Below are 144,179 nucleotides of genomic sequence, written 5' to 3'. Positions count from 1 at the left end.
AAGGGTTTCTCACACAAGTTCATGTGGGCACGTGCTTAAACTTGAACGTTGCAAAACTTTTCAAACTGCTGTAGTTTTCTTTACTTTTCTCTACTCCATTCCACCAGGGCTTTTGCCTATTGGGCTTTGGCACCTGACATTTTCTATGTTTCTGTCGTCTGTTTCTTTTTCTGTATCCTCATCTTCTGTTGTTGAGATAGCAGGTTTACTGTAGGGATTTCTGGGGCAGGGTGTGACATCTAGTGCGTACCATCCGCGTTCTCCTTGGTGCTTTGTAAATTCTACTGGGTCTCCTATCTGTAGGTTTCTTCCTGGATGTCCTCTGGGTAAATGTGCTCTAACATCCCTTCTGTTCACAAAGATGCCCTCTTTTACACCAGGTGCTACTATAAAGCCATATCCAGACCTTAGACTGAAGTCTTCTACAACTCCTCGACAAAGTGGGCCTCTGACCTGCGATTTGGCTCTTCTCAAGGACCGCTTTTCCTCTAAGTCTCTGGCTGTGACCTCGTCCTTCTCCTCGGGAGACTGCTGTGCAGGTGGATCCCTTGTCCTGCTGCGGCGCCGTGTTCTGCGGCCTGGGTCCTGCCTGGCTGCCACCTCACCGCTTGCAGGCTCCCAGGTGAGGTATCTGGACAAATCTTCCTCAGCGGAGGATGTCGGGCCCTCTTCATCCCAGCGGGAGTACGGCAGCATTTCTGGCTCTTGGACTGGTGCTGCATCCACTGCTGATGGCTCTGGGGTCAGCTTCTCAGCTTCCTGGCCTCCCCTCCCCCTTAGTTCTTCTGGGCACTCCTCTTGTGGCAGCGCTAGGGATGGATTTTCATCAGCAGGCCAGGGCGGGGGACCCTTTGGCATGAATGTTGCAGGAGTCTTCCTGTGAGTATGCGGAGGGAGCAGATACCGGTCCACCATCTCCTTTGGGAAGTGGGCCTCTAGATCAGCCTTCAGCTTCCAGTATTCGGGGTCCTCCCCCAGCAGGGACTTCCTAGCAGGGACTTCCTTGGGCTGGGGAGCGGTGCCTGCTCGGACCTGACAGGCCGAGGTAAATAATTGTACAGTCTTGTCTTGGCGGGCCGAGCCTGGCGTGGCAGCGGCCTGGTCTTGGCGGGCCGAGCCTGGCGTGGCAGCGGCCTGGTCTTGGCGGGCCGAGCAGGGCATCGCTGCGGCGGCCTGGATTGGCATCGCAGCTGCGATGGGATCTGTGCGGGCCGGGCGCTTCTGCGGCCTGGATTGGCGTCGCAGCTGCAGCCGGTCCTTGGCGGGCCGCACCTGCGGCGTGGAGGAGGGTCGCGGTGGCAGCCGGATCTTTGCGGGCCGGGCTGGGCATCGTTGCGGCGGCCTGGGCTCGGCGGGCCGCACCTGGCGTGGCTGCGGCCTGATTCAGCGTCGCCGCGCCGGGCATCTCTCCAGGGACCGCGGGCATGGCTGCAGAGGTCGGGGCACTCGCGCTGACAGGGGCAACACAGGACTCACCCATCGGTAACATCATCGGGGTCTGAGTCGTCGCCGCTCGGTCTGGCACTCGTCGTGCGGTTCCCCTCTCATAGGCCTGAACCGCTGCAGCCATCTCCAGAAGCTCCGTACGTCCCTCGCTGATCTGCCATACGACCCTGGCCTCCAGTTGGTCGCAAAACTGGGCAAGTTCCCGATACCACCAGGCAGCGGAGCCTGGTTCTGGGTCTCTGCGTTCAGACGCCATTTCCTCTGCGTCTCCTTCTTCTAGTAGCAGGCTTCTGGCTCCCTTTCTTTCCCGACGTCTCTGAACGCCTCCGCTCTCATCACTTGCGAGACCAGGACCCTTCAGGGGATCTCTGGGTAGCCACTCCTCTTCATGGGCGGTAACTTCTCCCAGCGCGGGCTGCTGTTGTTTTTCAGCGCGCTTTTCATGGTGGCAATATGGCGGCGCTTCCAATTTTCCAAGCGGACCGCCCAGGCACATGGTCACCTGTCTGAACAGGTCTAGTCCTTATCCTGTTCGTGACGCCAGATGTGTGGGGCCCCGAGCTTCGGTGTCGGTGCAGCGGTGCATTACCTTCAGGGACTCCACGCGGCTGGATCTTGTCACAGGTAGGAAATCCTCTATTTTGATTGTCGTGACGCCACTCTCAGAATTGCGGTCAGTGGGGACCGCCACTGCAGGTTAGGGGTGCCTGGGGCTGATAGTAGGTGCAGTCAGTTGTAATAGCCTCCTGAGAGTGAGGCATGCCCCAGGGTCCCGTGTAGGTGTGTGGAACTACAAGTCGCAGAATGACTCACACGCACAAGCAGGATGTCTTTCAGGGATTTTACTCACTGATGGTGGCAGGGTGAGTAACCCGGGCGTAGCTGGGATGAACCAGGCTGGAACCAGGTGTCCTTCAGGCTGACTTATGAGGGTGGCTACCAACTCGCCTTCCTTAGCCCGTTGTGTTTTGGGGTAACCCCTGCTTGAAGCCCTGCTGGGGTCGCCCAGGGAAGTTGCTGGTGCCTCTCTCCCCTTCTTTTTGCCCGTTTGCTTGTAGCCTGGACCAGGTCACTCCGGCTGCTTGCCTCCTGTGAGCTATGGGCCCTCACTTTGCTACGTGGCTGCAGACTCTGTGGTGTTGTCTTGGGGGTGTAAAGTGCCCCCTCATGCAGGTTTGGCAAAGGACAGGTGGATCTATCCCTGCACTGGGACCTGTTACCCGTTTGGGCCTGGTATCTCCCTGACAGTCTCCTTACTTTCCACTCCGTTGCTCTCTCTTTAGCCGTGTGTGGATTTCAGGCAGCACTACCAGGTGACCGTTCTCCCCCGTCGGTAGTCACTGCGCGTACGTTGTCAGAATTGTGTAGAGCTACAGGGTCTGCTTCTGCCCTCCCTGAACTTCACCACTCAACTGTCTTCGGCTCACTCTTCCCTCCTCTCCTGTTCTTGCCTACGTCACCTAGCAACCAGGCTCTCTACCACACCCCTCGAGTGGAGATGGAGGCTTCGCCCCCTCCTGGGATCCCTAGGGGTCCTCTCAAAGGTAAATGTGTGAGACCTGATCACTATGCGCCTGTGTAGTCACACCTCGGTCAGCCTTCTGGATTACCTGTTTTGTACTGTCCCCAGCATGGGTGCAGTACTCAGTGGTGCCTGACCAGGTCAGGGGCGCCACAGGAACAGGAAAGTATTGCCTGTTGGGTGTCTGGGACACATGACTGACTTTGTCCCACTGCCTTTCCCATGATACTCACATTCTATGCATTTTGGTCAATGCTGATTACTGGTTGTTTCCCTTTCTCCTCGACTCACACTACAAGGAGAACTTTCCATCTCTAATTCCTGTGGCTACAAAAATGGTGCAATGGCAGAAGATCCTAGTCAAACAATTAGTACGTACATTTTCATTTGACAACGCTAACGGCAGAGATCATAGTTCCTTGGGCAACTAAGGAGAAAAAATGAGGGAGACACAAACCAGGCCCAAACAGAGGCAGGAGAACACTATAAAAGGTCTGGGACAGTTTCATTAAACCCTTAAAGAGCCCAGGCCCTGTTGCATGGAGTAGTCTGACAAGGTGCGAACACTTTTGGAAGAAGTTCCCAGTCGACCATAACAGCATCTTCCGTGATTCCTCTGTGACTTAAAACAATTGGGTATCCAAGCTGGGCACATGTCATGGACAGTCCTTCTACACCAGGGGTAGGGAACCTTTTTTCTGTTAGGGGCCATTTAAAAAAGTCTACTCTCATTTGGGGGCAGTACAACGTGAAAATTACTCTACTATATTTGGTCAAACAACTCACTGTGGCGGCTGGAGCTGCTTCTCTTTGGTGCGGCTGTGATATTAGGCGATATTGATCTTGTTGCTTCTCTCAACTGCTTTAGCAGGTTTGTGTTGCTTTGGACGCTGAGGACATACTGTATACATCACAGGAGATGCTGGGGGCATATACATCACAGTAGACGATGGGGGCATATACATAGCAGGAGATGCTGTTGGCATATACATCACAGATAAGGGCTGAGAGGAATATACATCACTGGGGAGGCTGGGTTCATAGACCTTACAGCAGATATTGAGGGCATATACATCACTGGGGAGGGCTGGAAGGAATATACATCACTAGGGAAGTTAGGGGGCATAAACATCACTGGGGGAACAGACATATCTGGGGGAATATACATCACTAGAGGGCAAAGACCTAGTTGGGGGGGGCACAAACAATACTGGCGGTATATACAGTAGGGGGTGCACACACAGCCCTGGTGAGGTTGGAGGGGCAGACAAAGGCCTTAGGAAGCTGTAGGGGTAAACACAGAGGCCTGGGGAGTCTGCAGGGGCACGCACAGAGGCCTGGGAAGGCTGCAGGGATACGCACAGAGATCTGGGGAGGCTGCAAGGGAATGCACAGAGGCCTGGTCAGACTGGAGGGGCACACACAAATGCCTGGGGAGGCTGGAGGGGCACACACAAATGCCTGGGGAGGCTGGAGGGGCACGCACAGAGGCCTGGGGAGGCTGGAGGGGCACGCACAGTGTGTTAGGGCATTTACATTTAAATATAATTTAGAGAGGTGTAATTAATGTGTGTGCCCAGTCACGTCTGTTGCTGTGTAATGTGGTTAGTAGTAAACCATGCTCATATATGCGATTAGGGAATTTTAATGATAACTCATAAACAGAGGAGGATTTTAATAGCAAGTACATTATAAAGTTTCTTAATTTCTGATAGGCTTTACTATGCTTTAGTAAACTATCTTCGTGAAAACCCACTTTAATAGCATCCTTATTTCTTGGCAATAGTGGAAAGTGCATACAAAGAGTGTCTCTTGCTCTGGAAGATCTATTTTACAGTAGGACCTATTCACATCATGCGTTTTATCCATCTTTAGAATGTATTCCACAAAAGCACCCGATGTTAACAATAAATGTTTCTATATATTTCTGTTGTTAGACATAACACAAAAGAGTGTAGTATACGTGAGTATTCTGCAAACTAGGTATGGAATAAATAGTAACTTCACAATTTAATCCCATGGTTTACACTGCAAAATAACTATACGTTTAATGGATGCCATTACAGACTCCATATGGGGATTTATATCACTGGGGTTCCAGTGACAAACAGCAGAAGAAGTCAATTCTTCTATATAATGATCAAGGCAGGGTGACAGCTTCATCACTTCCTTCAAGTATTAGTATTTTCCGCTATGACTTTTAGCAAGCATGTCTTATCATCAGACAACCATTTCAGGCATCAGCTAAATCCTGAGTTTTGTGCAGGACAGGAGCAATAGTTGTCTATACATTGTATGTGAAGGAGTCCTGGGGTCTTTGTGGGGATACCTGGAATGTCGCTTTTTTGGAAATGGCCTGGGGAGGCTCAGACAGGAAAAAAAAAAACGGAGGAAGATAAGAACAAAACCAAGGAAAAGGAGTGATGGTGAAATATAAATATTTTATTTGATAAAGTGCAAAAAATTCATAAAAACTTGGGAACAATTATAGGTCAGATACAAGGAGGATGGGGTTAAAAAAATCAGAAATAGACTGCACGAGTATATGACAGAACATAGAAAGGGCCCCTCCCCTACGCTGCGCGACCCATCGTGGTGGAGGTGTAATACATAGGAACCGCAAGTGGTATCAAAACAAACCTTGATAACTTTGAAATATTAGAGGAGGTAATGGCATAATGCATGGGTTGGGAATCTAAAGTACCACATTCCGCAGATTTAGTGCCGTTTTCTTTATATAGTGGTTAAATAACCAATCCATGCATCAGGACATAATTAAAATGTAGGGTTTGTACACACATGTGAGGTGTAGCCATCACGTATGCACTACCACCAGAAATAAAATAAGTATTGAAAATAATGAGACTGGTGGTGACTTTGAGATAAGGGTTTGTTTTAAGAAAATGATGATAACAGGAGAAAAATGCAGATTCCAATAATTACCTATTTAGTGATGAGGGTCGCAGAGAGCAGGAGAGAGGTCCCCCAACAATCGTTTCGCTGCAGGAGTGCTTTTTCCAGGGGCTTTTTCTTACATTGTATGATTTTTAAATAATTAGCATTGTATCGAATAAATTATGTGCTACAATAGAAAAAAAATAATATTTGGTACAGAAACCTTTGTTTGCAATTACAAAGGTCAGATGTTACCTGTCGTTCATGACCAAGTTTGCACACACTGCAGCAGGGATTTTGGCCCACTCCTCCATACATATCTTCTCCAGATCTTTCAGGTTTCCAGGCTGTCACTAAGTAATAATAAGCATCAGCTACCTCCAAAGATTTTCTATTGGGTTCAGGTCTGAAGACTTGCTAGGTCACGTCAGGACCTTCAAATGCTTCTTACGGAGCTAGTCCTTAGTTGTCCTGGCTGTGTGTTTTGGGTCAATGTCATGCCGGAAGACCCAGTCACAACCCATCTTCAATGCTCTTACCGAGAAAAGGAGGTTGTTGGCCAAAACAATACATGACCCCATCCATCCTTCTTTCCTTGGTAGATGATCAAATACTTATTTCATGCAATGAAATGCAAATTATTTAAAAATCTTAATGATTTTTTTTTTTGTTTTCTAGGATTTTGTGTTACAGTTGAAGTGTGCCTACGATAAAAATTACAGACCTCCCTTCTTTGCAGGTGGGAAAACTTGCAAAATCGGCACTGTATCAAATACTTATTTTCCTATGTGTAAATGTATACCCCCAAGGGGAAATATTTTTCAACCCTTGCAGTTAGTGCATAGGCTTTACCAGTCTGAGTCCTAGTCTTTAAATATTGTGAAAACATTTTTTAGGCCGTCCTCATCATGTCTTCTCTAGTGTATTGCAGTCCCTCCTAATTTTCGGCAACCCTTGCACTTATTACATATCCTTTGAGTGTAGTAGTCCCACTACCTAACAATTTTAAAATGTGTATGAGGCTCTTCTTCATGTCTAATACAGGGTGTATCTGAGTCCCTCTTCCTTCTAATTTTTGGCAGTTGTTGCATTGTCCCTATAGGCTGTGTCAGTTTCAGAGTCCCATTTTCTAAATTAAGCAAGATGTGTCTGACCATGCCACACAGAACACGCCTAGATAAGGTCATAAAATGTTAAAATTACATGTACTGGTTACTACTGCTGGGTGACTGTAGTCATAGGCGACAGGGAAATGGTGAGAAATGGCCTGGCTAATAATGGGTGGATGAGGCGGGTTTTTTTTTTTTCTTCTTTTTAAGTTTGCCTTATATACAAGTCATTATGCAATTTTATGTTCTGTTTTGTATGTTTTATTGTCTGTTTGTAACAGTGGAGTAATAATCTGACATTACTCCCAGCAGTGACCTGGGAGTCCAAGATGCGTCCAGGCATCTTCCTCATGCTGTTCCCACTCCATTTTGAATGCAATTTAATCCATTTCAGCAATTTTCCTTCCCCCTTAGCCCTTCTGTTAGGGTCTTCTGTAAAAAATACTCTAGCTCCCCATTGATTTCTATTGCTTTCGTTAGTCGCGTCAAGCCCATCCGGCCTGCTCTATTCGAGTACAGAGCACTCGAGCCTTTTAATGTTCACCTATCCCTATCAAGCAACTACAGAAACAGCAGATGGCTTCTGTTTTAGCTGATGGAGAGTGTGGAAATACAGAGCCATAGTCTATTTTCCAGTACAACAACTTTGAGAACTTTGTTACTCTAAGATAATATAGTTTGTAAGGAATCTTAATTATTTAAATAAAACCCCTCTTCGCTTTATTCATAAGTGTGGCATGAACAATCACTACTTTACTAACCCTAACCAGCTGCTGAGGTACATTTAGAGTTTACACACGGTCACCTGACTATTTCCCTTCATGGCTTTTCGTGACAATTGTGAAGAAGCTGAAATACATTTGATGAGAATATGACCTACTCCAAGTCTCCTGGACCAGAAACACCAGCTATTTTTAGGACTGATGTGTGCATAGCTCAATGAAACGCTATGGGTAAGTGTGCTGTCCAAGAAAAAACAACAAACAGATGTTATACGGATGTGTGAATATAGCGCAATATTGAAGAGACTCTCAGGTAATGTATTTAAATTAGAAAAAAGGATAACTATAGGTTGAAATAAGCTTTACTCCTTTTAATAAGAATTCTCACCAATACTTTGTTTTCCTTGATTCCAAGGGTAGAAAGCTAGGTATGTTCTCCTGTCCAGTTAATAAGATTCTAAGTAAATTCCAAGCTTAGGCTAGAATCACACTTGCGAGTGTAAAATCGGTCCAATTCTCATGCCAGAAAGTCGGACGATTTTAGTTCACTTTTCATCCGTGTGCTGTCACTTTTTACCCTCAGCAGCTGATACTCATGTACTGTTATGTACAGGGGCATTTACATTATTCTCAGCTTATTGCTAGAAATGTATTGTGAAAAACGCATGTCACTAGGATGGTCCGTATGCACCCATAGACTTGCATTGAAGAGACTGGTGCGAGAAACTCACCAAAATGCAGCATGCTGCGATTTTTTTCTCAGTCTGATTTGGACAGAAAAAAATAGCAGATGGGAGCTGCCTCATTGATTAACATTTGTCCGAGTGCAATGGGAGATTTTCTCGCATTGCACTCGTGCAAGTTAATCGCAAGTGTGAAGCCAGCCTTAATGTGGAGTGGTGGCAAGAGAACTTTAGTGGATAAACTAAACTTTCTGCAACTACATTCGAGTCCAGGTTGCAACAATGTTGGCAAACTCTTCAGGCTTCAGTGATGAGTCCTATCTTCACTGTTCCATTCACACAGAAAGGATAGGTACCATATAGATACAATATTTTTCACTTTATAAAAAAAAAAAAACAAAAAAAAACACACCTCACATTTAGAGAAAAGAAAAAAATAAATAAATAAAAAGGTAAGAATAAATAAGTATGAGGTCTGTCTTATAATCCAGTGGTGCCTTACCAGAGTTTTTGCGTGCACAGATCAAGCTATATGCTGTATGACGTGCAGAGATCTCATCTGCCCATGCTACCCTTCCAGGTGCCATTTTCCTTAAATCCGCTGCTAGGAGATCAATGGACTAGAGGTGGCACATGCGCAGATGAGAGGTTGAGCCAAGAGCTTAATATGTGCATGCACTGACTCCAAGCGCCATTATTTGACATCCACACCGCCAACATGTTCAGGATAGCACTTGCTTGACCTCCTGCAGTGAGCGCAGCCCAACATCAGCAGCATCACCCACAGAATCACCCCAACTCCTGTGACCCCTCTCCACCATCCACTGGTAAGCAACATTCGACTTAAAAGACACATCCCCCCAAATTTTTGGGAGGAAAAGTGCATCTTATAATCCGAAAGAAGGGAATTTTGTTTACTTACCGTAAATTCCTTTTCTTCTAGCTCCTATTGGGAGACCCAGACAATTGGGTGTATAGCTTCTGCCTCCGGAGGCCACACAAAGTATTACACTTTAAAAAGTGTAACCCCTCCCCTCTGCCTATACACCCTCCCGTGGACCACGGGCTCCTCAGTTTTGGTGCAAAAGCAGGAAGGAGAAAACTTATAAATTGGTCTAGGGCAAATTCAATCCGAAGGATGTTCGGAGAACTGAAGACCATGAACCAAAAGAACAATTCAACATGAACAACATGTGTACACAAAAGAACAACTAGCCCAAAGGGCACAGGGGCGGGTGCTGGGTCTCCCAATAGGAGCTAGAAGAAAAGGAATTTACGGTAAGTAAACAAAATTCCCTTCTTCTTTGTCGCTCCTTTGGGAGACCCAGACAATTGGGACATCCAAGAGCAGTCCCTGGGTGGGTAAAAGAATACCTCAATCAAAAGAGCCGAAAACGGCCCCCTCTTACAGGTGGGCAACCGCCGCCTGAAGGACTCGCCTACCTAGACTGGCGTCTGCCGAAGCATAGGTATGCACTTGATAGTGTTTCGTGAAAGTGTGCAGACTAGACCACGTAGCTGCCTGACACAGAAGCGCCATCTTCTGGAGCTGTATCCAACTCTTCAGCTGCCCTGGTGATGGGTGGCTCGCTGGGTAATAATGGGGTTAGGGCTAGCTGTATATTATCAGCTGGCCCTAAGCCCAAAATTCATGGTGTCACGCCAATATTAGACATGGCCACCATGAATTTCTAGTAAAGATAACAAAAAAACGACACAGAAAAATATTTTTATTAGAAATAAAACACAACGCAATTAGTGACTCCATCTTTAGTGAAATAAAGAACCCCCCTCCGCAGTAATCCTGGGTCAGGGATCCCGCGCCGTCCAATCTGGATCCAATATCATCTGATCGGTTTGCTGGAAGGCAAAGTGATCAGATGATGTGTCAGGTTCAAGGCCTGAATCACATGACACAGCAGCTGATTGTATAAAAGCCGTTTATACAATCAGCTAATGCATCAGTGCAAAAAACAAAAAAAAAACTACACACGTCTGTGCAGCGTCGGACTGGCTACCAGAGGACACTCCAGTAATGCCAGTCCTGGATTCAGGTACCTGCACTGCACTCCGGAGTTCTCACATGAGCTCCGGCGTGCAGCGGAGACTGTATAGCGAGTGAGCGCTGAGTGACTGATCTCTAGCACTTGCGGTTCAGTTCATGACAGCTGCAGACAGGCCGGGGTGATCGCCGGTGCTCTCACCTGAACTCCGGAGATCACCCGGCCTGTCTGCAGCTGTCATGAACTTACTGCAAGCGCTGGGGAATCAGTCACTCGGCGCTCGCTCACTCTACGCTCTAGGCTGATGCATCAGTGCAAAACAGAAAAAAAAAAACTACACATGTCCGTCCTGTCTCCCGGCCGACCGCTGCAGGAGCTGCCGGTAATCAGTGATGAAGCCTCCTGACGGCATCAGCTGATAGCCGGCCGGGCGGTAAAATCCGGCGTCACCGCGAGACTTACGATCAGCTGATGCATCAGGTGACCGCATCAGGTGATCACCGCCAGGTCCTGCAGCTATGGTACGTGCCTAGAGCCGGCACACAGCCGGAGTGGCGGTACTGGAAAGAGGAGCTGGTAGCAGACATGGCAACGGGAGTCTGCAGACAGGTGAGTATGACATTTTTCTACTGTTCACTTTTGATTTAGCAGCCGCTTCCACCTCTTGCACGGGAGCAGACATGGCATCGGGCGGGAAATAGAAGCAGCGGTGGCGGTACCGGGATGATTCACGCTTCTGTGTTTACTGACAGAAGGAATCATCTTCCTGTACATGTCACTTTCCTACACACCTTTTGCGTTTATAGCTACGTTTTTAGTCATAAAAACGCACTAAAACGCAGCTATATTTGCAATTTGCGGTTTTCATTGCGTTTTTGAACATCTCATTGAACTCAATGGGTGGAAAATGCAGTGAAAAACGCAAAAATAATTGACATGCCTTTTTGTGGTGCCCACAAAAACGCAGCTAAAAAAAACGCTGTGTGCAGACAGCAAAAATGAAAACTCATAGACTTTGCTGGGGAAGCAAATTCATGCAGTTTTCTGAGCAAAAATGCACCCGAAAAACGCAGCGAAAAATGCACTGTGTGAACTTACCCTTACACAGATGTCATTTTTCACTGCTACTGCTTACTGCACTGTCCTTTATCTAGTAAAACTGCTGTTACCTGCATTCAGTGAAGGGATAGCTAACAAAGAAGGGATCATTTTGGATTAGAGTCATACAAGCAGGGTTTATTTCCTTACAGTCCTTCTATAGGTATACTGCAGCAGCCAAAAAAACTCTTTTCAGCTCTATAGATTTTAATTTCCTTATTACCGGAAGGTTTGCAGCCATATATTGTGTACCTATTTTAAAATGCTCAAGGCGTGCGGTAAGGAATAGGGAAGTGAATGTGCTGATGATAATACATACAGAGGCTGCTGCCCAGGTGAAACTGTGCCTGCTGCGGGAGCACAACAAACACACTCATCCACGACACCTAGCTTCCTGTCCCACGTTGCAGTGGTTTGTGTGACACTACTCTTGAAGCCAGAACAGTACGAACAGGTGGTCTGTTGAGTGGCAGATAATGCTTTCAATATGTTTCCCATCACCACCCTGTCTTCCACCCTTTCCAGTCTTATAAACCAAGAGTCGGGACCAAATATTCATCACGTTGATCCTCTGTCCTGCCACCGTGGCGAGTCTTAGAAGACAAGTGATCCCACACTTGGACACTCCGAGAAGCTCTTTATCTTGCCACTTATTGATTCTGGCATTTTGCCATGTACGTTTCAAAATTGACATGAGGAGATCATGTGTAGTGATGCCCAAATATTTGATCTTGGCTGGTCAGAAGAAGACAACTGCAGAACGGCAAATAGTGTATCAAGAGTTAGATGATGATGACAGTTGCCAACAAGTGATGTTATTAAGTCAACAAGTCAGGAAGACCAGAGTGAGGTAACGGAAGACGAGGTGGTGGACAATTAAGTCACTGACCCAAGGCAGTAGGCTAGCCAGAGGGAGAAGGCAAGCAAAATGTTCCCCATAGCACCCACACACGGCACGTTCACAGGCCAAGGCTTAGGTGTTTCCCAGTCCATCGCCTTTTTTAAATAAAGTGTGAAACATAAAAGAACAGTCCTTTGCAACCTGTGCCATAACAAGCAGAGGTCTGACCATTACCAGCATGCTCAGGCACATGTCATCAAAGCACCTGACTAGGTGGGCTGAACATCTGGGTGCTCAATCAGTGTCTGAAGGTGACACCACTACCCTTTGCTACATGCTTGCCAATCCTCTGTCCAGAACGCAGATGTGTATGTCTCCCGCCCCGCACCTGTTGTTGCACATTCACAAGCACCATCTGCAACCACATCTGATTCTTTATCCCAGACCAGCATTCATTCAGCTGTTCCCAGTCCTGGCTTTGGAACGCAAATGTGAATTCCCAGCCACCCACAGGCATAAAAGACAATCAATAGGCACATTTGCAGTTTGGCTTGGAAATGTTTCCGTTTAGGCTTCTGGTCACTGAGGCTTTCCACAACCTCATGGCGGCTGTCCCTCGTTACTCTGTCCCCAGCCTCCGCTATATTTCCCAGTATGCCGTCCCCATCTTACACCAGCAGTGTCCCATAACAACACCTGTGCCTTGACCAATGAAGTTACTGGGAAAGTCCACTGAACAAAAAAATACATGGACAAGTGCTTGGGAGCAGGGACACTATATATCCTTGACGACACACTGGGTGAACCTTGTGGAGGCCAGGACTGATTCTGGCACATGTGCTACTGATGTCAAGGATTGCGAGCCCTTGTTCCATCAAAGTTTCCTCCACCTTCTACACTAATTCCTGCACACTTTCATCCTCCTCCTCCATCTCCAAATTGTCGTCTTGGAGCACATCACCCACATCAGTCGCAAGCTGGAAGCACTGCAGCACTACTTCAATGAAACAACAGGGTCTGCTGAAACGGATTTGTTTAGGTGACAAACTGCAAACTGCTGCAGAGTTATGGAAAGGTTTAACAGACTAGAAAGATCTGTGCCTCTCAATGCTGAACCTATAACTATTCATGAACGTTTGTGATGATGGGCGTAACCTGGTGCCAACTCTCAAGCTTGGCTCACAGATGTTCAATGCTTGGCCCACATGCTCAACTTAGTGGTTCAGCGGTTTCTGAAAACCTACTCAGATTTGCCTGAATTACTTGACAAGGTACAGAGCATGTCAGCTACAGCTGCTGCCGATCTGTCAGTGCTGCAGCAGTGCCAGCTCACCAAGTGGTGTGCGATGTTACCACATGCTGCAACTCCTGTTATAGAGGGGGGTATTACCAATACCATCTTCAAGCCCCTCTGTTCAGTGTTGAAGAGGAGAAGATGGAGAGTTGTCCTCCTGGTAGGAATGTGGGGCCCCGAGGTTCGGTGTCGGTGCAGCGGTGCATTACCTTCAGGGACTCCACGCGGCTGGATCTTGTCACAGGTAGGAAATCCTCTATTTTGATTGTCGTGACGCCACTCTCAGAATTGCAGTCACTGCAGGTTAGGGGTGCCTGGGGCTGATAGTAGGTGCAGTCAGTTGTAATAGCCTCCTGAGAGTGAGGCATGCCCCAGGGTCCCGTGTAGGTGTGTGGAACTACAAGTCGCAGAATGACTCACACGCACAAGCAGGATGTCTTTCAGGGATTTTACTCACTGATGGTGGCAGGGTGAGTAACCCGGGCGTAGCTGGGATGAACCAGGCTGGAACCAGGTGTCCTTCAGGCTGACTTATGAGGGTGGCTACCAACTCGCCTTCCTTAGCCCGTTGTGTTTTGGGGTAACCCCTGCTTGAAGCCCTGCTGGGGTCGCCCAGGGAAGTTGCTGGTGCCTCTCTCCCCTTCTTTTTGCCCGTTTGCTTGTAGCCTGGACCAGGTCACTCCGGCTGCTTGCCTCCTGTGAGCTATGGGCCCTCACTTTGCTACGTGGCTGCGGACTCTGTGGTGTTGTCTTGGGGGTGTAAAGTGCCCCCTCATGCAGGTTTGGCAAAGGACAGGTGGATCTATCCCTGCACTGGGACCTGTTACCCGTTTGGGCCTGGTATCTCCCTGACAGTCTCCTTACTTTCCACTCCGTTGCTCTCTCTTTAGCCGTGTGTGGATTTCAGGCAGCACTACCAGGTGACCGTTCTCCCCCGTCGGTAGTCACTGCGCGTACGTTGTCAGAATTGTGTAGAGCTACAGGGTTTGCTTCTGCCCTCCCTGAACTTCACCACTCAACTGTCTTCGGCTCACTCTTCCCTCCTCTCCTGTTCTTGCCTACGTCACCTAGCAACCAGGCTCTCTACCACACCCCTCGAGTGGAGATGGAGGCTTCGCCCCCTCCTGGGATCCCCAGGGGTCCTCTCAAAGGTAAATGTGTGAGACCTGATCACTATGCGCCTGTGTAGTCACACCTCGGTCAGCCTTCTGGATTACCTGTTTTGTACTGTCCCCAGCATGGGTGCAGTACTCAGTGGTGCCTGACCAGGTCAGGGGCGCCACATTCCCCCTTAGTTATCACCAGCACGTCCTCGGGCTGCAAGACAACATTTTAAAATGCGTAAAACAGTAAAACATGGTAAAACGTTTTAAAACCATCAGGTACCATACATCACCACCCTCCACCCACAAGTCCGTTAACCCACCCTAAACCCTCTCAGGCGGCAGGTCACCGGTTTCTTTTGGTAACCAGGTCTGGGCCATCAGCTTCCCCAGACCTTTCTTCCCATCTGCCTCTCCCGTTGGCCGCGCCTTCAGCCACTTCTGGCAGGATGTAGAGGCGGCTTTCATGGTCTGGTGGTTTCAGGGTATACCTGGCCTGGTGGAGCCGCGCCTTCAGCCTCTTCTGGCAGGATGCAGAGGCGGCCTCCACAGTTGGTGCTGACCAGGTACCCTCTTTGTGGTGGAGAGCCAGGCCCCATAAACAGGCGTGCTCCCTGGTAGTGGTGGTACCTCTGGGGTAACTATAAACACTGCGAGAGTTTGTGGCTATAGCCAGTTCATAGCCTTAAGGTTCATGGGTTAAAGTGCAAAAGGGTTTCTCACACAAGTTCATGTGGGCACGTGCTTAAACTTGAACGTTGCAAAACTTTTCAAACTGCTGTAGTTTTCTTTACTTTTCTCTACTCCATTCCACCAGGGCTTTTGCCTATTGGGCTTTGGCACCTGACATTTTCTATGTTTCTGTCGTCTGTTTCTTTTTCTGTATCCTCATCTTCTGTTGTTGAGATAGCAGGTTTACTGTAGGGATTTCTGGGGCAGGGTGTGACATCTAGTGCGTACCATCCGCGTTCTCCTTGGTGCTTTGTAAATTCTACTGGGTCTCCTATCTGTAGGTTTCTTCCTGGATGTCCTCTGGGTAAATGTGCTCTAACATCCCTTCTGTTCACAAAGATGCCCTCTTTTACACCAGGTGCTACTATAAAGCCATATCCAGACCTTAGACTGAAGTCTTCTACAACTCCTCGACAAAGTGGGCCTCTGACCTGCGATTTGGCTCTTCTCAAGGACCGCTTTTCCTCTAAGTCTCTGGCTGTGACCTCGTCCTTCTCCTCGGGAGACTGCTGTGCAGGTGGATCCCTTGTCCTGCTGCGGCGCCGTGTTCTGCGGCCTGGGTCCTGCCTGGCTGCCACCTCACCGCTTGCAGGCTCCCAGGTGAGGTATCTGGACAAATCTTCCTCAGCGGAGGATGTCGGGCCCTCTTCATCCCAGCGGGAGTACGGCAGCATTTCTGGCTCTTGGACTGGTGCTGCATCCACTGCTGATGGCTCTGGGGTCAGCTTCTCAGCTTCCTGGCCTCCCCTCCCCCTTAGTTCTTCTGGGCACTCCTCTTGTGGCAGCGCTAGGGATGGATTTTCATCAGCAGGCCAGGGCGGGGGACCCTTTGGCATGAATGTTGCAGGAGTCTTCCTGTGAGTATGCGGAGGGAGCAGATACCGGTCCACCATCTCCTTTGGGAAGTGGGCCTCTAGATCAGCCTTCAGCTTCCAGTATTCGGGGTCCTCCCCCAGCAGGGACTTCCTAGCAGGGACTTCCTTGGGCTGGGGAGCGGTGCCTGCTCGGACCTGACAGGCCGAGGTAAATAATTGTACAGTCTTGTCTTGGCGGGCCGAGCCTGGCGTGGCAGCGGCCTGGTCTTGGCGGGCCGAGCCTGGCGTGGCAGCGGCCTGGTCTTGGCGGGCCGAGCAGGGCATCGCTGCGGCGGCCTGGATTGGCATCGCAGCTGCGATGGGATCTGTGCGGGCCGGGCGCTTCTGCGGCCTGGATTGGCGTCGCAGCTGCAGCCGGTCCTTGGCGGGCCGCACCTGCGGCGTGGAGGAGGGTCGCGGTGGCAGCCGGATCTTTGCGGGCCGGGCTGGGCATCGTTGCGGCGGCCTGGGCTCGGCGGGCCGCACCTGGCGTGGCTGCGGCCTGATTCAGCGTCGCCGCGCCGGGCATCTCTCCAGGGACCGCGGGCATGGCTGCAGAGGTCGGGGCACTCGCGCTGACAGGGGCAACACAGGACTCACCCATCGGTAACATCATCGGGGTCTGAGTCGTCGCCGCTCGGTCTGGCACTCGTCGTGCGGTTCCCCTCTCATAGGCCTGAACCGCTGCAGCCATCTCCAGAAGCTCCGTACGTCCCTCGCTGATCTGCCATACGACCCTGGCCTCCAGTTGGTCGCAAAACTGGGCAAGTTCCCGATACCACCAGGCAGCGGAGCCTGGTTCTGGGTCTCTGCGTTCAGACGCCATTTCCTCTGCGTCTCCTTCTTCTAGTAGCAGGCTTCTGGCTCCCTTTCTTTCCCGACGTCTCTGAACGCCTCCGCTCTCATCACTTGCGAGACCAGGACCCTTCAGGGGATCTCTGGGTAGCCACTCCTCTTCATGGGCGGTAACTTCTCCCAGCGCGGGCTGCTGTTGTTTTTCAGCGCGCTTTTCATGGTGGCAATATGGCGGCGCTTCCAATTTTCCAAGCGGACCGCCCAGGCACATGGTCACCTGTCTGAACAGGTCTAGTCCTTATCCTGTTCGTGACGCCAGATGTGTGGGGCCCCGAGCTTCGGTGTCGGTGCAGCGGTGCATTACCTTCAGGGACTCCACGCGGCTGGATCTTGTCACAGGTAGGAAATCCTCTATTTTGATTGTCGTGACGCCACTCTCAGAATTGCGGTCAGTGGGGACCGCCACTGCAGGTTAGGGGTGCCTGGGGCTGATAGTAGGTGCAGTCAGTTGTAATAGCCTCCTGAGAGTGAGGCATGCCCCAGGGTCCCGTGTAGGTGTGTGGAACTACAAGTCGCAGAATGACTCACACGCACAAGCAGGATGTCTTTCAGGGATTTTACTCACTGATGGTGGCAGGGTGAGTAACCCGGGCGTAGCTGGGATGAACCAGGCTGGAACCAGGTGTCCTTCAGGCTGACTTATGAGGGTGGCTACCAACTCGCCTTCCTTAGCCCGTTGTGTTTTGGGGTAACCCCTGCTTGAAGCCCTGCTGGGGTCGCCCAGGGAAGTTGCTGGTGCCTCTCTCCCCTTCTTTTTGCCCGTTTGCTTGTAGCCTGGACCAGGTCACTCCGGCTGCTTGCCTCCTGTGAGCTATGGGCCCTCACTTTGCTACGTGGCTGCGGACTCTGTGGTGTTGTCTTGGGGGTGTAAAGTGCCCCCTCATGCAGGTTTGGCAAAGGACAGGTGGATCTATCCCTGCACTGGGACCTGTTACCCGTTTGGGCCTGGTATCTCCCTGACAGTCTCCTTACTTTCCACTCCGTTGCTCTCTCTTTAGCCGTGTGTGGATTTCAGGCAGCACTACCAGGTGACCGTTCTCCCCCGTCGGTAGTCACTGCGCGTACGTTGTCAGAATTGTGTAGAGCTACAGGGTCTGCTTCTGCCCTCCCTGAACTTCACCACTCAACTGTCTTCGGCTCACTCTTCCCTCCTCTCCTGTTCTTGCCTACGTCACCTAGCAACCAGGCTCTCTACCACACCCCTCGAGTGGAGATGGAGGCTTCGCCCCCTCCTGGGATCCCTAGGGGTCCTCTCAAAGGTAAATGTGTGAGACCTGATCACTATGCGCCTGTGTAGTCACACCTCGGTCAGCCTTCTGGATTACCTGTTTTGTACTGTCCCCAGCATGGGTGCAGTACTCAGTGGTGCCTGACCAGGTCAGGGGCGCCACAGGAACAGGAAAGTATTGCCTGTTGGGTGTCTGGGACACATGACTGACTTTGTCCCACTGCCTTTCCCATGATACTCACATTCTATGCATTTTGGTCAATGCTGATTACTGGTTGTTTCCCTTTCTCCTCGACTCACACTACAAGGAGAACTTTCCATCTCTAATTCCTGTGGCTACAAAAATGGTGCAATGGCAGAAGATCCTAGTCAAACAATTAGTACGTACATTTTCATTTGACAACGCTAACGGCAGAGATCATAGTTCCTTGGGCAACTAAGGAGAAAAAATGAGGGAGACACAAACCAGGCCCAAACAGAGGCAGGAGAACACTATAAAAGGTCTGGGACAGTTTCATTAAACCCTTAAAGAGCCCAGGCCCTGTTGCATGGAGTAGTCTGACAAGGTGCGAACACTTTTGGAAGAAGTTCCCAGTCGACCATAACAGCATCTTCCGTGATTCCTCTGTGACTTAAAACAATTGGGTATCCAAGCTGGGCACATGTCATGGACAGTCCTTCTACACCAGGGGTAGGGAACCTTTTTTCTGTTAGGGGCCATTTAAAAAAGTCTACTCTCATTTGGGGGCAGTACAACGTGAAAATTACTCTACTATATTTGGTCAAACAACTCACTGTGGCGGCTGGAGCTGCTTCTCTTTGGTGCGGCTGTGATATTAGGCGATATTGATCTTGTTGCTTCTCTCAACTGCTTTAGCAGGTTTGTGTTGCTTTGGACGCTGAGGACATACTGTATACATCACAGGAGATGCTGGGGGCATATACATCACAGTAGACGATGGGGGCATATACATAGCAGGAGATGCTGTTGGCATATACATCACAGATAAGGGCTGAGAGGAATATACATCACTGGGGAGGCTGGGTTCATAGACCTTACAGCAGATATTGAGGGCATATACATCACTGGGGAGGGCTGGAAGGAATATACATCACTAGGGAAGTTAGGGGGCATAAACATCACTGGGGGAACAGACATATCTGGGGGAATATACATCACTAGAGGGCAAAGACCTAGTTGGGGGGGGCACAAACAATACTGGCGGTATATACAGTAGGGGGTGCACACACAGCCCTGGTGAGGTTGGAGGGGCAGACAAAGGCCTTAGGAAGCTGTAGGGGTAAACACAGAGGCCTGGGGAGTCTGCAGGGGCACGCACAGAGGCCTGGGAAGGCTGCAGGGATACGCACAGAGATCTGGGGAGGCTGCAAGGGAATGCACAGAGGCCTGGTCAGACTGGAGGGGCACACACAAATGCCTGGGGAGGCTGGAGGGGCACACACAAATGCCTGGGGAGGCTGGAGGGGCACGCACAGAGGCCTGGGGAGGCTGGAGGGGCACGCACAGTGTGTTAGGGCATTTACATTTAAATATAATTTAGAGAGGTGTAATTAATGTGTGTGCCCAGTCACGTCTGTTGCTGTGTAATGTGGTTAGTAGTAAACCATGCTCATATATGCGATTAGGGAATTTTAATGATAACTCATAAACAGAGGAGGATTTTAATAGCAAGTACATTATAAAGTTTCTTAATTTCTGATAGGCTTTACTATGCTTTAGTAAACTATCTTCGTGAAAACCCACTTTAATAGCATCCTTATTTCTTGGCAATAGTGGAAAGTGCATACAAAGAGTGTCTCTTGCTCTGGAAGATCTATTTTACAGTAGGACCTATTCACATCATGCGTTTTATCCATCTTTAGAATGTATTCCACAAAAGCACCCGATGTTAACAATAAATGTTTCTATATATTTCTGTTGTTAGACATAACACAAAAGAGTGTAGTATACGTGAGTATTCTGCAAACTAGGTATGGAATAAATAGTAACTTCACAATTTAATCCCATGGTTTACACTGCAAAATAACTATACGTTTAATGGATGCCATTACAGACTCCATATGGGGATTTATATCACTGGGGTTCCAGTGACAAACAGCAGAAGAAGTCAATTCTTCTATATAATGATCAAGGCAGGGTGACAGCTTCATCACTTCCTTCAAGTATTAGTATTTTCCGCTATGACTTTTAGCAAGCATGTCTTATCATCAGACAACCATTTCAGGCATCAGCTAAATCCTGAGTTTTGTGCAGGACAGGAGCAATAGTTGTCTATACATTGTATGTGAAGGAGTCCTGGGGTCTTTGTGGGGATACCTGGAATGTCGCTTTTTTGGAAATGGCCTGGGGAGGCTCAGACAGGAAAAAAAAAACGGAGGAAGATAAGAACAAAACCAAGGAAAAGGAGTGATGGTGAAATATAAATATTTTATTTGATAAAGTGCAAAAAATTCATAAAAACTTGGGAACAATTATAGGTCAGATACAAGGAGGATGGGGTTAAAAAAATCAGAAATAGACTGCACGAGTATATGACAGAACATAGAAAGGGCCCCTCCCCTACGCTGCGCGACCCATCGTGGTGGAGGTGTAATACATAGGAACCGCAAGTGGTATCAAAACAAACCTTGATAACTTTGAAATATTAGAGGAGGTAATGGCATAATGCATGGGTTGGGAATCTAAAGTACCACATTCCGCAGATTTAGTGCCGTTTTCTTTATATAGTGGTTAAATAACCAATCCATGCATCAGGACATAATTAAAATGTAGGGTTTGTACACACATGTGAGGTGTAGCCATCACGTATGCACTACCACCAGAAATAAAATAAGTATTGAAAATAATGAGACTGGTGGTGACTTTGAGATAAGGGTTTGTTTTAAGAAAATGATGATAACAGGAGAAAAATGCAGATTCCAATAATTACCTATTTAGTGATGAGGGTCGCAGAGAGCAGGAGAGAGGTCCCCCAACAATCGTTTCGCTGCAGGAGTGCTTTTTCCAGGGGCTTTTTCTTACATTGTATGATTTTTAAATAATTAGCATTGTATCGAATAAATTATGTGCTACAATAGAAAAAAAATAATATTTGGTACAGAAACCTTTGTTTGCAATTACAAAGGTCAGATGTTACCTGTCGTTCATGACCAAGTTTGCACACACTGCAGCAGGGATTTTGGCCCACTCCTCCATACATATCTTCTCCAGATCTTTCAGGTTTCCAGGCTGTCACTAAGTAATAATAAGCATCAGCTACCTCCAAAGATTTTCTATTGGGTTCAGGTCTGAAGACTTGCTAGGTCACGTCAGGACCTTCAAATGCTTCTTACGGAGCTAGTCCTTAGTTGTCCTGGCTGTGTGTTTTGGGTCAATGTCATGCCGGAAGACCCAGTCACAACCCATCTTCAATGCTCTTACCGAGAAAAGGAGGTTGTTGGCCAAAACAATACATGACCCCATCCATCCTTCTTTCCTTGGTAGATGATCAAATACTTATTTCATGCAATGAAATGCAAATTATTTAAAAATCTTAATGATTTTTTTTTTTGTTTTCTAGGATTTTGTGTTACAGTTGAAGTGTGCCTACGATAAAAATTACAGACCTCCCTTCTTTGCAGGTGGGAAAACTTGCAAAATCGGCACTGTATCAAATACTTATTTTCCTATGTGTAAATGTATACCCCCAAGGGGAAATATTTTTCAACCCTTGCAGTTAGTGCATAGGCTTTACCAGTCTGAGTCCTAGTCTTTAAATATTGTGAAAACATTTTTTAGGCCGTCCTCATCATGTCTTCTCTAGTGTATTGCAGTCCCTCCTAATTTTCGGCAACCCTTGCACTTATTACATATCCTTTGAGTGTAGTAGTCCCACTACCTAACAATTTTAAAATGTGTATGAGGCTCTTCTTCATGTCTAATACAGGGTGTATCTGAGTCCCTCTTCCTTCTAATTTTTGGCAGTTGTTGCATTGTCCCTATAGGCTGTGTCAGTTTCAGAGTCCCATTTTCTAAATTAAGCAAGATGTGTCTGACCATGCCACACAGAACACGCCTAGATAAGGTCATAAAATGTTAAAATTACATGTACTGGTTACTACTGCTGGGTGACTGTAGTCATAGGCGACAGGGAAATGGTGAGAAATGGCCTGGCTAATAATGGGTGGATGAGGCGGGTTTTTTTTTTTTCTTCTTTTTAAGTTTGCCTTATATACAAGTCATTATGCAATTTTATGTTCTGTTTTGTATGTTTTATTGTCTGTTTGTAACAGTGGAGTAATAATCTGACATTACTCCCAGCAGTGACCTGGGAGTCCAAGATGCGTCCAGGCATCTTCCTCATGCTGTTCCCACTCCATTTTGAATGCAATTTAATCCATTTCAGCAATTTTCCTTCCCCCTTAGCCCTTCTGTTAGGGTCTTCTGTAAAAAATACTCTAGCTCCCCATTGATTTCTATTGCTTTCGTTAGTCGCGTCAAGCCCATCCGGCCTGCTCTATTCGAGTACAGAGCACTCGAGCCTTTTAATGTTCACCTATCCCTATCAAGCAACTACAGAAACAGCAGATGGCTTCTGTTTTAGCTGATGGAGAGTGTGGAAATACAGAGCCATAGTCTATTTTCCAGTACAACAACTTTGAGAACTTTGTTACTCTAAGATAATATAGTTTGTAAGGAATCTTAATTATTTAAATAAAACCCCTCTTCGCTTTATTCATAAGTGTGGCATGAACAATCACTACTTTACTAACCCTAACCAGCTGCTGAGGTACATTTAGAGTTTACACACGGTCACCTGACTATTTCCCTTCATGGCTTTTCGTGACAATTGTGAAGAAGCTGAAATACATTTGATGAGAATATGACCTACTCCAAGTCTCCTGGACCAGAAACACCAGCTATTTTTAGGACTGATGTGTGCATAGCTCAATGAAACGCTATGGGTAAGTGTGCTGTCCAAGAAAAAACAACAAACAGATGTTATACGGATGTGTGAATATAGCGCAATATTGAAGAGACTCTCAGGTAATGTATTTAAATTAGAAAAAAGGATAACTATAGGTTGAAATAAGCTTTACTCCTTTTAATAAGAATTCTCACCAATACTTTGTTTTCCTTGATTCCAAGGGTAGAAAGCTAGGTATGTTCTCCTGTCCAGTTAATAAGATTCTAAGTAAATTCCAAGCTTAGGCTAGAATCACACTTGCGAGTGTAAAATCGGTCCAATTCTCATGCCAGAAAGTCGGACGATTTTAGTTCACTTTTCATCCGTGTGCTGTCACTTTTTACCCTCAGCAGCTGATACTCATGTACTGTTATGTACAGGGGCATTTACATTATTCTCAGCTTATTGCTAGAAATGTATTGTGAAAAACGCATGTCACTAGGATGGTCCGTATGCACCCATAGACTTGCATTGAAGAGACTGGTGCGAGAAACTCACCAAAATGCAGCATGCTGCGATTTTTTTCTCAGTCTGATTTGGACAGAAAAAAATAGCAGATGGGAGCTGCCTCATTGATTAACATTTGTCCGAGTGCAATGGGAGATTTTCTCGCATTGCACTCGTGCAAGTTAATCGCAAGTGTGAAGCCAGCCTTAATGTGGAGTGGTGGCAAGAGAACTTTAGTGGATAAACTAAACTTTCTGCAACTACATTCGAGTCCAGGTTGCAACAATGTTGGCAAACTCTTCAGGCTTCAGTGATGAGTCCTATCTTCACTGTTCCATTCACACAGAAAGGATAGGTACCATATAGATACAATATTTTTCACTTTATAAAAAAAAAAAACCACCTCACATTTAGAGAAAAGAAAAAAATAAATAAATAAATAAAAGGTAAGAATAAATAAGTATGAGGTCTGTCCTATAATCCAGTGGTGCCTTACCAGAGTTTTTGCGTGCACAGATCAAGCTATATGCTGTATGACGTGCAGAGATCTCATCTGCCCATGCTACCCTTCCAGGTGCCATTTTCCTTAAATCCGCTGCTAGGAGATCAATCGACCAGGGGTGGCACATGCGCAGATGAGAGGTTGAGCCAAGAGCTTAATATGTGCATGCACTGACTCCAAGCGCCATTATTTGACATCCACACCGCAAACATGTTCAGGATAGCACTTGCTTCACCTCCTGCAGTGAGCGCAGCCCAACATCAGCAGCATCACCCACAGAATCACCCCAACTCCTGTGACCCCTCTCCACCATCCACTGGTAAGCAACATTCGACTTAAAAGACACATCCCCCCAAATTTTTGGGAGGAAAAGTGCATCTTATAATCCGAAAAAATACAGTACTTCGTGTATTCGCCCTTGCTACCCAAAGAGAACTTTCACATCACCATATATTGACCATCCTTGATTCTAAAGGCCCCGTCACACGCAGAGATAAATCTTTGGCAGATCTGTGGTTGCAGTGAAATCATGGACATATTGTTCCATTTGTGCACAGCCACAAACCTGGCACTGATTGTCCACAATTTCACTGCAACCACAGATCTGCCAAAGATTTATCTCTGTGTGACAAGGCCTAAGGCTGCTTTCACACATCAGTTTTTTTTACCATCAGGCACAATCCGGCAAAAACATGAAAAAACACATTCGGCGTCCATTGCCGCCGGATGAGTTTTTCGCCCCATAGACTTCTATTAGCGCTGAATTATGCATTATGGCCTTGCGTTCCATCTGGCTTTCGCCGGATCCGGCAAAATTTGTTTGTGCAGCGGCCGGATGGAACGCTGAGGGGAACGTTTGTCTCCGGCGAAAAACCACATTGCACCAGATCCGGCGCCGTATGGCGTGTTTTATAATGGAAGCCTATGGATGCCGTATCCGGCAGCCGTATCCATTTTTTGCCGCATTGTGCCGGATGCGTTTTTTAACTGAGCATGCTCAGTAACACAATGGATCCATCAAAAAAAAAAAAAAGAAGAACTGATGGAAAAAACTGATGCAACTACTCGTTTTTTGCCAGATCCGTCGCATTTGTTTTTTCGCCGGATCATGTCCCCTTTTGCAAGACGAGTTGTACATTTAAATTAAACCTTAAGTTTTACCATATAGTGTACTGGAAAACGGCAAAAAAAAATTTCAAGTGTGGAACTGCAAAAAAAAATAAAAAGTGTGATCGCACAATAGTTTTTGGGATATTTTATTCACCATGTTCACTATATGGTAAAACTGATGTGTCAGTGTGATGCCTGAGGTCAGTGCAGACACCAAACATGTATAGGTTTACTTGTATCTAAGTGGTTAAAAAAAAAAATCACAAGTTTGTCTAAAAAAAGTGGCGCACGTTTTGCACCATTTTCCAAAACCCATAGCGTTCTCATTTTTCTGGATCCGGGGCTCAGTGATGGCTTATTTTTTGTCTCTCGAGCTGATGTTTTTAACAGTATCATTTTTGCGCAGATGCTATGTTTTGAGTGCCTATTATTGCATTTTGCGCAAAATTTGCGGCGACAAAAAACGTAATTTTGGCGTTTGGAATTTTTTTTGCCACTACGCCGTTTACCGATCAGATTAATTGATTTTATATTTTGATAGATTGCTATACCAGAGTTCAGAAATGCCCAAATATGTATACGTTTTTTTATTTAACCCTTTCATTTTCAATGGGGCGAAGGGGGGGAGGGGGTGGTGGTAATTTCAACTTTTAATTTTTTTTACATCTTTTTTTTTTTATTTTACTAGTCCCCCTAGGGACTAGAACTATCAGCAATCTGATCGCTCTGCCATATCTCCAGATCACAGCTCAGATCTGCAGATATGCTGCTTTACTTTCAATGCTGACACTATTCCTGCATTGAGAGCAAGTGACTCATGTTAGCTACAGGCGTTATCACATGACCCTGTACTACCATGGCAACCATTACTTACAGCAAAGATGGGCTGCAGTGTGTACAACGCCCAGGTCAAAAACTAATACTCTACCAGAATACAGCTAAACCCCCACTAAATGGAAGCATCCCAGATGCAGGAGGAGCAAATCCAGCACACACACACACACACTTCCAAAACATGGAGAGGGCGATTGCTGGATGATAAAACTGCACACTAGTGGCTTGCATAGAGCGCTGTTCACACATGCAGATAACACAGTCACAAACCCGCAGCCTATTAGGTGACGCCCATACTATTAGATCAGGTGGGCTGCCAAGCCGTACCCCACTGTGTATCATGCAAGGACAGAAACCCTAAAATGCAAGGCCTAACAGAAAGGGGCCTGCCTGTATCGTGTACAAACGAAAAAAAGAGGTTTTAGTTGGTATTTATGGCCATAAAACAGAAGGCTACAACCCTTGTCACGGGAACCTCATGCTTGTAGGTCCCTACACTAAATATAAAAATAGCAACAAAAAGAGGAATAAATATTCTCCAAAAATAAATAATCCTCCATTCCTCTTTTTGTTGCTATTTTTATACCATGGCAACCACTGGAAGTCATGTGATCACATCACGTGACTTCCAATTGGGGCGGGGTAAGTCAGCATAATGGCGGCACGCATATACATATCGCTGACAGATTTTGGCAGCGAGATGTAAGTGGTTAATAGTCGCGGGTGGAAGCAATTCCACTCGCGACTAGCAGGCACACATCAGCTGTTGAAATCAGCTGATATGTGTGCGGATCGCCGCACCCTGCCTACGGCAGGGGGCTGGAATTAACCTCACACGATCCATGACGTACCCAGTACGGGTCGCTATGCAACATCAATGCACAATATAAAAGCACCATCTTGAAAAAAGTATGTCAGGAATTCCTTTTTTCTGCTTCAATAACATGAAAAACAGGTACCAGGAGCTAGCAGGTTATTTTACTTTAGTCTAGAGCCTAAAAGATCTGCAGAATGTTTCGGAAAGTAGAAGTCCCTAAATAAAACATTTAATTCGAGCAGTGAAAAAATCTGTGACTCGCTGGGATCATTCACCAAAGAGTATGCAAATGGATCAAAGTACTGGATGGTGTAAGAAAAAGCCTATGGACTCAATGTTTGAACAAACCGGTATGTGATAGAGTTCTTTTTCAAGATCTTTACTAAGGTTTGCGCTCCAAAGTTTGTAACAAATCACCTCTTACTTTCCAAAAACTGTTTTACCCTTGCAGACCTGTTTTATCAATTGTACTTTAATAATTGATATGACACAGCCTCACTAACCCATTACCGCCGAAGCCTGTTTTCACCTTCCTTACCAGACCAAATTTTACACTTCTTACCAGTGTCACTTTGTGAGGTAATAACTCTGGAACTTATTCCAGTGATGTAGAGACTTTATTTCATTTTTTTTCTGATATCTTGTATGAGTGGTAAATTTTAGTGAATAGAATTTGTAAAAAAAAAAAATTCACAATTTTCAAAAATTAAAATTTCTATGCCCTTAAACCAAAATAGTTACATTAGGGTATACAGCAGAAGAGATCCAGTAACATATAACCTTTAACAGCTAGCAATAAAAACTGGCATATACCAAGAATGGTAAGACTGACCCAATCTTGTAGATTGAATCACTGAGTCCTTTGAGCTACGAACGCGACAAACCAAATGAAAACAGCCCTGATGTGCCCAGTGTGATTGCTGCAGCCTTAACAAGTACAGTCCAAGTGTGAGACTAGACTTGGTGTCCCCCAAAGGTGAAAAAAAATCCCTTTTGGGGGACAACAAATCTAGTCCCACATTTGGGGACTGCCCTTGTTAAGGCAGGAGTAATGACAAGGGGCACGACAGCAGTCAGGGCTGTTTTCCCTTGAAGGGTCTATCCCCTTCATGGACTCTGATTCTTCCATCTACAAGATTGGTAAGACTGACACATTGTATCTGTACTAGTTTATACTTTATCATTTTGTTAGTGTGAGATCTTTTCATTGGGGGACAACAAGCAGTATCTGTAATGATATCTATTATACCGTGTTTCCCCGAAAGTAAGGCCCTGTCTTACATTAATTTTACCCCCAAAAGTCCCACCCTGCCTTACTTTCGGGGGAGGCCTTACATTGGAAAAAAAATGACAATCCTCCCCCCTGCAGCCTCCCCATTGTTTGAGATCCGGCATCCACCCCTTCCTACCCCCTGCAGCCTCCCCATTGTTTGAGATCCGGCATCCACCCCTTCCTCCCCCCTGCAGCCTCCCCATTGTTTGAGATCCGGCATCCACCCCTTCCTCCCCCCTGCAGCCTCCCCATTGTTTGAGATCTGGCATCCACCCCTTCCTACCCCCTGCAGCCTCCCCATTGTTTGAGATCCGGCATCCACCCCTTCCTCCCCCCTGTAGCCTCCCCATTGTTTGAGATCCGGCATCCACCCCTTCCTCCTTCCTCCCCCCTGCAGCCTCCCCATTGTTTGAGATCCGGCATCCACCCCTTCCTCCCCCCTGCAGCCTCCCCATTGTTTGAGATCCGGCATCCACCCCTTCCTCCCCCCTGCAGCCTCCCCATTGTTTGAGATCCGGCATCCACCCCATCCTCCCCCCTGCAGCCTCCCCATACAGTGGTTCTGCCCCCCACTCTGCCACCACACACACTGACACATACGGTACCGGTAAAGCCCCACACGGCACCCACACACATATCGTACCGGTACCGTACACACACACACACACACACACACTGACACATACAGCCCCATACGGCACCCATACACATACCGTACACACACACACACACACACACACACACACACACACACACACACAGAGTTTCGGAACTTACCGAAATCGGAGCGAGCCTGCAGGCGGTGACGTCGCGGCTGATTTCGGCCAATCAGCTGCGAGCCGGCTGACTGGCCAATCGCAGCTCGAGCTGAGGGCCAATCAGCTGCGAGCCGGCTGACTGGCCAATCGCAGCTCGAGCTGAGGGCCAATCAGCTGCGAGCCGGCTGACTGGCCAATCACAGCTCGAGCTGATGGCCAGCAGGGAGCCTTGCGGGGGCCATTCACCGGAGGCGGACCACGGGTGGCACGAGACTGGAGAAGGCCTGGATGGAGCGAGGGAACAGCGGCAGCGGTAAGTTCCTGTACTTTCCCCAGGGACCCCCACCCATATGCGGCCTTACATTACGCCGCGACCACCACCCATAGGCGGCCTTACATTCCCCGGCCCCCCCCGCTACCCTGCCTTACAATCGGGGGGTGCCCTACATTGGCGGACCCCCCCGAAACCCCCACCCTGCCTTACGTTCGGGGGGGTCCTACTTTCGGGGAAACACGGTAGTTATAACTTACATTTGCTGGATCTCTTCTGCCGTATACCCCATTTATCCTTTACATACATACAATCTTTAATAAATAATTTCCACATATCTACTTTACATCAGCATCATTTCTGAAAAAGAATTTTTTGTTGTTATAAAGTTAGCAGGGTAAAAAATTTATCAACAATTCTAATTTTTCCAACAAAATTTACAAAACCATTTTTTAGGGGACCAAATCCCATCTGAAATGACTTTAAGGGGCCTATGTGATGGAAAATTCCCAAAATGACAAGAGTTTAAAAACTGCACCCCTTAAAGCGCTCAAAACCACATTCAAGAATTAAAGCAAAGTGGAAGGAAAAAATTAAAATGTAGATTTTTCCCACAGAAATGTTTTAACCCCAATTCTTCTTCATTTTCTCTAGTGTAACAATAGACAATGGACCATACAATTTTTGTGCTAATTCTTGAGTCCACTGATTTATGTGGTAGAAAACTACTGTTGAAGTTCATGGCAGGGCTTGCAAGGGAAGGTGCGCCATTTGACATATGGTATGTAAAATTGGCTGGAATAAATCACAAACACCATGCTTAGTTTGAAAAGCCCCTGATGTGCCCCAATCAGTGGAACCCCCCCTCCCCGGAAGTAGGGGTGCTAACACCTTGAACCCACAGGTGCCTCACAGAATTTTATAACGTTGAGCAGTTTGTATTCTACAGCTAAATGTTAGGTCTTTGGTCAATTTGTAAAAGGGCTTGTTTACAGTATCATAACTAGAGTTGAGCGAGTACCTAACTATTTGTACTCTATACTCCTAACAAGTACTGTCTAATACTCGCATATTCATTCCGAATAGTGTGTACAATGCAAGTCAATGGGGAAAACTCACAATGTAACGAGTAACCCCAATTCCGCACTATTCACTACTCGCACAAATAGTACGGCATTCGGGTTACTCATTACATTGCGAGTTTTTCCTCATTGACTTGAATTGTACACACTATCAGAATTAATACGAGAGTATTAGTTAGTACTCTTTATGAGTATAGCGAGTATAAATAGTTAGGTACTCGCTCAACACTATTCATAACCCCTTCAGGAACTAACACTAATATCTTGGCTGAGAAGGGGTTCCCGCAAAGTGACGTAAATTTAAGTCATGGCGATCAAGCAGGCACAGGAGCTGTACCCACAAGATTGCCACTGGGAGCACCGTATACCGTATTTTTCGGACCATAAGACGCACTTTTTTTGCCCCAAATGTTGGGGTCTTATGGTCTGCATATAGGGCTGCGGCCGGGAATGAGGGTGCTGCAGTGGAGCGGGTCATCGGCGGCACAAGCAGGCTGTAGCAGCGCCTGCTGTGACCACGTGGGCCCGCTCATTACATATGCACACCCATCATCCCACCCATTATCTCTCAGCACTGAAGCCAGCGCTAACAGGTGGGCGGAATGATGGGCGGGGGGGTGCGCATATTAAACAGCCGGCCGTGATCACCCCTGGCAAATACAGCCTGGAGGGATCATGTGTGGCTGTATTCACTGCCCCCCCGCGCATCATCATCAGCGCGGGGGGCAGTGAATAAGTACGGTACACTCACCCGTCACCGTTCCCCTGCAGCACCGCGATCTCCTCCTGTCTGCCGGCCAGCTGATCTGTGTCACGAGCGGTGAGCACAGAGATGACGTCATCGCTGTGCGTGCCGCTAGTCACGCAGGTCAGCTGACCGGCAGACAGCAGGACGAGCGATGCTGCAGGGAACAGTGACGGCTCCACACAGATCAGCAGCGCTACTGCCGCCACATTCAGGGGGAGGAGCAATGCTGCATGGAGCGAGGAAAGGTGAGTATAAACGTTTATTTCTATGTGTGATACAGGATACATGCCATATAGCAGGATGGGGCCATATAGTAAGATGGATGGGAGCATATAGCAGGATGGGGAGCATATAGCAGGATGGGGAGCATATACAAGACAGGAGGATAATTACCAGGATGGGGTACCTTAGCAGAGAATTTGGGGACATTACACCCATAACAGTGTCAGGAGCAGATCCTTGCCCCATAAGTGTGTCATGACCACATTTTTTGCTTTAAATTTTAATTTTCCTATTTTCCTCCTCTAAAACCAGGGTGCGTCTTATGGTCCGGTGCGTCTTATAGTCCGAAAAATACGGTAAGTTACAGCAAAGCTCTGGCTGTCACAGCCAGGGATGGTCCGTGCACCGCCCCTGGCTGTTTAATCACCTAAATTCCACAATCAATAACAGCATTTAGGGGGCTTGGCAGAGGGAGTTCACTCCTTTTCCCACTTGATCAGGACCCTTGATGATAATATGGGGGCCCAATTGTTCCATGGGACCCCAAGGTCGTCATGACAACCTCCAGGTCAGCTATCTATGGCAAGTCTGTTAGACCATGCCAAGAGCATGGTCTAAAAGACTTGTTAGTGCAGCACTGATAGGTATAATCTATAATGCATTGCAATATATACCAGCAATCAGTGTAATAAACGTTAATGTTCCATTTTGGGACGAAGTAAAAAAAAAAAAAAAAATGTATATTTATGTAAAATCAAAAAAAAAAAAAAAAAAAAAAAAAAAACAACCCAAAACCAGTACACATCTTTGGTATCGCTGCGTCTGTAACAACCTGAACTATAAAACTGACACTAGTTAAAGGGAATCTGTCAGCAGGTTTTTGCTCATCTGAGAGCAGCATGGTCAAATAGACTCTGAATCTAACAATATATCTTCAACTCAACCCACAAAAAAACAAAAAAAAACAAAATACTAAGTTCCCACTTAGGTCCATCATCTATTAATAGAAAGATAGGGGACTACCAAGTTACTAAAAGCACAAAGGCTCTTGAAAAACAGTATAGCTCCCCCAAAAAAGAAATACAGCTAAGTCTACACTTCCAAATCCAGATGCCACTTTCCCTTCACAGCACAATACCGTCCACATGTTTGACATTGTTCTAGTAAGGAAGCCTGCTTAACATATTGGGGTGTGTGCCTGCAGAAGCACAAGTTTGGCACAGTGTACAGGCTCTGCAATGTACTGGGCATTACAAGGACTTATTTGCAATTTTTAATTCTGCAATATTCACTGCATTTGGCTACATGGGTGTTTTCCCAGAGACAAGATCATCATTACACCCATAGCTTAATTCTGAGAGGGGTGTAATTTCCAATATGTGGTCACTTGAGGGAGGTTCTGCTGTTCTGGCATTTAGGGGCTCGGCAAATGGCGTCTGCTATCTATTCTAGGAAAATCAGCGTTCCAAAAGTTGTAGGGTACTCCTTTCCTCCTGAGCACTGTCGTGTGGCCTAACAGTACTGCACAGTCATTTGACATATTGCCACGTTCAGGAGAAAGCTTAACACATTATGGGGCTTTATTTTTTGTTACCTAATCACCTGTTAAAAATTGAAAATCTGGGGTTAAAACACAATTTTAGTTGTAAAAACATAATTCTTTTTTCTTCACCGCACAATAGTATAACATTTTGGAACACACCTGTGGTGTCAATATGCTCACTGTACTCCTAGGTAAATTCATTGAGGGGTGCAGTTTGTAACATCACGTATCACTTATGGGGGATCTCTGCTGCTCCGGCACCTCAGGGGCTCTGCCAAAGTGACATGGCATCCGCAAACCATTGCAGCAAATTCTGAAGCCCCTTCCCTTTTCAGCCTTTGTACTGTACCTCATAACTAGTTTCCGATTACACAGAGGATATTGGCGCACTCAGTAAAAATTACACAACCAACTTGTCCAATTTTTTTTATTATTAGCCCTTATAAAAATTAAACACTTGGCTAAAAGAACATTTTAGCAAAGTTTTTGTGTTGTGTTTTTTTTTTTTAAATTATTATTGTTTGTTCAATGCCCAATGGTGTACATTTCAGTTACAGATCTGTGGTGTCAATATGCTCACTGCATCTCCATAGATAAATTGAGGGGTGTACTATGTATATTGGGGTCATTTATGGGGGGGCTGCTTTTGTGGCATGTCAAGGGCTCTGCTAATGTGACATGTCACCCCCAAACCATTCCAACTAAATCTGAACTCCAATATGGCGCTCCTTCCCTTCAGTCCTTTGCATTGTGAATTGCAATTGAGGGATGGGTCCCTGAAGGAGGTAGGCCATACTAAGGAGAGGACATTCCAATGAGATGAGGGCCACACCAATAACCCAAAGGCACTTTGTGAAGGATTCCTTTCTTGTAACTATGAAGTGACCATAAGCTAAAAGAATGCATGTGTCGTCTTGTGATACAGTGCTGATGTTATTCATGTATTTATACGTCGTGCTGCTCATTTGGTTTGGGATATAATTTTTTTACACTTTTGTATGTGTGCTTTTTTTACTAACCCTCCCCTAAAATCTACGTAGTGATATTCTTATTGTTTGATATTGGTGTTGTCAATATTTCTAGATATCATCAATATCCATGTAACTCGAAATTGATATTGTTCGCAATGATATTTCTTACACCGTGGAAATGAAAAAAAAAAATTAAATTGAACCTACAAAATGTTACTTTAACCTCAAATTTTTCCTTTTAACAAGGTGAAAAGGAAAAAATGTATAGTACAATTTCTCCCGAGTACACAGGTATCTCATATGTAAAACTACAGTCTGAACGCACGGCACGGCTCTGAGGGGTAAGACCACAATTTGAATTTTAGAGCACCATTTTGGCTGGAATAGATTGCAAACGCCATGTCACACTTGAAGAGCAGAAACCCCCCACATGGGAACCCATTCTGGAAACTACACCGCTCAAGAAAGTAATCAGTGGGGTGTAGTGAGCAATATTAATATTCAGCCATCAGTAGTAATAATGTCAGTGCCTGTAGACAAAACCCTAGAAATAGAGGAGTAACATGCATCTTTAAATTAAAGACCCCCCCCCCCAAAAAAAAACAAAAAAATCATTCAAAAATGTAAAAGGCTAGTAAGTGCAAGAAAAGGGATGAAACCAACTGAAAATATTCACATCTGATATGAATGGATTTGCCCAGTCCTTCATTCTGGAATTATTAGTTTCTGCATCAAGCGTGGGCTAGTGATCATCCAGTTTGAGGCATGCTGTCATAGTCCATTACAGATTGTTTATCCATGATGTACAGTCTGGGCTAACAGAAAGCAGAGTAGCTTCAATAAAAGAAAAATAGATGTCAGATGCTTGAGGGCTCCAGCTGAAATCGTGATTCTTCAGATATCCCATACTGCTCCAAAGGGTCCTGCACGCAGAAGCCATGTAAGTATCTCATCAGACAGAAAGTACTGGTCAGTCACCCCCCTGCACTCACCTTCCCACTAATCTTCAGAATTTCATTCCTATAAAACAGGAGACTTTTCCTCATGAACTCGTAGCTGGAATAACAACACACGTTCCGGAAAACATCAGTTTCAAACAATTTCAAAATATACAGTTTATTTTAGCACAATTGTATTGTCAGTTTGTCTGCAGTGCCGATGCCATATTAGTACTGTACCCAAACGCTGAAGAATAAAGCACATTATGTGCACAAGACACTAATGTACAAGCGTACGAGGAGGGCTGGGGAGGTCCTAAAATTGCTGATTTGGATTGAAACAGCATGGGGAAAATGCCTGGACACATCTGACCCCCAGGTCACTGCTGAAAACGCGGCGTCAGAGTATTATGCCACTTGCAGCTAGAATAGTCATTTACCACATTAACAATGTATAGAGGGCATTTCTGGTTAATTTAATGTTAGCTTCATTGAAAGAAAAAAAAAAAAAGAAAAAAAAAAAGTGCTTTTCTTTAAAAAATAAAGAAATATCCAAGTTGCCCTAAACAGCTGAACTGTAGTGTATACTTTCAGATATATCCTACTGTCCATTAATATGTCTAACCTAGTTCTTGCCCAGGACTTGTTTTCTTAAGGCTTCTGTACCCGCCCTGAGATATTACTTTGGTACTGCGCCTATGGTGCTGTCTGGAGGGACTTCCTGGAAAATACGAATTACACCTACCGGCAATTCAGTTTCCAGTAGTCCCTCAGGACAGCACCCTTATTTCCCTCCCCTTACAGTTTATCTTGCAGATGAGTTGCTATTTGTTTGTATAAATCGTTGGTATCCATCCTTCTGTAAGTACTTTAAAAACACCGGAGGGTGGAGGTGCGGAGAAGCCTTAACCGCTCTGTGATCCTGTCCCTGTATAGGTCAAGGGGATTAACTCCTCCTGTGGTGCAGTCCTGAGAGACTACTGGAAACTGAATTACCGATTACCAATAGGTGTAAATTAGTTTGTTTTTTTTTTGCTTTCAAACTTTTTATAGTTCTGCCTAAACCCTCCACAGAAGCTCTTGGGTAGTCAGTGGTAAAGACAATCACTTTTTCTAACCGCTAATTATAAATTGGATGTCAATTTAGGGTAACATCACAAGAAATATGTTCTTTTATGTATAAGTTAAGGTTAATAATTTGTATTTCAATAGCGCCCACATATTCCGCAGAACTTCACAATTCAGAGAGGACAGGTACAGACAATATCCGACATTAGAGTAACAATGCAATAGATACCAAGAGGAGTGCGTGCCCTGTTCACAAGCTTACACTCTATGAGCTACATTAAAATAGGAACTTTAGTGTTAACAGTAGCTATTTTAATTCAGCTAAAGCCACGTTCACACATTCAGTATTTGGTGAGTGTTTTACCTCAGTATTTGTAGCCATAACCAGGAGAGGGACAATCATAGGAAAACTATAATAGAAACACATCACCACTTCTGTATTATTCACCCATTCCTGGTCTTGGCTACAAATACAGAGTTGAGCGAGTACCTAACTATTTGTACTCACTATACTCATAATGAGTGCTGTCTAATACTCGTGTATTCATTCCGAATAGCATCTGCAATGCAAGTCAATGGGGAATACTCGCAAAGCAACAAGTAACCCAAATGCTGCACTATTCGTGCAAGTAGCGAATAGTATGGCATTCGGGTTACTCGTTACATTGCGAATTTTCCCCAATGACTTGCATTGCACACGTTATTCGGAACGAATACGCCAGTATAGACAGTACTCATGAGTATAGCGAGTACAAGTAGTTAGGTACTCGCTCAACTCTAATACTGAGGTAAAATACATAAATCACCAAATACTCTACATGTGTATGTGGCCTAATAGGTTTTTCTAGTTCTTCCACCAATTCAGTGCTCACCTGGCATTAGTCAGTGCTTCTACCCATTCGTCGCGCTGTTCCTGACTGCTGCATTCAAAAGTGTACTTTCTGTCTGGCTCATCGATGAAGGCTGGAGAGCAAGACATTTGGAAGTAGTAAGCAAACTAATCATAAAGGAAAAAGCTGAAGATGGTTATACACAGAACAGTGACTATGCGGACAGTCTGACTGAACCCTAACTTCTGCGACATAGTTTTAGGAACAAATAGATAATTTATAACCTTATCAATATTGTCCTCTGTGGAAGCAATACACCCATTTGGCAGCCTAATATCAATGGTTAGCATGAAAACAATGCAGTACTCACATATTAAGAAGCTTTTCTCCTCTTCCTTCTTCACTATACAGTGTTCTAAAAGCAGTGCTCCAATGGGCTGTAGAAAGAAGAAACATCTCTTCTGAGTGAGGATATTACATGTTAGGCTGGGGCCACATGGGGACTACTGCGATCCACTTGCATGACACTCGGCTCGTGCTGGCAGTACAGCAGAGCTGAGTGTCATGCGTGTGTCCTTGCAACTGAGGTCCGACCCTGCGAGCAGACCTCAGCTGCGGGGGGCTCTCAGGAGGGGTGGGAGGGATTTCTCTCCCTCTCTCCTCCATAGCCGGCTATTGCCATTCTCGCACTGCACTAGCAGTACACCGGTGTACCGCGAGTGCAGTGCGATTTTTCTCTCGCCCCATTCACTTGAATGGATGCGAGAGAAAGAGTCTCTGCTTACAATCGCAGCATGCTGCGATTGTTTTCTCAGTCCGATTAGGGCTGAGAAAATAATCGCTCATGTGCGCTGTCACACAGGCTAGGATTGGTCCGAGGGGAATGCGATGTTTTATCGCACTCCACTCGCACTGTTTTTCTTGCCGTGTGCCTTAGGCCTTATAGGAACACTCAGCACATGATCTACAGCCCTGGGCTTAGTGTACAGCACAGAAATCAGAAGGACTACAGCGACAGATGCCCTGTGTCACTCACCACTCAGGCTCTTAAATCGGCATATCAAAGTATCAGCATTCCCTATGGTATTCCTTCAGGGAAGAGGTCCCCAATCTGTGGCTCAGGAGTCACATGTGGCTCTCGGCTGTCTGCCAGCTTGGTCCATATGCACCAGGTCTAGCAAACAGCTATGAGGAGCAGGTGGTGACTTTGTGAGCAGCCCCATACAGAAGAGCAGATCTGAATTGGGGTAAGATAGGAACCTCCGGATCTTGGTATACTGCCTCGGAGTGGTGATTTCTGTGGAGAAGCTTTGACTGTTATACCGTAATGGGTGCTCTGGGTATCACTACTGTGAGGGGAGCTTGATGTGGCTCGCAACCCTCTCTGACCTGAAATGTGGCTTGGGACCCCGTTTTAAAGGGAACCTGTCAGCAGAAATGTCCCCTAAAACCTAACAGATTCCCCCTCTGCAGCTCCTGGGCTGCATTCTATAAAGGTCCCTGTTATGATTGTGCCCACTTTCTGACCGAAAAAAAGTGTTTATAAAGTTGTACCTTTTTGGCTTCTGATTCTGTAAATCTGTCACGGGGGCGGGCTGCCTGATGGCCGTTATTCTGCCCCCTGGTCCTGTATGCCGCCCCCATCGCTGATTTCAATACTTCTGGACGCCGCCCACTGCTCCAGCCATCCCCGCGCATGCCCAGTGCCCATCTCTCGGGGATGAGCACTGTGCCCAGCGTCACCGCTGGTGACGTGCACGCAGGGTTAAGATTATGGGCGGTGCTGTGATGTTTATTCCTAAGCAACCGCCCATAATCGCGGGACCGCGCTTTCCCCCTCGGCCTGCTTCTTTCTGCGCAAGCGCGCTGCTGCTGACCTCACTTCGCCTCCTTCCCATCTTGCCCCGAGGCAGGAAATAGATGGGAAGAGCGCGGAGCAGTGACTACACCGAAAGCGCGGTCCCGCGATTATGGGCGGTTGCTTAGGAATAAACATCACAGCACCGCCCATAATCTTAACCCTGCGTGCACGTGACGCTGGGCACAGTGCTCATCCCCGAGAGATGGGCACTGGGCATGCGCGGGGATGGCTGGAGCAGTGGGCGGCGTCCAGAAGTATTGAAATCAGCGATGGGGGCGGCATACAGGACCAGGGGGCAGAATAACGGCCATCAGGCTGCCCGCCCCCGTGACAGATTTACAGAATCAGAAGCCAAAAAGGTACAACTTTATAAACACTTTTTTTCGGTCAGAAAGTGGGCACAATCATAACAGGGACCTTTATAGAATGCAGCCCAGGAGCTGCAGAGGGGGAATCTGTTAGGTTTTAGGGGACATTTCTGCTGACAGGTTCCCTTTAAAGATGAATGTGGCTCTCAAGGTCAGAAAGGTTGGGAACCTCTACTTTAGAGTAACGCTAAAAACACTGAGGCCACATATGAAATTAATTAGATGAAAATTCTAATAAATAATTTTGGAAAACCGAAAAATTTGTGCGCAACGTGGAGTTACGCAATTTATTTTTTTTAGACTTGATGCTTTCCCAACAATTTTGCCCACTGTACCAAAATAGGCTGGATGGGGATGTGAAGGTACAGCTTGTCTAATTCACGACAAGCAGTGGAGATTCCTTATGCTGGAGATCACTGACTAGAGCAAGACTGATTAGGAGGCACACAAAAGGCACATGCCACTTTTCAGACACATCTGATTCATTAAGAGGCATGCACTTTTTAATCAATGCCTCTGACTCCAAGACGCCTCCTCATGAAGATCGGTATGAAAAATACTGGTCGTGATGAATCAGAGCCTTAAGCTGGGTTCACACATAGCGACAACGACGTCGCTGTTACGTCACCATTTTCTGTGACGTAACAGCGACCTTGTAAGTCGCTGTTATGATCGCTGCTTAGCTGTCAAACACAGCAGACGCAGCAGCGATCATAACGTCGCTACATGTGCAGAGAGCAGGGAGCCGCGCACACTGCTTAGCGCTGGCTCCTTGCTCTCCTAGATACAGTACACATAGGGTTAATTACCCGATGCGTACTGCAGCTACATGTCACAGTGCAGAGAGCAGGGAGCCGCGCACACTTCTTAGCGCTGGCTCCCTGCTCTCCTAGCTACAGTACACATAGGGTTAATTAACCCGATGTGTACTGCAGCTGCATGTCACAGTGCAGAGAGCAGGGAGCCGCGCACACTGCTTAGCGCTGGCTCCTTGCTCTCCTAGATACAGTACACATAGGGTTAATTACCCGATGCGTACTGCAGCTACATGTGCACAGAGCAGGAGCCGGCACTGGCAGCAAGAGCGGCGGAGGCTGGTAACAAAGGTAAATATCGGGTAACCAGGGAAAGGTCTTCCCTTGGTTACCCGATGTTTACAGTGGTTACAGCTTTCCGCAGCTGCCAGACGCCGGCTCCTGCTCCCTGCTCGCTTCATTTCGTCGCTCTCTCGCTGTCACACACAGTGATCTGTGCTTCACAGCGGGAGAGCGACGACGAAAAAATTAAGCAGGACATTCAGCAACGACCGGCGACCTCACAGCAGGGGCCAGCTCGTTGCTGGATGTCACACACAGCGACAGCGACGGGACGTCGCTGCAACGTCACAGAAAATGGTGACACCACCTTAAGAATCTCAGTAAATGAATATGTGGCAATAAAAGATGCTCCGTCAGCTCTTCGATGTCAAAGAAATGTGCAGGTAAGAGAAAAGACACGAAATAGGAGAAAGTAGTTGACTCCATTTACCCACCTCCTCCTCGTCTGCCCGGAAGTAAAACAGAAAATTCACAACCAATTTCACCAGACGCTTTTTCAGTACTGAAAGAAAAGAATCTGTTTCAGCAAAAAGAAATACTAATATTATTCAGTCTGCAGGTGGGGAAATAACTGGCCAGGCAGAAGAGGCAGACCTGGACTGATGCATGCTTAGTCTTAATTATTAGAAGCTGTGCAAAACACAATGTACCAGACTTATAGCAATACATAAGCCTCTATCAGCATTTGATTAAAGGGTAACGTACCTGAAAAGCACAAGCCTGAAACAAAGAACAATGCAACACGAGCTTACAACCCTGCTATTCCTACTAGAAATGTATCAGGAGACGCTGTGATGTAGATGGAGCATCTTTCCTCTTGCGGAGATGCTAGTGTCCTCTGCTGCAGAACGCACTGCCCGTGCCCACGATCAGGCTTCCGGGCACAGTGCATTTTCACTGAGTTCTTCCCGCTGAAAATACTCATGTCTCAACAGCATAAAATTGACATGCTGTTGCTTAGAAAGCATAAAAAAGAAGTACAGTGGGCAGGAGCTTGCTATAAATCCATCCACTGTGCTTGTACTGTACAACGCAGCATATTGGATGCAAGGAAAATACAGAGTCCAAAACGCTACTAATCCTGATCGTGGGCACACAGCCTAATTAACCAAATGTGGGGCGTCCCGACAGTCTCGCCATACCTAATCAGTAGCAAGAGCGCACAGACACACTGTAGTTGTCAACATGTATACATTTCCAGGTGGAATAGCAACTGCTAAACAAAGTCCTCCAGGAAAAGATTCCACAATGTTACTAATAAAAACAAACATTAGGACAAGTGGCAAATCCTCTTTAACCCCTTCACCTCCTAGCCTGTTTTCACTTTCCTGACCAGAGTCACTTTATGAGGTTATAACTCGAAAATGCTTCAATGGATCCCGGTGATTCTGAGATGGCTTTTGTGACATTGGACTTCATGTCAGTGGTAACATTTATAATGGTGTTTTTTGCGTGTGTGTGTGAAAATATCGGTAATTTGGCAACATGTTTTATGCCCTTCAGCCCCCAGCAATATTCCATTTTTGCTCCCTTTCTTCTGAAAGCCATAACATTTTTATTTTTCCACCAATCTTGCCATATGAAGGATTACTTTTTTTCAGGAGAAGTTATACTTTTGAATTAAACAATTAATTTTACCATATTGTACTGGAAAACGGGAAAAAATTCCAAGTGCAAAAAGACGTCCAAGTGCACGATTGTTTTTGAGATATTTTATTCACTATATGGAAAAACTGATATGTCGTCATGATGCCTCAGGTCGGTGCGAGTTCATAGACACCAAACATGAATACTTTTATCTAAGGGGTTAAAACAATCAGAAGTTTGTCCAAAAAAAGAATTGAGCTTTTGTCGCCATTTTTAGACACCCATAGCGTTCTTATTTTTCGGGACCTTGGGCTCAGTGACGGCTTATTTTTTGCATCTTAAGCTGACATTCTTAATTAATCCATATTTGTGCAGACGCTACGTTTTGAACGCCTGTTATTGCTTTTTAAAAAAAATGTTGTGGCGACCCAAAAAAAAATGTAATTTTCGCTTTTTTTTAGCGCTACGCCATTTACCGATTAGATTACCGTATTTTCGCATTATAAGATGCACTTTTGTTCCCCCAAATTTTGGGGGAAAGTAGGGGGTGCGTCTTATAATCCGAAAATACAGATTATATACTGCAGGGTCCAGGGGAGGTGGGGGCAGCACTGGAGCAGTGCTGGGGGCTGAGGCAGGAGAAGGCTGCAGGAGGCAGCGAGCGATCTACTGCTCTCGCTCATATAATATGCACTGCTGCTGTTCATCGTGGTGCTGAAACCACACCGCGGTGATGGGCTGATGGAGCGGCGCATGTTATATGTCTCTGCACCCCCCTTTGATGGCACATGCCCCCCTGTGTTAAATATGGCCCCCATGCTGCTGTCCATCCTAAAATAATAAAGCTTTACTTACCTCCTCCAGCGCTGATCTCCAGTGTCTCCCCGGTCTCCCTGCTGCAGCTGTGATCAGGCACGCAGAGATGATGTCACTCTGCTGTGCCGATCACATGACCGGCACCGAGAACCAGGAAGTGCAGGAGCACGGAGGGAGACACCGGGAGGACAGCGATGGAGAAGGTAAGGAAAGACTTTTTATTTTACTATGGGCAGCAGCATGGGGGCCATACCAAACACAGGGGGACGTGTGCCATGCATAGGGGGCCATGGGCAACACAGGGGGACGTGTGCCATCCATAGGAGACGTGTGCCAGCACAAGGGGGCTATATTCAATATAAGGGGGCCATATCCAAATTAAGGGGGCTAATTTTAGCATGGGGGGCTATGAGGGACATATACCCTAGATGATTTGTTAGACGGACACTGGAATTATAAGACGTACCCCATTTAACATTGAAAAAAAAAAAAAAAAATTCTCTTTTCCCTCAAATTTTATCTTCTAAAGCGAAAAATATGGTAATTGATTTTATATATTCATAGATTGCACATTTCTGAACACGACATTACCAAATATGTATTTTTATAACTTATTTTCAATGGGGTGATTTGAACTTTTAGGTTTTTTATTTTTCCGTATTTTTAAAAACTTTTTTATTCATTTTACTAATCCCCCTAGGAGGACTATCACTGCAGCGTCTGATCGCTTGTTCATTGCTGTTGATCATAGCTGCAAAGCTCTAATCAGCAGAAATGCAGTTTTCTTGCTACAGCCGCTGCTCTGTCGGCTCGCACAGGTCATGCTAGCGTCAGGTGTTATCACATGACCCCGAGTTACCATGGCAACCATTGGCTCACCGTGATCACGACACAAGGCCTCCAATGGTGGTAGGGAACAGCGCAATCCCCGCTGCAGCCATTTAAATCATGCTGACACATTTGGACAGCGCGATCTAAGTGCCAGGCAGGCGTGGGTGGATCGCAGATCCACTTGTTAGCCCACATGTCTGCTGTTCAAATCAGCAGAAATGTGCAAGGATCACCACTGGCTAACCGCAGCAGCTGGCGGCGATTACCGTGACATTACTGATGAAGGGGTCGTTAAACTAGAGAAATATGTCACATAAAATAGTTAATAACATTTCCCACATGTCTACTTTACATCAACACCATTTTTTCAGCACATTTTTTTTTGTTAGGAAGTTAGAAGGATTAAAAGTTTATCAGTACCCAAAAAGGCAAATAATTCTAAATACAGCACCCCTCACACTGCTCAAAACCACATCCAAGAAGTTTATTAAAGGTATTCGGTCAGCAGGTTTTTGCTATGTAAGCTGAAGCTATTTGTTTAAACAGCAGGACCCTTATCATTGCTCCAACTACAAAGTCACTTGCAGGACAGTATGACAAGCTCCCCCCTCTGATTGACAGCTCACTGAATGTACACACCAGAGCCTGGTGTGGGTGGGACAGCTCTATCAGCTCTGCTACATAATCTAAAAATGTTAATTGTGTCAGAATGGCTGCACCCAGTAATCTAAGGAATACATCATTGGATTTGGGATGTCTTTGCCTACATTATGCAGCTCCCAGATGGGGTAGCAAGAACCTGCTGACAGATTCCCTTCATAGAAACAAAAGCAATGTGTAAGGAAAAAAATGAAAATTTTACTTTTTCGCCACAAATGTTACATTAGCCCCAAAGTTTGCATTTTCACGGGGGTAACAGCAGAAAAGGGAAATTAGACTTTGTGCAATTTCTCCTGAGTACGATACCCCATGTGTGGTGGAAACCTATTGTTTGGGTGCATTGCAGGGCTTGGAAGAGGAGGAGCGCCATTTGACTTTTAGATAGATAGTGGATGCCATGTCACGTTTGGAGAGCGTATCTCAGCTCACGCACCAATAAAAGTCTATGGGTGCATGTGAATTATTATACTGCACTAATGCCATCTGAGTGCAGTGCGATACATGTAGAGACAGACAATGGAGAGATTAATCCCTCCATCTTCTCCGCAGCTGTGATCTGATCACAATATAATAACACTCGGCTCACGCTCACAGTAGAGCCTAAGGTCGGCGTCACACTAGCATCGGATGCTAATTGACCCTTGGCTAAAGCTGGTGTCACACACAGCGACAACGACAACGACGTCGCTGCTACGTCACCATTTTCTGTGACGTTGCAGCGACGTCCCGTCGCTGTCGCTGTGTGTGACATCCAGCAACGACCTGGCCCCTGCTGTGAGGTCGCCGGTCGTTGCTGAATGTCCAGCTTCATTTTTTGGTCGTCACTCTCCCGCTGTGACACACACATCGCTGTGTGTGACAGCGAGAGAGCGACGAAATGAAGCGATCAGGAGCCGGCACTGGCAGCTGCGGTAAGCTGTAACCAGCGTAAACATCGGGTAACCAAGGGAAGACCTTTCCCTGGTTACCCGATGTTTACGCTGGTTACCAGCCTCCGCTCTTGCTGCCAGTGCCGGCTCCTGCACTGTGACATGTGGCTGCAGTACACATCAGGTAATTAACCCGATGTATACTGTAGCAAGGAGAGCAAGGAGCCAGCGCTAAGCAGTGCGCGCGGCTCCCTGCTCTCTGAACTGTGACATGTAGCTGCAGCACACATCGGGTTAATTAACCCGATGTGTACTGTAGGAGAGCAAGGAGCCAGCGCTAAGCGCGGTTCCCTGCTCTCTGAACATGTAGCACAGCGACGTTATGATCGCTGCTTCTGCTGTGTTTGACAGCTAAGCAGCGATCATAACAGCGACTTACAAGGTCGCTGTTACGTCACCGAAAATGGTGACGTAACAGCGACGTCGTTGTCGCTGTCGTTTAGTGTGAACCCAGCTTTAGGCTCTGCTGTGAGCGTGAGCCGAGTGTCATTATATGGTGATCAGATCACAGGTGCGGAGATGGAGGGATTAATCTCTCCATTGTCTGCCTCTGCATGTATCACACTGCACTCAGATGGCATCAGCACAGTATAATAATTCACATGCACCCATAGACTTGTATTGGTGCGCTGCCAATGACAGCATGCAGTGATTTTGCTTTTGCGTTCCACTATGACCAATGTTAGTTGATGGTGCAGATCACATCTGCAATTTTTTTTCCTCATGCAGAATCAGCCTGAGAGAAAAACGGCAACATGATGCGAATAACAGCGTATCTCGAATTTCACACTTCAGTCTTTTTCCATCAGTCACAATCCATTGCCTTGAAAAAATACGGTAGCCTGCAAAATATTTTGCAGGATTCAGGTTTTTTTGCATAGACTTGCATTAACGACGGATTGCGATTGATGGCCTTGCGTTGCATGCGCCGTGCGATGGCTCAGTCGTGGATTCACTGACTGTCGGGCGAAAGGAACTGACACTAATGTTTTAGGGTACTTTCACACTTGCGTTGTTTTCCTTCCGTTACAATCCGTCCTTTTGGAAAACAGCGGAATCCGTTAACGGATTCCGCTGCTTCCCATAGACTTGTATGGATGACGGATTGTACCAAAACGACCTGCGTTGCTTCCGCTGGGTGACGCTCCGTTGCTTCCGCCCAGCGGGAAGAACGCAGCATGTAACATTGTTTTGAGCAGCGGAATCCTCTGGATTTCACTGCGCATGCTCTTTTTTTTTAAAAAAAAATCACAAACTTTATTTTGGCTTGCGGTGGCCGAACGTTCAGCTGAGCGCCCGCCCGCATGCCCGGGCGCCGGCAAGTGACAGCGCTCAGCTGATCACCCGGCGGCCGGCTGCAGGGAGCGATCAGCTGATCATTCACAATAGTCTGCCACCGGTAAAACTGTATAAAAAAAAAAAAATCAAAAACGGATTCCGTTGTTTTGCAGCATCCGTTGCATCCGTCACACAACACAATGCAGCTGATACCTTTCAACGCAAGTGTGAAACTAGCCTTATGGAGCATAAAAAAAAACAAAAAAAACCTCACTGCGCAGGATTCCATTGCAATCCGTCAAGAGGTATAAATGGTTGTCTGTGGTGCAGGATTCCGCCGTAATCTGTCGCACGACGGAATCCAGTGCTATATTCCGTCATTTGCTACTGAGCATGCCCAGTATGTACACGATCACATTGCAAGGCTCCAGATAGGAATAATCCACACACAATTTTAGCTATAACAACATTTATGCTGCCCCTTTCTCTCCAGACTGTCACAGATGGCCTATGAAAACACAGTAATATGTCACCAAGATGTCTGGCACTCCCATTGGGCTGTCCCAAAAACAAACGGATCATGACGGAGCCGTCGCAAAACGGACGCACAATGGATGTAATGGATCAGTTATTTCACAGGATTCCTGTGAAATAACACATCCGTTGCGTCCGTTGACAGCTAAAAAAACGACGGATCTGAAACGACTGTAATGTGAAAGTAGCCTAATATTAGTCTATGGGTGCGCGTGACAGACTGCAGTGCGATATACGCAGACAATGCAGAAATTAACCTCTTCATCTTCTACTCACTTGATGGAATCCGATCACAGTATAACACTTGTCTCACGCTGACAGCAGAGACTGAGCCAAGAGTCACTAGAATATCACATCCGATGTTAGTGTGACGCCGCCCATCACAATGTCCCCTGTAATGGTCTATCCCTGGAGGTAGGGGTCTGGCTCCTTGTTGATCAGCTGATGGGGCACACAGCTCTACAGTTTGTAGTCAGTGGCTGCCACTGCACCTCTGGGGACTGTGCAATGATCATGTGTGACCTGCAGTAGGGGCATAGGCACTACATGACGGACAGCTGTGCCCCCACGGGAGGGGTGGAGACGACGTCCTGGCCCGCTCCAGGTACTCACCGCTGCCTTTCTTAGGGCCCCACATCTGCAGCTCCGCTCTCTGCCTGACAGTATGGGCAGCCCTCTCCCGGTACTCACCGCTGCCTTTCTTAGGGCCCGCATCTGCAGCTCCGCTCTCTGCCTGACAGTATGGGCAGCCCTCTCTTGGTACTCACCGCTGCCTTTCTTAGGGCCCGCATCTGCAGCTCCGCTCTCTGCCTGACAGTATGGGCAGCCCTCTCCCGGTATTCACCGCTGCCTTTCTAAGGGCCCGCATCTGCAGCTCCGCTCTCTGCCTGACAGTATGGGCAGCCCTCTCCCGGTACTCACCGCTGCCTTTCTTAGGGCCCCGCATCTGCAGCTCCGCTCTCTGCCTGACAGTATGGGCAGCCCTCTCCCGGTATTCACCGCTGCCTTTCTAAGGGCCCGCATCTGCAGCTCCGCTCTCTGCCTGACAGTATGGGCAGCCCTCTCCCGGTACTCACCGCTGCCTTTCTTAGGGCCCCGCATCTGCAGCTCCGCTCTCTGCCTGGCAGTATGGGCAGCCCTCTCCCGGTACTCACCGCTGCCTTTCTTAGGGCCCCGCATCTGCAGCTCCGCTCTCTGCCTGGCAGTATGGGCAGCCCTCTCCAGGTACTCACCGCAGCCTTTCTTAGGGCCCCGCATCTGCAGCTCCGCTCTCTGCCTGGCACTATGGGCAGCCCTCTCCAGGTACTCACCGCAGCCTTTCTTAGGGCCCCGCATCTGCAGCTCCGCTCTCTGCCTGACAGTATGGGCAGCCCTCTCCTGGTATTCACCGCTGCCTTTCTAAGGGCCCGCATCTGCAGCTCCGCTCTCTGCCTGACAGTATGGGCAGCCCTCTCCTGGTACTCACCGCTGCCTTTCTTAGGGCCCCGCATCTGCAGCTCCGCTCTCTGCCTGGCAGTATGGGCAGCCCTCTCCCGGTACTCACCGCTGCCTTTCTTAGGGCCCCGCATCTGCAGCTCCGCTCTCTGCCTGGCAGTATGGGCAGCCCTCTCCCGGTACTCACCGCTGCCTTTCTTAGGGCCCCGCATCTGCAGCTCCGCTCTCTGCCTGGCAGTATGGGCAGCCCTCTCCCGGTACTCACCGCTGCCTTTCTTAGGGCCCCGCATCTGCAGCTCCGCTCTCTGCCTGGCAGTATGGGCAGCCCTCTCCTGGTACTCACCGCTGCCTTTCTTAGGGCCCCGCATCTGCAGCTCCGCTCTCTGCCTGATAGTATGGGCAGCCCTCTCCTGGTACTCACCGCTGCCTTTCTTAGGGCCCCGCATCTGCAGCTCCGCCGCCTGCTCCGCTCTCTGCCTGACAGTATGGGCAGCCCTCTCCTGGTACTCACCGCTGCCTTTCTTAGGGCCTCGCATCTGCAGCTCCGCTCTCTGCCTGACAGTATGGGCAGCCCTCTCCTGGTACTCACCGCTGCCTTTCTTAGGGCCTCGCATCTGCAGCTCCGCTCTCTGCCTGACAGTATGGGCAGCCCTCTCCTGGTACTCACCGCTGCCTTTCTTAGGGCCCCGCATCTGCAGCTCCGCCGCCTGCTCCGCTCTCTGCCTGACAGTATGGGCAGCCCTCTCCTGGTACTCACCGCTGCCTTTCTTAGGGCCTCGCATCTGCAGCTCCGCTCTCTGCCTGACAGTATGGGCAGCCCTCTCCTGGTACTCACCGCTGCCTTTCTTAGGGCCCCGCATCTGCAGCTCCGCTCTCTGCCTGGCAGTATGGGCAGCCCTCTCCAGGTACTCACCGCAGCCTTTCTTAGGGCCCCGCATCTGCAGCTCCGCTCTCTGCCTGGCACTATGGGCAGCCCTCTCCCGGTACTCACCGCAGCCTTTCTTAGGGCCCCGCATCTGCAGCTTTGCTCTCTGCCTGACAGTATGGGCAGCCCTCTCTTGGTACTCACCGCTGCCTTTCTTAGGGCCCGCATCTGCAGCTCCGCTCTCTGCCTGACAGTATGGGCAGCCCTCTCCTGGTATTCACCGCTGCCTTTCTAAGGGCCCGCATCTGCAGCTCCGCTCTCTGCCTGACAGTATGGGCAGCCCTCTCCTGGTACTCACCGCTGCCTTTCTTAGGGCCCGCATCTGCAGCTCCGCTCTCTGCCTGACAGTATGGGCAGCCCTCTCCTGGTACTCACCGCTGCCTTTCTTAGGGCCCGCATCTGCAGCTCCGCTCTCTGCCTGACAGTATGGGCAGCCCTCTCCCGGTACTCACCGCTGCCTTTCTTAGGGCCCCGCATCTGCAGCTCCGCTCTCTGCCTGACGGTATGGGCAGCCCTCTCCCGGTACTCACCGCTGCCTCTTAGGGCCCCGCATCTGCAGCTCCGCTCTCTGCCTGACGGTATGGGCAGCCCTCTCCCGGTACTCACCGCTGCCTCTTAGGGCCCCGCATCTGCAGCTCCGCTCTCTGCCTGGCACTATGGGCAGCCCTCTCCCGGTACTCACCGCAGCCTTTCTTAGGGCCCCGCATCTGCAGCTCCGCTCTCTGCCTGACAGTATGGGCAGCCCTCTCCCGGTACTCACCGCAGCCTTTCTTAGGGCCCCGCATCTGCAGCTCCGCTCTCTGCCTGACAGTATGGGCAGCCCTCTCCCGGTACTCACCGCAGCCTTTCTTAGGGCCCCGCATCTGCAGCTCCGCTCTCTGCCTGACAGTATGGGCAGCCCTCTCCCGCTACTCACCGCTGCCTTTCTTAGGGCCCCGCATCTGCAGCTCCGCTCTCTGCCTGACAGTATGGGCAGCCCTCTCCCGCTACTCACCGCTGCCTTTCTTAGGGCCCCGCATCTGCAGCTCCGCTCTCTGCCTGACAGTATGGGCAGCCCTCTCCCGGTACTCACCGCAGCCTTTCTTAGGGCCCCGCATCTGCAGCTCCGCTCTCTGCCTGGCAGTATGGGCAGCCCTCTCCCGGTACTCACCGCTGCCTTTCTTAGGGCCCCGCATCTGCAGCTCCGCTCTCTGCCTGGCACTATGGGCAGCCCTCTCCCGGTACTCACCGCTGCCTTTCTTAGGGCCCCGCATCTGCAGCTCCGCTCTCTGCCTGGCAGTATGGGCAGCCCTCTCCCGGTACTCACCGCAGCCTTTCTTAGGGCCCCGCATCTGCAGCTCCGCTCTCTGCCTGGCAGTATGGGCAGCCCTCTCCCGGTACTCACCGCAGCCTTTCTTAGGGCCCCGCATCTGCAGCTCCGCTCTCTGCCTGACAGTATGGGCAGCCCTCTCCCGGTACTCACCGCAGCCTTTCTTAGGGCCCCGCATCTGCAGCTCCGCTCTCTGCCTGACAGTATGGGCAGCCCTCTCCCGCTACTCACCGCTGCCTTTCTTAGGGCCCCGCATCTGCAGCTCCGCTCTCTGCCTGACAGTATGGGCAGCCCTCTCCCGGTACTCACCGCAGCCTTTCTTAGGGCCCCGCATCTGCAGCTCCGCTCTCTGCCTGGCAGTATGGGCAGCCCTCTCCCGGTACTCACCGCTGCCTTTCTTAGGGCCCCGCATCTGCAGCTCCGCTCTCTGCCTGGCAGTATGGGCAGCCCTCTCCCGGTACTCACCGCTGCCTTTCTTAGGGCCCCGCATCTGCAGCTCCGCTCTCTGCCTGGCACTATGGGCAGCCCTCTCCCGGTACTCACCGCTGCCTTTCTTAGGGCCCCGCATCTGCAGCTCCGCCGCCTGCTCCGCTCTCTGCCTGACAGTATGGGCAGCCCTCTCCCGGTACTCACCGCAGCCTTTCTTAGGGCCCCGCATCTGCAGCTCCGCTCTCTGCCTGACAGTATGGGCAGCCCTCTCCCGGTACTCACCGCTGCCTTTCTTAGGGCCCCGCATCTGCAGCTCCGCTCTCTGCCTGACAGTATGGGCAGCCCTCTTCCGGTACTCACCGCTGCCTTTCTTAGGGCCCCGCATCTGCAGCTCCGCCGCCTGCTCCGCTCTCTGCCTGGACAGGGACAGCAGCTCCTTCTCGTTGTAGCGCATCCCGACAACATGGCCCGGGGGCTTCTGACGAATGAACCCAGGACCGCCCCGACACCGAGCACCCGACTGCACACACTTTCACCTGCTGCCGCCCATATTCACATTTCACGCTGGGCAGCGCCTGGAGCCGGATGTGTACGTTCTGTTCGGCGGAATAAAGTTATGTCAGGAGACGTCATATCCGGTTTGATCAGCCACACTTCCGGGGGGAGCGAGGGAGCCACGAAAGTGAGGAGGTGAGTGCTGGGCAGCCGTGTGACTGCGCTCGGTGCCGCGCCCGGCGTGTATTGTCGTGGCCTGCTGCTCACTATTCTCTATGGAGCAGGCTGTGTGTCACACTCCAGGCCCTGTGTATAGGGGGATACTGCCCATATTCTCTATGGAGCAGGCTGTGTCACACTCCAGGCCCTGTGTATAGGGGGGTGCTGCTCACTATTCTCTATGGAGCAGGCTGTGTGTCACACTCCAGGCCCTGTGTATAGGGGGATACTGCCCATATTCTCTATGGAGCAGGCTGTGTGTCACACTCCAGGCCCTATGTATAGGGGGATGCTGCCCATATTCTCTATGGAGCAGCCTGTGTCACACTCCAGGCCCTGTGTATAGGGGGATACTGCCCATATTCTCTATGGAGCAGGCTGTGTGTCACACTCCAGGCCCTGTGTATAGGGGGATGCTGCCCATATTCTCTATGGAGCAGCCTGTGTCACACTCCAGGCCCTGTGTATAGGGGGGTGCTGCCCATATTCTCTATGGAGCAGGCTGTGTGTCACACTCCAGGCCCTGTGTATAGGGGGATGCTGCCCATATTCTCTATGGAGCAGCCTGTGTCACACTCCAGGCCCTGTGTATAGGGGGGATACTGCCCATATTCTCTATGGAGCAGCCTGTGTGTCACACTCCAGGCCCTGTGTATAGGGGGGTGCTGCCCATATTCTCTATGGAGCAGCCTGTGTGTCACACTCCAGGCCCTGTGTATAGGGGGGTGCTGCCCATATTCTCTATGGAGCAGCCTGTGTGTCACACTCCAGGCCCTGTGTATAGGGGGATACTGCCCATATTCTCTATGGAGCAGCCTGTGTGTCACACTCCAGGCCCTGTGTATAGGGGGGATACTGCCCATATTCTCTATGGAGCAGGCTGTGTGTCACACTCCAGGCCCTGTGTATAGGGGGGTGCTGCCCATATTCTCTATGGAGCAGCCTGTGTCACACTCCAGGCCCTGTGTATAGGGGGGGATACTGCCCATATTCTCTATGGAGCAGCCTGTGTCACACTCCAGGCCCTGTGTATAGGGGGATACTGCCCATACTCTCTATGGAGCAGCCTGTGTGTCACACTCCAGGCCCTGTGTATAGGGGGATACTGCCCATATTCTCTATGGAGCAGGCTGTGTGTCACACTCCAGGCCCTGTGTATAGGGGGGATACTGCCCATATTCTCTATGGAGCAGGCTGTGTGTCACACTCCAGGCCCTGTGTATAGGGGGATACTGCCCATATTCTCTATGGAGCAGGCTGTGTGTCACACTCCAGGCCCTGTGTATAGGGGGATACTGCCCATATTCTCTATGGAGCAGCCTGTGTCACACTCCAGGCCCTGTGTATAGGGGGGATACTGCCCATATTCTCTATGGAGCAGCCTGTGTCACACTCCAGGCCCTGTGTATAGGGGGATACTGCCCATATTCTCTATGGAGCAGGCTGTGTGTCACACTCCAGGCCCTGTGTATAGGGGGATGCTGCCCATATTCTCTATGGAGCAGCCTGTGTCACACTCCAGGCCCTGTGTATAGGGGGGTGCTGCCCATATTCTCTATGGAGCAGGCTGTGTGTCACACTCCAGGCCCTGTGTATAGGGGGATGCTGCCCATATTCTCTATGGAGCAGGCTGTGTGTCACACTCCAGGCCCTGTGTATAGGGGGATGCTGCCCATATTCTCTATGGAGCAGCCTGTGTCACACTCCAGGCCCTGTGTATAGGGGGGATACTGCCCATATTCTCTATGGAGCAGCCTGTGTGTCACACTCCAGGCCCTGTGTATAGGGGGGTGCTGCCCATATTCTCTATGGAGCAGCCTGTGTGTCACACTCCAGGCCCTGTGTATAGGGGGGTGCTGCCCATATTCTCTATGGAGCAGCCTGTGTGTCACACTCCAGGCCCTGTGTATAGGGGGATACTGCCCATATTCTCTATGGAGCAGCCTGTGTGTCACACTCCAGGCCCTGTGTATAGGGGGGATACTGCCCATATTCTCTATGGAGCAGGCTGTGTGTCACACTCCAGGCCCTGTGTATAGGGGGGTGCTGCCCATATTCTCTATGGAGCAGCCTGTGTCACACTCCAGGCCCTGTGTATAGGGGGGGATACTGCCCATATTCTCTATGGAGCAGCCTGTGTCACACTCCAGGCCCTGTGTATAGGGGGATACTGCCCATACTCTCTATGGAGCAGCCTGTGTGTCACACTCCAGGCCCTGTGTATAGGGGGATACTGCCCATACTCTCTATGGAGCAGGCTGTGTGTCACACTCCAGGCCCTGTGTATAGGGGGGATGCTGCCCATATTCTCTATGGAGCAGGCTGTGTGTCACACTCCAGGCCCTGTGTATAGGGGGATACTGCCCATATTCTCTATGGAGCAGCCTGTGTCACACTCCAGGCCCTGTGTATAGGGGGATACTGCCCATATTCTCTATGGAGCAGCCTGTGTCACACTCCAGGCCCTGTGTATAGGGGGATACTGCCCATACTCTCTATGGAGCAGGCTGTGTGTCACACTCCAGGCCCTGTGTATAGGGGGGATGCTGCCCATATTCTCTATGGAGCAGGCTGTGTGTCACACTCCAGGCCCTGTGTATAGGGGGGATGCTGCCCATATTCTCTATGGAGCAGGCTGTGTGTCACACTCCAGGCCCTGTGTATAGGGGGATACTGCCCATATTCTCTATGGAGCAGGCTGTGTGTCACACTCCAGGCCCTGTGTATAGGGGGATACTGCCCATATTCTCTATGGAGCAGCCTGTGTGTCACACTCCAGGCCCTATGTATAGGGGGATGCTGCCCATATTCTCTATGGAGCAGGCTGTGTCACACTCCAGGCCCTGTGTATAGGGGGGTGCTGCCCATATTCTCTATGGAGCAGCCTGTGTCACACTCCAGGCCCTGTGTATAGGGGGGATACTGCCCATATTCTCTATGGAGCAGGCTGTGTGTCACACTCCAGGCCCTATGTATAGGGGGATACTGCCCATATTCTCTATGGAGCAGGCTGTGTGTCACACTCCAGGCCCTGTGTATAGGGGGGTGCTGCCCATATTCTCTATGGAGCAGGCTGTGTGTCACACTCCAGGCCCTGTGTATAGGGGGGTGCTACCCATATTCTCTATGGAGCAGGCTGTGTGTCACACTCCAGGCCATGTGTATAGGGGGATGCTGCCCATATTCTCTATGGAGCAGCCTGTGTCACACTCCAGGCCCTGTGTATAGGGGGATACTGCCCATATTCTCTATGGAGCAGCCTGTGTGTCACACTCCAGGCCCTGTGTATAGGGGGATGCTGCCCATATTCTCTATGGAGCAGCCTGTGTCACACTCCAGGCCCTGTGTATAGGGGGGTGCTGCCCATATTCTCTATGGAGCAGGCTGTGTCACACTCCAGGCCCTGTGTATAGGGGGGTGCTGCCCATATTCTCTATGGAGCAGGCTGTGTGTCACACTCCAGGCCCTGTGTATAGGGGGGTGCTACCCATATTCTCTATGGAGCAGGCTGTGTCACACTCCAGGCCATGTGTATAGGGGGATGCTGCCCATATTCTCTATGGAGCAGCCTGTGTCACACTCCAGGCCCTGTGTATAGGGGGATACTGCCCATATTCTCTATGGAGCAGCCTGTGTGTCACACTCCAGGCCCTGTGTATAGGGGGATGCTGCCCATATTCTCTATGGAGCAGCCTGTGTCACACTCCAGGCCCTGTGTATAGGGGGGTGCTGCCCATATTCTCTATGGAGCAGGCTGTGTCACACTCCAGGCCCTGTGTATAGGGGGATACTGCCCATATTCTCTATGGAGCAGCCTGTGTGTCACACTCCAGGCCCTGTGTATAGGGGGATACTGCCCATATTCTCTATGGAGCAGCCTGTGTGTCACACTCCAGGCCCTGTGTATAGGGGGATACTGCCCATATTCTCTATGGAGCAGCCTGTGTCACACTCCAGGCCCTGTGTATAGGGGGATACTGCCCATATTCTCTATGGAGCAGCCTGTGTGTCACACTCCAGGCCCTGTGTATAGGGGGATACTGCCCATATTCTCTATGGAGCAGGCTGTGTCACACTCCAGGCCCTGTGTATAGGGGGATACTGCCCATATTCTCTATGGAGCAGGCTGTGTGTCACACTCCAGGCCCTGTGTATAGGGGGGATACTGCCCATATTCTCTATGGAGCAGGCTGTGTGTCACACTCCAGGCCCTGTGTATAGGGGGATACTGCCCATATTCTCTATGGAGCAGGCTGTGTGTCACACTCCAGGCCCTGTGTATAGGGGGATACTGCCCATATTCTCTATGGAGCAGCCTGTGTCACACTCCAGGCCCTGTGTATAGGGGGATACTGCCCATATTCTCTATGGAGCAGCCTGTGTGTCACACTCCAGGCCCTGTGTATAGGGGGATACTGCCCATATTCTCTATGGAGCAGGCTGTGTCACACTCCAGGCCCTGTGTATAGGGGGATACTGCCCATATTCTCTGGAGCAGGCTGTGTGTCACACTCCAGGCCCTGTGTATAGGGGGGATACTGCCCATATTCTCTATGGAGCAGGCTGTGTGTCACACTCCAGGCCCTGTGTATAGGGGGATACTGCCCATATTCTCTATGGAGCAGGCTGTGTGTCACACTCCAGGCCCTGTGTATAGGGGGATACTGCCCATATTCTCTATGGAGCAGCCTGTGTGTCACACTCCAGGCCCTGTGTATAGGGGGGATGCTGCCCATATTCTCTATGGAGCAGGCTGTGTGTCACACTCCAGGCCCTGTGTATAGGGGGATACTGCCCATATTCTCTATGGAGCAGCCTGTGTGTCACACTCCAGGCCCTGTGTATAGGGGGATACTGCCCATATTCTCTATGGAGCAGGCTGTGTGTCACACTCCAGGCCCTGTGTATAGGGGGGATACTGCCCATATTCTCTATGGAGCAGGCTGTGTGTCACACTCCAGGCCCTGTGTATAGGGGGGATGCTGCCTATATTCTCTATGGAGCAGGCTGTGTGTCACACTCCAGGCCATGTGTATAGGGGGGATACTGCCCATATTCTCTATGGAGCAGGCTGTGTGTCACACTCCAGGCCCTGTGTATAGGGGGATACTGCCTATATTCTCTATGGAGCAGGCTGTGTGTCACACTCCAGGCCATGTGTATAGGGGGATACTGCCCATACTCTCTATGGAGCAGGCTGTGTGTCACACTCCAGGCCCTGTGTATAGGGGGGATGCTGCCTATATTCTCTATGGAGCAGGCTGTGTGTCACACTCCAGGCCATGTGTATAGGGGGATACTGCCCATACTCTCTATGGAGCAGGCTGTGTGTCACACTCCAGGCCCTGTGTATAGGGGGGTGCTGCCCATATTCTCTATGGAGCAGGCTGTGTGTCACACTCCAGGCCCTGTGTATAGGGGGATACTGCCCATACTCTCTATGGAGCAGGCTGTGTGTCACACTCCAGGCCCTGTGTATAGGGGGGTGCTGCCCATATTCTCTATGGAGCAGGCTGTGTGTCACACTCCAGGCCCTGTGTATAGGGGGGTGCTGCCCATATTCTCTATGGAGCAGGCTGTGTGTCACACTCCAGGCCCTGTGTATAGGGGGGTGCTGCCCATATTCTCTATGGAGCAGGCTGTGTGTCACACTCCAGCCCCTGTGTATAGGGGGGTGCTGCCCATATTCTCTATGGAGCAGCCTGTGTCACACTCCAGGCCCTGTGTATAGGGGGATACTGCCCATATTCTCTATGGAGCAGCCTGTGTCACACTCCAGGCCATGTGTATAGGGGGATACTGCCCATATTCTCTATGGAGCAGCCTGTGTCACACTCCAGGCCATGTGTATAGGGGGATACTGCCCATATTCTCTATGGAGCAGCCTGTGTGTCACACTCCAGGCCCTGTGTATAGGGGGATACTGCCCATATTCTCTATGGAGCATGCTGTGTGTCACACTCCAGGCCCTGTGTATAGGGGGATGCTGCCCACAAGCTTCTATGGCATAGGCGTTGTGTGACCATGGGGATAAAGCAATGCTTCAGCCATACACAGCGCGTCTGTGTGTCCTGGGAGCGCACCACTGCCCCAATGTGAAGTTGTTTCTTAGGCTATGTTCACACACGGCATCTTTTTCCTGTGGTCTCAGAAAATGCAGCTTGTGGCCCAAAAAAATGCATGACATTTTGCCACAATTTTGTTAATGCGGTTTTTTAAAGGAGAAACAAAATATGATAGGATAATTGATAAAGAATATTTTAATAGATAATAGAACATGTAGAATAGAAAGAAATAACAGTCGCTCTATACAGGGATAACTAGGTTAGATAGCTAGCTGTTGTTTTTTTTATTAAAAAAATGTGGGTTGCCCCCTATTTTTCATATCCAGCAGAGGAACAGCTGCAGGCTGCAACCATCAGCTATCTGCTGTACCTTGGCTGGTTATGAAAAATAAAGGGGATCCCACACTTTTTTTAATTAAAAAAAGTTGTGGTGTGTCCCCCCCCCCCCCCATTTTTTCTTTAAACCAGCCAAGGTACAGCAGACAACTGGGGGCTGATATTTTTAGGGCAGGAAGGGCCATCATTATTTGGGCCTTTCCAGCCTAACCATAGCAGCCCGCAGCTGCCCCAGAATTGGCACACCCATAAGATGCGCCAATTCTGGCACTGGGCCTGGCTCTTCTCATTGCCCTGGTGCGGTGGCAGTCAGGATAATAAGTTAATAATAGCCCACAGCTGCTACTAAGCCTTAGCTTAGTGATGGCAGGCGTCAATGAGACACCCCCCATTACTAATCTGTAAGTCAACGTAAATAAACACAAACACACAAAAATCCTTTGTTTGAAATAAAAGACAAAAGCACCTCTTTCACTCTTTTATTTACCCCCCAAACACCCCTCCATGTCCGACGTAATCCACAAGAGGTCTCACGACGCTTCCAGCACTGCTACATATCTGAAGCTCACAGCCAACGCCATAGAACAAGACTGCCCGCTGTGAGCTCCATGCAGCAACTAAAGTGAGCCTCGTGATAAGCAGTGACGTCACTCAGGTTACCCGCAGCTGGAGTCCTCCACCTGTGACAGCAAATCACTCGAGTGACTGAAGTGAGCCACGAAATCAGCGGGACGTCACTCAGGGGATTTGCTGTCACAGGTGAATGCCGTGGCCATGCAGTGGATGCAGCTAACCTGAGTGACGTCACCGCTGAGCCCGCAGCTCACTTCAGTTGCGGCCTGAACTTCACAGTGGGCAGTCTTGTTCTATCACGCTCGCTGTCAGCTTCAGATATGTAGCAGTGCTGGAAGCGTCGTGGGACCTTGAGTGTCTCGGGTAGATACCTGCCATTACTAATTTAGGACTGTGGCAGCTATAGGCCATTAACTCCTTATTACCCCAATTGCCACCGCATCAGGGCAATAAGGATGAGCCAGGTAAAATCCCGGGACTGTCGCATCTAATGGATGCGGCAATTCCTGGCGGCTTCTGGCTGATATTTTTAGGCTGGGGGGCTCCCAATAACGTGGGTCTCCATAGCCTGAGAACACCAGCCCTCAGTTGTGAGGCTTTATCTTGGCTGGATATCAAAATTGGGGGGGTCCGCACACCATTATTTATTTTAATTTATTTATTGTACTGTGCGATATAGAACCGCCCACCGGCGGCTGTGATCGGTTGCAGTCAGACACGCTGTCACTCGGCGTGGGGGCGCGTCTGACTGCAACAAATCAGAGCCACCGGTGTGCGGAGGTAATGAGCGGCCCAGGAAGTGAATGATCGGCTGCAGGAGCAGTGTGACAGCCGCGCCGGTGATTCTGTAATTATGAAGTGCTTGCTCCTACCCCTTTGCGCCAGATTCTGGTCCCCATTGACCTGCTGGGCTCTGCCGTGCGCTCAGCTCCCTCTCAGACCGTGAGCCTGTCAGTCCTGTGTTAGGTATCTGCATGTACACCATGGGGGATTTTTGGGCACCAATTCTCTATGGCATATAATGTGTTGTGGTTATCTCCAATGGAACTGCATACTATATATATATATATATATATATATATATATATATATATATATATATATATACACAGAATATATTTTTCTTTATGCTTCATCTGAATGATATATCATTCAATTTTGAATAATATACCATATGTTGTGGTTATTGGTTACCCCCTACACCCTTCCATCTTTGTCTTGTGTCACATGCAGGTATCCTCCTTTTACCACATTGGGGGTTCCACACAGTGGTTTATTCAGCCTAACATTGGGGACTGCCTATTAGGTCTGCTCCCGGTCACTCAGATTCTATGAGTTTTCATGTATGTATAGGGATTACCTTATGCGCATAATGTACTTTCTGATTAAAATCTGCTTACATATTGCACACTGAATGGTTGTACAGGGCGGTACCCCCTATTACCAGTATGAGAGATGTGGGATTTTGATGTTTCATGGTTTTAAGTGATTTTAGTACATTGTGTGTGTTGGGTTTGTTCAATAAATTTCATATTTTTCTACTTACAATTCCAGTATCATGGTCTCACTTTGCGGTTTGCGCGTCCATTATGCATGAGCTTTCTTCTCCCCAGTTGTTGTCTGTTTATTCATGCAGGACGCAGCATCCCTGTTGTTGATTACTTGCAACATTAGCTGTGCACCCAGAATCTTTATGGTTCAAAGATTCTGGTCCCCATTGACTTTATGGGAACCAACATCTAATATCGGGGATCAATCCCCCACTGACCCTGAGTCAGTGGGGGATTAATCAGCCAGTCCTCCCAAACGCAGGGACAAGACGCAAAAAGAAATGACATGCTGCATCTTGGCTGCGTCTTCAAAAACGCAGCCAAAAAAAAAACATGCACTGTGTAGACATCAAAATAGTAATCTCAGACTTTTCTGGGGGAAGGAAATGCATGCATGTGGGTGTATCTGTGTGACCTCAAAAATGCACCAAAAACGCAGTAAGGGCTCTGCTCCACTTGCGTTTACAACTTCACAGCGACACTCGGCTACAAATGTGAGTGGAGTGTCCTGTGTATGTCCTGCGTGTGGTCTGCGTACGGTGTGTGTTGTTTTCCTCACATAGCATCCGTATGACATGCGAGCGTCATGCGAGTGCTATGTGAGTGTTTATGCATACCGCGTCAGACTGGCTACCGGAGGAATCTCCAGTAATACCAGGCCTGGCCGCGGTTACCTGCACTGAACCCCGGAGCTGTCACCTGAGCTCCAGAGATCAGCCCGGCCTGTTTGCAGCTGTGCTGAACTGAACAGCAATCGCCGGGGAATCAATCACTCAGCACTCGCTGTTCAGGCTGCACTCCGGACTCAGGTGACAGCTCCAGAGTTCAGTGCATGTAACCGCGGCCAGGACTGGTATTACTGGAGATTCCTCCGGTAGCCAGTCTGACGCGGTATGCAAGTGTCAGGATCCGAGTGACATGTGTATGCCATCTGTATGACATGCGCATGCCACCCATATTCTGATTTTTTTTCTCGCTCCCATAGGCTTGCATGGGGGTGCGAGAGCTGATACTTGGTGCAAATCGCAGCATGCTGCGATTTCACCGAGAGCATGAGTCGTACCGTTAAAAAATTTTTGGAAGAGGACACGGCCTCATTGATTAACACTGGTGCGAGTGCGATCCGATTTTTTTCCGATCCGGAAAAATAATGATTTCTTTGAGGTAAAACATTTGCCCACTTTGCCAGTTCTGATACCCAGTGCCAGTTTGGGCCAGGCTGGAGTGAGCCGAATTAGATGTGGGGCTTCAGTATCTGTGTTTCTCAATTGAGATTAGTGGCCCAAAGTTATTTAACCCTTTCAATAATGCCCTTTGGTGCCCACTTTGATGCCCATTTTTGTGCTAGTTTTATTTTTTTTTTTAGATGCTTTCTCGTGTAATCACATCAGGACACCTCACTGCAATATTTTTTTTTTATTGGAATTTTGTTGTTAAACCTGTAAAAAAAAAAAAAAGCTAAATAAGAAACTGCCGAATAAGAAGCCACCTTCAGCATTATTCCTGCTGCCACGCTCCTGATGGGGGCTTATCTGCAGGGAACAAAAAGACATCTGTCGAGAAATTCTGGGGCCCACATACACACAAGATTGTCCACTGATATTGGCAGGCTCTGCCGACAGTACTCTGTGTATGGGCCCCTTAAAGGTTTGTCTGTCCTCTGTGACTACAGGTAGTGCTTCACCGTACTTAGAAATAAGTCTTCGTATATTCACAATTCACTAATCACCGAAAAAATACATGTTTAAAACATACCTTTTAATAATATTTTCTAAAAGAGAGGACTAAAAAAGGAGTCAAATTATTACAAATGCACCAAAGAAAACATATGTGACAATGATCAAAAGGGGAGAAAAATGGGGAAAATTGCCTCGATATGGCCCTGATCTTTACCTATTATCCCATTCCAACCAACGGAGATTTAATGCACTCTAGGGTTCAAGTGGTGCCCCCATTCCATGACGGCTTGCCCTATTACGCCCTTCTCTCCCCCCCCACACTCTAGCTTAAAGTAAATCGTCATGAGACCTTGTGTGAATTATGTCGGAACTGCAGGGAAGTTTTGGGGGTCAATATAGGGGTGAAAGAGGGTCTTTCTTTGTGTTAAATTTGAAATAAAGGATTTTTGGGGTGTTTGTGTTTATTTCTTTTCGCTTACAGATTAGTGATGGGGGGTCTCATAGACACCTCCAATTACTAATCTAGGGTTAAGTGTGAGCTGAGATTAATCACCTAAGTACTATAATTGCCACTGCACCAGGGTAATCAGGAAGAGCAGGTAATGTGCTGGGGTTGTTGCATCTAATGGATGCGACAATCCTGGGCAGCTGCAGGCGGATATTTTTAGGCTGGGGGTCTCCCAATAACCATGGGTCTTCCCAGCCTGAGAATACCGACCACCAGCTATCTGGCTTTATCTTGGCTGGATATCAAAATTTGGGGACCGCATGCCGGGTTTTTAACCCTGGAACACGCAACCATAGAAATCTATCATAGAAAACAAGTAACTTAGCAGGTCTGAGGGGCCCCAGGTATGCATTCTAGGGTTAAAATGATTTATTTAAATAAAAAAACAAACGCATTCAGTTCCTCTTATTTTGCTACACAGCCAAAATAACCGCAGGGTTGGAGGCTGCAGCCTGTAGCCGTAGGCTTTATCTGTGCTGGGTATCATAATATGGGGAGGGGGGGGGCACTATACGCAATTTTATTTATTTTTACTGTACGCTATAGACTTGCAGACCGGGTCTATGATTAGAATCATCAGATATGTCACTCAGTGTGTCTGACAACAGCCAGTCATAGACGCCGGTAGGCGGGGGAAGCATTGAATATGTATGAACCTAATGAGTGGCCCCAAAGAATAACGATCGTCCGTGGGAGCAGTGTGACAGCTGCGCCAATGATCGGTGAGTATGAAGCTCTTGCTCCTACCCCATTATGCTGGATTATGATCCTCATAGATTATATGGAGACTGGCAATCTGGCCTGATACTGGGGATCAATCCCCCACCGACCCCGAGTTGGCAGTGGATTGATCTGCGAATCCTCCCATCACTAGTGAGAAAAGCAGGGTCAGAACGCAAGAAGAATGAACAAGCTGCATTTTTTTTGTTAGAAGTTTGTGACATATAAACTGCAGACAAAAAAACCCCTGCAACGTGCGCACAGCAAATCTGAATTCTCTTAGACTTTGCTGGGAAGACAAAGAACTTTCTGACAACAAAAATTCTCAAAAAAAGTGACAAAAAAATGCAGCTTATGCATATAGCCTAATATAGATTGACTAAACAATGTAGGCCAAAAGAGATAGGCACCCTCTGGCTTTTTAGGTATATACAGTGCCTTGCGAAAGTATTCGGCCACCTTGAATTCTTCAACCTTTTCCCACATTTCAGGCTTCAAACATAAAGATAAAAATTTTAACGTTATGGTGAAGAATCAGCAACAAGTGGGACACAATTGTGAAGTTGAACGAAATTTGTTGCTTATTTTAAACTTTTTTTTAAAAAAAAAAACAAAAAAAATCCTGACAATTGGGGCGTGCAATATTATTTGTCCCCTTTAAGTTAATACTTTGTAGCGCCACCTTTTGCTGCGATTACAGCTGCAAGTCGCTTGGGGTATGTCTATCAGTTTTGCACATCGAGAGACTGAAATTCTTGCCCATTCTTCCTTTGCAAATAGCTGGAACTGAGTCAGGTTGGATGGAGGCGTTTGTGAACAGCAGTTTTCAGCTCTTTTCACAGATTCTCGATTGGATTCAGGTCTGGACTGTGACTTGGCCATTCTAACACCTGGATACGTTTATTTGTGAACCATTCCATTGTAGATTCTGCTTTATGTTTGGGATCATTGTCTTGTTGGAAGACAAATCTCTGTTCCAGTCTCAGGTCTTTTGCAGACTCCAACAGGTTTTCTTCAAGAATGGTCCTGTATTTGGCTCCATCCATCTTCCCATCAATGTTAACCATCTTCCCTGTCCCTGCTGAAGAAAAGCAGGTCCAAACCATGAGGCTGCCACTACCATGTTTGACAGTGGGGATGGTGTGTTCAGGGTGATGAGCTGTGTTGCTTTTACACCAAACATATCGTTTGGCATTGTGCCCAAATAGTTCGATTTTGGTTTTATCTGACCAGAGCACCTCCTTCCACATGTCTGGTGTGTTTCCTATGTGGCTTGTGGCAAACTTTATCCAACACTTTTTATAGATATCTTTGAGAAATGGCTTTCTTCTTGCCACTCTCCCATAAAAGCAAGATTTGTGCAGTGTACGACTGATTGTTGTCCTATGGACAGACTCTCCCACCTCAGCTGTAGATCTCTGCAGTTCATCCAGAGTGATCATGGGTCTCTTGGCTGCATCTCTAATCAGTCTTCTCCTTGTTTGAGATGAAAGTTTGGATGGACAGCCGAGTCTTTGTAGATTTGCAGTGGTATGATACTCCTTCCATTTCAATATGATCTCTTGCACAGTGCTCCTTGGGATGTTTAAGGGTATGTGCGCACGTTGCTTTTTACCTGCTTTTTCTTCTGCGCTGTTTAATGCCAAAATGGATATGTTCTTCTATTCAAGCAAAGTCTATGGGAATTTGGGTTTCTTGTTCACACTATGTTGTTCAAAATGCTGCCTTTTTGTGGCAGAACTTTGGTCAAAGACTCAGCTTTCCAGTGCAAAACCCAAATGGCAAAAACAATTGACATGTTGCTTCTTTGAAAAGCTGAGTTTTTGACCAAAGTTCTGCCACAAAAAGGCAGCATTTTGAACAACATAGTGTGAACAAGAAACCCAAATTCCCATAGACTTTGCTTGAATAGAAGAACACATCCATTTTGGCATTAAACAGCGCAGAAGAAAAAGCAGCAAAAAAGCAGGTAAAAAGCAACGTGCGCACATACCCTAAAGTTTTGGAAATCTTTTTGTAACCAAATCCGCCTTTAAACTTCTCCACAACAGTATCACGGATCTGCCTGTTGTGTTCCTTGGTCTTCATGATGCTCTCTGCACTTTACACAGAACACTAAAGGCCCAGTCACACACAACAACTTACCAGCGATCCCAAAAACGATGCGACCTGATAGGGATCGCAGGTAAGTCGCTGGGAGGTCGCTGGTGAGATGTCACACAGTCAGACCTTACCAGCGATGCAGGAACAATACAGATCGCAGTAGCGACCTGTATAACGATCTCAGCAGTCACTGTGACCCTGTCACACAGCGTCAAACACAGCGATGTGTCCTGCCCAGCAGGACATCGCCTTTGAAGAAAATGGCCTGGACCATTCTGCAACGACTAGAGATCTCACAGCAGGGGCCTGATCGCTGGTAGATGTCACACATAACAAGATCTCTAACGGGATCGCTACTGCATCACAGAAACCGTGACTCAGCTGCGATCTCGCTAGCGATCTCGTTATGTGTGACGGTACCTTAAGACTATCACAGAGCAGGTGCATTTACACAGAGACTTGACACACAGGTGGATTATATTTATCATCATCAGTCATTTAGGACAACCTTGGATCATTCACAGATCCTCAATGAACTTCTGGAGTGAGTTTGCTGCACTGAAAGTAAAGCTGGGTTTACACACTGAGACTTTCTAGCGATCCAACCTGCGATCTCAACCTAGCCGGGATCGCTACAAAGTCTCTGGTGAGCTGTCAAACAGGCAGACCTGGCCAACGACCTAACAGCGATCCGGACCTGCAGAGCGACTAGCTGGTCGTTGGGGACGTGTCAAAAAAGCAGGTGAACTTCACCCGACTTCATTTAATGCCGCACGGCTCTGTCTGTGTGCCGTGTAAATAAATAAATAATTAAAAAATCCGGTGTACGGTCCCCCCCTATTTTAATACCAGCCAGATAAAGCCATACGGCTGCAGGCTGGTATTCTCAGGATGGGGAGCTGATAACAATATCAGCCAGCAGACGCCCAGAATTGCCGCATACATTAGATGCGACAGATCTGGGACTGTACCCGGCTCTTCCCGATTTGCCCTGGTGCGTTGGCAAATCGGGGTAATAAGGAGTTATTGGCAGCCCATAGCTGCCAATAAGTCCTAGATTAATCATGTCAGGCGTCTCCCCGAGACACCTTCCATGATTAATCTGCAAATTACAGTTAAAAAACACACACCCGAAAAATCCTTTATTAGAAATAAAAAACACAAACACATTCCCTCATTACCAATTTATTACCCACAACAAAGCCCTCCATGTCCGGCGTAATCCACGGTCCTCCAGCGTCGCATTCAGCTCTGCTGCATGCAGGTGACAGGAGCAGCAGAAGACACAGCCGCTCCTGTCACCTCCACGCAGCTAATGAAGACAGCCGTGTGATCGGCTGAGCTGTCACTGAGGTTACCTGGATCCAGCGGTGGATCCAGCGGTGGCCGCGGGTAACCTCAGTGACAGCTCCGCTGATCGCGCTACTCACCGCCGCTCCGGTCAGCTCCACAATGAGGTGAGTAGCGCGATCAGCTGAGCTGTCACTGAGGTTAATCGCGGCCACCGCTGCATCCACCGCTGGATCCAGTGGCGGCCACCGGGTAACCTCAGTGACAGCTCAGCTGATCGCGTTACTCACCTCATTTGCTGGTGATTTCCCCCCCTCTCTCATACTCACCGATCACCGGCGCTGCACGGCGTTCACACTGCTCCGGCGGCTTTTCATTTTTTGAAAAATCCGGCCGCTCATTAAACAATCTCGTATTCCCTGCTTTCCCCGCCCACCGGCAAATGTGATTGGTTGCAGTGAGACACGCCCACACGCTGAGTGACAGCTGTCACTGCACCCAATCACAGCAGCCGGTGGGCGTGTCTATACTGTGCAGTAAAATAAATAAATAAATAATTAAAAAATCCGGCGTGCGGTTCCCCCTATTTTAATACCAGCCAGATAAAGCCATACGGCTGCAGGCTGGTATTCTCAGGATGGGGAGCCCCACGTTATGGGGAGCCCCCCAGCCTAACAATATCAGTCAGCAGCCGCCCAGAATTGCCGCATACATTAGATGCGACAGTTCTGGGACTGTACCCGGCTCTTCCCGATTTGCCCTGGTGCGTTGGCAAATCGGGGTAATAAGGAGTTATTGGCAGCCCATAGCTGCCAATAAGTCCTAGATTAATCATGTCAGGCGTCTCCCCGAGATTCCTTCCATGATTAATCTGTAAGTGACAGTAAATAAACACACACACACCCGAAAAAATCCTTTATTAGAAATTAAAAACACAAACACATTCCCTCATTACCAATTTATTACCCACAACAAAGCCCTCCTTGTCCGGCGTAATCCACGGTCCTCCAGCGTCGCATCCAGCTCTGCTGCATGCAGGTGACAGGAGCAGCAGAAGACACAGCCGCTCCTGTCACCTGCACGCAGCTAATGAAGAGAGCCGTGTGATCGGCTGAGCTGTCACTGAGGTTACCTGGATCCAGCGGTGGATGCAGCGGTGGCCGCGGGTAACCTCAGTGACAGCTCAGCTGATCGCGCTACTCACCTCATTTGCTGCGTGGAGCTGACCGGAGCGGCGGTGAGTAGTGCGATCAGCTGAGCTGTCACTGAGGTTACCCGCGGCCACCGCTGCATCCACCGCTGGATCCAGGTAACCTCAGTGACAGCTCAGCCGATCACACGGCTCTCTTCATTAGCTGCGTGCAGGTGACAGGAGCGGCTGTGTCTTCTGCTGCTCCTGTCACCTGCATGCAGCAGAGCTGGATGCGACGCTGGAGGACCGTGGATTACGCCGGACAAGGAGGGCTTTGTTGTGGGTAATAAATTGGTAATGAGGGAATGTGTTTGTGTTTTTAATTTCTAATAAAGGATTTTTCGGGTGTGTGTTTTTTAACTGTAATTTACAGATTAATCATGGAAGGAATCTCGGGGAGACGCCTGACATGATTAATCTAGGATTTAGTGGCAGCTATGGGCTGCCATTAACTCCTTATTACCCCGATTTGCCAACGCACCGGGGCAAATCGGGAAGAGCCGGGTACAGTCCCAGAACTGTCGCATCTAATGTATGCGGCAATTCTGGGCGGCTGTTGGCTGATATTGTTAGGCTGGGGGGCTCCCCATAACGTGGAGCTCCCCATCCTGAGAATACCAGCCTTTAGCCGTATGGCTTTATCTGGCTGGCATTAAAATTGGGGGGGACCGGACGCCGGATTTTTTAATTATTTATTTATTTATTTTACTGCACAGTATAGACACGCCCACCGGCTGCTGTGATTGGGTGCAGTGACACAGCTGTCACTCAGCGTGTGGGCGTGTCTCACTGCAACCAATCATATTTGCCGGTGGGCGGGGAAAAGCAGGCAATACGAGATTGTTTAATGAGCGGCCGGCTTTTTCAAAAAAGGAAAAGCCGCCGGAGCAGAGTGAACGCCGTGCAGCGCCGGGGATCGGGGAACAGTGAGTATGAGAGAGGGGGGACACTTCAGTCACTCGGGGGTTTAGCGGTCACCGTTGAATCCTTCACCGGTGACCGCTAATCAGGACGCTACACAGACAGAGCCGCGGAGTCGCTGTAAAGTCCCCTTTACACACTGAAACTTGCTAGCGATGCATGCTGCACAGCGGGAAACAAAGGACCTAGGAATGGTCCTGAACGATTTGTAGCGATCACAACTTCACAGCAGGGGCCAGGTCGCTGATAGGTTTCACACACTGCAATGTCGCTGGGGAGGTCGCTGTAACGTCACAAAACCGGTGACGTTACAGCAATGTCGTTTGCGATGTTGCAGTGTGTAAACCCAGCTTAAAGGGGCCAAATAATATTGCACGCCCCACTTTTCAGTTATTCATTTTTTTTTTTAAAGTTTAAAATAGGCAATAAATTTCGTTCAACTTCACAATTGTGTCCACTTGTTGTTGATTCTTGACAATAATATTAAAATTTTTATCTTTATGTTTGAAGCCTGAAATGTGGGAAAAGGTTGAAAAATTCAAGGGAGCCGAATACTTTAGCAATGCACTGTAGATGGATATCATAATATCTGTGGTACAATGTCCTCAGCATCACATTTGCCTGTACATTTGACTGTGCTGTGCTGTAGAAACAGGAATGCAACAATGTTGCAAAGCTGCGCATATTCACAGGATAAAAAAAAGAACATCCAGGGCTGCTGGTGGCACTTGTGAGGGAAAATGCTGGCCTCGCTAGATAAATCTCCCCCACCCTCCCTTGGTCTCCAAATATGAGATGTTTTATTACGGTACTTTTTCCTTGAACTGGTAAGATCCTTGGTTCCCAGTTTTTCGGTAACACACAAACACCTTAGGCTACTTTCACATTTGCGTTCAGCGCAATCCACCGCTATGGAGAATAGCGCAGTCCGTTAATGCTCTGCACTATTCTCCATAGACTTGTATTGACGACGCACTGTAACGCAAGTGTCTGCGTTTCATCTGCTGGACGACGCTGCGTCGTTATTTTGACGCAGCGTCGAGCGGAGGGAACGCTACATGTAGCGTTTTTTGGGTCATTAAAATAACGCACCTTGACGGATTGGAATCTGCCAAGGTGTCTAATGATTGTCTATGGTGGTGGATTCCGCCGCTATGCGTTAAGCGGCGGAATCCGCTGACTGATTCCGTCACGTTCTACTGAGCATGCTCAGCATGTCCAGCAGAACTATCTAAATCTTTTAAAGGGAACCTGTCATCAGAAATTTTGCACTAAACCTAAAAGATTCCCCCTTTGCAGCTCCTGGGCTGCATTCTAGCAAGGTTCCTATTGTTCTTGTGCCCCCTTTCAGACCAAAATAAAGACTTTATAAAGTGGTACCTTTTTGTATTCAAATCTTGATAATGGTACACGGGGGCGGGCTGTCTGGTGTCCGTTATCCTTCCTCCTGCCGCTTTAGGCCGTCCCCCTTCGCGCAATTTCATACCTCAGGAGGCCGCCCAGTGCGTCCGAGGTCTCGCGCATGCGCCGTGCCACTCTAGCGGGACTGTGCAATGTGCACAGTGTGACCGCTGGTGACGTGTTGCGCAGGCAAGAGATTATGGGCGGCGCTGTGATTTTCATCAGCAAGTACTCGCCCATAATCTCGTGCTCCACCGTTCTGCGCAAGCGCTGGCCAGCTTACCACATGTCACCTCTTTCCCATCTTGCCCTGGATCAGGAAATAGATGAGAGGAGTGGAGCAGGACACCAGCGATCAGGAGGAGACGCGGAGAGGAGCTACCGACGTACATAGTCTGTGCGGCCTCCTGAGGTATGAAATTGCGCTATGGGGGACGGCCTAAAGCGGCAGGAGGCAGACTAACGGACACCAGACAGCCCGCCCCAGGGTACCATTATCAAGATTTGATACAAAAAGGTACCACTTTATAAAGTCTTTATTTTGGTCTGAAAGTGGGTACAAGAACAATAGGAACCTTGCTAGAATGCAGCCGAGGAGCTGCAAAGGGGGAATCTTTTAGGTTTAGTGTAAAATTTCTGATGACAGGTTCCCTTTAAAATCACTCCTGGTCTTCCCACCTTCCCCCCCCCATCTCTCATACTCACCGCTCACGGGCACGACGCTGCACAGCTGTCACAGCTCCGGCGGCTTTTCCTCTTTTGAAAATGCCGGCCTCTCATTATTTCATCTATAATTCACTGCTTCCCCCGCCCGCCGGCGCCTATAATTGGTTGCAGTCAGACTCGCCCCCACGCTGAGTGACAGCTGTCTCACTGCAACCAATCACAGCCGCCGGTGGGCGGGTCTATATCGTGCAGTACAATAAATAAATAATTTAAAAAAACGGCGTGCGGTCCCCCTAATTTTGATACCAGCCAAGGTAACGTCACACGGCTGAAGGCTGGTATTCTCAGGATGGGGAGCCCCACGTTATGGGGAGCCCCCCAGCCTAACAATATCAGCCATCAGCCGCCCGCAATTGCCGCATCCATTAGATGCAACAGTCCCGGGACTCTACCCGGCTTATCCCGAATTGCCCTGTAATGGCAGCAGCCCATAGCTGCCACTAACTCCTAGGTTAATTATGGCAGGCGTCTCAGACACCCACAATGATTAACCTGTAAGTGAAAGTAAATAAACACATACACCCGAAAAAATACTTTATTTGGAATAAAAGATAAAAAAAACCACCCTCTTTCACCACTTTATTAAAATCACCCAATACCCCTCCATGTCTGGCGTAATCCACATGAGGTCCCGCGACGCATCCAGCTCTGCTACATGAAGCTGACAGGAGCGGCAGTAGAGCACGACCGCTCTCTATCAGCTCCATGCAGAAACTGAAGGGAGTGCGGTAGTGCCGGGATGTGTGTGTTGATGATGAGTGCGGTAGTGCCAGGGTGTGGGTGGGTGTGTGTGTGTGATGATGATGGGGCGGTAGTGCCGGGATGTGTGTGATGATGAGTGCGGTAGTGCCTGCGTGTGCGTTGATGATGGGCTCTCTCTCTCGCGCGACTAGAAAACTTAACGCAACACGTTTCCCAGGAATCCGTTGCCTTTATATCACACTATTTGCAAGGCATCCGTCATATGCGTCACACAACGCAATGCAACGGATGCCGTTCAACGCAAGTGTGAAAGTAGCCTTATATGTGGCCACATGAGTTAAATGTCTCGTGAGTGTTTTTATACCATGCGTGAGACTTGCGAGCTGCAGCATCTGGTCTGCAAGGTCCACCCCATCCCTAAATTTTTGTAATACTGTATACAGACAGGCTTCTAGATGCTAGAACGTTGCTTCTGTCAGCATGAATTGATGGTAACATAATTACAGCCTTAGGGCTCCTTCACATGTCCATGCAAAATGCAAACGTTTGGCACAGTCTGTGGTGAAGGTGTGTATGTGTTTGTGTGTTCTCTCTGTGCTGTCCCTGTGCTATACGTATGACATCTGGATAGCACACAGACAGCATGAGCTGGTATACTTACCTGTCTCCCGCACTGCTGTTACTTCCGGGTCCACGCTGAGTGCAGTGAATATGCAATGAGCATAATGAGCAGACCCAGAAGCAACCGCAGAGGCAGAGACCGCAACATTGTAGACAGGCAAGTATAACAATTTCTTATTTTTATGTGACATGTGTTTTCTCCGGAACGTGTCACATGGATTACATCAGGGTGCAGTCCATGTGACACCCGTGCTGCTGGACAAAAACGGACGGTCCTTCTGAAAATATGGACATATGCGCAGACCCATTGATTTTAATGGGTATACCTTTGTCCGTGTTTCTGGTACGTGGGAAAACGGACGTCACATGTACCAGAGACACGGATGTGTGAAGGAGGCCTTAAGGCCCCGTCACACGCTACTATATATCTAACAATATGTCGTCTGGGTCACGGAATTTGTGACGCACATCCGGCATCGTTAGAGATGTCGTAGCGTGACACCTCCGAACGACTGTTAACGAGCTAAAATACTCACCTTATCGTTGCTCGTTGACACGCTGTTCATTTTCATAATATCGTTCCTCCTTCTGCGCCACGGTTGATTGTCGTTCCTGAGGCAGCACACATCGCTATGTGTCACACCGCAGGAACGACGAGCACAGCTTACTTGCGTACCGCCGGCAATGAGGAAGGAAGAAGGTGGGCGGGGTGTTCCGGCTGCTCATCTCCACCCCTCCGCTTCTATTGGGCTGCCGCTGTGTGACGTCGCTGTGATGCCGAACGTCCTTCCCCCTTCAAGAAGGGAATGTTCACCGCCCACAGCGACGTCGTTAGGGAGGCAGGTACGTGTGACGGGGGTTAACGACATTGTGCGCCACGGGCAACGAATTGCCCGTGACGCACAACAATGGGGGTGGGTGCGATCGCACGATATATTGTAGCGTGCAACGCCGCCTTTACTTAAAGGAGTTGTCAGACAATCTCCAAAAATATTTTAAGCTAATCTGTGCTGTATTGTCATATAAAACATCCCTACGTTATTTTTTTGGTTTTTAACTTTTGTTCCTCCTGAATTACCCCATAATTCTTTGCAGCCACTTTGTTTACATGCAGCTCAACCAAACATGACATTTTCCTGTGCCAAACCTCACTCAGAGCTGGCACCACCTGGCCTCAGTGTCCAGCCCCGCCCCCTGCTCGCTCTCTGCACACATATTCCCTGTCAGTATTCTGCCCCAGCACCTGACAGGTAAATGAATACTATGTAATGAAGACTACAGTATATATAGCCCCTAATGTGAGTCTATAGAATATATACACATATACTCACATACACCCACACACACCTAGTTATATAATATTTATAATTCCCCCTCATGGACTCTGTCTCCTCTGCCCCCCCCAGCACCCCCTCCCCCCGCTCTCTCACCCGTGCACTGTCTTCTCTCCCCCTGCACTCTCTTCTCTGCCGCCCCCCCCTCTCTCTCACCCGTCCACTGTCTTCTCTCCCCCTGCACTTTCTTCTCTGCCGCCCCCCCCTCTCTCACCCGTCCACTGTCTTCTCTGCCCCCCGTTCTGTCTCTCACCTGTGCACTGTCTTCTCTCCCCCTGCACTCTTCTCTACCCTCCCCCCGCTCTCTCACCCGTGCACTGTTTTCTCTCACCCGTGCAGTCTTCTCTCCCCCTGCACTTTCTTCTCTGCCGCCCCCCTCCCCCGCTCTCACCAGTGCACTGTCTTCTCTCCCCTACATTCTCTTCTCTGCCCCCCTGCTCTGTCTCTCACCCGTGCACTCTTTCTCCCCCTGCACTCTCTTCTCTGCCGCCCCCCTCCCGCTGTGTATTTCACCTGTGCACTGTCTTCTCTCCCCCTGCACTCTCTTCTCTGCCGCCCCCCCTCTCTCACCCGTCCACTGTCTTCTCTGCCCCCCGTTCTGTCTCTCACCCGTGCAGTCTTCTCTCCCCCTGCACTTTCTTCTCTGCCGCCCCCCTCCCCCACTCTCACCAGTGCACTGTCTTCTCTCCCCTACATTCTCTTCTCTGCCCCTCTGCTCTTTCTCCCCCTGCACTCTCTTCTCTGCCGCCCCCCTCCCGCTCTGTATTTCACCTGTGCACTGTCTTCTCTCCCCCTGCACCTCTGTCACCCATGCTTTATCTTCTCCTACGTGCTGTGATGATTGCAACCTGCTAACAGCTAGGTGATGCAGAGCTCAGTGCTGTTGTCAGGTGACGTCCCTGCTCTCTGCTCCTGGCTGTATTCAAAAGCCAGGAGCACCGGAGGCTGCATTCGTCACAGTGTGAGGAGAGAGACGCACGGGGAATGGGGGACACAGGCTACATTCACACTTCCGTTGTTTTGCATCAGTCACAATCCGCCGCCTTGAGGAATTACGGTATACTGCAAAATATTTTGCAGGAATCCGTTTTTTCGCCATAGGCTTCTATTAGCGACGGATTGTAACTGATGGCCCTGTGTTGCATCCTCCGCGTGACGGATCAGTCGTTTACTGACTGACAGTCAGGCGGGATCAGCGCTGAATGTAACGTTTTTGGAGCGGCAAAAAAACGCACTCCGCAGGATTCCATCGCAAATTGTCAAGAGCTATAATGGATGTCTATGGTGCTGGATTCCGCCGTAATCAGTCACACGACGGAATCCAGTGCTGGGTTCCTTCATGCTCTACTGAGCATGCCCAGTATGTCTGGCACTCCCATTGGGCTGTTCCAAACACAAACAGATCACAACGGATCCGTTAAAAAACGGACGCACAGCGGATGTAACGGACGCTAAGGATCAGTTTTTTTCACATGATTCCTGTGAATGGTATCCTGTGAAATAAGGCTAAGTTCACACTTCAGTTGTTTTGCATCAGTCACAATCCGTAGCCTTGAGGAATTACGGAATCCTGCAAAATATTTTGCAGGAATCCAGTATTTCCCCATAGACTTCTATTAGTGACGGATTGCGACTGATGACCCTGCGTTGCATCCGCTGCGTTGCGGTCCGTCGTTTTTTGACTGACCGCCGGGCGGGGAGCAACGCAGAATGTAACGTTTTTCGGGCCGTCGAAAACAACGCACTGCGCAGGAATCCGTCGCCATCCGTCACACTTGCAATGTATGTCTATGGTTCTGGATTCCGTCGTAATCCGTCTTACGACGGAATCCAGCGCTGGATTCCGTCATGCTCTACTGAGCATGCCCAGCATGTTTGGCACGCCCACTGGGCTGTCCCAAACACAGACGGATCATGACTGATCCGTCAAAAAACGGACGCACAGCGGATGTAACGGACGCAACTGATCCGTTTTTTCACAGGATTCCTGTGAAAGGAATCCTGTGAAAAACACACCAGTTGACATCTAAAAAACAACTGATCCGTTGCTGACGGACCTGACGGATTGAAAACAACTGAAGTGTGAACTTAGCCTTAGGCTAAGTTCACATTTCCGTTGTTTTGTATCAGTCACATGCGTCGCTTGACGCATGTGACTGATGCGCTGTTCAACGCTGTACAACGGATGACAAAGAACAGAATTCTTTGTCGGATTCCGTTGTGTGCGGGGGGCGGAGTTCGGGGGGGAGGGGAGCCGAGCGGGGCCGTGGCACTGAGGACGTCAGTGCCGCAGGGACTGCAGGACAGGTGAGTGAGTGAGTGAGAGAGTGTGTGTGTGTGTGTGTGTGTGTGTGTGTGTGTGTGTGTATACACACACATGCTGAATGCGGGAGGGGGTGGAGCCGAGCGGGGGGCGGGGCCAGGCACTGAGGATGTCAGTGGAAGTGCTGCGGTCTGCATGGCTGGGGACAGGTGAGTGTATGTGTGAGTGAGTGAGTGTGTGTATGTGCATGTATGTATGTGTGTGCACATGCAAAGTGCGGGAGGGGGCGGAGCCGAGCGGGGGGCGGGGCCAGGCGCTGAGGATGTCAGTGGAAGTGCTGCGGTCTGCATGGCTGGGGACAGGTGAGTGTATGTGTGAGTGAGTGTGTGTATGTGCATGTATGTATGTGTGTGTGTGCACATGCAAAGTGCGGGAGGGGGCGGAGCCGAGCGGGGGGCGGGGCCAGACGAGGGTGTCAGTGGCAGTGCTTGTCTGCATGGCTGGGGACAGGTGTGTGTGTGTGTGTGTGTACATACATGTGCGGGAGGGGGCGGGGCCGAGCGGGGAAGTGTCGGCCTCCCTGCACACGTAACCAGCCTAAATATCGGGTAACAGCAAAGCACCCGATGTTTACCTTGGTTACCCGATATTTACCTTGGTTACGGGCCTACACCGCTTAGCGCTGGCTCCTTGCACCGTAACCAGGGTAAATATCGGGTAACCAACCAAAGCTGGTGACGTGTGCAGGGAGCCAGAGAGCATGCGCAGCGAAATCCGACGGATCTCGCTGCTCAAAAAACGTTACATGCTGCGTTCCCCCCGCCCGGCGGTCAGTCGTTCCATGACTGATCAGTCGGGCGGAGGGTGCAACGCAGCATCATCAGTCACAATCTGCTGCTCATACAAGTCTATGGGAGCAGCGGAATCCGCTAAACTGATTCCGTTGTTTACAAGAGCAGCGGATTGTGACTGATAGATTTTAGCGGAAATGTGAACTTAGCCTTACACATCCATTGCGTCAGTTGACATCTAAAATATGACGGATCTGTCGTTGCGTCGCAATGACATACCTGACGGATTTAAAACAACGGAAGTGTGAATGTAGCCTTACCCGGGCCCCATGCATCACAATGAACTGTGGCAAACAGCGCTGACTGTGTCCTAGACAGAGAGGGCAACCCTGTTTGTCCAGGACCCGGGCACATACAGGGCACCGATAGCAGTGCACAGGGAGCAGGGGAGAGTATGGAATGTGGGGAAAGGGCGGGGAAGGATGAGAGTGGGTGGGGGCTGCATCGCACTGTACCTGGTCGGCTGCAGGACAGTAACATGATGTCGACTGTAATGCCTGTCAACAAGGTCCAGCCCCTGTTGACGTATCATCACAGGAACCAGCAAAATCACGGCAGGGGCGGTCACATGATGACCACTCTAGGCCGGGGGAGAGGGGCTGACAGCAGGGCAGGTAGGTAGTTACTATCTACTTACCTGCCCCAATGTAGCCCAATAGTGAACTGACAAAAAATAAGTAAAATAAAACGGTTAACCCCTTTAAGGTGCCTGTGACAAGAAAATTCTGACATGCACGGAGTGTAAGATTCCATGGGCACCTTATCTTTTTCAGTGGCACTAGAGCTAGACTGTGTTCTACTGCTGTCTTGCTGGTGAAGACTCATCGTTACTGAGCGCAGCATAATGTAGAGGCAGAAATCCTGATTCCAGCAGTGTGTCACTTGCTGGGCTGCTTAGTGTAGTTTTGATAAAATCCCTGTTTAATCAGTAGTGGATTATCACTGCTGGACTACTTGGTGTGCTGCCACATAGTCCAGCATATTCATGAGCTCTGTATAACTGCTAGATCTACAGCAGAGAAAACATTGATTTTATCAAAATGACAGCAAACAGATCATTAAGTGACACACTGCTGGAATCAGGATCTCTGCCCCTACGTTATGCTGCTCTCAAATGAGGGAGCAAAAACCTGGTGACATATCCTCTTTAAAGGCTTCTAAACATGGTGTGGATTATGATATCAAGAGTTCAATTTTGGTGAGGGGCGTGGCCTGCACGCTGATGGCGACGGCTGCTTGAAAGGAGAGCTCTGTGCTGAAGCAGGATAAACCGGCTCTTATCAGCTCACAGATAACAGGATTACCAGCTACAGGAGGTGTGAGTAAGGGGTGCTTCACACATAGCGAGATCGCTACCGAAATCACTGCTACGGCACGGTTTTGGTGACGCAACAGTGACCTCATTAGCGATCTCGCTGTGTGTGACACTGAGCAGCGATCTGGCCCCTGCTGCGAGATCGCTGCTCGTTACACACAGCCCTGGTTCGTTTTCTTCAAAGGCGCTCTCCCGCTGTGACACACAGATCGCTGTGTGTGACAGCGAGAGAGCGACGAAATGAAGCGAGCAGGGAGCAGGAGCCGGCATCTGGCAGCTGTGGTAAGCTGTAACCAGGGTAAACATCGGGTAACCAAGGTGGTTACCCGATATTTACCTTAGTTACCAGCCTCCGCAGCTCTCACGCTGCCAGTGCCGGCTCCTGCTCTCTGCACATGTAGCTGCAGTACACATCGGGTTAATTAACCCGATGTGTACTGTAGCTAGGAGAGCAGGGAGCCAGCGCTAAGCAGTGTGCGCAGCTCCCTGCTCTCGCGGTTATGATCGCTGCTTCGGCTGCTGTGTTTGACAGCTAAGCAGCGATCATAACAGCGACTTACAAGGTCGCTGTTACGTCACAGAAAATGGTGACGTAACAGCGACCTCGTTGTTGCTGTCGCTTAGTGTGAACCAGCCCTAACCCCAGCCCCCAGCGATGCCTAAGGGGAGACCTAAAAAAACTGGCACTCCAGCCAAACTGACAGACTTCTACCCCCGGGATAGGGATCTCTCCTCACCAAGCAAGATGGCTCTGGCTTCCCACTCAGCTTCTTCCCACTCCTCACAAGGAGATACAGGCTGCTTGAGAGGCTGCACATGCATTCCTCTGACAGAGGAAACAATGCAATCTCTGCTGAAAACGCTGAGGGCTTCCCTGCAGGCTGATCTCAGAGAAATAGTAAGAGAGCTGAAGGAAGAGATCAGGTCTCTAGGTGATCGCACAGAGCATGTAGAAACTAAAATGGCTGAACTTGCAACATCACATAACAATCTGATAGATACTAAGGCTACTTTCACACATCCGGCTTGAGCTCTGCGGCTCAATCCGGCTGTGAAAGCTATGCAACGGATGCGGTGAACACACCGCATCCTTTGCATAAGTTTTTCCTTTGCGGCCAGTCCGGTTTTTGCCGCTTGCGGCATGCTACTGAGCATGCGCAGTGGCAAAAACCGCATGCGGCGGCCGGATGCGGTTATTGCCGCATCCGGCCGCCATAGGCATGCATTGAAAAATGCGCCGCATCGGCCGAATGCGGCGCGATGCGGTTTTTTTGCCGCACGAAAAAACGTGCCAGGCAACGTTCCATCCGGCCGTCGCATCGGCTAAATCTGCCGCATGCGGCAAAAACCGGACCGAACGGAAGCCCATGCGGCACAATGCGGCACTAATTAAAGTCTATGCAGGAAAATCGCAACCGGCAGCAAAAAAAAACGGTTGCGATTTTCCTGCAAAGTGCCGGAGTGTGCCGCATTGCAAAAACCGGAGATGTGAAAGTAGCCTAACACAGCTTTGGAAAAGGAGGTGGAGGCACTAAAACTTAAAATCAGTGATATAGAGGACAGATCCCGAAGAAATAACCTATACATCAGAGGGATTCCCTCATCAGTAGCAGATAAAGACCTCCAGGAATACTTCCACAAGTTTCTGCAGCTTATACTCCCTGGATGGGACACCAGAGACCTGATAGTGGACAGGATTCATAGAGTCCCTAAAGCCAAAGGCATAGATCCAGCTCTGCCTAAAGATGTCCTGGCTAGACTTCATTTCTATAAAACAAAAGAAGCTGTGCTTCACACACAGAGGGGAAATCCAGCCCTGCCAGACACTTTCATGGGACTAAAAATCTTCCCAGATCTTTCTGCTGCAACTCTTAATAAAAGAAGAGAATTTGCCCACCTTTCTAAACTCCTTAGAGATCAAGACATCAAGTACAAGTGGGGTTTTCCGGTGAAGATGATAATTTTCAAAGATGGAGGCACTCACACATGTCATACTCCTTCTCAGCTGGGCAAATTGCTGGATGACTGGGGAATAGCCCACCCACCAAACCCTGGTGGGCAGGAGAATCAAAGAGGCCCTCCAGACAGGATTAACCCTGAATGGTCAGTAACTTAGCTGGGACTCCTTCCTGCTTATGGCACCTGCTGTCCGACACGGGATGTCACGTAGCCCCCCTGATGTTCTCGCCTATGGCGAGCGGTTATACACCGGGCACCCTACTCGGGGCAAACCGGTGTTGTTGGAATTTTTTTGGTTTTGTTCCTTTTCTCACAAATGTTCCTTAATTTTTTTTGGAAATTTCTCTCATTTCCTTGCTGGTCTAGCCCCTCTCATCCCTGATGGCGTTCCTAGGAATTCAAAGCCCCCTGCGGCTCCAATATGAGAATTAAGATATTGTCTATTAATGTGAACGGACTCAACTCCCCAGCAAAAAGGTCAATGATGTGGAGAGAGGTGAAGGCATCTAACTGTGATATAGCGTGCATTCAGGAGACCCACCTTCTTTCCACAGATAATAAACGGCTACTTCATCCAAGGTTCCAACACACCTTTTTTGCTAATGACTCAAAAAAAAGAGGAAGAGTGGCCATTTTAATAAAGAACTCAGTGGCCTTTAAATTGGTAAATGTCAGTTATGGAGCAGATGGAAGATATATTATTTTGTCTTGTTATATCAACGGCGTCCCTTATACCTTGGCAACGGTCTACTCCCCAAATTCATCACAATTGACCTTTGCTAGGAAATTTTTCCAAGCATTCAAAGATACTGCCACAGGGGCGGAAATCATCTGTGGAGACTTTAATATACCTGTTATACACTCCATGGATTGCTCCAACACCAGCATCCCACATGCTAAGGAACTTAAGCATCTCATCAATGAATTCCATTTTCATGACATCTGGAGATATTTGCACGCATCAGAAAGAGACTATACATTCTTCTCTTCCAGGCATCGCTCATACAGTAGAATTGATTTTTTTTTTGGTCGACCGCAAATCTATAAGTAATTGTGTGGCAGCTGATATTGGTTTAATTACTTGGACAGATCATGCGCCGATCTCTTTGTCTGTTCAGGGTAGCTTTAATGTTCAAAATTCCCCTAGGTGGAGACTGAATACCAGCTTGCTTGGTAGGCAGAAGGTACATGATGAAGTAGTCAGTGTTAACAGTAAATTTCAAACTTAATAATGATGGGGAAATTTCTGACGAGACCCTGTGGGCTGCTCATAAAGCAGTAGTCAGAGGGCAGCTCATAAAAATAGCCTCCATCCAAAAAAGGAAAAAAGACACAGATATTAAATATATATCAACCCGTATTCATCACCTTGAATCCCTGAATAAAGCCAAAGCAACCCCTAACTTGACTAAAGAAATTGTAACCCATAGATTCCAACTAAGATCCCTACTCCTGCAAAAATACGAACATAATCTTAAAAAAAATAGATCGACATTTTATGCTATGGGGGATAGAGCGGGGTCCTTATTGGCAAGAAGAACGAAAAAACGTGAGATTCAGTCTAAAATAGAATTCCTGAGGGACCCAAATGGAACAATCACTAGACATCCCATTGAAATAGCAGAAGCATTTGCGATATACTATGAGGCCCTGTATAATCTAAAATATGATTCCAATACGTCACAGCCGACTCAAGTGGATATACAGGGTTTCCTAGACACCCTGGATCTTCCCCGGGTCTCAGATGAGCAATTAGAGGAACTTAATCTTCCCTTTACTACACATGAAATTCTAGGTGCCATCAAAATGACTAAGTCTAACTCTGCCCCGGGCCCCGATGGGCTGCCATACGAATATTACAAACAATTTACATCCACTCTGTCCCCCTTTATGTCAAAAACCTTCAATTTTTGGCAAAATAAAGGGTCAATTTCCCCAGATAACTTAGAAGCGATTATTATCACGCTACCAAAGCCAGGGAAACCTGCAGACACCCCGGGTAATTTTAGGCCCATTTCACTCCTAAATTGTGATGTTAAAATTTATGCCAAACTAGTGGCAGATAGACTTCATAAAGTGATCCCGACCTTAGTGGCTCCAGACCAAGTTGGTTTTGTGACAGGCAGGCAATCTAAGGATGGCACCAGACGGATGCTTGACTTGATTGGACTGGTTGAGATATTGGGTGAACCCGGTGCATTCCTGTCTCTTGATGCTGAAAAAGCCTTTGACAGGGTGCACTGGGGATACCTGGAGAAAGTTCTAACAAAATTCGGGTTCTTGGGGAAAATCAAGTCATCCATTCTAGCCCTCTACTCTTACCCAAATGCGTCAGTGTTGGCATCGGGGTTTCTGTCATCTAAATTTCAAATAAGTAATGGCACCCGCCAGGGGTGTCCATTGTCTCCCGCTATTTTTGCTTTAGTGGTAGAACCTCTGGCGGAAGCTATACGAAAAAACATAGCCATTTCTGGTATAAGAGTTGGGGAATTTGAACATAAACTTGGTTTATACGCAGACGATGTGATAATTTCCTGTTCTAACCTTGCAGTGTCGATTCCAGCAGTGGTGAACACATTATCGAACTTTTCTAAAGTGTCGTATTATAAGCTTAATGCGGCAAAGTCTTTGATACTGCCGTTTAATGTACCGGTGGAGGCCAGGAGTGCGCTGGAGGGGGCCTTTCAATTCAAATGGTGCGACAGGGGGATACCTTATTTGGGTATTAAGCTGACACCATCGCAGATGTTAATTAAAGAAAATTTGGAACCTCTGAACCAAAATTTAGAAAAGGAATTGGGAAGGTATGAAAAAATATCATTGTCCTGGATGGCCAGGATACAGTCCTTTAAAATGGTTTTCTTACCCAAAATATTGTATGTGCTCAGATGCCTTCCAATCAAAATTTCTCACAAAACCCTGATGAAACTTCAATCGTTGACTAACAAATTTGTCTGGGGTAATAAAAGGGCTAGGGTCGCAGGTAAAGTGTTATACCCCCCATATGACTTAGGGGGATTGGGCACCCCAAACATATCGGCATATTATAAAGCCTTACTAATTGAATCACTAAAGGAATGGTGGCGTCCAGGTAATTCACATAGATGGGCTCAGATTGAAAATTTCCTGTCCCGCCAGGGCTCGGTCAGAAGAATGATGGAAGCAGAATATTTGAGCCGTTCACGGTTCTCCCCGTGTGTTCCCACCATGTCAGCCTCCCTGGAGGTCTGGTGAAATGACTTGATTCATAAGATTCAGATTCCTCTTTCAGAGATTTCCCTCAAGTCGTTGGAATCTCAAATCCCCTTTTTGAATCTGGCCAGGTGGGAGGGATCGGGCATTACAGTGCTGGCGGATCTATACTCTGATTTGGGTGTTAACCCCTTTAATGAAATAGTACGGGAACACCCCTCTTTAAAGGGCTGTTTCTATCAACACATCCAAATTAGTCATTTTCTGGCCTCTAAATTTCCTCCAAAGTCGAATACTCTGTTACCTACAACAAAGGCTTTGGTATTTAAAAAGATAATTAAATCCAAAGGTATCTCCTCAATAACCCCCCCGAAGAGCAAAAATCTCCTTATATGAATAAATGGGACGTGGAGTTGTGTCTCTACCTCTCCTTCAAACTGGCACTCGGCATCAGCAAATATCCAAAAATATTCCAAATGTATAAATCATCTGGAGCAACTGAAAAAAGTACACCTGCGATGGTATCGGTCCCCAGCCAACTTAGCACAGTTCCTCCCAAATTATTTGCCACATTGTTGGAAGGGCTGCTTCCAAAGGGGTACTGTTGGTCACTGCTGGTGGGCTTGTCGCAAGGTTTTCTCATTCTGGTTGGAGGTGTTTGGCCTGATGGGTGAGCTGACAGGCAATCCTATTAATCCGAATCCAGGTCTGGCAGTGCTAAATGTGGGTATAGAGGAGTTCTCTTGGGAATCCAGGGGTTTATTAGTTCACATTCTAGTAGCTGCCAGATATTGCATACGTTTGCACTGGAAATCCCCAAAGACGCCTACATTAGTTGAGCTATATAACCGAATTAATCTCCAATGCCAATACGAGTTCTGTCTGGCTCACTCCATCCGCGCCAAAAACAAAATACTTCAGATTTGGGACACGTGGCTAAACTCTGTATATGCATCCCCTGTCAGGCATCTGTTTCCAGGGCAAACTGTTGATAATTAAAAATGGGTCAAATAGAGTCAAAGAGAGTGTTACGCAGGGAGTTCACCCATACCACTGTCTTGCTAAATTCTACTAAAAAGGGGGCTGAAAGCCCATACTTACGAAGCGCTCACTGATATCCTAATCAGGCACGAATACTAATATTCTTTATAGCAAGATACTATTTATTTTAATCACAACCACATGTCAATATTCAAGGTGTTTAAATCTCTGTTGTTGTTACTGCTCGGGCTACCCCGAAACGCCATCCAATTCCCTCCCTCCCCCATCCCCCTCCCCCTCCCTGGTTGCTTCCTTGCAACCATCCATGGTTCTCCCCCTCTCCCCCACCTCTCTCTCCCTTCCCTTTCTTATCTTCCTTTCTTACTCTCTGGTTCCGGTTGTTTGGAACCCTCGTTTTGAGGATTAAAGAGTAAATTGGTAGGATGACTCTATACGTATTGGGTATTGATTAACCTAAAAAAAAAGTTGCAACTTGCATCAGACATGATTGTTGGTGGTGTGACCGGAAATGTGAATCATAATCAAAGGTGATACTACCACATGTTACAGCGTTGTCCTCTTTGTGTATTATTGCCATTGATACCTGAATTTCTCCTTTTTGTAATGTAACTTCCTACAATAAAATTGATTGGATTAAAAAAAAAAAAGAGTTCAGTTTTGGTGTCCTCTGACCAGACTGTATTCTCCCAGTATTTAGCAGGCTTGTTCAAATGTTGTTGAGTAAACTAACAACGCTTGAACGTACTTTTTGCTCATCCATGGAGTCTTGCATGCTGAGTGTGCATACAGGCCATGGCGGTTGTGTGCATTACGTATTGTTTTCTTTGAGACAGTTGTACCTGCTTATTGTATGTTTTTATAGCTCTCATGTGGTTTTTGGTTGTTGGACACCTCTGATTATTCTTTTCACTTCTCTGTCTGAAGTCTTGCTTGGAAGCGCCTGGTCAGTCGGTTTATGGTGAAATGATGCTCTTTCCGCTTCCAGATTATGACTTCAATAGCGCTCACTGGAGCCTTGAGTAGTTTAGAAATTCTCCAGTAACCTATGCCATCAGTAAAATTCGCAAAAATAAGGTTGCAAAGGTCTTAAGACAGCTCATTGGTTCTGCCCACCACAAGATGTTTCTTGTGTGGCACCTTGGTAATGATACACTTTTTTATAGGCCGCAGTTGAACCAGCTGATACTGTTCATTAAGTGGCAGGACTGCTTTCTAATTACTGATTTCACGTGCTGTCATGACTTTCCATGGCTTTTTACACCTCTTTCGTCATGTGTTCAATACTTTTTCCCTGTATCATTTCTCATTATTACACATCACTAAATGTATGTACATCTGTGGTTTCATTTTCTGTCCCTTTTTATGGATTGGATAGGTTATTACAGACATCTGGTGAGAAATTCATGTAAATAGCCTCTTCAGAAATATATTTACTTAGAAAATTGGTGACGTATTCAATAGTGACGAGCGAGCACTACAGTGCTCAGTACTTGTAATGAGCAGTAAGGGAAGGGAGGGTGAGTATCCGAGTATAATGGAAGTCAATGGGAGAGTCTAGCATTTCTCTTGGAAATTGGCCAGGAAAATGCTAGAGTCCACCATTGACTTCCATTATTCTTGGGTACTCGAGTCACGCCCTTCCGAGCACCAGCTGTCCATTACGAGTACCGAGCATGGTAGTGCTCACTCATCACTAGTGGTCAATACTTATGTCATTCGCTGTATATGCGTAGAAACCTGTTGTTGATGTTTTATAATTAAGTGTGGATATGAAGTTAAGTCTCCAAACAAGACCTATGCTCCCCCTTCATTGGGATCCGAGGTCCTGAGTAGTGTTGAGCGGACCCGAACTGTAAAAATCCGGATCTGCGTAGTTTCAGCATCCGATCTGGGTCTGACCCGGACCCGGGAATCTGGCTGCATGATCCGGATTCGGGGTTTGTTTTTTTTTTCCCCTTCTCCCTCTCCCTCCTCCCCCGGATTCCGCTTCCCATTGACATATATGGGGCTGAACTCCGGATCGGATCCGGACTTCTTTTTCAATTCGCCAGGTAGACCCTGGACCCGGATTTTTGTACTATCCGCTCAACTCTACTCATGAGCATTCAGGTGCCCATTAACCACGCTTTTATGTTGTACCTGGTTGATAAGCTACAGGAGGTTGTAATAGTAAAAAACCTTTTCTATTGTTCTCTTTTTTTAATTGGTTAATTTGTGGGTGTAAGTTGTGGAATACAATGACATCTCGTATTACACAGCGAATGTTATATTCAGAAATTGAACCTTTTCTTAAGCAGCTTAACAGTTAACGCCTATTAAGTAGAACATCAGTGTGATATTTGTGAATATTTCATAAGTCAAAACATTTAAACAATTTTTTTTGTCTTCTTAGGTTTCTTTCTTAGGGTGTCCCCCAAGAACTCCCAAACATGGATTTCCAACACAGAGCTGGTGGGAAAACTGGGAGCGGAGGAGTCGCCTCGGCATCTGAAAGCAACAGGGATAGAAGGGAGCGTCTCAGGCAGCTGGCATTGGAGACAATTGATATCAACAAGGTGCTGGCATGCCTGTATGGGAAGCAGTAGTCCAGGTGTCCTCCCATGTTAGCAAATGTTTAAACAGAGGCATACATTGTTGTATTAGATAGGAAGACCTCTGTCTATTTAATCTGTCTGCTGTAATTTTTATTAGTGGGACATTAGAATTCACACGTTTTCTAGCACAGACTGGAGTTATGTGAGCAGTAAGTGTACGGAGTGGAGATAAAGATTGTAAATTGCTGAATTCTAAATGTTACAATTTAAGGGAAGTTTTCATCTTTCCACAGAACAAATGACAAATTCTAGATCAGCAGCTCTTATCCCTGGGATACTATTATCCGTTATAATGGAGCCGCAGTACACCTGCTCAACCACTGCTCCATTCACTTTCCAAGGCACAGTCCCATGAAAAATGCAACTACCAGCAGTACCATAGCGAGGGAATGGAGTGATGGTTGAGCAGGTGTCCTGCAGCTTCATTTAATGGGGGCTTAAAGCATGCCATTATTTGATGCATAGGGGTCCCAAAAGACTTGGTCCTGGGCCTTAACTGGAGCTGCTGTAGAGTCATGGTACAGAGTTAACCCCTTCACAACATTTGCTGTAACTACGTAATGGTCTGGAAGGGGTCATGGCAATCATGCGGGCGCATAAGCACTGCCTGAATGATTGCCCCCAGGAGCTCTGCTTAAGTTATAGCCTAGCTCCAGCTGTCACAGCCATGGCTGATGCACTCAGCGTCACTGGAAGTTTAACCCCCTAAATGCTGCAATCAAGGTATTTAGGAGAAGGGGGCTCCCTTTCCCACTCGATCATCACTCCCATGACTTAATCGCATGCATGCCGATAGTAATCATGCAAAATTGGGGTGTGCCAGCTACGGTGGCCTGTTAGACCATGCCAGGAGCATTAAAGGTGTTCTATCTAACACTGTCAGATGTAATGCATTGCAGTATACAGTATGTACATGGCAGTGCTTTATACCTGTGATCAGACTACTAAAATTTGAAGTCCCATTTAAGTAATAAGACTAAAAAAAATTGTAAAAATATTTAAAATAAAATAAAGACAAAAGAATATCAACACATACATATATTTATGTAAAACCAAAAAAGCGCTTTTTTTGTATTGCCACATTCATAACAGACCGATCTATAAAATTCTCACGTTATTTAACCACTTCAGTAAACACTGTTAAAAAATGTGGTAAAAAAACTGCTTCATTTATCATACAGCCGAAAAAATGGAATAAAACGTGATCAAAAAGTCGCATGTAAATAAAAATTATATCTCAGAAAATGTCATCTTCAAAAAACAAGCAGCTTTACTGCTCTGTCAGCAGAAAAAGAACATGGCTATAGCGCTAAGAATAAAGCAATGCAAAAACAATTATTTTTTTCCTTAAGATTGTTTTTATTGGCTAAAAGCGGCAAAAAGAAAAAATATATATAAACATGGTATATGAACTTTGCCAGTAGCGTATGCTGAGAAACATCCCATCACCATTAATTTCTTCACTGTATGGTGTTTTGTCGGATGCTTTATTGGGGGACACAGAACCATGGGATAGCCTACTGCCACCTGGAGACTGACACCGATATTACATAGAACTTAAAATTGGCTCCTCCCAAGCAGACTATACCTTGCCTGTCGGCATCCGACCTCTGTTTAGTGAGAAAGCAGTAAGAGAAGCAAATGGTCATAGAAATAAAGAGAGAAAACAATAGCACTAAGAGAAGGACGGCATACTTGTAGTATTGGGGACCAGAAGTTAGTGGCTTAGTTGGTGGTTGTGATGCCCCCTTGGTGGGTGTGGCCTGGCAATTCCTTCCATGCTCCATATTGTGGACCCAGCCCGTTAATCATTGGTTGTTGTATCTCTCACCTGCGTGCCGCCATTGCCTGCTTTCAGTACACCGCTTGTCAGGTTTGTCGGTGGGTGAACTTTCCTTGCAGTGTCTATAGTGAATGGGCATGGCCTGCGGTCTCCTGCGAGCTACAGTAGACCGGATGCTTATTGCAGCATGCACTTACAGAGTTTCGGAACAGAAGAGGTGATGGTGGCAACCAGGCTTAGTCAGTCAGTGTAAAATGACCGGCCGAAGGGCACTCGCTAAACAGGTAGAGAGTACGGATTAGGATCTGCACAAAAATGTAATAATTAAAAACGCCAGCTCAAGTTGCAAAAAATAAGCAGCCACTGATCCCCAGATCCTAAAAAATGAGAGTTCTACGGGTCTCAGAAAATGGCAACAAAAGCGCTTCTTCTGTTTTTTGTTTGTTTTTTTTATATCCCTTAGATAACGGCAAACTTATGCATGTTTGATACCAACCTGAGACATCATACTGGCAACTTAGTTTCACCATATAGTGAACACTGTGAATAAGAAACCGAAAAAAACTATTTTGCAATTGCACTTTTTTGCAATTTCACCGCACTTTAAATTTTTTTTTCTCGTTTTCCAGTACACTATATGGTAAAACTAATGATTTCGTTCAAAAGTACAACTCGTCCTGTAAAAAATAAAAACAATTGTTTAAAAGAACTGAGTCCTCAGTGGTTGATACCTTTTAATGGCTAACTGTCAAGATAGTAATAATAGAAAGCTTTAGCGACTACTCAGGTCTCTTTATCAGGCTCAGTGTAACACAAAATCTGAAGAGTCACTTATTTATACACAAGAGGACATAGAATGGGGCAGTAAATAAGACAAGTTATGTGAAGCAGAACTATCAGCATGACAAGGGGGCAAACTGTTGTGGCAGTAAACATTGCAGCAGTTCATAGATAAGCAGTGTGAAAGTTTTATTATTCTGATTGACGTCTGGTCCAGAGTTGTGGTGCCCCCAGATGGTCTGAGTGGCACATTTTGATGTAAAAAGACATAAATCGATGTGACACATTCATTCCTGCCCAAATGTGACAAAGGTCATCAGTTTATATCCCAGACATTTTCTGGGATTTAAAGTTTCCGTTCAATACCAGCAATTTCATGTCCATGATGCTGTGGTCTGGGTTATATAAAAAAAAAAATGTTTGGCCACAGGTAGATCTATCCTGTTTTCTGTAATTGTGTGGCGGTGAGAATTCATCCTTGTCCTGAGCTGTTGGCCTGTCTCCCCTACATACTGACCCCCAGTTAGACATTTGGTACATAAAATTAAGTACACCACATTGGTTGTGGTGCTTGCTATATATTACCATCTTTTCAGTTAGCCATTAAAAGGTATCAACCACTGAGGACTTCAGTTCTTTTAAACAATTTTTTTTCTCTCTACTGGCTGATACGGTACAAAGATACACTACAGTTCAAAAGTTTAGGGTTACTTATTTTTGAAAGAAAACATTTTTTTCAATGAAGCCAACATTAAATTAAACAGAAATACACTCTATACATTGTTAATGTGGTAAATGACTATTCTAGCTGCAAATGTCTGGTTTTGAATGCAATATATACATAGGTATATAGAGGCCCATTTCCAACAACCACCACTCCAGTGTTCTAATGGTACTGTACATTGTGTTTGCTAACTGTGTTAGAAGGATAATGGATGTTTAGAAATCCCTTAAAAACCCTTGTGCAAGTATGTTAGCACAGCTGAAAACAGTTTTGTTGATTAGAGAAGCTATATAACTGACCATCCTTTGAGCTAGTTGAGAATCTGGAGCATTACATTTGTTGGTTCCATTAACCTCTCAAAATGGCCAGAAAAAAAGAACTTTCATGTGAAACTCGAAAGTATATTCTTGTTCTTAGAAATGAAGGATATTCCATGCGAGAAATTGCCAAGAAACTGAATCTTTTGTACAACGGTGTGTACTACTCCCATCAGAGGAGAGCACAAACAGGCTCTAACCAGAGTAGAAAGAGAAGTGGGAGGCCCCGCTGCACAATTGAGCAACAAGACAAGTACATTAGAGTCTCTAGTTTAAGAAATTGACGCCTCACAGCTGCAGCTTCATTAAATAGTACCCGCATAACGCCAGTGTCAACGTCTACAGTGAATAGGTGACTGCGGGATGCTGGCCTTCAGAGCAGAGTGGCAAAGAAAAAGTCATATCTGAGACTGGCTAATAAAAGGAAAAGATTAATAGGACAAAAGAACACAGACATTGGACAGAGGAAGATTAGAAAAAAAGTGTTATGGACAGCCGAATTGAAGGTTGAGGTGTTTGGATCACACGAAAGAACATTTGTGAGACAAAAAAAACAACTGAAAAGATGCTGAAAGAGTGCCTAACATCATCTGTCAAGCGTGGCGGAGGTATTGTGATGGTCTGGGGTTGCTTTGGTGCTGGTAAAGTGGGAGATATGTACAAGGTAAAAGGTATTTTGAATAAGGAAGGCTATCACTCCATTTTGCAATGCCATGACATACTCTGTGGACAGTGCTTGATTGGAGCCAATTTCATCCTACAACAGGACAATGACCCAAAGCACACCTCCAAATTATGCATAAACTATTTAAGGAAGAAGCAGGCAGCTGGTATTCTATCTATAATGGAGTGGCCAGCCCAGTCACCAGATCTCAACCACTCTATTGATCTGTTGTGGGAGCAACTTGACCGTATGGTGCGCAAAAAGTGCCCATCAAACCAATCCAACTTGTGGGAGGGGGGAAGCATGGGGTGAAATATCTCCAGATTACCTCAGCAAATTAACAGCTAGAATGCCAAGGGTCTGCAAAGCTGGAATTGCTGCAAAGGAGCATTCTGTGCCAAAAGCAAAGTTTGGAGGAGAAAATTATTATTTCAAGTAAAAATCATTATTTCTAACCTCGCTACTGTCTGGACTATATTTTCTATTCATTATGCAACTCATTTAATAAAAGTAGGATTTTTCATGGAAAAGACAAAATTGTCTGGGTTTCCCCAAACTTTTGAACTGTAGTGTATATTTTACCTGCAAAAAATAAGCCTTCATATATAGCAAGATTGATGGAAAAATAAGGAAGTTATATATATATATATATATATATATATATATATATATATATATATATATATATATACACACACACATACACATACCGGTATATATTCATCAGCAATAAGAAAAAAAACATTTTGCACCACAAAAAAAATCTATTTTCTTTTTCTCCCAGTCTTTCTTCATATAAGATATATCGTTGTATCATACACATTGCTCCAAATGAGTGCAACCTCTTTGAAAAGTGAGCTTTGAAGCATTATCTTAAACCGTTTTGAAGGCATCAGCTATAGAAAGTTTATTTTGGTCTAGTGGAATGATGAGACCAAGATAAAGGTTTTTATGGCACTTTATGGCACTCACTGTGACCATACGTGACCAGCCCTATAACCACCCCTAAGACGGAGCCCTCCTGCCTCTTACTTGCGGTTACGTATGGTCACAGTGAGTGCCCCCCTTGGTTGAGAAATATTTGTTAACTTTGATCCTTTTTTTTACTGGTTTCTATTTTATTTTCCCTGTGTTTTGACCCCAGTGGCAGAGCAATTTGCGCAGCGGTATTATCCCTAGACTATTGTTTGACACTTTTCCAGGAGTGGTTGTTACTGCTTGCACTGTCTGTTTTGCTCAGCTGTACAATGTCTGTGACTGTGTCTTATTGTATGCATCTCTTGTCCCATAGGACCCCTATTTTATGAAGAATCACCTGGGTTCATATGAATGCAAGCTGTGTCTTACCCTGCACAATAATGAGGTAGGTAAACCATACAGAACGTTCTCCCTCTGCCGCACTCTACCGTAAGGCTACTTTCACACTTGCGTTGAACGGTATCCGTTGCATTGCGTTGTGTAACGGATGCAACGGATGTGTTGCATATAGTGACACAACGGATGCAACGGATGCTGCAAAACAACGCAATTCGTTTTGATTTTTTTTTTTTTTTTTTCCCGGTTTTACCAGCGGCAGACTATAGTGAACGATCAGCTGATCGTTCCCTGCAGCCGGCCGCTGGGTGATCAGCTGATTGCTCCCAGTAGCCGGCCGCCGGGTGATCAGCTGATCGCTCCCGCCCGCCGGGTGATCAGCTGATCGCTCCCGGCCGCCGGGTGATCAGCTGATCGCTCCCTGCAGCCGGCCGCCGGGTGATCAGCTGATCGCTCCCTGCAGCCGGCCGCCGGGTGATCAGCTGATCGCTCCCTGCAGCCGGCCGCCGGGTGATCAGCTGATCGCTCCCGGCCGCCGGGTGATCAGCTGATCGCTCCCTGCAGCCGGCCGCCGGGTGATCAGCTGATCGCTCCCTGCAGCCGGCCGCCGGGTGATCAGCTGATCGCTCCCTGCAGCCGGCCGCCGGGTGATCAGCTGATCGCTCCCTGCAGCCGGCCGCCAGGTGATCAGCTGATCGCTCCCTGCAGCCGGCCGCCGGGTGATCAGCTGATCGCTCCCTGCAGCCGGCCGCCGGGTGATCAGCTGATCGCTGTCACTTGCCGGCGCCCGGGCATGCCGGCGGGCGGGCGCTCAGCTGAGCGCTGTGACTTGCCGGCGGCCGGGCATGCTGGTGGCCGGTCATTCAGCTGAGCGCTGTCGCTTGCCGGCAGCCGGGCGCTCAGCTGAACGTTCGGCCACCGCGAGCCAAAATAAAGTTTGATTTAAAAAAAAAAAAAAAAAAAAAAAAAAAAGAGCATGCGCAGTGAAATCCAGAGGATTCCGCTGCTCAAAATAACGTTACATGCTGCGTTGCTCCCGCTGGGCGGAAGCAACGGAGCGTCGCCCAGCGGAAGCAACGCAGCTCCTTTTGGTACAATCCGTCAACCATACAAGTCTATGGGAAACAGCGGAATCCGTTAACGGATTCCGCTGTTTCCCAAAAGGGCGGATTGTAACGGAAGGAAAATAACGCAAGTGTGAAAGTACCCTAAGCCTGTTTCATTACATTGCATTTCCTTCTGTATTACAAACATGGGTGGCAAATGTATGGTAAGCAGCAGTTTAACTTGTAGAATGAAGGGCCGTTTTTAGTAATTGTATTAAACCCCGAAATATTGTATTTTTCAAGCTTGTAGTGAATCCATTTGGCTACTTTGATTGTGTGAGAAGCATATGTGAAAAGCACAATTTAGGAACTTAGGAAGCAAATGCCTCTTGGTGTTTTCCATTCATTGCAGAGAGCAGTAGTGAGTCACATTAAATGGCTTTCATGGATTGATGGTTTTTTATCTCCTTAGGGCAGTTATCTGGCGCACACACAAGGGAAAAAGCATCAGACCAATTTGTAAGTTTCTCTTTTCTGACAGAGGTGCGATTTGGTGGTCTCTGGTTATTCTACGAATATGGGACAGTTATGGGACATTTGGCTCACTTTCTTGTTATATTTTAGGGCTCGGCGTGCAGCAAAAGAAGCGAAAGAAGCCCCTGCACAACCAGCCCCTGAAAAGGTTAAGGTTGAAGTAAAAAAGTTTGTGAAGATTGGTCGGCCCGGTTATAAAGGTAGATGGGGGTTTTGATTTTTGATGATGTGATACGGTTTGGCCTTCTGCATTCATTGTGTGTTTAGGTTCCTAAATTCTAACATTTTTCTCTTCCAGTGACAAAGCAAAGGGACTCTGAAAGTGGCCAACAGTCTCTGCTATTCCAGGTAACAGTCCTCACTTTGTGGTTTGGTTTTTATTGCTGGCCTGGCATTAAATTGTGTGCTTTATTTTCCCCCCATCATCTTATCTGAGCATGTCTTGTATTGAGAGATTATTGGATATCAGCGGATAAATGACTACATTACTTCTTGTAGTACTAGATGACACTAAATAATGCTCATTTTGTATCGATCCAGAAAAGCAATTCCTAAAGTGGATTCTCACTGTCAAGATGACATTTCCCTTGTATGAATTGTATTCATGATGTGAACACAGGATTATTTTTTATTACATTTAACCCCTTAACGACCGCGGGCAGTAATATTACATCCTAGCGGTCATAGTGTTACTGCCCGCGGTCTGATGCCGGCAGCTTGCTGCGACCGGCGCACATCTCAGCTGATTTTCACAGCTGAGATGTGTGCTTGCTAGGCACGAGCAGAATGGTTATCTGCTCGTGCCATTTAACCCGGCAATATATGACAGCGCCATTATAACAGCATCGTCGGTGAACAGTTACTTACCGACCGATACCGGAAGTCCCGTGATGTGATCACGTGACTTCTGGTGGTTGTCATGGTTGCACAGGGTCATGTGATGACTACTGTAGCTCACATGAATTACTTTCAGTTTCACTTGGCCTGGAGCTGAGGTAGAAAATTAGCATATCTGCTGTTTACAGCTGTGTAGCTGTGAGCAGCAGATAGGGCAGAGTGATTGGATTGTTAATCCGTATAGACCCCCAGGGGGACTAGTAAAATAAAAAGTTAATAAAAAAAAAGTTAAAAAAAATTAAGTTCAAATCACTCCCCTTCGCCCCATTGAAAATTAAAGGGTTAAAAAAATATACACACATTTGGTATCGCCGCATTCAGAAACTCCCGATCTATCAAAATATAAATCAATTAATCTGATCAGTAAACAGTGTAGAGGCAAAAAAAATGACAAACGCCAAAATTACGTTTTCTCTATCGTTTCATTGGGGGACACAGGACCATGGGTTATGCTGCTGTCACTAGGAGGCTGACACTAAGTAGACATGAAAAGTTAGCTCCTCCCTAGCAGTATACACCCCGAGCCGGAGGCGGGCTCAGATCAGTTTTTAGCTTAGTGTCGTAGGAGGCTGATGTGGGCCGTCTCGGCCCCCTCAGCCACTTGCTTTTTTGCGTTTTTTCTCTTATTTCGGCGCCGCTCAGCGCTCTCATACCTGTCCTTTTTTCTCTATGCAGGTATTTTCGTCACTCTTACTCCGCAGCCCTGTCGGTACCACTCCCCAGGGTCGCAGGGGTTTGAGATCTTGGGCCCTCTCCCCCGTCCGCCCCCGCTGGTACCACTCCCGGGGGTGTTCGTGTGGGCAGGTTTGTCGTGGGCACCCCTGATTCGCCCGGAGGTATCACCCCAATGGGCCTACAGGGGCATTCAGCAGGGATGGATTATTGGCAGCGCGCTGTGTTTTGACGGGCCCTCACCGCTGCTCTCTGCTGCTGGGGGCTCCTTCCCCCATCATGACGTCCACTTCCCTGCCTTGTACACGTTCTCTCCCGGAGTCTGCCGTCTCCCAGGGCGAGGGCACTGCTCACAGGCAGGGGCTGGGTGCCCTGCCTGCACCGCTTCCATCGCTGGACCTCCGCCGCCGAGTCAGGTAGGACAGTTCCCTCTCCCTGCCCTCCTCCTCGGCCGGCCCCTAACTTTAGTCCCCGGTCTCGGCCTAGCCGCGCTTGCACCTTAGCCACGCCCCCCGCCGCAGCGCTGTGACCGCCGCTTGTCTGGCCCAGCCTCCCCCCACCCTGCAGCCCCCTGGCTGAGGGTGGAGGCGGTTACTTTCGGTTTCTTCGCGCCGAATCGACGCTCCTCCCCCAGCCTGCTCCAGCGTCCCCTCGCCATATTGCTGTTTCTCTGAAGCTGCAGCGCCGGCGTTTCCATATTACACCGCATCTCTAGTAGCTCCATCCTCCAGGATCCCTCTGCTGGACTGGTGGGCGGCACACAGGACCGGGGTAAGCTCTGCTCCTCAGGAGTAGCCCTCACTAGGCAGCGTTATTTCCCTTAATTTAGGGACGAGTTAACCCTCTCCTGTCTCCTTCCTAGCAGCACCAGGGAGAGTTTATCCTTTTTACCATGCCTAATACTAAGTCCACCCGTCCCAAGCAGGCCCCCTTTGCCTTATTCTTCGCATGCTCCTCCTGCAAAACCAAGTTTTCCCAAGGCCAGGACGCGCCACTATGCTCCGTCTGTTCTGATAACGCGCAGCACCTGCAGGACCCCTCGGCCGACGCTACTGAGACCGCAGCGCCAGATGCTACAGGCCCCTGCGTCCCGCCCCCCCCCGCATGGCTAGCGTCACTGTCCCAGTCCGTAGAGTCCCTCTCTGAGGCTTCTCGGACCATCGCGCAAGCCCTGCGCCTGCTGCCGTCGCTTACTCAGACGCCCGCAGACCCGACGCTACCGCCGCCGGAGCAAGTAAGCCCCGTTGCAGGGACCTCCTCGGCTGCGCAGAAGCGTACCCGTAAGGTCTCGTCTTCAGACTCTTCGCAGGTTTCACCTTCACCACCAGGTCCGTCCCGTCATTCCTCCCGGGAACCTTCTGACTGCTCCGATGATGAGGACGATGCAGCTCCCCTGCTGGACACTGAGCAGGCGGCTGATATTCGGCGTATGGTGAATAGCCTGGTGGAGGCAGTGAACCAGACCCTAAAGGTACAAGTGGACCATGTCTCCTCTCAGAGCACCCAGGTCTCGTTTAAGCAGATGAAGCGGCCCCAGAGCACTTTCAGCGGACACCCGGAATTTGCCGACTTGCTGCGCACCCACAGACAGCAGCCAGACAAGGTATTTACCAGCAGCAGGTACATTAATCTACACTATCCTTTTCCAGAAGATCTTAAAAAGGACTGGGCGGGCTCTCCTGTGGTCGACCCCCCAATCTCCCGCCTATCCTCTCACACGGTCCTTCCACTCACTGACGGTACGTCCCTCAGAGATCCCACGGACCGTACTATTGACAGGTTGGCCCGTTCCGCCTTCGAGGCGGCGGGCACCTCCCTCTCACCAGCCTTTGCCTCGGTTTGGGTCGCGAAGGCACTGATGTCCTGGGCAGACACGCTACGCTGCGGACTCCGAGAAGTTTCTGCCAATCCGGATCTGGTCCTCATCTCCTCGCAGATTACCCTCGCGGGTGAGTACCTGCTCAACGCAGCCCTGGCATCTGCCAATTGCGCGGCCCAGGCCGCCAGCAACAACGTGGCCATCCGCCGAGCACTCTGGCTCCGTTCCTGGAACGCGGACGCGGCCTCTAAGAAGTCGCTGACTTCTCTGCCTTTCCTAGGGGAACGTCTTTTTGGAGAGAGACTGGACAAGTTGATCTCCGATGCAACGGGGGGAAAGAGTACGTCTCTCCCCCAATTGCGCCCCAAGCGCATCCTAAATCGGCGCCCCGCCGCTCGTTTTTGCCCCTTTCGCAGTTTCAATTCCCCTCCCCAAGCCCGAAAAAGCCGCTCTCCCCCGAGAGACAGGCGGACCCCGTCATTCAAGACCAATCCAAGCTGGCGTTCACGCCCCCGCCAGCCCACGAAGTCTTCTTCTGCTTTCCGCCGACGCTCCTCCAAGTGACTCGCGGTCGGCGCGCTCCAGCGCCGGACTAGTGGGAGGACGTCTGTTGCGCTTCCAGCATGTGTGGATCCCCCTGACCGCGGATGCCTGGGTCAGGGAGATCATCACATCGGGTTACAAAATCGAATTCGACTCAAGGCCGCCGAATCGTTTTTTCCTCTCCCGTCCTCCCGAAGCTCCCGCACGAGCGCGTGCGTTTTTTCACGCCATAGACTCCCTCCTCCAAGCCGGAGTCGTGGTGCCAGTTCCCCCCGCGGAACGTTTCAGAGGGTTCTATTCCAACATTTTCGTAGTCCCCAAGAAAGACGGGTCCGCCCGCCCCGTCCTCGACCTAAAGCTGCTAAACAGGTCGGTGAGGTCGCGGCCGTTTCGAATGGAGTCACTCCGCTCCGTGATCGCGTCCATGGAGATCGGCGAGTTCCTGGCATCGCTGGATATTCGGGACGCCTATCTTCACATACCTATAGCCACCTCTCACCAACAGTTCCTCCGCTTCGCGATAGCGGAGGATCACTTCCAGTTCACGGCTCTTCCTTTCGGCCTCGCATCCGCTCCCAGGGTCTTCACGAAGATCATGGCGGCGGCCATGTCCGTCCTCCATTCCAGGGGTGTCATGGTCATCCCGTACTTGGACGATATGCTCATCAAAGGCTCGTCGTTCAAGGATTGTCGTCTGGGGGTTCAGGTCACGATCGACACCCTCTCCCGGTTAGGGTGGCTGATCAACCGAAAGAAGTCCTCTCTGACCCCGGGCCGGCGGATCACCTTTTTAGGCATGGTATTCGATACCACCCAAGGTCGGGTCTTCCTCACACAGGAGAAGATTTCCTCTCTGCAACAAGGCATCCGCGTTCTCCAGCGCCAGCGCCAAGTTTCCATCAGGTTCAGCATGCGAGTCCTCGGGCGGATGGTAGCGGCAATGGAAGCCGTTCCCTTTGCGCAGTTCCACCTCCGGCCCCTCCAGCTGGCCTTGCTGAAGGAATGGGACAGATCTCCCTTTTCCCTGGACCGCAGGATCCTTCTTTCGCCAGAGACCCGCCACTCACTCAGCTGGTGGAGCAATCAACGCAATCTCACGTCAGGAAGGTCATTCCTTCCGCTCCACTGGAAAATAGTGACCACCGATGCCAGTCTCCAGGGCTGGGGAGCCGTGTTCCGCCATCACACGGCTCAGGGCCGTTGGACGCCGCGGGAGAGCTCTCTCCCGATCAACATTCTGGAGATAAGGGCCATTCGGCTAGCCTTGCAGCAGTTTCGGCACCTAGTTCAGGGTTGCCCGGTCAGGATCCAGTCGGACAATGCGACGGCGGTGGCGTACATCAACCACCAAGGAGGCACAAGAAGTGCCGGGGCGATGCGAGAAGTCAGGAAGATTTTGCATTGGGCAGAGCGTCATCACTCTCTGATCTCAGCGGTCCACATCCCGGGCGTGGACAATTGGGCGGCGGACTTCCTCAGCAGGGAAGGCCTCGCGTCCGGCGAATGGTCTCTCAATCAAGAAGTCTTCAACCAGATCTGCGGCAGATGGGGCGTGCCAGATGTGGACCTAATGGCCTCCAGGTTCAACCGTCAGGTACCGCAATTCGTAGCGCGGTGCCGCGACAGCTTGGCTTTAGGAGTCGACGCACTCACCCTTCCATGGGGCCAGTTCAGTCTCCCGTACATCTTCCCTCCACTTCCTCTAATCCCGAGGGTCCTCAAGAAGATCAAGGCGGAAGGAATACCAGTAATCCTGGTGGCTCCGGACTGGCCCAGGCGAGCATGGTTCGCAGAACTCACTCAGCTCCTCGCAGACACTCCTTGGCGCCTTCCAGACCGTCACGATCTTCTTCAGCAGGGACCCCTTTTCCATCAGAATTCAAGGGTTCTAAGTTTGACGGCCTGGCCATTGAATCCTGGGTTCTAGCTCAGGCTGGTTTCGCTCCAAGAGTGATACAAACAATGATTAAGGCCAGGAAGCCTTCTTCTTCAAAGATTTATTACCGCACGTGGAAAGTCTTCTTCAGGTGGTGCGAAGAGAACAACGTTTCTTCTCCCCTCGCCTTCTCTCTTCCTTCACTATTGGCATTCTTACAGTCAGGCCTAGATGCGGGTCTCTCGCTAGCCACACTGAAAGGCCAGATTTCGGCCTTGGCAATTCTTTTTCAGAAGCCACTGGCCTCTCGCCCGCAGGTTAAGACCTTCATCCAAGGAGTTGCCCACCTAGCCCCGCCTTATCGTCGCCCTCTAGATCCGTGGGACCTTAATCTAGTCCTAGGGTCCCTTCAGGGTCCTCCTTTCGAGCCTCTGCGAGATTCTTCCCTTTCTCACCTGTCTTGGAAGGTAGTGTTCCTCGTTGCCGTCACTTCTATTCGAAGGACGTCAGAACTGGCAGCTCTTTCTTGTCGTGCACCCTTTCTGGTTTTTCACCAGGATAAAGTGGTTCTCCGGCCAGATCCCTCCTTCCTTCCGAAAGTGGTCTCCCCGTTTCATCTAAACGAAGAAATTGTCCTTCCGTCTTTTTGTCCTAGACCCTCCCACAGCTTGGAGAGGTCCCTGCACACCCTGGACCTAGTGCGCGCCCTTAGAATCTACATCTCCAGGACCGCGCCGTTCCGTAAGTCGGATGGTCTGTTTGTCCTTCCTTCGGGCCCCAAGAGGGGCGAGGCGGCATCCAAGGCCACAATTGCCAGATGGATCCGTTCCGCCATATCTGAGGCCTATCGGATTCGGGACAAGTCTCCGCCTCGGGGGGTAAGGGCTCACTCTACCCGAGCGGTGGGAGCCTCTTGGGCGATTAGGCATCAGGCGTCGGCCGATCAGGTCTGCAAGGCCGCCACCTGGTCTAGTCTGCACACCTTTACCAGATTCTACCAAGTTCACACTCAAGCATCGGCAGATGTGGCTTTTGGGAGAAAGGTTTTGCAGGCGGCAGTTGCGCACCTGTAATAGGGTGACAACATTCAGTCGTAGTGTAGGCCCGCCGGGGGAGGTCGTTGTTTTTTCTTCCCTGCGGCGGTGCTTCGGTATTCCCACCCAGGGACTGCTTTTGGACGTCCCATGGTCCTGTGTCCCCCAATGAAACGATAGAGAAAGAAGGATTTTTGTGTACTCACCGTAAAATCTCTTTCTCTGAGTCTTCATTGGGGGACACAGCACCCACCCTGCTTGGTTTTTTTGTTGTTTTCATTGCATTTGCCTGCCATTTTCAGGGTCTTATGTTCATAGACCACCTGTTCGCACGGCTGCATTAATTTAGTTATAACTTTGTTTTATGTATGGTGATTCGGGTACTCCTCCTACTGCTTCTGCACAAACTGATCTGAGCCCGCCTCCGGCTCGGGGTGTATACTGCTAGGGAGGAGCTAACTTTTCATGTCTACTTAGTGTCAGCCTCCTAGTGACAGCAGCATAACCCATGGTCCTGTGTCCCCCAATGAAGACTCAGAGAAAGAGATTTTACGGTGAGTACACAAAAATCCTTCTTTTTTGGTCACCACAAATTTTGCGCAAAATGCAATAACAGGCGATCAAAAATGGTACCGTTAAAAACGTCAGCTCGAGATGCAAATAATAAGCCCGTCACTGAGCCATAGATCCCGAAAAATGATAATGCTATGGGTCACGGAATATGGCGTAAAACGTGTGCCACTTTTTTCGGACAAACTTACGTGGTTTTTTTTTTAACCCCTTATAAAAGTAAACCTATACATGTTTGGGGTCTACGAACTCGCACTGACCTGAGGCATCACACCCACACATCAGTTTTACCATATAGTGAACACAGTGAATAAAATATCTCAAAAACAATAGTGCTATTGCACGTTTTTTGCAATTTTTCCGCATTTGGAATTTTTTTTGCAGTTTTCCAGTACATTATATGGTAAAACTTATGGTTTCATTTAAAAGTACAGCTCGTTCCGCAAAAAATGAGCCTTCACATGACCATATTGACTGAAAAATAAAAAAGTTACGTCTCTTGGAAGAAGATAAACGAAAAAAAAAATAAAATGGAAAGCAAAAAATCGGCCAGTCGTGAAGAGGTTAAAGAGGTCTTTTTGTTTTTCTGTTGTGCGCTGTCAAAGATATTCCCATTTGTTTCTTTTGGCGTGGAGATTGTGAAATCTCTGCTTGCAGGCCATCTGGTAGTTTGTTCTTTTCTGTGGGTGTGCACATTCACTGCTCCGTCCCAATGATGCCAGTCTCAGCTCAGCAGTGAGTGGAAGAGATAAATGTATTTTCTTATTTGGTTCAGTACAGTTCCCTCCCAAATTGTTTGACAAGGGCTGCTTACTTCATAATCTATTTTGATGTTTCCAGCTTTTTTTTTTATCATCATGCCTGTTTTAGGTCCTTTTTATTTATCTTTTATACTTTTTATCACAATTGTATTATGTACATGTGTAGAAACCATGTATCCACTAGATACTGCCATGATGCTCTGCATGAAAATAATAATCTACACACATTAAACAAAGGGATACAACAGCACTCTGTAACTGCCAACTGCTAAGGCTAGGTCCACATTTCCGTTGTTTTGCATCAGTCACGTGTTGCTTGACGCTTGTGACTGATGCGTTGTACAACGGGTGACAAGGATTGGAATTTCATTGTCATGAGAAAGCAAATTCCTTTGTAAAACAAGAGAGAGAGAGAACGATCAGCTGATCGTTCAAAATAGCCGGCCGCCAGCTTTTGAGAGCGATCAGCTGATCTCCCGGCCGCCGGCTTTTGAGAGCGATCAGCTGATCTCCCGGCCGCCGGCTTTTGAGAGCGATCAGCTGATCTCCCGGCCGCCAGCTTTTGAGAGCGATCAGCTGATCTCCCGGCCGCCGGCTTTTGACAGCGATCAGCTGGTCTCCCAGCCGCCAGCTTTTGAGAGCGATCAGCTGATCTCCTGGCAGCCGGCTTCTGTGAGTGATCAGCTGATCTCCTGGCCACTAGCTTTTGAGAGCAATCGGTTGATCTCCCGGCGGCCGGCTATTGTGAATGACCAGCTGATCGCTCTCATAAGCCGGCCGCCAGGTGATCAGCTGATCGCTCTCATAAGCTGGCCGCCGGGTAATCAGCTGATCACTCACAGAAGCCGGCTGCCGGGTGATCAGCTGATCGCTCACAGAAGCCGGCCACCGGGAGATCAGCTGATCGCTCACAGAAGACGGCTGCCAGGCGATCAGCTGATCACTCACAGAAGCCGGCCGCCGGGTGATCAGCTGATCGCTCACAGAAGGCGGATGCCGGGCGATCAGCTGATCGTTCAGCCGCCGAGAGAGAGAGCATGCGCAGCGAAATCAAAAGGATTCCGCTGCTCAAAAAAACGTTACATGCTGCGTTCCTGCTGCCCGACGGTCAGTTGTTCCACGACTGATCAGTCGGGCAGCGGATGCAACGCAAGGGCATCAGTCAGAATCCGCCGCTCATACAAGTCTATGGGAAACAACGGAATCCGCCAAACGGATTGCGTTGTTTATCAGAGCGGCGGATTGTGACTGATCATAAACAACGGAAATGTGAACCTAGCCTAAGACATATGCAAACAAAGTCTATATGAAATTTAAACTGCATTAATGCTATATAGAATATACTTAGAAAAATGAAGGGTTTTTTATTACAAAAATTGGGCAATTCTTGTATTCCAATCCACTGCGGCAAGGTGACCTTTTTTGTTGGGTTCCTATCCTAAGTGTCATGCCTCTACTGGGCTAAAAGTCTACAAATATATTGGCATATAGGATCTGACCGAAATGAAAACCACCCTGTGGCTGATGGGAGGAGAACAGAGTCAAAGTAGGAGGCTGTCTACACCTCCAATGTACACTAGCATTAATGCAGTTTAGATGTCATTTATTCTGTTTGCATATGTCTTCAGTCTTACAGAATGCCGCTGTATCCTTTTATTGGTGTAGATATAGCAGCTGGCCACGGTTCACACTCGCTGTGTTTTATTTGACGATGCCGTTTTTTGGGTCTTGCGTGTAAATACTAATGACTACTTTTTTTTTTTTCTTTTTGTTTAGATTGACTATCCCGAGGTAGCAGAGAGCATCATGCCTAGACACCGCTTCATGTCGGCTTATGAGCAGAGGATTGAACCCCCAGACAGACGTTGGCAGTACCTTTTAATGGCTGCAGAGCCCTATGAAACGATTGCCTTTAAGGTTTGTAGTCTCCCGCACAGAACAAGGTGTACATAAATATTCTACATTAGGTAGTCTGCCATAAATCAGATGGCACAAAATAATCTAGAAATAATGCATTACAACTACTTGATAGATCATAGTTACTGCAGACTTATCATTTTATACCGAACAACCCCTTTAGCATGCACAATAAGACAAAACAAAAAATACCCATTCACTGTACACAGGATAGGGAGACAAAAAAAAAAAATTCAATGAACTTCATCAGCCCAGAAACTCCTTTCTTTGCAATTCAGAAAATTTTGGATTGGTTTTGCCCAATTTTAAATTTGTTGGTCCCTTTTATGAGGATTTATAAACAGCTGGCTCGTTGTGCCTGTCTTTTCCGATGAGAAATCCTACAAGCTTGATTTAATAGTCACTTCTGAAGTATCGTTAAAGGGAACCTGTCACCAGATTTGGGGCCTATACGCTGCGGCCACCACCACTGGGCTCTTATATACAGAATTCTAACATGCTGTATAGAAGAGCCCAGGCCGCTGTGTAGAACATAAAAAACACTTTCTAATACTCACCTAGGGGGTCAGTGTGGTGCAAACTGGTCAGATGGGTGGCGCTGTTCTCTGGGACCAGCGCCTCCTCTTTCGGCCATCTTTGTCCTCCTTCTTCTGAAGCCGCGGTGCATGACGCGTCCTACGTCATACACACTCGCTGGCATTGAGCTACTGCGCAGGTGCACTACAATACTTTGATCTGCCCTGCTCAGGACAGAACAAAGTGCGCCTGCGCGGGACTTCAATGCCGGCGAGTGTGTATGACGTAGGACAAGTCATGCACTGCGGCTTCAGAAGAAGGAAGACCAAGATGGCCGAAAGAGGAGGCGCTGGTCCCAGAGAACAGCGCCACCCATCTGACCAGTCTGCACCGGAGCGACCCCCTAGGTGAGTATTATAAAATGATTTTTATGTTCTACACAGCGGCCTGGGCTCTTCTATACAGCATGTTAGAATTCTGTATATAAGAGCCCAGTGGTGCTGGTCGCCGCTTATAGGCCCCAAATCTGGTGACAGGTTCCCTTTAAAGGGGTATTCCCATAACCAATATATAGCAGGTGTAATAATATTTGAAAATGCTTTCAATTAGAAATATAGTATAGTTTTCCTGATTAGCTATATCGCTTACCTCATGTGCAGGGCATTATATTAGCTTGGGTATCCATGGCTATGACAACTAGCAAATAACTAATTCATTATATGTGTGGTTGTAACCATGGATATCCAAGGACTATAATGTCCTACACATGAGATAAATGACATAGCTAATCAGGAGAACTATACTACATTTCTAATTGGAGGTATTTGCTAAGATTTTTACTATTACACCTACTACATATTGGGATAGGATCTTGGAGATGGAAATACCCCTTTAATCCTGCTGGAAAAAAAACATATTTATACTACTTGGTACAAAATTTCAGTTGAATTGTATTTATCTACAGTATGGTATTTTTCTTCCCTATAAAAAGTATAATTTCAGCCTCTTTTTAAGTATGATTTTTCTTTTTGTCTTTTATTTAGGTTCCAAGCCGGGAGATTGACAAAGTGGAAGGAAAATTCTGGACGCATTGGAATAGAGAAACTAAACAGGTAGATTTTTCCAGTGTCCGTTGCTAACTTCACCATATGGCAGGGCTGAGCAAACCATGTCCCACAGGCTACATCCAGCCCTCCTTCTGTACGAGTCCAACCGAACCGGAAAAGGGCAGAAACCAGTGGCCTGCGGGCCGAGCCATCCCCTCCGCCGCCCTATGTCACTGCTATCCGCATCCTCAGGATGCAGATAGCGGCGTATTCGTTAGTGGAGGAGGGGCAGCCATCTCCTCCTTCCACCAATCAGCATGTGGCACAGCAGACGCGATAATGTCACATCAATGTGTCTGCTGTGCTGAGGATTGGTGTAGCAGAGCGCCGGGGGAATGGGAGAGTGAGGAGTATGTGGGGTTTGTTTTTTTTCATGTGTATGGGCTATATAGGGGGATATGTGCCTCTCATTATGTACATAGGAAACTATATGGGGCTCAATGTATGTAGGAGGGTGTGTGGGCATCATATTGTATTTAGGAGGCTGTTTGGGGCTCATATTGTATAGAGAACTGCTATGTGGGGGCTCAAACGGTGTATAGAGAGGCTATATGGGGACTAGCATTGTATATTGAGGGCTGTAGAGCCTCACTATATAGAAGGACGTATGTGGGGTCTCCTACTGTACATAGGACGTGCTGCGTGGGGCTCATATTGTAGTAATCATTTTTATTTATGTGGCGCCAACATATTCCGTAGGGAATTCACATATCGCTGCATGAACCAATCACCAGCCAGTATGTGTACAGGTACACGGGGCTAATCCGTAAATAGGTGGGAAGACAAACAATAAAAAGGACCAGATTTTAAAGAAAATATTGGCAGTACAAAACTGGTATAGTTAGAGAAGTGAGGTGAAGTGATAGGCCAGTCTACAGAACGGTGTTTTTAGGGCACGCTTAAAACTGTGGATGTTGTGAATTAAGCAAATTGTCCTGGGTAGTGCATTCCAGAGAATTTGTGCAGCTCACAGAGGATGATAGTCTTGGGTCATTAGCAGACAATAAATCTAATCGACGCACAGTCAGAAGTAGTTTGCAAAAAGTGTTCAATGTTCATTCACAAATGTGGTACAAGTCAGTAGGTGGTGTTGGGAAGTGAGCGACTAAAACAACGTTTCGACCCTGCATGGGTCTTGTTCATGTTGTCGCTCAGATATGCAGTGCAAAAGGTGCTCCTGTGCCTATACCCATCAGTGGTAACCAATGGTGGGTACCTTGAATGATGTAATGAGAAAATCGGTATCTTCTGAGTTCTGGTTAATATAACGCACCAGCGTCTTGTAGTGACAGGGTACTACTTGTTATATAGCCTTGAGGATGGAGATAGTGACTCAAAAAGTTCCTGAGTCGTGTAGTGGTGGGGTTCTCAGTTCTATAGCCTTCGAGATAAAGGTGATAATCTTACTCTGCAGTGTCTTGTAATAGCAGGGTTCTGACAGTTGTATAGCCTTGCAGTTGGAGAAGGTTCATATAACACACCAGCGTCTTGGAATGGCAGTGTTTTATATAATTACTTAGCCTAGGAAAGTAGCACAGGTGACCTTTAAGATGAATATGGTTGATCTGACGTCCCAGAGCCTTGTAGTAGCGGGGTACTGCCTTGAAGATCTGCAATCCCGCGCAGGAATCCTGGTTAATGGACACAGGCACGGGAGACCCTTTTGCACTGCATATCTGAGCGACAACGTGAACAGGACCCATGCATGAATTATTGACTGTGTGGGATTCTCATTCCCTCTTCCAGCACCTCCTTTCTGACATCCTGCACACCATACAGAATCTATAGTTGGGTCATAGCAGAACGAAGAAGGCGGATAGAATGATAGACAGACATGAGGGAGGAGATGTAGAAAAGTGCAGAACTGTGGAGAGCTTTGTGCGTGATAGTGATAAGTTTATATTGGACTCTGTAGCAGATGGGCAGCCAGTGCAAGGACTGGCCCAAGGTGGAGGCAGCGGTGTAACGGTTGGAGAGGAATATCATTCTGGTTGCTGCATTCAGGATGGATTGGAGGGGGGAGAGTTTAGTAAGAGGGAGACCTATTAGTAGACTTGCAAAGGCCAGACGAGAATGAATAAGAGTAACAGTAAGAGTTTTTGCAGTCAGTAAGAAAAAGTCGAATTCTAGAGATGTTTTTCAGTAGAGATGACATGAGCGAGTGATCGGATAAATGGAGTGAAGGAGAGATCGGAGTGAAATATGACCCCAAGACAGCGGGCATGCTGCTGCAGGAGTAATGGTAGAACCACACACGTAAATGGCAATTTTGGGTTTGACAGTTAGTAGAGGCAGGAAACACGAGAAATTCAGTTTTTGACAGGTTCAGTTTTAGATAGACGGAGGACATGATGTTGGAGACAGTGGACAGATATTCACTGATATTTTGTAATAATGCAAGGGTCATGTCAGGTGACGATGTGTATAATTAAGTGTCATCTGCATGGAGATGGTACTGGAAACAGAATCTATGAATGGTTTGTCTAATAGGGTCAGTATATAGAGTGAAGAGGAGGGAGCCTAGAACTGAACCCTGAGAAATACTGACAGAGAGGTGAGGAAGAGCTGGCAATCCTCAGTGGTGAATGCAGCAGAGAGAGCCAAGAGAATCAGCAGGGAGTAGTGACCATCAGATTTAGCGGTTAGCAGATCATTAGAGACTTTAGTAATGGCAGCTTTAGTAAAGAGCGGAAACCGGATTGTAAAGGGTCAAGAAGAGAGTTATCTGAGAGAGAGCAGATTAGACGAGACCAAGCGTTCCAGAAGTTTAGAGATGAAAGGGGAGATTAGCGACAGGTCTGTAGTTTGCAGCAGTTTTGGTCCAGGGATTTTTTTTTTTGTTGTTTTTTGGTGTATGCTGGCGTGTTTTGAATGAGGAGGGAAAGACACCAGATGAGAAAGAGGTTCAATATTTCTGCAGAGAGGGGGGGACCCTATGCCATCTTTAAATGCTTTCTCATCAATATTCCACACCTACGATTGTGCAGCACGATCCTGTTAAAGGGGGGTCTTTTAGCCCCCTTTTAACCACTTTGATACTGCTGTTGTGACTGACAGCGGTATTCAAGGGGTTAATCTGCCCCTACTTGTTCCGAAACCAGTCAGGAATGATGCCTGTGTTTATCAACTGTCATATATAGCTATCACTTAATGGAATTTTGCGCACAAGGGGTGCTATTCACTTATACCTTGGTGCCGTTAAAAGGCGTATCGGCGGTCGTTATGGGGTTAGTTTTGTATTAAAAATTTATTATATATCAAGAATTTTTAATACAAAAAAAATCCCAGCTCCTTTTAAAGGAATTTTAACATCATCTGAAGCAGGAGCCACCACTCTCCTGTCTTGATTGACCGTTTAGACCAGCAACTTGGTTACACCACTGGCGTAAAGTGTGCGCTGTGGCAATGAAATTAGCTAGATCCAACGATACAGAAGCTGTGCAGAAAAGATCCTGGTAGTGCTGTGCTCCTTTGTAGACATCACTAATAACTTAGGCAATGAGCAGTCAACAATGAAAAATCACTTTGTTCTTGTGAAAAGTCGTCTTTTTTTTATATAAGTAATTTGCAAAATAGCTTCTTTTTACAGGCATTTGCAGTTTTCAAAATTTGTTTGAGAATAACCCCTTTTAAGTTTGTCTTCTGTTTTCCTTTCTTCATACAATATCATCATCTCATTAATCTAACGATGTTACTTCTTTGATACATTTCTTCCTACCAAATATTTACCTTGTTTTTGTATTATTAGTTCTTCTTACAGTTTCACTTCAAGATGGAGAAACCACCAACTGTACCCAGCTTAGCCCCTGCACCTCCTGGTGTTAAACGGCCTCCACCACCTCTACTGAATGGAATGCCACCTCGACCACCGCTTCCAGAAAACATGCCTCCTCCACCTCCAGGCGGAATGCCATTACCTCCCATACCTCCTGGAGCACCAGCTCCTCCAGTGCCCCCTCCTCAATTACCTCCTGCTCCTGGAGTGCCACCTCCTGGAGTACCACCTCCAGCTTTGCCACCTCCAGGTGTTCCCCCTCCTGGTGTACCACCTCCACCACCTAATCCTGCTGTACCGCCTCCTGGAGTCCCACCACCTGGAATTCCCCCTCCTGGAATTCCTCCACCAGGAGTACCGCCACCAGCCCCTGGAATTCCTCCTCCTCCTGCTCCAGGCGTCCCTCCTCCCGCACCTGGGGTTCTCCCACCTGGACCTATGCCCCCAATGATGAGGCCTCCTTTACCAAGTGAAGGACCAACAAATATCCCTCCACCACCACCTACAAATTGAGTCTGTGTATGCTTTCTGCTGTTAGCATATTTTCAAGTTTTGTTTTTTTATTTGTAGGATTCTTTGGTTGTTTTTTTTTGTTTTGTTTTTTTTATTTTATTTTAATAAATCAATGATTTAAAGAATATGGACTTGATTTGTGTATTTTTTTTTATTTTATACATGCTTTGATAAACTTTGAACTAGTATTTTCTTTGCAGTGTAATCGGACCTAATCCATCTAAAAGGGGTTGTCCACTACTTGGTCAACCCCTTCTCATTCCCCTTGTTCACCCTGATAAATTATCTGCTTGTCAAGGTTACGCAGGCTCCGGGAACATGGATTTAGAGATAAGCCTTTGGTACTGGCTTTCTCCTATCACTGTGGAATACAAACGTTCAGATGAATGCTTGTGTTTTCGTAATGTTTTGTGAGATTAGTCGGCCAAGCTAAATAAGAATGACTAGTCTTTGGGTCTACAGAATTGACATACTGCAGAATCATCCTATTCTGATGTATGGAACGGTCATCTGCAACTATTTGTATAAGAAATCTTAATACATTCTCACACGATGATGCTTGAACGTTTTTGAACCCTTCAGAATATTCCATATTTCTGCATAAATTTGACCTAAAACTACATAAAAGTAGTAGATAGAAATTCTAATCAAGCAAATGAGTCAAAAATTTTAGTCTTTATTTTTGAGGAAAATAATGTGACATGTCTGTGAGTGGCAAAGGAATGTCACCGTTTAGGATTAGCAGATTTGATGGTGAAATTAGAATCTGGAGTCTCTGATAGGATGACAGGTGTGAGTGCGCAACCTGTTTATTTGAAAGTATAGGATTTATCAACGTCTGATCTTCACAAAACATGTAGAAGTGTTTCATGGCATGAACGAGGGAGATTTCTGGATCCAGCCGTTTTGTCAGACATAATAGCAATAGAAGATCCCGATTTAGGAGAATGGGAAGTCACAGCTGCAGTATCTGAAGGAGAATGTTGTGAGCTGGAATGGTTAGAGGATACAGAACCTGAAGAGGATTGAGGGATGGCTTGGCTTGTATTCTTATCTTTATCAATGTAAAGGCCATTTTGTTCTGTTGTTTATATGATGTTTTCCCCGTGTGTTATCATTCTCAGTTTACAAGACATTGATAGGTCAAGAATGGCAGTTTAAGGCTTGTCCATGCTCATTATGGTCAACAGAGGACATTTCTAAGGGCCTCAGAAGAGTGATAGATGCTCATCAGGCTGAAAAAGGTTACAAAAAAAATTCTAAAGCGTTTTGACTACCTATTCACAGTCAGACAGACTTTGTAGGTAATTTAAGATCATTATTACCCACAATAGGATTGGTTGACCAACAAAGATCAGCCTAAGGCCACGTTTACACCTTCAGTATTTGGTGAGTGTTTTACCTCCGTATTTTTAGCCAAAACCAGAAGTGGGACAATCCGGCAAAAGCATAATAGAGAGACGGGCACCACTTCTGCATGGTTTACCCACTCTGGTTTTTGTTTACAAAACTCAACAAATACTGAACGTAACGTAAGACCGTATAATAGTCCTTAAGGTCCCAATAAAAAAATCTACAGTAATCGCTAAGCAGCTAAATGACTCGCATTAGCTTTTGTTATTGTTCATGAGGACACAACATGCTGTGCATTGCAGGTATCAAGGAGAAAGACACTACTCTTTGGGGGAAAAAACCTGCGAGCAGTTTGCTTTGCTACAGATCACCTGAACAAGCCACTGAGTTTTTATATATTATAAAATATATTTTGGATGGGTAAGACTAAAATAAAGAGAGGTTTTTAGTTGAAATGAGGTGTGTTATGTTTGGTAAAAGAAACCCTGCACTACAGCATAAAAACCTCTTCCAGCTGTGCTGAGAGCGCCGCTGTGCTGAGAGCGCCGCTGTGCTGAGAGCGCCGCTGTGCTGAGAGCGCCGCTGTGCTGAGAGCGCCGCTGTACTGTGAGCGCCGCTGTACTGTGAGCGCCGCTGTACTGTGAGCACCGCTGCTCTGAGAGCACCGCTGCAGGGAGGAGATTAACTTTATTCCCCGCAGCTTTGGGCTTTCACTTCTGGAGGCATGGCTGGTGCAGTTTGTCACTGCTTTGTGCATATGTGTCTGCTGTGACCGCCCTCCCAGCACTTACTGACAGCTGGCTCAGCTTTGCATCAGTACGGAGCCGGCTGTCAGTCAGTGCTGGAGCGTGTTTACAGGCGCCTCTCCTGCACAGAGGGGTAACTGAAACCGCACCTTTCACGCCTCTGTGAAAGTTTATTTTTTTCCCGTCTTAATGTAACAGCCGTATGGTGTCAGAATGTTATTAACTTGCAGATTAACCCCATGTCTGTATATTAACACCTTCACCACTCTACAATTTTCCATTTTTGTATTTTCCTCCCCTACTTCCAATAGTTGCAACTTTTTTTTTATTTTTACATCAACAGAGCCATATGGGGGTTTGCTTTTTGCAAAACGAGTTGCACTTTTGAATAAACCAATTTTTTTTACCATACAGTGAACTAGAAAATGGGGAAAAAAATCCAACTGTGGTGAAATTGCAAAAATAAAGTGCAATTCCACAATTTTTTTTCAATTTTTTTTTTATTTACCATGTTGACTATATGGTAACACTGTGACCCCACATTATGATTCCCTAGCTCAGTATGAGTTCGTAGGTGCCAAACACATTTAATTGGTAAAAGAAAATTCAGACGTTTGTTAAAATGTAAAAAAAAAAAGTTTTTGGTTCCTATTTCCGAGACCCATTTTTATTTTTCAGGATATGGGGCTGGGTTTATATTTTGAGTCTTGCACTGCCATTTTTACTGATACTATTTTTGCGATGTTTTCATCGCATGTTATTGCATTTTATTGTAATGTTGCATAATTCTGACGTTTTTAATTTTTTCCATTATGCGGTTTACCATTCGGATTAATTTATTTTATATGTTGATAGATCGGTCATTTCTGAATGCAGTGACTACTAAATGTGTTGTGGGTTTTTAATTGTTTTATTTTCAATGGGGGAAAGTGGGGTGATTTGAACTTTGTTTCTTCTATTTTTCATATTTATTTATTTTTTTTACTTTATTGTATTTATTAGTCCCTTTAGGGGACTTGAAGCTGCGATCACCCGATTGCTTGTGCTGTACAGAGCAGGGCATCAGCATTGCCCTGTACAGGCAAAAACATCATCTCCTATGAACACCGACTTGCAGCCGATGTTCACAGGAAATTCGTCATGACAGACACAGCGGTCATTAGCTGACCCCTATCTGTCATAAAAACATTCAGCGTCCTGTGATCACGTCATGTGTGCGCCGATGGAAGCGGGGAACAGCGCGCTCCCTGCCAGCACATGTAAAATCCTGCAATCAGAGATTGCCAGCAGGATTTAACTGGTTAACAGTCATGGGCTCAGCATGCGAGCTCGCATCAAAGGCAGGGACACCACCTCTGATGTACCAGTACATCATAGGTCGTGAAGGGGTTAACATAGGGGGTTTTTATGCCAGGTTCCCTTTAAGAGAAAAATGGAAAGAAAGTCAGAGAAAGAAAAGAGACTAAAGGGGGCTTTACACGCTACCATATCGTTAATGGTTTGTCGTCGGGGTCAAGTTGTTAGTGACGCACATCCGGCGTCATTAACGATGTTGCAGCGTGTGACACTGACCAGCGACCTTAAGCGACCTCAAAAATGGTGAAAATCGTTCACCATGGAGAGGTCGTCCCAAACTCAAAAATCGGTAAGGGTTGTTTATCCAGGTGGTTGATCGCTCATGCGGCAGCACACATCGCTATGTGTGACACCGCAGGAGCGAGGAATGTTCTGGCACCCTCAATCTGTGCGTTGGAAGACGAGTTGACAGACAGCTTAACTCTTTCCCATCAATGCATTGATGGGAAAGAGTTAAGCTGTCTGTCAACTCGTCTTCCAACGCACAGATTGAGGGTGCCAGAACAGTAAAACGACTGTGCTATGTAGAGGCAAACATAAGGAGCAGAGATCTGGAGAGATATTCAGCATGCAGAATGTGTGTGTTCATGTAACTGAAATGGCTGCTGAAGAAGAAGGGGCAGAGCCTATGCAAGGTCTGATGGGTAACTACATAAGCCTTGGTAGGACAATTTTCATTGCACAGTAACCAGTGAAACATTAAACTAACTGCAGTAAGACAACATTGTCAACAGATGGCGCTGTTGGATATCACTGGACAAGTGGACAGTATCAATGTCAATTACTAAATGTAATCTTATTACTTGGCATAATAAAATAATTATATGCATTTCTATGAAGGCATGACACTCCCCGTCTGGCATCCGGGGGAATGCCACAAACTTAAACTAGAGCAATAGAATAAGTTCAGATACAGGTCTAAGAAACAGCTTTCCACTTTGCTTGGGAATCTTGATTTCCACTTTCCTGACCTGTCCGTCTTGACTTGGGAAGACCTTGGTTACCAATCCTAGAGGCCACTCGTTCCTTTTAGACTGAGTGTTCTTCACTAGGACGACATTCCCAGGTTTCATGTTGGGTCTACTATCTTGCCATTTGTCTCTTGTCTGTAATGTAGAGAGATATTGTTTTCTCCACTTAGTCCAGAAAAGGTCTGCTAACATTTGAACTCTTTTCCATTGAGATTTGTACAAGTCTTTTGTAGTAAACTCTCCAGAAGTCGGCATACTCACATTAAACTTCTGGGTGAGGAGAGTTGAAGGGGTGAGCAGAGATAGGTCATCAGGGTCATTGGATATGGGAACCAGTGGTCTGGCGTTCATTATAGCTACTACCTCGGCCATGAAGGTTGTTAGAGTCTCATGAGTGAGCTTCGAAGGACCAAGTTGCAGAAAGATGGAATCGAGGATTCTGCGAGCGATGCCGATCATGCGCTCCCACACACCTCCCATATGAGATGAGTGCGGTGGGTTAAATGTCCACGTACAACCTAGTTCTGAAAGACGTCTTTCTACTTGGTTAATGTCCAGATTTGAGGGAATCTTTAGTTCACCACATGCTCCTACAAAGTTAGATCCTCTGTCAGAGCGTATATGCTTTACATGTCCTCTGAGAGAAATGAATCGTCTGAAGGCATTTATGAAGCTGGATGTGTCCATTGTCTCAATGACTTCTATGTGTACGGCTCTAATACTCAAACATGTGAACAAGACGGCTCAGCGCTTGCTGTTTGCATGTCCTCCCCTAGTCTGACGTGTGACAACTGACCAGGGACCAAACACATCGAGGCCCACGTTAGTAAAAGGAGGTTCGGTACTCAAACGGTCTGCTGGTAGGTCTGCCATTTTTTGGGATTGACAAGAACCACGGAGTTTCCTGCAGATGATACATTTGAAGATGACTCTACTCACAAGTCGCTTAGCTCCTGTTATCCAGAAACCCGCTTCCCGTAGGGCTCCTTCAGTTATCAAGCGCCCTTGATGTCTAACCTGTGCGTGATAATGCTCAACCAGCAGGAAAGCAACATGGCCATGAGGAACAATGATTGGAGTACACTCGTCATTTTCAAGCTTTGCATTTGAAATTCGTCCCCCGACTCTCAGCAGTCCTTGAGTATCCACAAACGGGTCCAGTTTTTTAAGGGGACTATCTTTTGGGACACTTCTGTGGTTCCGGAGGGACTCTAGAGTCTGGGTATAAGCTTCATGCTGTACACAACAGATGATTGCGTGTTTGGCTTGCGTGAGCTCTTCTACTGTGTAAGCTTTATGACAACGATGCCAGCCTTTGCATGGAGCTGGTCTCGACTGTCTGTTTTTAAAGGATCTAATGACATGGATCAGGCAAGTCAAGGCTCTGTAGGCCGATCTACAGGTAGAGAATCTGAGGAAGCGGCGAGAATCAAGGTGCCTGTTGGTGATCGTTGTGCTAAGTGTGGAAACTTGAGGCCGTAGCTCTACATCTGATTCTGGTTCGAAGAGTTCATGTGTATGTGTCTCGTGAGCAGTGGGTACTGGTTGATACAGAAATGCAGGTCTGACTAGCCAGTTAGTGTCTTTGAGGCGTGGTGCCGATACCGCTCTGGTCGCATGGTCTGCAGGATTTTGGTCGGTTGGTATTTTGAATATTTTGTCCATGAAAGCAAAGAAATGTACCTCCATTTCTGGCTTCTTTGAGAAACTTGGCTTTAAGTAGGTAAGGCGCTTTAGTGCCATCTCTTTGTTGTTAGGAAGACGGGGTCTTTGTGGCTTGAATGGTAGTGGAGCCACCCAGCTGTCGTTTTCATCCTTGTGAAATCCTTGATCCATTATCTCCAGGAAGGTCTCATCTTCAATGGAATGGGCTAGTTTATAATCTTCTTTGGTCTTTTGAAAGACAGCGCACCCTAGATGATCTTTGTCTCCGTCGCACAATTCATCCATGGCGTATCTGTCTTTCCCACCATTTAAGTGTGCTGAATTGGTGAGATTCTCCTTCACTAGGAATTTGTTGGGGCAGGGTAGGAAAAAGGATGGACGGCCACTCTCCAATGTGTTCGTGTAGAGAGATTGGACGTTGTTCGGCTTGTGAGCATTCCCGAGGCAGACGTCCCCTATAACTACCCATCCTAGATCTAGCTTCTGAGCGTAGGGCGAGTTATGAGGACCGTTTATCTGTTTCCTCACCTTGTGAACTCTGATGATGTCTCTCCCCAGCAAAAGGACCAACTTGGCTTGGGAATTAAGTGCAGGAATGAGATGCGCTATGTTTCTCAAATGGGGATGGTGTAGTGCCGCTTCTGGAGTGGGTATCTCTTCTCTATTGTTCGGGATGGCATTGCACTCGATTAATGTAGGAAGGGGTAAGGATGTCTTCCCATCTAGGGATTCGATTTGATAACCTGTTGCCCTCCTGCCAGATTCTTCACTCACTCCTGTACATGTTTTCAGTGAGTAGGAGCAGCTAAGTCCCTTGATTCCAAAGATGTCAAAGAAAGCTGAGCTGGCGAGTGATCTATTACTCTGGTCGTCGAGTATAGCATAGAGTTTAACCGCTTTTTCTCTGTAGCCCATAGGGTAAACTGTAACCAGACAGATCTTAGAGCAGGATTTGTTAGTGAGACCTTCTCCACAAACTTGAGTGCACTGGGGTGACACTTCAGGAGGTGTACTCTCTGTCTCCTCCCCGCCGTGCTCTGTAAGTCGGTCGATGTGCGTGGAATTCTGTGGGGCTGGTTCTGGGTGTAGAGCTGTGCTGTGCTCTTGACTGTTACACTCCGAACAAGTGATACTGGCATTGCAGTCTCTAGCTAAGTGAGATGTGGATGCACAACATCTGTAACATATGTTGTTTTCTCTGAGGAAGATTCTACGGTCTTTAAGAGATTTTCCTCTAAAACTCCTGCACTGTTGCAGTGGGTGAGGCCTTTTGTGTAGGGGGCACTCTTTGTCTGGGTCAATTGTTAGTGACCCTTCAGGTTCTGTTGTACTGTGGGTCTTGCGTGATGAATCTGTAGCAGACACATTAGTTTTGTGTACAGTGATAGGTGAGCCTCGAGGGTTGCGTACTGGAGCAGGCTTACCTGTTCGTGGGTTGATGGGATCTGCGGTGGAAAGGTCAAAGCTGGGATCATTCCTGATCTTGGCTTGCTGGCGCACAAAATCTACGAAGACATGGAATGGAGGAAACGGCACGTTGTGACGTTGTTTGTAATCTGAACCCCGGTTCAACCATTTCTCTTGCAGACTGTAAGGCAACTTATTCACTATGGGTTTAATACCTCTGGCTGCATCTAGGGACGCGAGGCCTGGCAGGTCTCCTTCAAACTTGGCGACTTGGAGTTCTACCAAGAGGTCGCTCAATTCTCTTAGCATGTGAAAGCTCTTATTAGAGATCTTGGGAAAGTCCTCCAACCTTTTGAAGAGGGATTCTTCTATCCTCTCTGAAGAGCCATAGCACTCATCAAGTCTCTCCCATAACAGGCACAAACCTTTGCTCGGGTGGTTGATGCTGATATCCCTGATGCGTTTTGCATGTTCTGCTGATTCGTTTCCTAGCCACTTGACCAAGAGATCGATCTCTTCATTGGCAGAGATGTCCAGGCCGGCCGTGGCGTTTCTGAAGGAAGCTCTCCACGCTCTGTAACTTTCAGGACGGTCGTTAAACTTTAAAAGACCTTTGGTGAGTAACTCACGGCGTGCGAAGAACTTGAGGAAATCTGGTAGCTCTTGATTTCTGAGAGGGTGGTCCTGATACATGTTGCTATGATGAGGTCCCAGTGAGTTATTGTTGCCATCAAATACGTTGTCGCCATGATAGTCACCATCGGGGTCCTCCATTTTGGGACGGTTCGCTGTGTAATAGGAATCTACAAACTTGGGTGCAGGTGACACTGATGGTGTTAGGTGGACGGAATTACCTTCATGCTTAACATGGGATGTTTGTTGAATGAAGGTTGATGGCTGAATGGCAGGATTAAGTCTCTCTCTTGGAGCTGAATGTAGACGGTCGTCTGATGCGGTATGCTTTAGTACGTAGTCTGAAGTGCGTTGTGAGATATCCCGATGACTGAGTTCGGGTCCGAGCCTTAACCTGAAACTTTTACTGTCGCTGCGTGCTGCTTCTTCTAAAGCCTGTACTTCAGCTTCTGCTGCTGCTGCTTCTGTGTCTACAGCAAGTTTTGCAAGGTCGGCTTCTAGACGTGCTTTTTCTGTCTTTAATTTCAACTCTTGTTCAGCAAAGGCAGCTCTCACTTTGGCGGCTTCCGCCTTCGCCCTGGCGGTGGCAATTGCAGCGCTGCTCACAGACTTCCTTGAAGCTGACGAGCTTACATGGGAGCGTGTTACATAAACTTCAGATCCTCTATCTGACATGGTGTCTGTATGCGGCTTGACTGCTCTCTGATAGAAGTCGGCGTCTATGCTTCAACCCCGTTAATAGTAGTCGTTTTACTGTTCTGGCACCCTCAATCTGTGCGTTGGAAGACGAGTTGACAGACAGCTTAACTCTTTCCCATCAATGCATTGATGGGAAAGAGTTAAGCTGTCTGTCAACTCGTCTTCCAACGCACAGATTGAGGGTGCCAGAACAGTAAAACGACTGTGCTATGTAGAGGCAAACATAAGGAGCAGAGATCTGGAGAGATATTCAGCATGCAGAATGTGTGTGTTCATGTAACTGAAATGGCTGCTGAAGAAGAAGGGGCAGAGCCTATGCAAGGTCTGATGGGTAACTACATAAGCCTTGGTAGGACAATTTTCATTGCACAGTAACCAGTGAAACATTAAACTAACTGCAGTAAGACAACATTGTCAACAGATGGCGCTGTTGGATATCACTGGACAAGTGGACAGTATCAATGTCAATTACTAAATGTAATCTTATTACTTGGCATAATAAAATAATTATATGCATTTCTATGAAGGCATGACAAGGAACGTCTCCTTACCTGCCGCCGGCCACAATGCGGAAGGAAGGAGATGGGCGGGATGTTACGTCCTGCTAATCTCCGCCACTCCGCTTTGATTGGCCGGCCACTTAGTGACGCTGCGGTGACGTCGCTGTGATGCCGAACGTCCCTCCCCCTTGAAGGAGGGGATTGTTCGGCAGTCACAGCGACGACGCCGACCAGGTAAGTATGTGTGACGCTGCCGTAGCAATAATGTTCGCTACGGCAGCGATCACAAACAATCTCATGCGCGACGAGGGCAGGTACTTACACGCTCGCTATCGCTACAAATTGCTAGCGATATCGCTACCGTGTAAAGCCCCCTTTAGAGAAAGACGACAACGACAGGGGAACATACAGACAAACAATGACAGATTAAGGGAGGGCTTGGGGGGTATAGGAGAGCTTATGTACCTCGTATTATGTCATTTAGACCATTCCAAGGTGACCAACCTCTTTATGGTAGGTAAATCTAGATCCACCTCTGGAGATCAGGTGAATCTCGGAACATAATCCAGCTTTGCCAAACAAAATAATATCTATCCATGTACAATTGATTGTGGGAAGTGAGCCGTTCCATTCTACTCAAGGCGTCCATTTCTGTCACCCAATCCTTCAGAGTGTGGGCAACAGATGATCTCCATTTTCTGGGGATAATAGCGTGAGCTGCAGTAACGCAATGTTTTAAAAGACCTTGCTTAATTGTCTTAACTGAGCCTGGGATCATAGATAACAAGCATAACTGGGGGGTTTTGTGAACCTTCACTCCCGTAACCTGAGCATAGACCTCCAGAATCTTGGACCACAATTGCTGTATTGGCTGACACTCCCACCAGATATGTTAGCATACTGCCCGGGGCCGCATCGCATCTCCAACACACTTCCGAAATGGAAGGGTAGATTTTGTGTAAAGTTTCTGGGCATTTGTACCATCTAGTAATTATTTTATAGTTCTGTTCCTGTGCTTTAAGCTGGGTTTACACACTGCAACATCGCAAAGGACATCGCTGTAACGTCACCGGTTTTGTGACGTAACAGCGACCTCCCTAAGTCTCTGGTGAGTCGCTGGTGAGCTGTCAAACAGGCAAACCTGGCCAACAACGCAACAGCGATCCGGACCTGCAGAGCGACCTAGCTGGTTGTTGGGGACGTTGATAAGCAGCTTTTTGAAAGGGAAGTTGCTAACAAAGTCGCTGCAAAGTCTTTCACACACTGAAACTTTGTAGCGATGCATGCTGCACAGCGGGAAACAAAGGACCTAGGAATGGTCCTGAACGATTTGTAGTGATCAGCAACCTCACAGCAGGGGCCAGGTCGCTGATGTGTTTCACACACTGCAACATCGCAAACGACATCGCTATTGCGTCACAAAACCGGTGACGTTACAGCGATGTCGTTTGAGATGATGCAGTGTGTAAACCCAGCTTTACACGCCATCAGGAGTTTGTGTGCACAAAGAAGGCTCTCTCCCACTGATCCCTTGGTATTACCTCTCCCAGTTCGCTTTCCCATTCTTTTTTAAACCAAGGCTCATCATCATTCTGGTGTTGAGTAAGAGTCGAATACACCTGAGATATGGTGTGTTTAGGAGTAGTGTCCTGGAGCAAAAGAGAGTCAAATTGCGTTAATTTGGCACTTCTCAGCCCCCTCATCTGAAGGGCAGCCACAAATGACTGTAATTGGAGGTATGCAAACCAAGGTACCGGTTGGTCCGGGAAGTTATCTCTTAAGTTAGAGATGGTAGGAAAGGGTTGGGAAGCCGACACAACTTGACCCAGTCTAACACCATGGGTCAATGGCCACACTAAAAATTTGTTCACATTCATCCCTGGGGGAAAGTCAGGATTGTCAAATAATGGTGTCATGGGCCCTGGTACATACGACAAGGTCTGTTTTTTGTTCACAGTATCCCAAATCTTTATCACATCCCAAGTTAAAGAAACAGTAAGTGAGATATTTTGTCGGGTTTTTTTTTTTAGAGATCCAAGGTAGTGAGGTTAAAGAGACTGGTGACATGTCTTTCTCAAGGGAGACCCACTCCTTTCAAGCTTTCCCATGGAACCAGTCTACAATACTTATTAATACTGCCGCTCTGTGATAGCCTTGAAAGTCCGGGAGACCCGTTCCCCCTTTACTTTTATGTCTACATAAAAATCTACGGGCCAATCGTGGTCTCTTTTCCCCCCAGACAAAGCTGGAACATACTGTATTGAGTTGTTTAAAAAAAATGTTTGGTATTTTTATTGGGACCGCCTGGAAAATATAAAGCAGCTCGGGAGGATATCCATCTTAATGGCATTAATCTTCCCGAACCACGATAATTTCGCCCCTTTGTACCTCTGGATGTCAGTCATTTTGTCAAGGATCGGTTTGTAGTTCAGTCAGAAGAGTTGTGTGGGGTCTGCTGTCAATCGTACCCCCAGATACTGCATTGAAGTAGAGCACCACTTAAAAGGAAACACTTTTTGTAGAGCAATCTGTTCCGAGGATGGTAAATTGATATTTCAAATTTCAGATTTCGTTAGGTTAACTTTAAAATTGCTTACGTCACTGCACATGTCGAACTCCCTCAGGATCGCTGGCATAGACACTCTTGGATTTGTGACATACAATAATAAGTCATCTGCGTATAGTGACAACTTATAGCTGTTCTGACCGACAGAGATGCCCCCAATGTTAGGATTTTTTCTCAAGGCTATCGCCAAATGCTCCATCACTATAGCGTACAGTAATGGGGACAAGGGGCATCCCTGTCTGGTCCCATTTGCGATCCCAAAGGGGCTCGAGTGCATCCCATTACATCTAACCCTTGGTGATGAGTTCTGATATAGAGCCATTATTTTATCAAGCAGCTTTGGGCCAATATTAATCTGCTTTAGGGCTCTCAGTAGAAAAGACCAACTCAAGCGGTCAAATGCTTTTTCAGCATCGCTAGATAAAATGCATGAAGGTATTTGTTTAGATTTAACATAAGCAAAAGGGTTTTTATAGTATTGTCTCTGGCCTCTCTTGTTGGAATAAAACCTACTTGGTCTTTGTGAATCAAGTATGGCAAATGAGTAGCTAATCTTAATGCTATAATTTTGGAAAACAATTTTATATCCAGGTTAATTAAAGAAATAGGTCTATAGCTGGGGCATAAGTTTGGATCCTTCCCCGTTTTAGGAATAAGGGATATGTGTGCTTCTAATGTTTGTTTGGGGAACGTACAAGTTGAAGAGACCTCATTAAATACTTTAACCAGGAAGGGTGCCAAGGTCGGGGACAGAAATTTATAAAATTTGGCCAAGAACCCATCTGGGCCTGAGCATTTGTTCAGTGGAGCCAATGAGATTGCCTCATTAACTTCTTCTAATGTTATCGGTTGGTCCAATTCGTCACTAGTCTCCTCCGATAGCTGAGGTAACGCTGTTTTGTGAATATATTGATTAATTTTCAACTGCTGTCGTGCAGGAGACATATCTGCATATTTACCTTTGATATTGTAAAGAGATTCATAATATTCTTTAAATGCCTGAGCTATTTTACCCGATTCATGAACTTCATTCCCTCCAGTGTTTATAATCTTTGGGATGTAGGTGTTAGGTGCCCTTGGATGTAAGTGTCTTGCAATGGGTCCCCCGCATTTGTCTGCAAACTCACAGAAAAAGCCCTGCATTTTTTCCCGGGCTGAAATATATCTTTGGTCAATGAGTTGCTTCAGATCTTCTCTAATTTTACTCAATATAGCCAAAACATCATTCGTTGGATTGCGTTTATGTAACCCTTCAAGCTCCCTAATCTGATCTAGAAGCTTGGATATATGTGCAGATCTTTAGTTTTTTAGTCTGGTTCCTTCTCTTATGAAAATACCTCTTATCACACATTTCAGGGCTTCCCACTGGGTAGGACATGAAGTTTCATCATGCTCATGGATAAGTAAGAACTCCTCAATCGTTTGTTTAATTGCAGTTACCGTGGGTTCATTTTGTAAAAGATTGGTATTCATGCGCCAGTTCCAGGACTTGGCACCATGACCGGGTGGTTGGAAAGACAAAGATTGGGGCATGATCCGACCAGGTCATGGTGCCAATGGAAGTGGTTGGGTTCCATCCGAGAAGATGATGAGAGATAAGGAAATTATCAATTCTGCTATATGTGTTATGGAGGGGTGAATAGTAAGTGTAATCTCTCTCCTTCGGGTGAAGGACTCGCCAAATGTCAACTACTTGTAACCGGGTCAAGTGGGATTTCAAAGCGGATAGTTGCGAGGGGGGAATTGCTGACTTACCAGAGGAAGAATCCATCTCCTTATCCATGACCAAGCTGAAGTCTCCTCCTAATATTAAGAATCCTTCCAAAAAGCTTTCCAGTTGACGCAGATATCTCCGGCAAGACTTAACCTGTTCTTTGTTCGGGAGATATAAGTTAGCAAAAGTATAAGTCTGACCCTCCACTGACATTTTTAAAAACACATACCGTCCCTGTTCATCCAGGTCTATACCTAGCACATTTTGTTGCAAATTCTTATGCACCGCTATGCTCACCCCTTTAGATCTGGAGTCAGGGTTGGAGCTATGGTACCACTGCGTAAAGTATTTGTTTTTGACCTCTGGAAAGTGTTGGCTTTTAAAATGTGTTTCCTGAACAAATAACACCTGTACCCCCATCTTGTGCATGCCATATAATATTTCTGCACGTTTCTGAGGGGTATTGAAACCCTTAACATTGAGCGAGGCCACCTTAATTGCTGACGTGTTGATTTTTTATTCCTCCTCACGGAAAGGACCTCTTGGGTAGGATAGGGAGAGGACACTGGGAAGTAGAGAGAGGTACGCACAAGAGGTACAATAAGAAAAAGCTGAAAAAGAAAGTTACCACAAAAAAAGACTAGAATAGCAAGCCTATAAAGAGAATAGGCAAACTCCTTAACATTATGTCAAGGAGAAGTTTTATGGAGAATCCAATCCACTTGCTTGGGGCAGATGATCCACTACTTGTTGAAACAAGTGTAGTAAGTGGGGGGTGTCTTTCAATAACCAGAACAAACACCCACAGGGGATCCCCTACAATATCACATAACGTACTGTATAAACACACAGAAAAAGACCCGTAATGACTCATAACCTATCCCCTCTCTGAGACCATTATTTTGTGTCGTTAACGAAACATCCTGTCAGGAAGTCCAACTAGTTAAGTAAGTATGTTGGGGATAAAACAATCCCAACACTTTAGTTTTCATAAAGGGAAACACCGGGTGACCCTAGATGCATTCCAACCCCCATCCCCCACCATATGCCCTGCTCCAACCCCCAACCCTCAAAGGAGAGGGGAGGGTCAGAGGGGCCACCGGGAGAAGGAGAGGGAAAAAAAAAAAGGTGAAGAGGGCCCACACCACCACCCCCAAAAAAAGGGGGGGGAGAAATTTCCAGCCCCTCCGCTTACCTATTGGGACGGTCCCGGTCACCCCCTTCCCGCCCAGCAAATAAAGCTCACACAACCTAGTATTCCTAATCTAAAGGAAACCCATATTCACAGTTTAGATGAACGTGTAGACCGGTGGATCATCGATGATTCTTCGTTTCTTGGCCGCGACTGTTGCTGTGCTGCTCTTCTGCGGGTAGTAGGCCTCTCAGGAGGTGCCAATGGGAATGATGGCCAGTCCAGATTTGGTATTGGTGGTAGATTAAGGCGCTCTAAGAACTCTGATAAGCCACTTGGATCTTTCAAGGTCACCATACCTCTTTGATATCTGACCTGCAGTTGAAATGGAAACCCCCAAGAGTAGGGAATATTTCTCTCTTTCAATGCCTCCAGAACCGGTCTCAGGGCTCATCATTTAGCAAGTGTGGTTCTCAGGGCTGTATTTTGCCTTCGTGCTGCCCTAGGCACTATAAGTGGTCGCGCCCCTTAGTGACAACGTAAAACTGAGTTTTCGCACTCGACATCTGTTTAAGGCAGATCTACTTTGTAAAACACTTTAAAAAGTATAAATGAGAAACAAAGGGCACTAACCCCCCCCCCAATGGGGATCACCACGGGCACATCAAAACATAGCATGAGTATAAAATATTCCCACCACACCGTCCCCACTTATATACTGTGACTGTCACACTGCCCCTAATAAACTACACACTGCCCTCCCTTATAAATTATACCCACCACACCTTCCTCAATTATGAAATATGATCTGTACTGTCCTCACATCATGCTGCCCCCTCCTCACAATGTCCCATGCATGCTGCCCCCGCCTCACAATGTCCCATGCATGCTGCTCCCTCCTCACAATGTTCCATGCATGCTGCCCCCTCATCACAATGTCCCATGCATGCTGCCCCCTCATCACAATGTCCCATGCATGCTGCCCCCTCCTCACAGTGTCCCATGCATGCTGCCCCCTCCTCACAGTGTCCCATGCATGCTGCCCCCTCCTCACAGTGTCCCATGCATGCTGCCCCCTCCTCACAGTGTCCCATGCATGCTGCCCCCTCCTCACAATGTCCCATGCATGCTGCCCCCTCATCACAATGTCCCATGCATGCTGCCCCCTCCTCACAGTGTCCCATGCATGCTGCCCCCTCCTCACAGGGTCCCATGCATGCTGCCCCCTCCTCACAGGGTCCCATGCATGCTGCCCCCTCCTCACAGGGTCCCATGCATGCTGCCCCCTCCTCACAGTGTCCCATGCATGCTGCTCCATGCTCACAGTGTCCCATGCATGCTGCTCCATCCTCACAGTGTCCCATGCATGCTGCTCCATCCTCACAGTGTCCCATGCATGCTGCCCCCTCCTCACAGTGTCCCATGCATGCTGCCCCCTCCTCACAGTGTCCCATGCATGCTGCCCCCTCCTCACAGTGTCCCATGCATGCTGCTCCATCCTCACAGTGTCCCATGCATGCTGATCCCTCCTCACAGTGTCCCATGCATGCTGCTCCATCTTCACAGTGTCCCATGCATGCTGATCCCTCCTCAGTGTCCCATGCATGCTGCTCCATCCTCACAGTGTCCCATGCATGCTGCTCCCTCCTCACAATGTCCCATGCATGCTGCTCCCTCCTCACAGGGTCCCATGCATGCTGCTCCCTCCTCACAGGGTCCCATGCATGCTGCTCCCTCCTCACAGGGTCCCATGCATGCTGCCCCCTCATCACAATGTCCCATGCATGCTGCCCCCTCCTCACAGTGTCCCATGCATGCTGCTCCCTCCTCACAGGGTCCCATGCATGCTGCTCCCTCCTCACAGGGTCCCATGCATGCTGCCCCCTCCTCACAGTGTCCCATGCATGCTGCTCCATGCTCACAGTGTCCCATGCATGCTGCTCCATCCTCACAGTGTCCCATGCATGCTGCTCCATCCTCACAGTGTCCCATGCATGCTGCCCCCTCCTCACAGTGTCCCATGCATGCTGCTCCATCCTCACAGTGTCCCATGCATGCTGATCCTTCCTCACAGTGTCCCATGCATGCTGCTCCATCTTCACAGTGTCCCATGCATGCTGATCCCTCCTCAGTGTCCCATGCATGCTGCTCCATCTTCACAGTGTCCCATGCATGCTGCTCCATCCTCACAGTGTCCCATGCATGCTGCTCCCTCCTCACAATGTCCCATGCATGCTGCTCCCTCCTCACAGGGTCCCATGCATGCTGCTCCCTCCTCACAGGGTCCCATGCATGCTGCTCCCTCCTCACAGGGTCCCATGCATGCTGCTCCCTCCTCACAGGGTCCAATGCATGCTGCTCCCTCCTCACAGGGTCCCATGCATGCTGCTCCCTCCTCACAGGGTCCCATGCATGCTGCTCCCTCCTCACAGGGTCCCATGCATGCTGCCCCCTCCTCACAGTGTCCCATGCATGCTGCTCCATCCTCACAGTGTCCCATGCATGCTGCTCCATCCTCACAGTGTCCCATGCATGCTGCTCCATCCTCACAGTGTCCCATGCATGCTGATCCCTCCTCACAGTGTCCCATGCATGCTGATCCCTCCTCACAGTGTCCCATGCATGCTGATCCCTCCTCACAGTGTCCCATGCATGCTGATCCCTCCTCACAGTGTCCCATGCATGCTGCTCCCTCCTCACAATGTCCCATGCATGCTGCTCCCTCCTCACAGGGTCCCATGCATGCTGCTCCCTCCTCACAGGGTCCCATGCATGCTGCTCCCTCCTCACAGGGTCCCATGCATGCTGCCCCCTCCTCACAGGGTCCCATGCATGCTGCCCCCTCCTCACAGTGTCCCATGCATGCTGCTCCATCCTCACAGTGTCCCATGCATGCTGCTCCATCCTCACAGTGTCCCATTCATGCTGCTCCCTCCTCACAGTGTCCCATGCATGCTGATCCCTCCTCACAGTGTCCCATGCATGCTGCTCCCTCCTCACAGTGTCCCATGCATGCTGCTCCATCCTCACAGTGTCCCATGCATGCTGCTCCATCCTCACAGTGTCCCATGCATGCTGATCCCTCCTCACAGTGTCCCATGCATGCTGCTCCCTCCTCACAGGGTCCCATGCATGCTGCTCCCTCCTCACAGGGTCCCATGCATGCTGCTCCATCCTCACAGTGTCCCATGCATGCTGCTCCATCCTCACAGTGTCCCATGCATGCTGATCCCTCCTCACAGTGTCCCATGCATGCTGCTCCCTCCTCACAGGGTCCCATGCATGCTGCTCCCTCCTCACAGGGTCCCATGCATGCTGCTCCCTCCTCACAGGGTCCCATGCATGCTGCTCCCTCCTCACAGGGTCCCATGCATGCTGCTCCCTCCTCACAGTGTCCCATGCATGCTGCCCCCTCCTCACAGTGTCCCATGCATGCTGCCCCCTCCTCACAGTGTCCCATGCATGCTGATCCCTCCTCACAGTGTCCCATGCATGCTGCCCCCTCCTCACAGTGTCCCATGCATGCTGTCCCCTCCTCACAGTGTCCCATGCATGCTGCCCCCTCCTCACAGTGTCCCATGCATGCTGCTCCATCCACAGTGTCCCATGCATGCTGCCCCCTCCTCACAGTGTCCCATGCATGCTGTCCCCTCCTCACAGTGTCCCATGCATGCTGCCCCCTCCTCACAGTGTCCCATGCATGCTGCTCCATCCTCACAATGTCCCATGCATGCTGCCCCCTCCTCACAATGTCCCATGCATGCTGCCCCCTCCTCATAATGTCCCATGCATGCTGCCCCCTCCTCACAGTGTCCCATGCATGCTGCCCCTCTCCATGAGCTCCTAATGCTGCCTTACTCTTTTCCATAATGACACCTCCATGCTGCCCCATTCATCATACTAAGACCACCACACTAACGCTTATGCTGAGACCCCCCCACACACACACACTACCCCACTCTTGATATTGACTCCCCTACATTGCTCCACTCCATACTGAGCCCACACATGCTGCCCCTTCTCCATAATGAGCTCCCAATGCTGCCCCCTCTCATTCTGAGTCCTTACACTCCCCCCATCGATTTTGTCATTGCACTATCCCTCAACCCTTGTCCTCTGTCTCTAGCATTAGCCCCTCTCTCCCATTCCCCCAGCAGCAGCCTCTCTCCCCCGCCTTCAGCATCAGCCTCTCTCTCCCCCAGCCTCCCCCAGCATCAGCCTCTCTCTCCCCCCAGCCTCCCCCCCCCCAGCCTCAGCCTCTCTCCCCCCAGCCTCCCCCCCAGCCTCAGCCTCTCTCTCCCCCCAGCCTCCCCCCCAGCCTCAGCCTCTCTCTCCCCCCAGCCTCCCCCCCAGCCTAAGCCTCTCTCTCCCCCCAGCCTCCCCCCCAGCCTCAGCCTCTCCCCCCAGCCTCCCCCCCAGCCTCAGCCTCTCCCCCCAGCCTCCCCCCAGCCTCAGCCTCTCTCTCCCCCCCCAGCCTCCCCCCCAGCCTCAGCCTCTCCCCCCAGCCTCCCCCCCCAGCCTCAGCCTCTCTCTCCCCCCAGCCTCCCCCCCAGCCTCAGTCTCTCTCTCCTCTCTCCCCCCAGCCTCCCCCCCAGCCTCAGCCTCTCCCCCCAGCCTCCCCCCCAGCCTCAGCCTCTCTCTCCCCCCAGCCTCCCCCCCAGCCTCAGCCTCTCTCTCCCCCCAGCCTCCCCCCCAGCCTCAGCCTCTCTCTCCCCCCAGCCTCCCCCCAGCCTCCCCCCCCAGCCTCAGCCTCTCTCTCCCCCCAGCCTCCCCCCCAGCCTCAGCCTCTCTCTCCCCCCAGCCTCCCCCCCAGCCTCAGCCTCTCTCTCCCCCCAGCCTCCCCCCCAGCCTCAGCCTCTCTCTCCCCCCAGCCTCAGCCTCTCTCTCCCCCCAGCCTCCCCCCCAGCCTCAGCCTCTCTCTTTTCCCAGCCTCCCCCCCAGCCTCAGCCTCTCTCTTTTCCCAGCCTCCCCCAGCCTCTCTCTTTTCCCAGCCTCCCCCCAGCCTCTCTTTTCCCAGCCTCCCCCTCAGCCTCTCTCTCCCCCCAGCCTCAGCCTCTCTCTCCCCCCAGCCTCAGCCTCTCTCTCCCCCCAGCCTCCCCCCCAGCCTCAGCCTCTCTCTTTTCCCAGCCTCCCCCCAGCCTCTCTCTTTTCCCAGCCTCCCCCCAGCCTCTCTCTTTTCCCAGCCTCCCCCCAGCCTCTCTCTTTTCCCAGCCTCCCCCCAGCCTCTCTCTTTTCCCAGCCTCCCTCTTTTCCCAGCCTCCCCCCAGCCTCTCTCTTTTCCCAGCCTCAGCCCAGCCTCTCTTTTCCCAGCCTCCCCCCAGCCTCTCTCTTTTCCCAGCCTCCCCCCCCCAGCCTCAGCGTCTCTCTTCCCAGCCTCCCCCCAGCCTCTCTCTTTTCCCAGCCTCCCCCCAGCCTCTCTCTTTTCCCAGCCTCCCCCCAGCCTCTCTCTTTTCCCAGCCTCCCCCCAGCCAAAAAGAGGCATCGCAACGATCATCAACTAACCTGTAAGGTGCCCATACATTCTAGGCTCTGCCTTACGCATACCTGCTCCGGTGCCTGCTGCCCTGCTCTGCTATTATCCTCTTCTGGCTGGCTCCAGCTCCAGTCGCGTCCTCCTCCGCGGCGTGTGTTGTCTGCAGAATTGGACGCTGCAGCACGGGGCAGTGAGCTGATTGGCGCGCCCGCGCGCCTCTGACCCGGAAGTGCAGGCGCTGGAACTTCCGGGGTTAATCAGCTCACTATGCCTGGCACCCTCCGTGTATTTAAAGAGACAGAAGTGCGCCTTTCCTCTCCCTCTCAACCCCCCCCTCCCCCCCGAGAACACAGCGAAGTGCAAGTGAGGGAGGGGCGGGGGGCGGGGATGTAAAAAAAAAAAAAAATTTATATATATTTTTTTTTTTTTTTTTTTGCTGCCAGAAAGTGCCTCCCCCCCGCAACGTGAAGCCCTAGGCACGGGACCACGGGTGCCTAGTGGCAAATACGGCCCTGGTGGTTCTAACATCTCTAGGGTTGTCAGAGTCCTGGTTACGAGGCCTTAGAGCTCGATGGGCTCTATTAATCAGCAGCTCCTCTGTGGGCTCCCTTCCGAGCAGTGAATTGAAAATTCCTTTAAGGGTAGAGAATAATTCCGCTGCAGGAGTTGCCTCTGGAAATCCTCGGATCCTAATATTATTGCGGCGGTTACGGTTCTCCAAGTATTCAACTGTACCGAAGAGGAAGTCCAATTGTTTTGAGTGAAGAGTGAGGGTCTCACCCTGTGTCTTCTGCTCCACCGCCAATGAAGTCGAAGTTGCTTCCAGTCGGGTGACTTCATCTGACATCTGCGCCACAGAAGTATTCAGGGCCTGTATTTCAGCTTTATAAAGATTCTCAAGTCTCCCTATGTAGCCCTCCATGTCTGCTTTAGTTGGAAAATTCATAATTTGGGATCTGAGATCTTTAAACTCTTCAAACACAAGCGACGGGTGTCCCTGGGGTGCTGTAGTTGGGAAAGCCAGGGGGACCGGGGTGAAAGGTCTGCTAACGTGATCTCCTGCATTATTGGTTTCAATAGGCAAGGACTGCCCCATATTTTGTTCTTCCTCTGTGCAGTTGCTGGGATGTTAGATTGGGCTGCAGCCGCCATTTTGTGATCCGCAGCTTTAAGATGGGTGTTTCCTGCTTTAAAAAATGTCTGGAAGCTCTCCTGCGAGCTTGTGCTCTGGGTCTCTCTTGGGGCTGGGGATGGTGCCAGTGAGGGTTTTCTTCCTCTCGTCACCATGGAGAAAGTAATAAATTCAATCCAGGCGTATTATGGTGTATAGTAGAGGGGTCAGAGTGATCAATTTCTTCCACACGTCTGTGAGGAGTCAGCCTCAGCACTCCAGGATGCCAGGGGTTAATTCGTGTTATCTCTTCACTATGGGACAGTGCAAATATGTCCTCTGGTCAGTTTCAGTGCTCCAGGATGCCAGGGGTTAATTAGTGTTATCTCTTCACTCTGGACAGTGCACATATTTCCTGATGACAGCTACACTTAAGCTGGTGTCACACATAACGACGACGACAACGACGTCGCTGCTACGTCACCATTTTCTGTGACGTTGCAGCGACGTCCCGTCGCTGTCGCTGTGTGTGACATCCAGCAACGACCTGGCCCCTGCTGTGAGGTCGCCGGTCGTTGCTGAATGTCCAGCTTCATTTTTTGGTCGTCACTCTCCCGCTGTGACACACACATCGCTGTGTGTGACAGCGAGAGAGCGACGAAATGAAGCGATCAGGAGCCGGCACTGGCAGCTGCGGTAAGCTGTAACCAGCGTAAACATCGGGTAACCAAGGGAAGACCTTTCCCTAGTTACCCGATGTTTACGCTGGTTACCAGCCTCCGCTCTTGCTGCCAGTGCCGGCTCCTGCACTGTGACATGTGGCTGCAGTATGCATCGGGTAATTAACCCGATGTATACTGTAGCAAGGAGAGCAAGGAGCCAGCGCTAAGCAGTGCGCGCGGCTCCTTGCTCTCTGCACTGTGACATGTAGCTGCAGCACACATCGGGTTAATTAACCCGATGTGTACTGTACCTAGGAGAGCAAGGAGCCAGCGCTAAGCGCGGCTCCCTGTTCTCTGCACATGTAGCACAGCGACGTTATGATCGCTGCTTCTGCTGTGTTTGACAGCTAAGCAGCGATCATAACAGCGACTTACAAGGTCGCTGTTACGTCACCGAAAATGGTGACGTAACAGCGACGTCGTTGTCGCTGTCGCTTAGTGTGACACCAGCTTTAAGGTACCGTCACACTAAGCGACTCTCCAGCGATCCCACCAGCAACCTGACCTGACAGGGATCGCTGGAGCGTCGCTACACGGGTTGCTGGTGAGGTATCACACAGGCAGATCTCACCAGTGACCAGCCCCCAGCCAGCAGCGACGCGTGGAAGCATGCTGCGCTTGGTAACTAAGGTACATATCGGGTAACCAACCCGATATTTACCTTGGTTACCAGCGCACACCGCTTCGCGCTGGCTCCCTGCACACCTAGCCACAGTACACATCGGGTTAATTACCCGATGTGTAGTCTGGCTATGTGTGCAGGGAGCAGGGAGCCGGCACTGACAGCATGAGAGCGGCGGACGCTGGTAACGAAGGTAAATATCGGGTAACCAAGGTAAGGGCTTCTTGGTTACCCAATATTTACATTGGTTACCAGCATCTGCAGAAGCCTGCTCCTGCTCACTGCACATTTAGTTGTTGCTCTGTCGCTGTCACACACAGCGATGTGTGCTTCACAGCGGGAGAGCAACAACTAAAAAATGGTCCAGGACATTCAGCAACAACCAGCGACCTCACAGCAGGGGCCAGGTTGTTGCTGGATGTCACACACAGCGACATGACTAGCAACATCGCTGCTAAGTCACAAAAGTCGTGCCTCAGCAGCGATGTTGCTAGCGATGTTGCTTAGTGTGACGTGGCCTTTAGCAAACTTTTATTGCAGGCTTCAGATAGAGTCCAGCTTCCCCTGGCAACGGGCCTGCACTTCACCCAGCTCTCTCAGCTACATGTGCTCAGCTGCCGGCAATATAACAAACAGGCTGCATCCACACTGCTCAGCTTCACTGGTACCTGTATGGAGGACTCCAGACTGCACCGATCAGCTCTCCCAGCATTACAGACCGCAGGCCACAGACTCCACCACGAGGTACAGGCCTGCTTAGGTCACAAGCCTGCAGACCCTTTCACTCCTTCCCTGGGGATCCCATATCATGCCCGTCCACCGGCCCCGCAGCTCACTGCAGCTCTAGCATTAACCCCTGATCGTAAAAAAACACCAAAAACCTGAGCTGAAACAATGTTCAGTAAACATGCAACATTAAGCATGTGAATTGCAGCCTTAAGACTAGAAAGAAAGAAAAAAAAACCCAAAGAGAAAAATTGCATGAAAAATACCCTGATTATAAATAAATAAATTGCAAGTGCTTAATAACAGGGTACTTAGTGTATACATTTTTGCAAAAAGGTAAAAAGCTGTCTCACCTCGTCACGGTGTACCCATCTGAGACAGTCCCTAACCTACTGAAGTTAAAAACATTATCAATACCTGACTTGTGTCATGTCAAAACTCCAATATGAATGGTGGCAAGTGGTCAGCTGTGTCCCAGATAAAATACACAGCAAAGTGAGACGCAATTAGTTGTTCAGTCTCAGTACTAGGAGGGCTGCGCCCCGAACTTGCAACAAAGCAAGATAACATACAAAAAACAAAAAAAACCTGAGCTGAAACAATGTTCAGTAAACATGCAACATTAAGCATGTGAATTGCAGCCTTAAGACTAGAAAAAAAAAAAAAAAACCGAAAGAGAAATTTTTTCTTTTTTTTTTAACCCCTGATCGTGCACGGTCCTTCTCCGGCAAAATAGCTCCTCTGCAGGGTATAGTGATGTGTCGGTCTTGAACGATCCGACACAAACATCCGGCTCCCTGCTGTAAACGACAGGAGCTGGATCACTAGTGTGATAAAAATATCTAAACGGCTCTTTTCGCCGTCAAACCCCGCCCACCCGCGGCTAAACTCCACCTACTCATCAATCTAATTGGCCGCTTGTAAGTGGGTGGGGTTTAGCCGCGGGTGGGCGGGGCTTTGGCGGCGTTACTATAATCTTAAATGTGTGTTCACCTGGGGTGAACACATATTTAATAAGGAGCCGAGAACGAGCTGAAAGAGCCGGACTGCCCATCACTAGCAGGGTAAGATTCCCCTGTGGGTGCCAGGAGCTCTCAGCACACACGTCTTCCCCCAGCCATTGCCAGGCCACGCCCCCTATATTTTTTATTTTTTTAACCCTTTAATTTTCAATGGGGTGAAAGGGGGGTTATTTGAACTTTTAGGGGTTTTTTATTTTTTTAAATTTTTTTAAAAAATGTTTTAACTTTTTTTTTTTTTTTTATTTTACTAGTCCCCCTAGGGGGCTATAGCGATCAGCAATCTGATCGCTCTGCCATATCTCCAGATCATAGCTACTGATCTGCAGATATGCTGCTTTACTTTCAATGCCGGCTGTATTCCGGCATTGAGAGTAAATGACTCATGTTAGCTACAGGCGTCATCACATGACCCTGTTCTCCCATTGCACCCACCGAAAGTCACGTGATCATGTCACGTGACTTCCGATGGGGGCGGGGTAAGTCAGAAAAATGGCGGCGCGCATATACATCTCTCTGCCAGATTTTGGCAGAGAGATGTAAGGGATTAATATTCGTGGGTAGAATCGCTTCCACCCACGACTAGCAGACACACGTCAGCTGTTGAAAATCCAGTATGTCATGGGTCGTTAAGGGGTTAAATATGAGTAATTTGAACAATGATCTTAATGAATTTATCATCACATTACTCGACTTTTCATTGACACATACGGTACTTATTTTATATTTAAGGACCATTTTTTCCTACAGCTCCAGGGCACAGTTATGGGGAACACTTGTGCATCCTAGTATGCTAATTTGTTCCTGTTCCTGTAGGAAAGAGAGGTGGTTCTTAATATTGAAGGTTTTGATATCGTGGTCTCATGGTCTAGATACTTAGTCTAGACCAAATACTTATTTTGCACCATAATTTGCAAAAAAAAATCTTGCCAAATCAGGCCAGGTGACTTTCTGGATTTGTTTTCTCATTTTGTCTGTCATAGTTGGGGTCTACCTATGATGTCAATTACAGGCCTCTCTCATCTTTTTATATGGGAGAACTTGCACAATTGGTGGCTGACTAAATACTTTTTTCCCCACTGTAAGTTTGGTGATTTAAAATGGTGGTAAAAGGGATAGGGAGATGGGAGCAAGCGGGCTATACTTATCGAGGCTCCCGCGCAGCTGCAACTGCTTCCTGGCCACTCATTCACTTCCGGGGCCATTCATTACCTTCATTGCATATGCACTGCTTTACCCACCCACCGGCGTCTGTGATTGATTGCAGTCAGATGCGCCCCCACCCTGAGTGGCAGCAACTTTACCCGGCTCTTCGCGATTGCCCTGGTGCAGTGGCAATCTGAATAATAAGGAATTAATGCTGCCAGCCCACAGCTGCCACTAAGCCCTATACTAGTAATGGGCTTTTTGTGGTTTTGAATTTCACCCATGTTACTTATTATCTTATATATAGGTGGGCCTTAGCCTTATTACAGGCTGGTCTTGCCAATTTCCAACCTTAGGGTAATTCACCTTCATTTTTTTTATTGATTTTAAACAATATGTGTTTTTGAAGTTTTTTAATAAAAATATTTATTATTTGTAGTGATCCCAATTTTTTACTTTTTGATCCCTTTATACTCATAAAAGAGCAAGTTTTTGCTATATTACTTATCTTCAAGAAGTGGTTTCATAACAAAGATATGCAGAAAACATTTCCCATGGCTTATGAACAAGCAACGTTACAAATTCTGGAAGAACTGGCCAAAAAACTTGAGAATCTTTAATGCCACCGCTGGAGCCCCTGCACTTTCCTACTTCCTCCGCCTGGCAGTGATGCCGGTTTGCTCATCTTCCCAGCCGCTCTGCTGTTCCCGTCTCTGCCTTCGCACACAGGTCTTCTGGGTGTGCACTTATGCCGTGCACATCTCCCTCCCCTCTAATAGGGTCAGCACACCATTACCCAAAAATGTCTATCAGCCTATGCCTGAGAGGCTCTAACTCTTTAAGGCATCCTCGCCCCATTGGGAGCTGACTGAGTAACATGTTCATTCTGTTAGTACATGGTTGCTAATGTTTAGATCCTGTATCCTGTGCCCGTATCCTGTGCCTGCTAACCTATACCTGTGTTCCAGTAACCGTCCTTCCTGTCCCTGTTGTTCTGCCTGTCCCTGATGACCAGTCTGCACCAGCCATCCAGTCTGTTCCAACCATCTGGCCTGCACTTGTGTCTGTCGCAGCATTGGTGAGCCCTGGCATCAGCTGCTACGGTACTGAGAGATTCCCTGGTGGCACCTAGCTTCCTTCAAGCACAAGCCTAACCTCACCATCAGAGGCTCTAGTGAAGACTAGTTAGTCATTTTGTCACGCCTCTCCAGGGCGAGCCCGGTCCTGTGGCACAGTAGGTCCACACCAACCTGTATAACAGTTTGCTCAGGGAATCTCCGCACCAAGAGCTCTCTCGGCAATAGGAGCAACATGATCAAATTCTGTTTTACTTGCAGTTAATAGATACCTTCCTGAATGCTATGACGTCAACCGCTCCAGCTGAACCTATTCAATCTGCATTATCTACTCCGGCAGTAAACCCAGCTCTTGGATGCGGTGCGTGTTTGTCTGTTCCTCCGCAATTTGACAGAGATCCCAAGCTATGCCAAGGATTCACTAACCAGTGCATGGTGTACTTCAAACTATTGTCTCACCAGTTCGCCTCTGATCATGACAAAGTGGCCTTTATAATGTCTCAACTGGGAAGAGAGGCCCTTGTCGCCTGGGTTAATCGCCTATGGGAGAAAAGCTATATGTAACGCCGGCTCCCCTAGTACACCTCTGCATCCTTGAGGAGTGTCCCTGCTCTCCCTTTTTCTTGCAGTCCACATGTGGTGCAGCCCCTGGCTTGTCCCTCCCGTGGATCCCCATGTGTGTGTCTGCTATACTGTAGCACCGGCTCCCCCAGTACGCTGGTGCTCCTCTGCATCCTTGTGCAGTTCCCTGCTTCTCCCTCTTCCTGCCATCAACATGTAGTGCAGTCCCTGGCTAGTCCCCCTCATGGATCCCTATGTGATTGTTCCCACTATTGATCCCATCTAGGCCGCAGGCCCTGTACATGTTGTGTGAGGTTTCCTGGTCTCCAGCCTAGGGGGTGCGCGCACACTTCCTATTCCGTTATAGGGAGGTGTTTGCACCTTGCTAAGATGTTCCCAGCTTATCGTTGGGAGACACCAGCTATTTGAGGCTCCTCCCCCTGATGGGAGGCACCAGAGCATTCCATCTCATATATAGGTTTCTAGCCTTGTACCTGAGTATTTGTCCTTTCTGTGTTGCTGCCGAAGTGCTAGAGTCTGCTGCTGCTGAAGTCCGGTGTTCTGCCTGAGTCCAGTCACCTAAGTCTGGTAACCTGTCTGTAGTCTGGCTAACTGTGGATCTGGCATATTCAGGTATCTGCATATTCAGGGACTGGCGTATCCAGTTACTGGCATGTGCTTAGACTCCACACTTGCCCGTGTGTTTTGTATCTAAAGCCTTGCAGTTTTACCTGATATCCTGCTATGTTCTGTACTCGAAGTCCTGCTGTATCTTGTGAATAAAATTGTGTTTGTATGTTTAACCTGAAGTCCTGAGTACCAGCTGTGGCGGCATCAACCTGCTGAGGTTGACGCCTTTTTATGCCTATACCATCCTGCTGAGGTCCAAGCCTGATATGTCCACATCACCCTTCTTCAGTCCAGCTGATGACCCGTGCCTGATGTCCTGTGCCTGATGTACCTGTCCTGCCCGTTCCTCATTTGGACTGTGCCCCTTGTGCTGCTCTCAGTTGTTGTTCTCCCAGTCCTGCTGTCACCCTGTGCCACTCAGCTGCCACAGTCCCAGTTGCTGCCCTGGGTGTGGCACCTGGCGTTTTGCCTCACGGCGGGTGCCTAGTCAAGCCCTCCTACTAAAGGGTAAGCCTGGGTTCCCCCTGTGGTCCAGTGGGTCCACTACCCTTGCTCGACGCCTCATCCGCCCGTGGTGAGCGTGACACTATCCTGTCATGTCTGACCTGCAGTCCTTCCTGGAGGTATTCTGTAAAGTCTTTGTGATGAGCAGGGCTGATTCACCTCTACAACATCATCTCTCTTCATACTGCGCCAGCGAGACTGGCCAGTAGGCCAGTACACTGTTCGTTTTCGTACCCTGTCCTCTGAGCTTGGATGGAACAATGAGGCTCTGGTATTTCTGGAAGGTTCTGGGAGGGTTTTTCTGGGAGTATTAAGGACGAATTAGCAGGTCAAGATGTTCCAACCTCCTTGGATGACCTGGTTTCCCTGTTTTTTTGGACTGACCTCGGGTTTAAGAAACACTCCAGAAAGGTGATCCATGAAGGGAGGTCGACCTTCCAGAAGCCAATCGCACTGTGCAGAGCTGCCACTAAGAGGCACATGTCTATGACAAGTGGTGGAGCATCTTAGGAGTGGTGTGCGCCTCCATGCGGTATGCCAAAAATCTCACTTCAGTCAGATACTGGAGTGAGATTTCTGGCATACAGAATGTCATAGTTCCTCATGCAACTTTTGTCATTTTCCCGCCAGTTTCTTCCATCTCTGACAAAATGGACCCAGGTGGAGCACCCTGCCCCCAACATGCCCTGACCCACCCCAGCTACACCCATCTTGTTGCATGACAACTTGAAAAGTCACAAAATTTAGGCGCAACTAGTTTAGCTTTGATGAATCAGACTCAGGGTTCTTAATGGATTAGCTCTGAAATATATTAGGAACAACTTCAATTTCCATGGAAAAACTCACTCTTTTTTAGACCCAATTTACCAAATGCCGAAATACAATAGATATGTCTTCTGTTTTTGATTCCAATGCTCACTGGTGCAATACTAGCTTTACCGCAAAACACCATGCACCTAGGTTTGACCACTTCATCAATGAACTTACAAAAGATGCTTGAACGACAGTGGTGAGAACACTAGTCTCCAGATGTGAAAACCATCGACCATCAACAAGAAGAAATACACCTTTTTGTCATAAGTGCAAATGCAAACAAAAATGCGATCACAGCAGTTCCACGTAGTAAAAATACTTTGTAACCCAAATTATCTATTTCATCATCACAACTCTGTATGGTGCAAACCAAACTTGAAAAAAAATATTATTATTCCAATGAAATTAGTAAAAATAATTAGGTGGATTGTCCATAATTGAAAAAGGTATTGGGCCCGATATACCAAAGCTTTCACTCCAGAGTTCTGGCACAAAATCTTTGAAAAATGTCAAAATGTGGGCACAATGCCTACATTTTCTGACTATTGGTATATGGTCACCTATGTAGTTACGTGCACCATAAATCTCCCTCCAGTACCTGACTGCAGTGACATTTCTGGTAGTATGGTTTCTGGTAGTGTTTCTGGTACTGTACGGAAGTGCACTCCACTCATCAGACGATCCAGATTCATGAAGTCACCTTATCATGAATCGGGAGCGCCTTACTCCATAACGCCTCCTCATCAACACCAGTTTGCACAACATTGGACTCATTATGATGGGGGTTTGTTTTGGGGGGGAGGAGGCACAGAAAAATGGGATGTGTCTTGCATTTAAAATCAAGGATATATGGTGCTGTTTTGGGAAAAAAAAGTTTTAACATCCCATTGTTACTCAATGATCATTTCTCTATGAAATGTCGTAACTAATTTGCAGTAACACCTCCTCAACCCATTTGTTCTGCTCTAGAATCTCCTGTCCCTTCCTACGAGAAAGCAATCAAAAGTGGAGAAGACTAAATAACCGGTTCTGACCATTTTTCTAATATTTTTTATAAGGCATGAGCATTTTATTTTTTTAAGTATGGAGCTGAAAAACTTACAGTATATTCTATAAGAAATTCCCATACCTAGTGACCCATTGACTTTAGCATTAGACATATAAGTGGAATCGAGGATTGAGGCTCCATTTTAAAGATACACAGCATTATTTCTCATATAATTTAATGAACAATTAATATATATCCCCATTCATTATGTTTCTTTTGTGGCTGCCAGAAAACTCAATTATTTTATAAAAGAAAATCATTCTAAAGAGCATTAGACATTTGTCTAAAGAGCAGTCATATCAGGTCACCATTGTTATATTAGAGGCTACAATTAGTATCTGATTGCAGATGGTTCTCACATATTTATCCATCTGTAGTAAAAATATATTGCCTGGTTGACCTCTTTCTGGCATTCAAACACAAAGCCAACACATTGCTCGATGAGGTGCCTTCAACAAAGGTTTTGTTGTCCTGACCATGTTCAAGGTCGAGGTACAGGAGATTCTTTCACAGAAGCAGCAGTCTAAAAATACTCTGTTACAGATCCTATCCCATCTGCACTGAAAAAAAAATACACACATGGGAGAAGTGCGTTTGGGAATATACATCCCACAGTTTGTTCAAGGTTTAGGCTTTGTCCAAAACAAGAGAACATGCCTCCCTTTTGTATCGTTCTTGCCAGCATGCTGATTCGCAACAAGAGCTCCAGGGGTGGGACAGTATCAACTAAGCTGCCTAATTGGAAAGTGGTCTTTTTAAAGATGCCACTGACCCAGGACATTTTTAAAGATACAGGCTCTAAATAGTGGTTCTACTCTGAACTTTTCCACCTCGTTGTATTTACAAACAGAGATGGGGATTTTTTACATTTGTTTGTGCTTTTTGTTTCCATTTTTTGGGCAGACGCTGCCTAGTAATATCAATGAGAGGGGAAGAGATGTAACACAAATCGAGGAGAGGAGTCTAGTCTTGGTGGAAGACTTGTCACAAGGTGATCATGCAAACCCTAAGGATGCATCACTTCCCAGATCAAGATGTGGAGGAAACATAAGCACTGGATGGGGAAACCTAGAGACCCATGGGATTCTTAGAGAGTATGAGATGAATTTTCTGGACAAGCTGAAACAGAAGCAATGGGACGATCTTGCATCATTTGGGATGTGCTCAGAGGAGACACAGGCACAGAAGAATAAAGAAGCCATGAAAGAACTTGCCGAAATCATTGCAGAACCTAAAGGGAAACAACTTATTGTACTGCATCTTCAAAATGGTAGGTACACCTTAAGGAAACATAGCAACTTCTCTAGCTGAGTGAAAATACTTATCCAGTTCAATAATAGTTCCTGCAATTCTTTTTTTGTTAGATTCATTAATGAATTGTGTTATTTTAATTATGTCTGCAGAGATTCTTCCACAGAACTCTGTATTTAATCAATCATATGTGGCCCGATTTATTATTGTTTCTGTGGAGTTTTTAGTGTTTTTCACCATAGCAATCTTTCCCTTTGTGTGCCTTTTTCACAGTCTATTTTGTGTGTATAATATAAATTTACCTGTTTTTCATGTGCGCATTTGTGTAAGTTTTCCAGATGTTTTCACCTGATTAGTCAAAGTCACAAAATTTGTCGCCAATGTACTTCAGTTCCCCCAGATTAATTTTATGTAAATATCCCAAAATTGGTCAGAAACAAAAAAAAGACCATTTTTGACTTTGCACAAAATTCATAGTCTTCATTTTGAAGAATTTGGCACAAAAAATGGCAATGAATGCTACAAGACAAAAAAGAAAAGTGACTTTAAAAAAAGGAAATGAAGAATATGGGCCATGTTCTTCATTATCCCCTTATTATTAGTAACACAAACTTTTTTGTCTAATCTACAGTGGACTGGGAGACCGGGGCCATCTTTCAATTTCAAGGAACAGTGAAGCAACAGGTTACCCCTCTTCTTCAGCACTTGCACTCACTCATCGCTGTCTTTTATCCTGATGCACACAACCTCACGATGGGACCAAAAGTCATAACAGGTGAAGCTGTCCTACAAAACCAAGTAAGTCAGTAAGAACAGTTATTTGTGAGTCACCAGAATTACATGGTGCATTGTGACTGTAATATTTTTGGGGTGAGAGCCACTCTCTTGGGAACTCAAGTAATTCTAATGTTAGGGATGGAAAATATATAATTTTCTGTACACTCTAAATATATTTAAAGCATACTTGGTAGAGAGTTTCCCTATTTGTATACCTGTATATTCATTTTTTTTTTCTGGAACAAAAATAATAAAATACAATGAAAGAAACAGCAAAAAGTTGTTTTAAGTATAAAATTATACATTTGTATTCCTTGGTTATTTATGTCCCATAGTGAGAATATTCTGTACATCTGATAATTTTTTAATTTAGGTTGTTTGCTTGTCATCGGAAACTAGCTATCTTGTTGTCAGGCTGAGTGAAGAAGTTCTGAGCATTGAAGCAGAAGATCTAAGACTCAACACATCCTTCCAAGTGAAAACATACTCAAATGGTAAGGAATAAAGATATGAACATCAATGATACAATGCTACAGTGGCTTTATCGGAGAACATTCGAAGACCTTTGAATTGTCATAGTCTATGAATACATGTATATGTTTTTATGTGCTCGTATTTGTTACATAAATTTTACAGATATACAGTAGATATAAAAAGTCTACACCCCTGTTAAAATTCTAGGTTTTTGTCATGTAAAAAAATCATAAAAAGAAGAATCATTTCAGAACTTTTTCCACCGTTTTCCACCTTTTTCCACCGTTAATGTCACCCACACATAGTGAGAGACCTGTCAATCATCTGGAGTAGCACTGGGAAAAGCCAGACAGGGGCAGGACTGAATTAGTATTCTATGTCTATGGTTCCCTTTGAATTTTTCAACCTTTTCCCACATTTTAGGCTTCAAACATAGAGATAAAAATTTTAATGTTATGATGAAGAATCAACAGCAAGTGGTACACAATTGTGAAGTTGAATGAAATGTATTGCTTATTTTAAACTTTTATAAAAAATAATAATCTGAAAATTGGGGCGTGCAACATTAATTATTCAGCCCCTTTAAGTTAATACTGTGTAGCGCCACCTTTTGTTACAATTACAGCTGCAAGTCATTTGCGGTATGTCTCTATCAGTTTTGCACATCGAGAGACTGAAATTCTTGCCCATTCTTCATTTGCAAACAGCTCAAGCTGAGTGAGGTTGGATGGAGAGGGTTTGTGAACCATTTTTAGCTCTTTCCACAGATTCTCGAATGGATTTAGGTCTGGACTGTGACTTGGCCATTCTAACACCTGGATACATTTATTTGTGAACCATTCCATTGTAGATTTTGCTTTATGTTTTGGATCATTGTCTTGTTGAAAGACAAATTTCCGTCCCAGTCTCAGATCTTTTGCAGACTCCAACAGGTTTTCTTCAAGAATAGTCCTGTAATTGGCTCCATCCATCTTCCCATCATTTTAACCATCTTCCCTGTCCCTGCTGAAGAAAAGCATGGCCAAACCATGATGCTGCCACCACCATGTTTGACAGTGGGGATGGTGTGTTCAGGGTGATGAGTTGCGTTACTTTTACGCCAAACATATCGTTTGGCATTGTGCCCAAAAATTTCGCTTTTGGTTTAATTTGACTAGAGCACCTTCTTCCACATGTCTGGTGTGTCTCCCAGGTGGCTTGTGGCAAACTTTAAACGACACATTTTATGGATATCTTTGAGAAATGGCTTTCTTCTTGCCACTCTTCCATAAAGGCCAGATTTGTGCAGTGTACGACTGATTGTTGTCCTATGGACAGACTCTCCCACTTCAGCTGTAGATCTCTGCAGTTCATCTAGAATGATCATGGGCCTCTTGGCTGCATCTCTGATCAGTCTCTCCTTGTTTTAGATGACATTTTTGAGGGACGGCCGGGTCTTGGTAGATTTGCAGTGGTATGATACTCTTTCCATTTCAATATGATCACTTGCACAGTGCTTCTTGGGATGTTTAAAGTTGTGCAAATCTTTTTGTAACCAAATCTGGCTTTAAACTTCTCCACAACAGTATCACGGACCTGCCTGTTGTGTTCCTTGGTCTTCATGATGCTATCTGCGCTTTAAACAGAACACTGAGACTATCACAGAGCAGGTGCATTTATACAGAGACTTGACACACAGGTGGATTATATTTATCATCATCAGTCATTTAGGACAACCTTGGATCATTAAGAGATCTTCAATGAACTTCAGGAGTGAGTTTGCTGCACTGAAAGTAAAGGGGCCGAATAATATTGCATGCCCCAATCTTCAGTTTATTCTTTTTTACAAAAGTTTAAAATAAGCAATAAATTTCGTTCTACTTCACAATTGTGTCCCACTTGTTGTTGA

General features: G+C 47.7%; 3 protein-coding genes across 4 annotated transcripts in view; 2 read left to right on the top strand and 1 right to left on the bottom strand.

The window, feature by feature from the left end:
- Positions 1-31,540: 31,540 nt before the first annotated feature.
- On the bottom strand, positions 31,541-51,443 carry PLEKHJ1 (pleckstrin homology domain containing J1). 2 transcript variants are annotated; one of them, XM_075352588.1, is made up of 6 exons: positions 51,185-51,443; positions 40,527-40,594; positions 37,137-37,203; positions 36,809-36,899; positions 34,923-34,986; positions 31,541-34,853 (listed from the first exon to the last, which is right to left on the bottom strand). In XM_075352588.1, exons 1-6 carry the CDS (start codon positions 51,276-51,278, stop codon positions 34,788-34,790), a joined length of 450 nt encoding a protein of 149 aa, XP_075208703.1. In that variant the 5' UTR covers positions 51,279-51,443; the 3' UTR covers positions 31,541-34,787. The 2 variants fall into 2 exon arrangements, with proteins under 2 accessions (XP_075208703.1, XP_075208702.1); XM_075352587.1 differs by lacking the exon at positions 51,185-51,443 and adding an exon at positions 47,649-47,679.
- SF3A2 (splicing factor 3a subunit 2) lies at positions 51,439-109,721 on the top strand. The gene is made up of 9 exons (XM_075352586.1): positions 51,439-51,514; positions 86,234-86,396; positions 91,995-92,066; positions 93,536-93,582; positions 93,688-93,797; positions 93,896-93,945; positions 103,546-103,686; positions 105,246-105,314; positions 109,057-109,721. Exons 2-9 carry the CDS (start codon positions 86,271-86,273, stop codon positions 109,594-109,596), a joined length of 1,155 nt encoding a protein of 384 aa, XP_075208701.1. The 5' UTR covers positions 51,439-51,514; positions 86,234-86,270; the 3' UTR covers positions 109,597-109,721.
- A 30,768-nt stretch (positions 109,722-140,489) lies between these two features.
- AMH (anti-Mullerian hormone) overlaps positions 140,490-144,179 on the top strand; it is a 14,843-nt gene continuing 11,153 nt past the window's right edge. Inside the window, exons 1-3 of the mRNA XM_075337845.1 lie at positions 140,490-141,059; positions 141,672-141,838; positions 142,191-142,311. Of these exons, the coding sequence (XP_075193960.1) occupies positions 140,642-141,059; positions 141,672-141,838; positions 142,191-142,311 (706 nt within the window). The 5' untranslated portion in view covers positions 140,490-140,641. The remainder of the gene's footprint in view (positions 141,060-141,671; positions 141,839-142,190; positions 142,312-144,179) is intronic.

This window comes from Anomaloglossus baeobatrachus, chromosome 1, assembly GCF_048569485.1.
Source record: "Anomaloglossus baeobatrachus isolate aAnoBae1 chromosome 1, aAnoBae1.hap1, whole genome shotgun sequence".
Classification (NCBI taxonomy): domain Eukaryota; kingdom Metazoa; phylum Chordata; class Amphibia; order Anura; family Aromobatidae; genus Anomaloglossus; species Anomaloglossus baeobatrachus.
The sequence above is the reverse complement of the archived record's forward strand: the minus strand, read 5'-3'. Positions and strand labels throughout refer to the sequence as shown.

Coding starts and splice junctions, on each gene's coding strand:
- SF3A2 (XM_075352586.1), top strand. CDS start 86,271: ATGGATTTCCAACACAGAGCTGGTGGGAAAACTGGGAGCGGAGGAGTC. Junction 103,687..105,245: donor ATGAAACGATTGCCTTTAAG/GTTTGTAGTCTC, acceptor TCTTTTATTTAG/GTTCCAAGCCGGGAGATTGA. Junction 105,315..109,056: donor GGAATAGAGAAACTAAACAG/GTAGATTTTTCC, acceptor TTGTATTATTAG/TTCTTCTTACAGTTTCACTT.
- PLEKHJ1 (XM_075352588.1), bottom strand. CDS start 51,278: ATGCGCTACAACGAGAAGGAGCTGCTGTCCCTGTCCAGGCAGAGAGCG. Junction 37,204..40,526: donor TCCGGGCAGACGAGGAGGAG/GTGGGTAAATGG, acceptor TTCTTTCTACAG/CCCATTGGAGCACTGCTTTT. Junction 34,987..36,808: donor GAAGCACTGACTAATGCCAG/GTGAGCACTGAA, acceptor TTGTTATTCCAG/CTACGAGTTCATGAGGAAAA.